The sequence below is a fragment of the Mixophyes fleayi genome, chromosome 2, assembly GCF_038048845.1.
Source record: "Mixophyes fleayi isolate aMixFle1 chromosome 2, aMixFle1.hap1, whole genome shotgun sequence".
In the NCBI taxonomy this organism is placed as follows: domain Eukaryota; kingdom Metazoa; phylum Chordata; class Amphibia; order Anura; family Limnodynastidae; genus Mixophyes; species Mixophyes fleayi.
In genome coordinates this window covers 16,189,136-16,333,314 of record NC_134403.1, presented here as the reverse complement: position 1 = coordinate 16,333,314, position 144,179 = coordinate 16,189,136, and the positions used below count along the sequence as shown (strand labels likewise).

At 40.5% G+C, this 144,179-nt stretch overlaps 1 protein-coding gene across 2 annotated transcripts; it reads left to right on the top strand.

Moving 5' to 3' along the window:
• The first annotated feature begins 25,856 nt into the window (after positions 1-25,856).
• WNT11 (Wnt family member 11) lies at positions 25,857-92,167 on the top strand. Of its 2 annotated transcripts, XR_012688559.1 has the most exons (7): positions 25,857-26,455; positions 46,434-46,627; positions 61,127-61,362; positions 70,808-71,085; positions 72,351-72,643; positions 88,276-91,523; positions 91,732-92,167. XR_012688559.1 is itself a non-coding variant. In XM_075198561.1 (6 exons), exons 2-6 carry the CDS (start codon positions 46,551-46,553, stop codon positions 88,448-88,450), a joined length of 1,059 nt encoding a protein of 352 aa, XP_075054662.1. In that variant the 5' UTR covers positions 25,857-26,455; positions 46,434-46,550; the 3' UTR covers positions 88,451-92,167. The 2 variants fall into 2 exon arrangements, 1 of the variants encoding a protein (XP_075054662.1); XM_075198561.1 differs by having other exon boundaries at positions 88,276-92,167.
• The last annotated feature ends 52,012 nt before the right edge of the window (positions 92,168-144,179 follow it).

Sequence of the window (144,179 nt, the reverse complement as noted above, 5' to 3'; positions counted from 1 at the left end):
GCGCTGCGGAATTAGTGGCGCTATATAAATAAATGGTGATGATGATGATAGGACATAAGTTAAGAACATGGGGTGGATTAAGAAGCAGGCTAATTGTAATAAGCATGATATACAGTTATGGGGACCTAGTGGTAACCCTAATTGGTCCAGATGCAGGGAATGGTTATTAGAGAAATGCATGTCTATTGATTACCAACTAGTTGGTAAAGACACAGACCGAAACAGCATCTATTTGTAAACTGATAATTACTTTTAATACTGAAAATGTTCAGCCTGATCATAGGACTGTTGTCTGGGGGACAACAGCAGGAAAAAAAGAGGAAAGAGAATTAGTGGAAAGTTTAAATTCCCTAATGAACAGTGCAATGCTGTAAGGGTCAGACTGAAGTCCTTTTTGTGGTGTGGAAACAGTTAAGAAACTGCCTATAAAATACATGGGATTGTTGAATCATCTGACCCTTACACCACATGACAACTGCCTTTGTAGTTACTAATAATCCTAGTTTGTATTGAATTTATTAGTAGTAAACAATAGGGGGACCTATTTGTGTCTCAGGTGACTACTAAGGTCTCTGCTTTAAAAAAATATTTAAAAACAGGAAACATAAATATAGTTGGTACATCTGTACCAAGAGAATAGACAAATACATGCTCTATATGTTCCAATTGTGTAAAATATCTATTGGAAGATGTATAGAAAAAGTTAACTTTTGCTTTGAATTTCCCTACCTAATGGGTGTAACTTAAAAACCTATATATTGCAATGTGTTACCAAAATCAACATGAACAATATGCCCTAAAAAAACAATATCAAATATAAGATTAACAGATTAAAAAAAAATGATTAAGGCGAAACCAACACAGGGCAAAACCATGACAATAGGAGTAAGCCGTCTCGGATTCTGAAAGGGTTAATCAATCTGATACATTTTTTTAGTCCCATCAAAACAGACAAACTCTTTTGTTTTTTAAACATTTGTAATTATGTTCTTGACACTAAGGATTTGCATTGCTGCGTCTTACAACCACTAACGTGAAGATATTTACAGATATGTCACACACTGCCTTATCTACAAACACCCCCACTTCTACTGATATACTACAGGGGCCACGTGGGCGGCCCTCTGACCCTCAAAAGGGCCACATGCAGTTGTGGGATTCAAATAAATTAATAACCGGTTCTCTGCCTTAATGACCGTTTTAAGTATACAAAAATATATACCAAAAGGCATATTAATACTCAAATAATAAATAATTTAATACTCAAATAATATTTTATGCTGCTAATATCAAGATAATAACAGCAATGAGTCATGTTATGCCACACAGCAGTGCCCCCATTTCAAATTATGCCACAGTAATGCCCCTCTTCATCACACTCTGCCATGCTGCTTTTACCCCTCTTCATCACACTCTGCCATGCTGCTTTTACCCCTCTTCACACTCTGCCATGCTGCTTTTACCCCTCTTCATCACACTCTGCCATGCTGCTTTTACCCCTCTTCACACTCTGCCATGCTGCTTTTACCCCTCTTCATCACACTCTGCCCTGCTGCTTTTGCCCCCCTTCACACTCTGCCCTGCTGCTTTTGCCCCCCTTCACACTCTGCACTGCTGCTTTTGCCCCTTGTACTCACCGGTTCGCCAACCGGAGCCTAAAATTAGTATCGGTTCTGGCGGACCGGTGAGAACCCGCTGAATCCCACCACTGGCCACACGTTACCCTTAATCTCAGTAAAACCAATACATACGATCAAGAAAGAGACATCTATCATTAATAAGATGTCATCTGGCTTTTTTTTTTTTAATCCTGTTTTTCATTGGAAGAATTTTATAAAATAAATAAAAAAAAAAACAAAACAAAAAAACAACTGACCTATTTTATAATTACATGCATTTGCTTATCTAATCAATGAAATTAGTTATATATATTAGCTATCTAGGTTAACAATATAGTAGCAAAATATAGTAGCAAGTTTGTTAAATGTTTAACTATAGGATATAAACAATTACTAATAAAAGAGCTGACATAATAGCATTTGTTCCAGTACAGAGAGGTAAAACATATATAACTGTGTCAGTGGATAAACTAACAAAGCATATAAAACAGAATTTCTGTACATATAATAATATAGCTCAGGACAACACATAAACAGGTGCCAACCAGGGACCCAGAAAGAGAAGCCTGTGGATATACCAGTCAGGAGGCAGAAAAACTTCCCCTCTCTCCAGAATGTATTCTATACTTGGAGTTGTATCATCAGGGATTTTAAAAAAGTGTTACAAACTAGAGACGCTCAGGCTCGGTTCCTCGAGAACCGAACACACCCGAACTTAGGGGATCCGAGTCCCGAGCCGAGCCAGCTCTGTACTTTTGCGCGCCCTTGGAATAGAAAACGAGGCAAAATGTCATCGTTACGTCGCCAAATCTGGGATCTCGCTAGTTTTGGGGGTGGGAGGGTGGGCGGACCCCCAATGTTCTTTTCTGCCACTGCTGTGTGCCAATGTGTCCTAGATGTGCTAGGAACTGCCTTGTGTTTGTGTCATTGCTCTGTCGCTTACCATCCAGCCAGGTCGCTGCAGTATTTGTCCGAAAGTGTATGAAAATAATATTGTGACCTGTGAGGTGGTCAAAACTAACTGCAAATGACTTGAAATTAGTGTTATTGAGGTTAATAATAATGTAGGAACAAAAAAAAGAGCAAAAATATGTGATTTTAACATATTTTAGGATTTTTCCTAAAAAATCCAAAACCAAAACACACGAGGGCGGTTTTGCCAAACCCAAAACACGAAGCTAATCCAGATCCAAAACCAAACCCAAAACCAGTTCATGGGGGTCAGCGAGCATCTCTATTACAAACACATCTGTCAATGAAGCAAGAAAGAGCTGGGACCACAGGTGAAGGCTCCTAGGGCCACTGTTGTTCATCACTGTTTCACATTAAACAGCTGCTTTCTCTATCAATCACAAGGACACAGCTTATGAATGCAGGTAATACAAGCTCTTCCGATCTGCTCTTTTGCATTTACATAAATTGCACTATTTTTTTGGGGATGGCAGTGCCCCCCATAAGAGGGTCCGAAGGACGAGTTCTGGTCACTACTATGAACAAGAAGACTGCCCGTAATGTCAGGGAAACAGAGATGGGATTGCTGTACATTTTCTGTAGTCCTCGGTTATACCACAGTATAGAAACATGTACATCGGAATCACTAGTACAATAAATAATTTAATTGAATATGTTGTTTGTTCTCTTGTGTTGAAGAAGTAACATTTCTATACTTATAGTTTAACGCTTACAATGACGTCACCTTTACTTTCAGCCTTCAAAGTTGTGTTTTTAGTCAAAATGCTAATACCGCAGTTAAGGTTGTTTCTTTATGTCTTAGTTAGACATGTCTCATCTTGGTAGGAGAATTCTGCACACACGTGTGGTCCAACTTCCATGGGCTGTCTGAGGTCCACTGGCTGCTCCTTAAACCTGATTTTCACCTTCAATTCTTCACATAATTAAAAGAAAGATGTATGTTCAAAGTTACGCTTTTAATTCAACATCTTGGTATTTGCTCAGGTGCACACAAACCATTTATTAACACCACGGTTTAAAAAAAAAAATATGAAGTCACAGGTAGGAGAGGGTGACGTGCCAGGATTTTGATAGATGTCTGCTTTTTATGTCGAGAACAATGGCCAAGTAGGGCTGAATGTACAGTTCGTTTGGAGGCGAGATATTTTTTTTATTTAAAAAAAAAAAAAAAAAGAAAATTGAACAGTTTGAATAGAACTGTCTTGCATTTGAAGCCATTCCTGTACCGCAAAGTACAGAAATCCAATTTAAGTGATCTAAAATGATTTTACATACTCACATTCTTAAATGGCGAAACAGGAAAAGAGGGACCTGTCTGTGAGAGCTGAAAGTGTGAAAGTTTAGGCAACACATTTGAGACATAAAGGGCAGCTGATGTAGAACAAGTGGATAGATGAAGATATAAACTGTGGTCAAAGTGGAAATGTAGAAGTGGCGGAATGATAAATGTAACGGGAACCAGGGGCAAACGCAGGATTTGTAGAGGGGGGTTTCCACACCATGCCGCCAGTGGGTGTGACCAGCATTCATGGGGACATGGCTATAATTATAGACAGTGATTGGCTGCTCTCCAACTCTTCCTATCCCCATAATATACATGGACAATGCTGCCTGCACTACTGTTAGGTGCACACAGCTCTCCCTTTTGAAGCAGAACTGTGTGAAGCGGGAGCAGGGACCAGCCACCTCAATTATACAGTGCCCCAGGCTTGGAGGGGGTTTCCAGGCACTAGGAAACCCCCCTCAGTTTGCCTATGGGAACTTAGAACTTAAGTGAATGGATTCTGATAGTGTTACAATGAAGGCAGTAGAAGTGGCAGTATGACATACCCTGTATACCCCCCACTTCCACCAATGTGTGTGTATGTATATATATATATATATATATATATAATGGAAGTGGCTGCAATTCAATAGTTTTACAGTGAAGCCTATAGGAGAGGTGGCGTTATGGCATATATACCACCGTATACACCCCAACTTCGACCACTGGATATAAGTCTCAGAGGTGGAACGTTTAAAATATTTTAAAAAAATAAAAAAATTAAATAAATGTAAGAGAAACGTCTTTGAGATGTTCGTGGAGAAGAGGTTACAAGAGATCAGGGAAGAAACTTACTATTGCTGGAAAACAGTGGTCCTGTAGGAGTCTACTTGGAGATCATCGAAGTTTGGTAGAGCAGAGATGTGAAGGGCTTTGTAAATCATGAACAGAACTAGTATGATTCATATTTGATTACAGAGGCTACGCAGAGCTATTAATACCCAAGGGCTGATCTTGGATACACTGTCGAAACAATGTCAACAAATGGCTTAGTCTCCGGGTTAGTTGGTTGGGTAGAGATGTGTTGAGTGTAACCACCAGAATGCCTTGGGCAAAACACGTTGATACCTTCCACAAGGTTGTGTTGATATTCTATATTCTCTGTTTGTGAGTGAATACTCCCCTGTATACCAACACGGTGCTTGTAATATATTTAAGTTTGGAATGTCTGTACTTTACCATTGCTGGATAGAACCTCATGCCTCTGTAGAACTAGGATGAGGGTGCTAAGACCAGTAGACCAATTTAAGTGCTGTCACTCTAACCCAACTCTCCAATAAATAACTATACCCCTAAAATTGTATATATTCTTTGCCATAGCTGTTTATAGATTATCTTCTGCTTTGGTGTCCAGAACTATTAGCTTCACTGGGGAAATAACTAATAATTCATAATGTAATTGTGTTTACTTTTTAAGGCTAATTAGTATGTTAATCAACATGGTTTGGCAGCACGGTGGCTCAGTGGTTAGCACTTCTGCCCCACAACACTGGGGACATGAGTTCAATTCCTGACAATGGCCTTATCTGTGTGGAGTTAGTATGTTCTCCCTGTGTTTGTGTGGGTTTACTCCGGGTGCTCCGGTTTCCTCCCACACTCCAAAAGCATACTGGTAAGTTAATTGGCTGCTATCAAAATTGACCCTAGTCTGTCTCTTTCTCTGTCTGTCTGTGTATGTTAGGGAATTTAGACTGTAAGCTCCAATGGGGCAGGGACTGATGTGAGTGAGCTCTCTGTACAGCGCTGCGGAATCAGTGGCGCTATATAAATAAATGGTGATGATGATGATGATGGCTAGAATGCTAAATAGGTAGAAGCCTGTGTGTGCATAATGGGAAACTGTAAGCTGCACTAGAACAACAACAATGATTAAACATTCTTTATAAATCGCTGCGTTATCCAGTAAGTTGGTACTATACAAAAAACTCCTGGCTGAAGTAGAGTGTGGAGGATTTTTTTTTTCAAGTTGTTCACTGTTATTGTATATTCACAGCCAGCAAACAGCAATACAAATAGCGCTAGCTCACAAAATCAACCTTAGTTACAGGGAAATTTAAAAATGTCAATGATAATATTGTGTTCACTTGTATTTTGCTTTATACAGTATGTGATACAGGATGTTGCCGTTTGTTTTATAAATTCTCCTAGCTTAAATTATGAAATAGAATTCTGAGAAAACAAATGTGCAAAATATTATCATTGCTACCGAACGTGTAACATTCCTTTTGTGAATCAGCCTGTGTGTATGCAGAGAAGAATATTAACCTATATATACTGGGTGCCACGAACAACAACATAATAATAAATGTTGGATCAGCTCTGCGTACCAGAATTTCGCAGCAAATGGCATTGAAACACCATTTAACTGCATGGAAAGTAGATGGAGAATTTGTAGACAGGATGATGAAGTATCCTACGGTACTTAAGTGCATTACAGATCTACTGGTCATGGACGAAAGGATTAAGTTGCATTAAAACCTACGTGTGAAGGAATTCCAAAATCTGTACTGGTGATTAAAAGGCAGCTGTAATGTTTTCCCTCCTTCTCACTCTTGTGGCTTAATCAGAATCTTGCCAACCGCTTGTTCCCCAGGAAGCGTTCTTCTCGCGCTTGTCAGTCTGGGACACCCAGGACCGGTCTAATAGAGAGACCACATTAGTCCAAGCCTAGGATAGCAGAATTGCAGAACTGAGATTCTTTATTTATCCTTCTTTTTATTTCTATATGTCTGGACTTTTGCAGGGTGTGGACAGGGCTGAGCCGATATTGGAGCAGATCTGTCTAATAGCATAAAAACAAATACTGGTGGGACTGTTAAAAAGTTCTTCCTTTCAGCTTAGCTCCCTTCAGTTTCAAAGTGTGTCCATATATTTTAATGCTTCTATCTTATCATCTCCAACCCTTCTCTCCTCTAAGCGGCACACACACACATGAAGGGCCTGAGTCATTAAGGCACGTATCTATTTTAAGCGTGTCCTCTGCAAAATCACTCTGCGCATGTGCAAAACTGGCTGATTTTTTGTTAAAAAACCCCCAACTTACTACAGCCTACGTTTTAGGGGAGTGAACGGGGTGGGGAATGAACGGATTAATGTAGGCAATGTACAGTAAGGACGTTCCCTGCGCGGGAACGTCCTTCTGTACATTGCCTACATTAATCCGTAGCCAGCTTCTAGTGCACTGAAAAGTGCGCTGATTTCAGTGGCCTAGTGGTTAGCACTTCTGGGGTCGTGAGTTCGATTCCCGACCATGGCCTTATCTGTGTGGAGTTTTTATGTTCTCCCTGTGTTTGCGTGGGTTTCCTCCGGGTGCTCCGGTTTCCTTCCACACTCCAAAAACACACTGGTAGGTTAATTGGTTGCTATCAAATTTGACCCTAGTCTCTCCCTCTCTGTCTGTCTGTTTCCCTGTAAGATCCCTGTAAGCTCCAATGGGGCAGGGACTGATGTGAGTGAGTTCCCTGTACAGCGCTGCGGAATTAGTGGACCTATATAAATAAATGATGATGATGATTTCAGACGTATTTCCCTGTATCAGCAAAGAGTCTAGTTTAAGCGCTGATGGACCCGGCGGCTCAATACAGATTAAAAATAAATAATTACATTAAAAAAAGCATGAGCCTCCCCCTTCCAAAAAATTAAGCCTAGTGCTGCCAGCCTAGTACTGGTAGTCACAAAATTGGGGGGGAAACGTGGTGTCACCCTGATTTTATAATAACCAGCACCAGTCAAGCCAGCCGAGGGTCTTGGCACTATAGCATGGAAACCAGCTGCGTGGGGTCCCCCTGCCATAATGACAAACCAGCCCCAGGCTAGTCAGCACGACACTAGATTCCCTAGGGAGATGGGGTCCGCAAAAAAAAAGTGTGACCCTCCCCTACCTAGGGGTACCCAACCCCGTGCTGAAAGCATTAGAGCTCTTCCCACACCCCTGGGCGGTGGGTGTAGGGTAATAAAGTGAATTAATTTAGTGTGAACACTATGTTAGTTTGTGGAATTACAGGTCCCAGCAAGCCCAGGCTGCAATTAACAGCCTAGGCATGCTAGTGCTTGCAGAACTACAAGCACCAACATACCCAAGGCAGCCAAGGCATGCTGGCACTTGGATAGCCACAAGTGCCAGCATGCTCTGACACCCAGGGCCCGCTGAGCCATGTAGTGCAACAAAATAAAATTGAAATAAACCACACACCTCATTTATACCACGTTATTTTCTTAAAAATAATAAAACCCTGATATACTTACCAACATCTGTTTTCTTCATGTGTAAGGGATCCAATCTTGTAAGCTTTTAATACAATATTCTTGTTTCCATAATAAGACCAAATATATTCCAGGTCCTGTAGCTGTTCATAAAAATGCATCCAAGGTCCTGGAGGTGTCCATAAATAATAAACCAAAATAATTTTCCACAGGTCGAAGGCAAAAAATCTTATTTTCTTGATGCTTGCTGTACCCCAATTAATCCTCAGGAACTGGTTTGGCAAAAAATTAAACCATTAAGGCAGCACAAACTTTGTTCCTTTATGGAGGCATAATCGCTGCATAATTAAAATAATTATTTATAATCTAAGGGTTTCCCACACTGTAGAGCAGAGATGGAAAACACAACCTTAGTAAACACGAAACATATCTTGAGATCCGTTCCTTGTTGACTACGGTTGTTAGCAGAGCTTATTTGCGTTGAGTTTTACTACTCCATTGCAGATACGTACCTTAAAAACTCAGGCCCACAGTTTTTCTTGGTTTGGTTATGCAGCTCATGCACTGTTTTACTCTCCCTTCTCTGATATTGTTTTCTATTTTATTAACATCTTTTTGGCCTCCAGAGTGAGGTCTTACCTGTGACTTATTAACTGGTAATATAACCTCCCTCTACTTCTGGTTATGAGCCCTTTATTTGCGCTAACACCATTGACTACAATACTGTTCTGTCCTTTAGCAAAAGCTTTACCCATTCCCCTATCATTGAATCAAATACAACCCTGTAAAGACCGGACATCCACTTAGAGTCCGTACTCCAGGTGAGCCAACCACACATATTGATATGGTTCCGCTTCCAGTGCCTCTTACAGTTTACTTGAAATGTTATTGTTCACTGATTTTATACAAGCAGACAACATAAAAATAAAATTTTAGCTCTTATTTAATGCCTTCAAGATCTTCCTTTCTAGAGATCTGCAGAACATAGCCCTCTTCTAGACCAACCTTGCCAGTTTCCCACCATCGACTCCAAATACTGTTTTACCCTCACCCACCATTATCTCACACCTCTTTTCACAATTCATTTTACTACTATTATAAGTCTTTGGTTTTATAATTTATTATTTCAATGAAGGCTCCAAATTGCTCTCATGACATTCCTTTGTAGGTGTCCTGCTAAAGGCTTCACCATCCGTCTGCCAGTTGTATGTACTCAAAAAACAAGCTCTACTGAAATGATGTAACAGTTAGCAAAGACAACACACATCTAAATAGAATGTTCACTACATACAATCATATGTTGTTTTCTCCCGTCCTTTCTGAAACATTAATTGAAAAAACAACAAATCAATAAGCAAATCAGGCTTAGAGGGGGCTCAGCTCGTTAAAAGCCTTATGATTGGCTCCCTGCCCTTTATAGTGCAGGAAACTCTTGACTGCTGTGCAGAGTATAGGTGCAGACCTGTGTAACACCTGCCTGACACTATTTCTTAGTAGCTTTTGGTTCTGACCTCAGTTTGGATTTTGATATTCTCTGGAATGCAGCTTTCCCTGACCCGTCCTGTGTTCCTCTCTCTGCTCTGGATCACTGCCTGTCCTGACCCCTGCTTTGGACCCAACTACTCTCCAGAATGCTGCCTGTCCTGACCCCTGTTTTTGACCTGACTACTCTCCAGAATGCTGCCTGCCCTGACCCCAACTTTGCATCTTACTACTGTACAGAATGCTGCCTGCCCTGACCCCTGCATTGGACCCAACTACTCTCCAGAATGCTGCCTGCCCTGACCCCTGCATTGGACCCAACTACTCTCCAGAATGCTGCCTGCCCTGATCCCTGCTTTGCATCTGACTACTCGCCAGAATGCTGCCTGCCCTGATCCCTGCTTTGCATCTGACTACTCGCCAGAATGCTGCCGGCCCTGACCCCTGCATTGGACCCAACTACTCTCCAGAATGCTACCTGCCCTGATCCCTGCTTTGCATCTGACTACTTGCCAGAATGCTGCCTGCCCTGACCCCATCTTTGCATCTGACTACTCTCCAGAATGCTGCCAGCCCTGACCCCAACTTTGCATCTTACTACTGTTCAGAATGCTGCCGGCCCTGGCTTCTGGTTTAGACTTTGATCATTCCATTGAAGCTACCTGACTTCAGTGCAGACATTACAACGTTACTGTTTGAGTACCTACCAAAATTGGCACTTGATCATTCTCTTCTATATAACTAGCTCCAGGGTTGGTACCAGAATAAGCTCCTACTACGTGCCTAATTCCTGGCAGCAGCTGAGTACCGGGAAACACCTTTCCCTCTAAGGGAGAGGGGGCTTCTAAAGGCAAAGATCACTTCTGGTTCTAGGGCTGATTCCAAGTAGTTAGATGCCTGGCCTCACACTCTCACACTAGTAATCACTCACAATGCCTATTTCAGCATCATCTCTGCTTAAAATACACTAGAAAAATTATTTGCAGGGGACAAATCTTCACAGAGATTAGAGACGAGCGGAATGTTCAAAAACTGTTCTGCAGGTTATTCACTTCATTCTCTATTTGACTGTGTAATTTTGTACGGTTCACCATTGGAACTTGGCGATAATTGTTCCACACTGAATTCCCTCTATCATCTTTGTTCCATGTGAAATGCCTCCTATCATTCTTTTTCTGCAAAAAATTCCCCCTATTATTTTCGTTCCTCCTGATTTTATCTCAAATTATACTGCATGCGTACCAGAGAGCAGTATGAATGTACACAGTAAACATCTCTGCTATAGTTTTTCCGCAAAATGCTGAATGTGAAATCTACAAATACAGAACAAAAGGTCATTCTATAGAATGATGAAGCAATAGTGGAACTGAAACATTGTGTCACGGTAATTTCACACCTTTGCAAAACTGTCCTGCCGCAAAACTTGCTTTGCACTAATTTTCACCGTAATCTCTCTCCCCTCTAATTAGAATGTTTGCTAGAGTCCAGTCTACTAGTAAAAGTGACATTAATGTGACATATTCAACATAGAGTTTGATACCTGCCTCAATAGTTCTGATTTACATAAATTTTGCATACTTGAATTTTTATATGTCACAAATAATAATGAAACTTTCAAAACAGTTCGCTTACATGGGGTGTCCATATTTTATGCATCAAAATTAGCTCCACAAACCATATACTGCTTTTAAATAAAAAGAAACTTGTTTCAGTTCAAACGGGCTTAGAAAAATATATATAAAAAAAAAACCTGTTTATATTAGAAATTCTATGGATGTTTTATGCTGGTATTTTTATTTCTTTCATATAATTTGCATCCATCTCTATTCTGCGCTATTATCCATTCTGTTTTTGGCATTGTACAGAGTGTGACAGCAGTATTACCCCCACACACAGCTCCCATCCCCTCTCAGCATCAGACAGCACTAATCTGTAAATCACAGCCTCTCTGGAGAAGATTAGTGCTGTCTGCTGGGAGAAGTGGCGAGTGATGCCTCCCCTTTTGTGCGCGCCTTTATCAGATCGCTAGGCCAGGATGAATACATGTAACATCACTGCATGACAGCGGATCTGAGCACTGCTAGACACACAATGATTTGTAGCAATGTTATCATTTTATTACCGTTAACCCTCCCAATCTTAAGGCTCGAGATGAGTTGATGGGCTTCAAACTCCACCATAATAATTATATTGTGAAAAAAAAAATTTGTGTGAATTAAGCCTGATAAAATCATAATGCAAAGAGATATATTTCCCGACTTAAATAAGAGCTCTGGTGATCTCCCGAAATGTGTGTTGGTGTCAGCAGTTAGGATGTGAACATATTCTTGTAATTAGATATCCGTGGCTCCAGACGAAGCTCATGGGAGGGGCACTAGGGCTGTCCAATCATGAGCTGCCCTGGTTCCCCTCCCACGAGCTTCTTCTGGAGCCCATGTTAGTTGGTACACAGCGTCTTGTCAATTTAAGTTCTCCCAAACTACATTATAGTCTATAGATGGGCAACTTGGCATAGCATGAGAGTTGCATGTGCGGCCCGTCAGCCTTCAAATGAGCCGCTCTGAGGATGGAGGCGGAGGACAGTGTACTCCCTCCTCCTGCCATGTGACCTCCCTACAATGTGAGATGAGGTCATGTGACACGGAAGGCGGCTGCCCACCTACAGCCTCATTCTCTCTGCAACATTTTTGTTTTTCGCCTCAGGCACTAAAAAGTTATGGCTCTGGGGTTTACACTTCTCAGTGGGGATTTCTTTGTGTGTGTTAATTATTCTTGAGGTTCTTTTCACGTAAAAAAAAATTCAGCTGCAATGAAATATATGTACAATGTACATGTACAATATATGTACAATATAGACAATAAAAAATTGAAAACCTCTACATAACTTGGTGTTATCTTGTTTTTATTTTAAACAAGACAAAGGAGATGGGAGAGGGCAAAAGAGGAGAGCAGAGATGGTGCCAGGGCACAGGATCCTAGGGGAAGTGACAGGGTGCCAGGGGAGAGATGAGAGTGTAACAGGGGAGGGAGGAAAGGGTGTCAGGAACCAGGATACCAGGGGTGGGAGAGTCCTGGGGGGAGGAAGAGGGGGTCCTAATGGAGTAGAATCCAGGGGAGAGGAAAGATAAATAGTATTAACAATGAATATCTATCTAGCGTTGTAATTTTCCCCTTCTGTGCAACTTTCTCCTTCATTTCCTTCCTTGTGTCTCTGTCTCCTTCGGTCTCTCGCCCTCTTCTCCTCCATGCTATATCACTTTCTCCTCACGTTCCCTGTATGAGGAGCATCACCACACTGCATCCCACGCCATATACATACAGCTGCGCTAGTGTTGGAGACAGCATGGTGAAGTTCCTGCACTGATCTGCTGACTGCACAGACCCATCACTGAGGAATCAAAATTTGGGCTGTGTTTTAAATGAAAATGCCAATAAAGTATTTTTTTTCAAAAGAAAAAAATTGGAGTCCTTTTCAGGTAAAAAGTGAAAAATGGAATCCCTAACTATAGCATTGTCTGGAGAACCAATAAAGAGACGGGTCTGTCTTGTAAAACAGTGGCTCCCATCCAATCAGGTGCTGCCAACACAGCTCTGTCTTATGTGAACATTCCATCTGTAAGAACAGACAACTACATCCTCTGTCCTTTCTCCAGGAAGATACCACTACAGTACTGTAAAGCTAGGTACACACTAATGCAATTATAGTGCAGATCACACGATTCACAACCATTTGGTCAGATATTGCTAGAGTGTGTACGCTCCCACGTTCATGTTGTATCTTACCAGAGCACATCTGTTGATTTGGGTTTTATAAATGTTAAGAGCCACGGCGGCCGCGGGCACCGCCGCGACTCCCTACTTTCTCCTCCTGGCGTCCAGGTCATCACTTCAGGTTGCTATGGCAATGGCCGGACGCCGTTCACTCAAGTATGCAAGCCCCGGCAACACAGGGCAGCTGGGAGTGTGCGCAGGGATCCCCCACAGCATGCGGGCTAATTTATTCGGCCAGCATTAATTATCTAGTGCATGGGGGTGATTACAGGGCTAAACCCTGATTGGCCACTTCTTACATTTAAGGCAGTGAGGACTGAGCCTCATTGCCGGTTATAGCGTTCTGTCCCAGTACTGCTGCCTGCTCCTGTTCTTGTTTGGTGTTGAAACCTTGGATCGATTTACCTGTGTATTACCTCTGCCAGTCCCTGGACACTTGAACCATTGCCTGTGACCCTGACCTTTTGCCTGAACCTGTATTCTGAACCATTGCCTGTGACCCAGACCTTTTGCCTGTAGCCAGACTCGGAACCATTGCCAGTGACCCTGACCCTGCTGGTACCTAACATCTCCGGCGCTCTGTCCAGTCCACAGATCTCTGGACTGACTCTGCTCCGTGTGCTACCCCCTGTACCTGTGTGCTGCCGTATGAGCATAAACTTATACTACTCTGAGCATATGTCCTGGGGGCATCCGAGTACCTGTGAGCATAACCAGTCTCTACGGGAAAGGCGGCTGCTAAAGGTGAAGACCTCTTCTACTAGTTCTATGAGTTTATGCCGCACTGGTTGCCGTAACAATAAACTTCCTAAAAATCACGACACCCGTCTGTCCAATACGCCTGCTGATAGTTCCTCCAACATATTGCAGCAGCGTAGGCAGATATCTGTAGAGTGTACAGAGTCACAATCTTTCAGCAGCTGGTTATGAGAGATGAAGATCACAGATCTGAAGGCAAATTGTGTAGGTGTGTACACATGAATCTGCTGCTCATCGGGACTTTCAATGGTGAACTCGTTAGAGACATTGCATCTGACGCATGATTGCATATGTGTGTACCGAGCTCTACTTGGGTTAGAGCTGGGTACACACCGTTGCAGTCTGCAGATGGTACTGTAAATCTAACTCCCACCTGGCAGCCTAACCTTTAAATCTAACTCTCACCGGGCAGCCTAACATTTACCTTGCTTCCTACCCGGAAACATAACCATAGCCCACACCAACCAGCACTGTCTTGCAGCATTGGCTACTACATGCGTCAAAGGGAATAGACAGAAGTAGTCGCGGGCTGGCATATTCCATTCCGAGGGGCGCACAGGCGCCACATCACATGACACGCGATGCGGCCGCGTCGCGTGTCATGTGATGCGGCCGCCTGTACGCTGACGCGGCCGTATCTCGTGTCATGAGATGCGGCCGTGGGTCAAAATGAGGTGATTTTTAATCTCAGGGGCGGCCCTAACAGCGCCGAAACTGAGCGGCCTGGGGGACCGATGCCCCCCTGCCCCCCGGGCCAGCCCGCCCCTGTACAGAAGGTAGGAAAAGTTCCGCAAAGCAATTGTTGCAAGCAAGCAATGACTAGACCAAGCAGCTGACTTGGTTTAAGGTCCTCACCGGCAATTATCCGTATATTCAAACCATTAGTTTAAATAAAAAATATAAGTGTTTCCTTTTAGTTAATTGCACTTCAGTCTAGTTGCGAATGTCAGTTATGTTCAAAATTGACATTTTAATTTGCAGATTAAATTAAAAATAGTGTTGGGTGCACCCATGAGCTAATATCATATCTAGAAAGACATAACTCACTTAAACTCACTTGGACATCACATGTGGAAGGTGTGTCGCACCTGTTTTATGGATATAGTCAACATTTAATTGAATTATCTGACAAAACGTTGACTCACTTTTCTGGGACCACAAAGGCCTTGTGAATTTATGACTTATGTCACTGACATCGGATAAGTTTCATTTCCATTTCCCATAGTACAATTCTGGCAGACAGTAAACTCTTATTCAAGATGAAAAATCCTACAGAAATCCAATTGACGCAGTACACAGATGTTCGAAAACGTGATTCAATCTAATTGGTCAATGTGTATCAAAAAGACATCAAAATGTTTCCCAGATAAGACTTTTGAATTTATGACACATGTTGCAAAAAAAACGGTAGAACGGAATGAGCTCAAAATAAATCACTTATTTTGTAAGGCTGTTTATGGTTAAATGTTAACAAAAGCGATATTGTCCTAGGTGTTATTTCATATGATGTCATCTATATATCAGAAAAACCTACAGTTGTCGCTGGATTTCTCAACAGATGTCTCCGTCTATTGTTTATTTATTTTATTATTTTCTCCAAGATTATGCAAGCAGAGCCAGTTGTGGTCACTTACGAGCCCAACAAAATGGTAAGGCGCAGTGTATATTTTATGTGGAAATCGGTGTATGTGTCCTTCTGAGGCGTAAAAATAGCAAAGTACTATAAGATAACGTCCTAATTACAAATTTTGGTTTATTTTACCTTCAATAATGGCTCTTTAGCAGCATCATTAAATAATTCATAATAGTAAGTGGGCAGTGTTGGGAGATAGTTGACTTCTAAGTGGATTTATAGCAATCAATTAGTTAAACAATGAAGTTCAGTTTGATAGTTCCTAGAAGTATATTGTTTAACCAAACGCAATCAGAACATAAAACGGCGTGGCTCTTTGAAACGTCACTTATTATAAGGAGAGTGAGGTTGCTCAATAGCTAAATAGGATGTTAAAATTCCTGGCAATTTATTCATCTTCCCTTTCCCATTAATAATAATAAGGCTGGTACAGGCTAGAATTAAGAAATTAAATAAATAGATAAAGTACTGGAAAGACATCTCTATTAAAATTGGTTAAAGTGTAATGAGCTTAGTTCATGTCTCCCAGGAAGCAACCAAAATCCTGGTCCCTCCACTCATAATTTCTCGATTTGACTATTGCAACCTCCTTCTCACTGGTCTCCTTCGCTCTCACACTTCTGATCTTCAGACTACAGAATTCTGCGACAAAGCTCATCTTCCTCTCCCACTGCACCTCTTCCCCATTTCCCTTGCATAAATCCCTTCATTGACTCCCTAGCCGTTTCAGAATTCAGTTCAAGTTCTTTAATCTCACTTATAAAGCCCTTACCAACACTTCTCCTACTTACATCTCTGACCTTTTCTCGAGGTACATACCTACCTGGCCACTCCGTTCTGCCTCTGACCTCCGCCTCAATTCACCCCTCATTACCTCCTCCCATTATCGCCTCCAAGACTTCTGCCCCTAATCTTTGGAACTCCCTACCCCATCTCAATTGTCTCTCCCCCAACCTTCAGTCCTTCAAACACTCATTAAAAACTCAACTTTTCAAGCTCGCCTATCCTACCACCTTCTAACCATTATATCCATACCTTCTCTTCCTTGCCTGCCATCTAAATTTTTCTCTCAGTTGGTCCTACTGTCTCTCACCACTCCTCCCTTTAGAATGTAAGCTCTCACGAGCAGGGTCCTCTCTACCTATTGTCCCATGTCTGTCTACTGTCCCTTGTACATCCTGTCACGTCTTTTGCTGCACTCAGTGTAGTCCCCATAGCATTACTCACACTCATGTGAGTTACTGACATGTATTACCGTATCTATTTGTTACTTGCTTCTGTATCCGGCGCTACGGAATCTGTGACCTCCTTATAAGTAAATAAATAATAATAATAATAATGTTGGTTAATTGCAATTTTTCTTACAGCAGAAAAATCAAGTTGGATGTACGAATGTTGTTATATTTTGTTAATGTTGCAGGTACAAGTTGGCTGTTCGGTAACTTTACAAATCAACGGTGAACGGTGGAAACTATGACTTTCATGTAAGCATTATGTAAGCCTTCATATTTCTCAACCTCCGTTTGGTAATTGTATCATTGTGCGAAACTGCAACCTTTAGAAGTTTTACACGACTATTTCATCTATTTTTATTTTTGCCTCCTGTCGGTGAGTTAACTTTTGGATTTCCAGCAGTTATCTAGATGGTAATACTCTCCTAAATATCTTTGCTCATCGCTTCTGCTGCAGACCTGTTACCTGGTCCTCCAGGGGAGAGTGTTTTGCTCAACGTGGTGCTCTCTTTCTCCCAAGTAACCTTCATCCAGACCGGGCAGCAGAAGGTGTAGAGGACTCTGAACTGGAAGACTTATTATATAAATATGTGGTTATAATGAGGATGATGACTTGGTAGCTTTACTTGGAACGTGAGTAGGGCTATCGGAGTAGAAAGATCGCTCCCGGGCCAGCTAACTAACTATGTAGCAACAGGGGCTTTTTATGAATTGAAGGGACATCAACCTAGAGTGTGTGGATGAAGGAGGGCGTAGAGTGTGTGGATGAAGGAGGGCGTAGAGTGTGTGGATGAAGGAGGGCGTAGAGTGTGTGGATGAAGGAGGGCGTAGAGTGTGTGGATGAAGGAGGGCACAGAGTGTGAGGATGAAGGAGGGCACAGAGTGTGAGGATGAAGGAGGGCGTAGAGGGTGTGGATGAAGGAGGGCACAGAGTGTGTGGATGAAGGAGGGCACAGAGAGTGTGGATGAAGGAGGGCACAGAGTGTGTGGCTGAATGAGGGCACAAAATGTGTGGATGAAGGAGGGTACAGAGTGTGTTAATGAATGAGGGCACAGAGTGTGTGGATGAAGGAGGGCACAGAGTGTGTGGATGAAGGAGGGCACAAAGTGTGTGGATGTAGGAGGGTACAGAGTGTGTGGCTGAAGGAGGGCACAAAATGTGTGGATGAAGGAGGGTACAGAGTGTGTGGATGAATAAGGGCACAGAGTGTGTGGATGAAGGGAGGGCACAGAGTGTGTGGATGAATAAGGGCACAGAGTGTGTGGATGAAGGAGGGCACAGAGTGTGTGGATGAAGGAGGGCACAGAGTGTGTGGATGAAGGAGGGCGTAGAGTGTGTGGATGAAGGAGGGTACAGAGTGTGTGGATGAATGAGGGCATAGAGTGTGTGGATGAAGGAGGGCACAGAGTGTGTGTGGATGAAGGAGGGTACAGAGTGTGTGGATGAAGGAGGGCACAGAGTGTGTGGATGAATGAGGGCACAGAGTGTGTGGATGAAGGAGGGTACAGAGTGTGTGGATGAAGTAGTGCACAGAGTGTGTGGATGAAGGAGGGCACAGAGTATGTGGATGAAGGAGGGTACAGAGTATGTGGATGAAGGAGGGTACAGAGTGTGTGGATGAAGGAGGGCACAAAGTGTGTGGATGAAGGAGGACACAGAGTGTGTGGATGAAGGGAGGGCACAGAGTGTGTGGATGAAGGAAGGCACAGAGTGTGTGGATGAAGGAGGGTACAGAGTGTGTGGATGAAGGAGGGCACAAAGTGTGTGGATGAAGGAGGGCACAGAGTGTGTGGATGAAGGAGGACACAGAGTGTGTGGATGAAGGAGGGCACAGAGTGTGTGGATGAATGAGGGCACAGAGTGTGTGGATGAAGGAGGGCACAGAGTGTGTGGATGAAGGAGGACACAGAGTGTGTGGATGAAGGGAGGGCACAGAGTGTGTGGATGAAGGAGGGCACAGAGTGTGAGGATGAAGGAGGGCACAGTGTGTGGATGAAGGAGGGCACAGAGTGTGTGGATGAATGAGGGCACAGAGTGTGTGGATGAAGGAGGGCACAAAGTGTGTGGATGAAGGGAGGGCACAGAGTTTGTGGATGAAGGAAGGCACAGAGTGTGTGGATGAATGGACACAGTGTAAAGGTGAAGGGGCACAGTGTGATGATTTTTGTACATGTTGTTGTTTTATTTAGTTTGATCTTATTCCTCTTAATATTTGCTGTAAATTATTCTTTGACAGAAATATAATTGAAAAAAAATTATTTTCCCTTGAATTTATGTGTATCATTTATGCAAGCAACTTACTAAGTATTTCTGTCCTGACCTATATATTTATTATGATATTTTGACCCAACTACTTATAAAACGGGACTAGTCATTCATTATTTTGGAGGGGTGCCTTGAAAAAATTATGGAGACTCTAAGAGTGCCGCAAACTGCAAAAGTTTGGGAACCACTGGTCTAGCTACATTTTGCACAAGGTATTATATAGCAAAGCAAAAAAAAAATAACATCAGAGGACCGGGCAATGAGCATGGAAATCCATATAAAAGCACTGAATAAAGGAATCAAGTAGAATAAAGGTACAAGTTGGATGTGCTTCACTTTAACCAATGAGAGTATCAACATTGGGTTTTATATATATATATATATATATATATATATATATATATATATATATATATATATTTAGAAACTGAGAGTGAATCTTTTCAGTGTTTCATGTTCCTTGACCTCTAATCCCAAGCCAGGGTGTTAAACGCCATTAATTGGATTCTTGTTATGGAGTGTCCAATCAGATGTCTTAGACACACTGGCTCAACCCTATGGCTTTTAAAAGTCCTCCATGTTGTAAGACTTGTGGAACAGCCGAAGTGTAGAGGCACCCAATTGGGAGTTGTGAATATTTGGACAGTATTGTGGGCCATCTGGGAGGATGAATTGTTTAATTGCTTAAAGTGCCCCTGTCACCATAATCCAGTATTATTTGCTCTAATTGTATACATCGACTACACATTTATATACACACTGGCCTGTACACAAATCCATATTTCATGTGTTGCATACACTTGTGTATCAGCCAAAAGCATTGCAGCCTTTGACATTTCCCTAACATTTCTCTAAGAGGAGACAAACAGGCCTTAGTGCAGAATGGAGGAGGTTCGAGGCTGATCCTTAGATCACTTTGCGCACTGTATTTTTATTTATATGTTAATTATTTTTTAAGTACACATTTCCACATTTAACCATGATCTCATGTAGGACTGAATAATGTCTAGGTATTTGCATTTTGCACACATGAGATATATTAGGGGTTAGTTCAAGTAGAAATATGAACATAAAAGGAGGAGGAACAGGGTATCGGGTGGCAGAGGAAAAGTTGGTCCACATGGCCATACAAAGTAAACTTGGGGATCAGACGTTTGACTATTTAGAGGGTGAATCATTTGCTGACAACTAATTGCTGCATCTAGTCTTCTGTTGCCTTTATTGGTTTATTTTCAAGGCAAATTTGTGTCTAGTATTTTTTAGGTACATTGGATTAGAGTCAGAACACCTACTGTAATCATACATTCATCTGCTGCACAATTGCACGCTCCACTGTTTTGAAGTGGGCGGGGATAGAACAACCTGTAGCCAATCAGCTTATCAGAATAATCACAGCAGCACAGAATACTTCATGAAATAAATGTGAGTGTAGGAGACAGTGACCTGTCCATTCATGTGATTATAGGGCAGCACGGTGGCTTAGTAGTTAGCACCTCTGCCTTACAGCAACAATTCTCGACCATGGACTTATCTGGGAGGAGTTTGTATGTTCTCCCTGTGCTTGCGTGTGTTTCATCCTGGTGCTCCGGTTTCCTCCCACACTCCAAAGACATACTGGTAGGTTAATTTGCTGCTGGTAAAAATTGCCCTTAGTCTCTCTCGGTTTGTGTGTGTGTTAGTTAGGAGATTTAAAATTGTAAGCTCCAATGAAGCAAGGACTGATGTGAGTGAGTTCTCTGTACAGCGCTGCGGAATTAGTGGCGCTATATAAATAAATAGATGATAATGATGTCAGTGAGGACAGGAGCCGCATCAAGGTGGGATATTGTCACAACATTTGTCAGTGGTATTGTGTGAATACCCACTTGGCAATGCACTGACTCAGAAGACAGCCATGAAACAAAATGGGATAACTGCCCCCTCAATTCAGTTACCAATTCGCCTGTTGTCGCTAAAAAGTCTTGCTAAATATTCTTCTTCTTTCGGTGAGGATGTTTCTATAGTGCTTAATGTGCAGAGCAGAAAACCCTATCCTTCACTGATGAGCTTTTAACAGGGCATAGCAGTCTTTCTGGAGTTGGATTTTTCAGCAATGGTTTATGTCAAGCTCTGAATACCCAGTGATTAGACCCTGGGCTAAGGGGGCCTCCATTCCCCCGTGAGGGCCCCCCCCCCCCGTGATCGGAGCTGCCCGCGCCCCCCGCCCGTGATCAGAGCTGCCCGTGCCCCCCTCGGCACTTACCTCCTTCTCCGGCGCGCTGTACTCTCTTTACTGAGGAGATCTCGTGAGAGTGAGACTCACGAGATCTCCTCAGTAGGAGACTACAGCGCGCCGGAGAAGGACTGCAGTGAAAGTGCTCAGCAGCGCTGATTGCGCCGGGGGCGCCCCCGCCCCTGACCGATCAATACTGCAACTGAGCACTTTCAAGGGCCCTCTGGATGACATAGGCCCCTGGGCTGTAGCCCAGTTAGCCCTATGGTTAATCCGGCCCTGTTTCTATAACAATCCCAGAAGTTACTTCTCTCAAAACTTAAATTTCCAAACTTCGACTGTATTTTCTGGTGCAATAATGTCACGTGGCGTTCGGTCCATGCAGAGATGATATCACAGGAGATTGCAAAAGACAAACATACCGGAGATATAAAGTTTTATGACAAACGTGAACATGTCATAATAACCATATAAGAGTTATGCTAAAATGTGGAAAGTAATAAACATAAAAAGCATGCGGGAACAGGAGTAAAATAAGTGACCCCAGCAATGGTTTATACCTTAGTTCAGCCGTTAGCCAATCCCTGCTGTGACATATGGTGCACAGGATAAAGCATCTCTTTGTCAACGCATATAACATATATAATTCCTACCAATATTCAGGGGTTATTTGCAGACCTGGCCGTGTTTAAAAATATAATATATACATATTTTTTTTGTTCATTATGCCTCAAATAGATCACATACATATACACAATGTACACTATATACACTATATTTTATTGGTGCAGAATTTTTTTTTACCTATGTAAGTAAATTTAAATGTGTTCATCACACAGTGATGATTTTTCCTAAGAGAAAGGTTAGCAATCTATCCATATGGAAGGTAGATTAACAATGTAACTGCTAAGAATCTTATGTAACATAATAATATTCTCATCTTTGATATCTCGGTGAGCAACGACACCCCCATGACAGTGTGGCAATAACTTATACTGGCAGATATTTATTTATTTACTGCAGTTTTTTACAAATCTATGCACATACACAATTGATTAGAAATTGCATCCTGCACCCATTCAACATAGTCCAATAAACTGTGTCGCAGCCGAAAAAGTTAGCTCACACCAGAAAATTGTAACAGTCGGTATTAGAGGACTAAATCATTTCTCCTTGATCAAGATACAATGTTTGAAATCTTGTGTAAAATGAAATAAAACTGAACGTTGCAATTTTGTTTTGTAATGATTTAATGCTATTTACTTTTACACAACGTAATAAACAACACACAAACACATATATATACACACATAGACATATATATATATATATATATATATATATATATATATATTTATATTTACATAACATACTAGGCATTGTATATATTAGTTTGTACAGATAACCATATGTGTGTTTGTGTGTGTATATGCATGTGTATATATATATATATATATATATATATATATATATATATATATATAATCTGTCTTTAGTCCAACAACTGTCCATTATTAGTGTACTATGTATCCAGTGTATCCGGCTTACCTCACTAGAGGTGTTGGATGAGCTTTATGTCCTGTTTCCTCTGCTCTGTAATGTTACAGGACTGTGTGCTTTCAAATGTAAATGACAAATCATTAACTGGTAATTAGGGTATTACAATGTGCCTGTTTATGGCGGCTTGCAAAATACAAAGGTCACAGAGTGATTGGTAAGTGCATATTTAGGTAATTTACATGTTCAGTTTTGCACTTGGGGTGATGTTACACTGAGGAATAAAGTAGGTACAATGAATTGAAACAATCTGCACTTATATCTATTTATATCATTTAAGTTGTTGAGCTCCCGACCTCTTGACAGATGTGATCAGATAAAAGAGGATGTTTAAGGATGTACTTTAAATAAACAGACAGTGCAATGTTATGATAATTTATGCTACCAGGTGGTAGCGTAACCTGCTTGTCTTATACAATGTTTCCAATTGTATTTAGAGGACAACTGTGTATGTATCTATTTATTTATTTATTTATTTATTTATTTATTACTGCGTTTCCTTAGTTAGACACATTTCTTCCTAATAAACTATATAAAATATGAGACACAATTGTGTGGATTAACTTATTTTTTTTCTTTTAGACATCACTGAGCAACAAATAACCATGAACGGTGGAAATTGCTAAAATTAGCCGCAAACTATATATAACTCCTTCAATAATATTTGTTATCAGATTAAAAGGGGGGTATTCAATTGTTAGCAAGATTTTTTTTCCCCCACCGTGTTAAAAAAAAAAAAAATCTCTGGCGGGTTTTTGAAGGCAATAGCGACCGTTTGGAGTTAGCACAGAGAGAAAACTGGTGCAATTCAATTGAAAAAGAGGTAACGCTGCCCCCGCATGTTAAAAATTGTGTCTGCGACATTTTATGGGAGTGAAGGGGAGTTTTAATGCTGTCATGTATAATACAAAAAACAGGTTTTGCATACATTTCCATACATTGCATTACACATTGATAATATCTACATTACAGTACTTTCTTTTAGCAAATTTTTTTATTGAACTATTTTTTACAATACAATCATCTACACCATGTCAAAACACATTACTAGATTCATGTTTGTACCAAAAACATACATAAATCTAATTAATTAGAGATTTTAAAAAAAAAATAAGTTTTTTTTTATTTCAATATTTTTTCACCAGAAAATCAACTTACACAAGTTAGGCATTAGTGATAAACATAGTTTATCTTTTTTTTTTTTTCATTATTACATGATTTCAAATAGTTTTTTTAGATTTTTTATTTTTATCACACCCCAAAGAGGTGCGAGATAAAACAGCATATTTGCCTATTTAACGCGCCGTGTTAAAAAACAATTGAATAGCTTTTAAGGTGGCTGCCTCTAGCACACCCTATACTTTCAATAGACCTTCTACTGGAGCGCGAGAGGACCGTTTGATGAAAAAAAACATAGCGTTACAAATGGAATTGAATTGCGGGTAAAGTTAACCTGCTCAATAAATATAAAAAACAGCGTTAAAGTGGCTTAAAACGCTAAAAAAAAAAAACATCTCGCTGAAAATTGAATACCCCCAAATTATCTTTACATTATTAGAGTCTTTTTAATTGCTAAATTGTTGTGTTCTATCCAGATGAATGAACCTTCTGCATGTTGAGAAAGAATATTTGGAAACAAAAGTCTAAAAGGTACAGTAATCCATGGCAGCGTTCAAGGCTGCACACACAGTAGAATAAATTGCTAACTATGTCCTTGAATTACAGTCGCTTTCCCCTTGATAAATGTGGCAATATTATTGTCTAAACTCTGATAATTTATGAAATGATTATATTGGTCATAAGATTGTGCAGCTGTCACTAGAATTTATTAAAGATGATCTGATGTAACAACGTGAGAATAAAGGGTTATTTTAAAGTGGTGAACAGAATTGAGTTGTATCCCCAAATATGTTTTGTGCTTTTTTTTTTCCCCCTGGGAATTGAGCAATCATTCTTATCTGGAACACGTGCCAAAATCATTTTGAAGGGTTTGCAAATTGTTTAAGCCCTGTCCAAAATTTTCAGTGGAAAATATGAATATATTGTTTGCTTTTTAGACCAACACAAGGGTGACATCCTATTTTGACCTTGGACAAATCTCTTTATCTCTCTGTGACTCACCCTGTCCAATGGCCAATGTAGAGCTACCAGTGTACACAAATAGTTACAAGTAACAACTGAATCATGGCCCTATTAAAACCCACCATACTCTCTCACAATCTGAACATTCCAGGCTTTAAAACCTATACCTTAAAATAACTAAATACATTAAAAAAAAAATAAAGTGATTAAAATAATTACAGCAATTGTCATCTGGTTGCAGAAAGTTTATTAAGTTCTAAACTTACCAGAAAAAAACCCAAAACGGAATAAGCAACAAATATTTTGCTTCCAAAAACTTATTTAATTTCTGCTGGTGGTGGGGTCACATATGAGTGCTGTAAAATGCACTGGTTTCACGTGTGCTGGGACTTGTGGTTCCTCCACAGCAATAGAGACAGGAGTTACTTACCTCTGGAAAAGCAGATAATTCAAACTAACTTCCAAAAGATGATTCTGAAAAGAGGGAAATTGTTTGCATTTATTTACATGAATTTAGAAAACATTGTGAGTGACAAGGCTTCAGAATGTATTGAATTGATTCAGAAGTGGGTTAGTTTGCAAAAGAAACTTTCCACTTACAAAAAAAAAAAAGCATGAATTTTATATTTTGCTGCCATAAAGTCATTTAAATAGTGGGAGGTTTGACGTTCCGTTGGACCTGTGTTCTCCTCTAAATCTCTACAGCAGATACAGAAGTACTTAATGCTGTACCTCCCTCCTCCCAGAACCCATCCACCCTTCTCTCTCTCTCCTCAGTCTATCCAGGGAGATCCCAGCTGACCTGCAGCACAGTCCCAGCCTTTCTCCCCCTTGTCCCTGCTGTTGTTGCAGGAGGTGCTGAAGGAGAGAATATCAGAAAAACTCACTGAATAGATCAAACACTCATTTGTCCCGTTTGAAGCTGCAAATCCGGAGCACTTTGTTATGCTAATGACGTCTGACATCACTCCTGTGATCAAAGCCAATGACACTGAATATAAGCAGGTTCTTCAGCCAGTGAGAGGCAAATTGGCCTCTAGTTGGCAGTATCTTCTAGGAGAAGATCAGAGGTGGGACTCCTCAGGCAAAGCTTCACCTTCTCACCAGTCTGCTGTGTGTTATCCTGCACACACTACAACTTGTGCTTCCCTCCTGCTACCTCCCTGCCCTATGGATCTGTATCTGCTCACTTTATCCTCCTGAAATTTGTTTTTCAAAGCAGGAGCTGATCATTATGCTGTTCTTGAACTAGCCTGGAAAGCAAAAAAAAAAGCAGGAATCCTGAAACTGCTAAATAGGAATTCACATTCGCTGCAGAGCTGGCTGGGATTCCCAACAACATGGTAAGTTGTTCTGCAGCAGATACAAAGTAGCTGCTCAGTTTCCTTGACTGTTCTATTCAGTTTTCATGTTGCAAAGTGTTTGTCAATAGGATGAGTTCAGGCTACAGTTAGATACAATTGTAGCAGAAGTATTACACTATTGAAGTGCACAACTTTATTTTTAAAGTGTATGAACATAAAACAAATCAGATACCAATCATACTATCTACATTCTCAGTTTAGCTCAGATATTAGTCTCTTGTTAGGTAGTAATTATAATATAGTAATACCTTGTTCTAGGAAACGTTTTTCCTGGATTACATTCCTGTGGGCAAATTTAATCATCCCGTTGTTTGAATTATTTTTTTTACTGTATATTGGATATGCAGATATATAATTTTAAAAAAAATTAAAAACGTTTTTAATATGCAAACTATATTTGCTTATTACTCATGACTATTTTACAAATCTTTTGACACTTATTTATTTATTTACATAAATGACATTTGCATTACCCTACTGAGATGTAACATGTCTAGACTCATATATAGTACATTATTCGATTTGTATATGTAGATACCAGGGCATATTGGAATTGAAGTGGCAAGTATACGGACTGCAAAATTTAAAGTGCATTTCAGAAGCATGTTCCCTGAGATAGATAGATAGATAGATAGATAGATATGAGATAGATAGATAGATAGATATGAGATAGATAGATAGATAGATAGATAGATAGATAGATAGATAGATATGAGATAGATAGATAGATATGTAAATTGAGAGATATGAGATATATATGAGAGAGAGAGAGAGAGAGAGAGAGATGAGATAGGTAGATTGATATCTAAATGTTGATGGATGATATAAAGAGATATAATTAGACACACAGTGCTAGATAGATGGATATGCAATGATATATAAATAAAGATATATATATATATATATATATATATATATATATATATATATATATATATATATATATACTGTTAATAGAGCAATATGAGTTAAATATGTATAATTATATAAAGATAGATAGATAGATAGATAGATAGATATGAGATAGATAGATAGATAGATAGATAGATAGATAGATAGATATGAGATAGATAGATATAAGATAGATAGATATGAGATATATTCTGTAACTTTGACAGAAGTACAAAGTGCTTCAATCAGGATACAAATAATTGGGTTAAGATAGATAGATAGATAGATAGATAGATAGATAGATAGATAGATAGATAGATAGAGCCTGATTTTGAATTAGGAGCAAAGCAAAGAAAAGGAGCAAATTTACACCGTGGCAAAACCATGTTGCATTAGTGGGGGAGGTAAATTTAAAATGTATGGACAGATTTATAGTTGGGGTAGGGCATGTCATAGATCAACTTTAATTTCAGTGTAAAAATGAAGCTATCAAATATTTGTGTGCTACATGAAAAAACAGCCAGTATTCTCCTCGCGTGAAAAAAAATATGTCAATTTGTGCCCGTTACATTGTAACATGGTTTGTCCAGGTGCAAATTTGCTCCTTTTTTTTGCTTTGCTCCTAGCTGAAAATCAGGCCCATAGTCTGTAACTTGGATTGAAATACAGAATGCTTGAATCAGGATACACATAATTGGGTAAACACTGACTATGCAATGAAAGTGATGGATACTGGTACAGAATACAGACTGGGGTTTGAAGAGGCAAATTAGATGAGAAAGGGCAGTAAAAGAGAATAGTAGATAATGGGGGAGAACAATGCCAGGAGCACAATACAATGAATGGCTGAGAGGGTAATCATTACAGGAGGAGAACAGTTGTTGTCAAATGAGGAAGTTATAAATGAGTGTGGGAACTAGGAGACCCCCAAAAAAAATTGTATGCAAAATGTGCAAGTACAAAAAATGACAAAATGAATACCAGCAGATCCTGAATGTCGTGTGGTTTATTTGGGAAAGTTTCCGCAGGATTCCACCATCAGTACATTAATTAATATGGGATTTTGGGACATATTCTTATTTTGCAATAAGACAGTAGCTGCTGTGCAGGCTTCAATGTTAGGAACAGTCAGTGTAACTATTACCAGGCAAGGATCCTAGGTATAAGTGTCTGGATCTTCCAGTGTGTGGACCCCTCTGATAGCAGACCTCCACCCCGCGCCCTTCCTAAACCATCCACATACTTATGCCACACACAATAACTTTAATCAAACTGAGGTTTGTCCCAAAGAGCTGGGTGCAGCCTATAGAGAATAGAGTCATTGTGATTGCTTATGAAAAAAAAGGGGGGGTCTCACCCTTGAAGGATTATACAGGGCGAGATGGAGCTGTGTTGGATCTATTTTAATCACTATAAAAGTGCTTCTTTCATAAGTAAAAAAAAAATGCATGCTGGGAAAAAAGTTTGTTTTGAGTGTATCAGTTCTCTGTAATTTGGCCCTAATTAAAAATAAATGTCACTATAATTAAAGACTATGCAAAGGCATCCGCCCACACCACAACTGTGTTAACAGGGCAAAGAGCTTAAGGGGCTTCTGAGAGCATTTGCTGCAAAGGACCTTTATGGTGATAAATATCCCGAAATAGTCCGAGATGCAATTAAGAGCCTACGACAGCACTGAGTTAGAGGCTAGCCCTATCGCTTCTCTCTGATAAAGTGCGGAAAAGAACATTTACAGATTAAATCTTTTCACTCATCCTCTCAAGGCGACGCTTCTAATGGGTTCTCTGGTGACATGTAAATACCAAACATAATCCCTTTAACAAAAACAGAAAATTTCCCTGCGCTCACAAAACATTACTAATCAGGTAGGGAGCCTGGTCTTCTCTTCATCTTACAGACACACAGTCCAATATCATGACTTCTAAACATGTTCCACTTTTGTTACCAAACATGTCCCACCATCAGTAAGCCATTGTTTAGAGGGGATTATTTTACTCACTTGACAGTTTTCTCTTTTAAAAGCTTATCCCAGTTAAACACTGTTTAAGCATTCTACCTTATACTCATCCTCTGCAGATAAGGATTTTTGTTGCATATTTTAGTATCAGTAACAGACAGAATTGTCATACATGGTCAAATCGCTTTCTTGCACTTGAGAGGCATTTTTTTTTTGCAATCTGAAACCAGCTGCTGAGAGGTGACAGATTGGAGAACAGACTTGTGATTGTCCAGAGTGTAAATTGTAACAAGTATTTAATAGCACAAATATAATGTAACCAGTCAATTATGATCTTCTATTAATATAACTTCTGCAAGCTAATATCTGATTGGTTGTTGCAGTTTGCAAGACATATGTGTTTTTCAACCATGTGATTAAATAATTATGTGTGTGTGTGTGTGTGTGTGTGTGTGTGTGTGTGTGTGTGTGTGTGTGTGGTATATATCTAGAATTGGGGAAAAGCAAAGCTGATTTTATTTGTAGCTTTGTGTTTAAATATTAATATGCAAATAAATGGCATGATTTTTTTTAATTTTAATATATCTTACATCAGACTAATGCCTATTGTGCTCTTACTAAAGCAACATTTGTGTAATCTTAAGTGAAGTTGTGAAAAAAGATTTGGTACATGATAATATGATAAAATGCTGCAAAGGCCTCATTCCGAAAAGAGCTCAAAAATTAAGGCAAGCAGAAATATAGGATTCATATTAGTAATGACTTAAGTTGTTGTTTTTGCATTTTCTGTCAGATGCAAAAAAAAAAAGCAATATTTGTGGCACATTGTAAATAAAATGTAATAGTTATAATATGTCACAAAATATGGTATTACCATGCACCCAAACTGCTAACGGTCTTGGCATTTGTGAAGTGAGAAATAGAGAATCCATTAAACAATTCACCACATCTTGCTTCCACAAATCCCGCTAGGAGACTGCTTCAGTTGCGTCAATTTGGGTCTAGTCATTGACCCCTCTAGAAGAAGTGATTGTGGTACTGAAATTGTTGACTACTTTGTTCTATTGTTTTATACTCTATCATTTAGAACCTTTTCTTCTGGGCAGGGGTAAAAGTAAAACGTCTTGTCGAACGTCACGTAGGCACTTGGAAATTGGAGGGTAAATATTGCATGCGAGGAATGTGAAATCCATGAGCAGATTTTTTTTTCCGTTGTATGAATTGTTGGTTTGTAGCAGAGGTGGATGTAGTAGATGTAATTATGAATAAAAATCACAATATGTTTTTAAAGGCATACATTGCACTAATACAATATTGATTTTGAGTTGTGTTTTTGGGGGAGATGAATTGGCAATAAAACAAAATGAAAAAAAGAGTGTCTGCTGTTTTTAGATTATATTTGTACTTTGTGTGTTATCAATGGTGGGACATGGGATAGGCAGAAGGGGCTGGGATATACTATAAGTAGATGAGGCCAGAAGATGGGATAGGCAGAAGAGGCTGGAATATAGGATAGGTAGATGATGCCGAAACATGGGATAGGCAGAAGATGCAGGACATGAGAAAGGCAGATGAGGCCAGGACATGGGATAGGCAGAAGAGTCCGAGACATGGAATAAGTAGATGAGGCCATGACGTGAAATAGGAAGATGAGGCCAGGACATGGGATAGGCAGAAGAGGCTGGAATGTAGGATAGGTAGAAGAGGCCAGGACATGGGATAGGCAGATGATGCCGAGAATGAGATAGGCAGAAGAGGCTGGGATATAGGATAGATGGAAGAGGCCGAGACATGGGATAGCCAGAAAATTCCGAGACATGGGACAGCCAGGAAAAGCTGGGATATAGGATAGTTAGATGAGGCCGGGGCATGGGATCGGCAGAAGAGACTGGGATATAGGATAGGTAGATGAGGCCAGGACATGGGAAAAGCAGATGAGGCTGGGACATGGGAAAAGCAGATGAGGCTGGGACATGGGAAAAGCAGATGAGGCCAGGACATGTGATAGGCAGAAGCCAGGACATGGGACAGGCAGAAGAAGCCAGGAAATGGGATAGGCAAAAGAGGCTGGGATGTAGGATAGGTAGATGAAGTCAGGACATGGGATGGGAGGAACAGTCTGGGATACAGGATAGGTAGATCAGTCCAGGACATGGGAAATGCAGATGAGGTCAGGACATGGAAAAGGCAAATGAGGCCGGGACATGGGATGTCTAGAAGAGGCTGGGATATAGGATAGGTAGATGAGTCCAGGACATAGGTTAGGCAGAAAAGGCAGGGACATGGGATAAGCAGATGAAGTCAGGACATGGGATGGACAGAAGAGGCTGGAATATGGGACAACCAGGAATGGCTGGGATATTGGATGGGTAGATGAGGCTGGGATATGGTATAGGCAGAAGATGCAGGACATATGAAAGGCATATGAGCCCGGGACTTGGGTTAGGCAGAAAAGTCAGGTGCAGGTAACCATGGGGGTATAACACACACTTTTTCTTCTGTTTCAGAATTGCACCGGGAGGACTGAGTCTCCAGTGCTTACTTTGCTCCACAAGAAAAGCAGAGTAACAGCTTCTGTAGACTTTGTTAGATACATTTATGGCCATCAAAACAGACATAAGGATACAATTTGGGACTTACATCAGATATGTGCCGGAAGATAGAGAAGGATGATACAATTTGTAATCTTTGTCTTATGTGCCAAAACATCTTCTCTCGCCCCCATATTTTCTATTATATTTACATAATTGGACTAGTGGTAAAACTAACATTTCTAAACACTGTAGAAAATCTACTCAATCATAGTTTTTATTTGTGTTTATGTTTATATACCGTTGCGGTTTTTTTGACTTATGTCAATATTATAGTCTTTTCTACTTTTTACTAAATACTTTGCTTTTTCTTCCCAGATTCCATATATTTATGAGGGGTATTCAATTGTTAGCGAGATTTTTTTATCCCCGCCGTGTTAAAGAAAAAAATCTTCTGCAGGTGTTTGCAGGCAATAGCGACCATTTGGAGTTAGCGCAGCGGGAGAACTGGTGCAATTCAATTGAGAAACAGGGAACGCTGCCCCCGCACGTTAATCATTGTGTATGCAAGTTTTTAGGGGAGTGAAGGGGAGTTTTAACGTGGTCATGTATAACACAAAAAAAAGGTTTTGCATACATTTTCATACATTAGATTGCATTACACATTGATAATATCTACATTACGGTACTTTATTTAGCATATTTTTTTATTGCACTATTTTTTACTATAGAATCATCTATACCATGTCAAAACACATTACTACATTCATATTTGTACCTAAAACATACATAAATATATTTAATTAGTGATTTTACTTTTTCCATTTTTTTTTTCCATTATTTTTTCACAAGAAAATCAACTTTTACAAGTTAAGCATTACTGATAAACATATTTTATCTTTTTTTTTTCATTATTACATGATTTCAGATACTTTTCTTTGTCTTTTTATTTTTATCACACCCCAAAGAGGTGCGAGATAAAACAGCATATTTTCCTGTTTAACACGCTACATTAAAAAACAACTGAATAGCTTATAACACGGCTGCCTCTCGCACACCCTATACTTTCAATAGACCTTCTACTGGAGTGCGAGAGGACCGTTTGATGGAAAAAAAATGTAGCGTTACAAATGAAATTGAATTTCGGGTAAAGTTAATCCGCTCGAAAATGATAAAAAACAGCGTTAAAATGACTTAACATGCTCAAAAACAACAACAACTCGCTGACAATTAAATACCCCCCTATGTATCATCAGACAGAGACGTTTAGTTCCGCTGCCCTGAATACGGCACATCTCTGCTGAGTTCTCTGCCTTTGCTCCAATTGTATCCACAGAGCGGGTCTGTGCCGTATCCAAGAGCATCAAAAAGTAAACAACTATTTATGATGATGGATAGGCATGATTAGAGAACACAGATGGAAACCAAAAAAGATAAAGCAATGTATTTAGTAAAACTTGAAGGAGGACCTGTACAAACCAAGAAGTTATCTTAAAGTAGCAATAGCTTTAACAAATGAAATATAGTCCACTAATTGATGGACACGTTTTAATGGGCAATTGTATAATACTTACTTGACTTTAACAAGCAATAACGTTTGACGGCGTCTCTGAGCTGTACACAGGATATATTGTTTTTGAGATTTACGATGTTCCGGTATAATGCCCCTTTATTTTGTCTCCTAACGTCATTCAAAATTGACTGTTTGTTACAAACTCGGGAAAGCAGCGGAAACATCTTTGTGTACGTGAATTTATTACCTATAAAATACAGAGTATTTGTAGAGTCAGATCATGAAAAGCTAAAGGTGGGTGGGTGATATTGACGCTGGGATTCCTACCCTGCCAATGCCACCCTACCAAACTCTTCTCATCTGTAGAGTGCGTGACACCATAGCAGACATTGGGAAGACGAATGTTCAAATCAGGAATACAGTGTATTATTTTTATTATTTTTTTTTTTTTTTTTTTAAAAAAGCAGAATTAGAAAAAGAATATCAGATATTCTAACGGGAATATATGTTACTGAGTCACGTCGAAGCCTTGTTTCAGATGGAATGTGATAGATCAAATAGGGAGGTGGTTGTTTTTATTAGAGATGCTCAGGCTCGGTTCCACGAGAACCGAACACACCCGAACTTAGGGGATCCGAGTACCGGTCGGCTCGGTACTGTCGCGCGCCCTCGGAATTGAAAACGAGGCAAAACGTCATTTGGACGTAGGCAGATCTCGGGAGTTTTGAATTCCTTTTAAAGGTCCAACATCACAGAGGGTGGGAGGGAGGGCGGACCCCCATTTATCTTTTCTGCCACTGCTGTGTGCCAATGTGTCCTAGATGTGGTAGGAACAGCCGTGTGTTTGTGTCATTGCTCTGTCGCTTACCATCCAGCCAGGTCGCTGCAGTATTTGTCCGAAAGTGTATGAAAATAATATTGTGACCTGTGAAGTGGTCAAAATTTACTGCAAATGACTTGAAATTAGTGTTATTGAGGTTGTTAATAATAATGTAGGAACTAAAAAAGAGCAAAATTGTGTCATTTTAGCATATTTTAGGATTTTTTCTAAAAAATCCAAAACCAAAACGCAAAACTAATCCAGATCCAAAACCAAAACCAGTTCACGGGGGTCAGTGAGCATCTCTAGTTTTTATTGACAGTAGTGATACCTACTTAGTCACAAACAGCTCTTTACATTTAACATTGTCAGTTGTACCACTAGCGCACACCCTATCATACACACACATATACACAAGCGAATTGTTGAAGAGTTTGGCAGGAGGTTATGCGCCACCGAAGAAAAGAGACTGTCGCAGGAATCATTAATCCCTGAGGATACTGCTCCTTCAAGCTCAGGAACGCTCCGCCATAGACCCCTTACAGATTTGTCTGTGCGAAAGATCCTTAAGTCTACTGAAGGACTTGGCAGAGAGCCTTGAAGGGAACAATATATTACAGCTATATACACAACAAGTGTACAAATGATGTGATATATTTTATATTCTGTTAAGATATAGCTTTCACACTTTACAATTCAAATCCGATCGTGCGGCCCTAGGGCGGTGGTAATCGTTTTTACGATTACCTCTATTCTGACATGAAGAAGCCCTACAAAGAAAATCTGAAATGATGAAAAACCGATTGGAAAATAAACAGACTTACCTTCAACCCCACGCTGGAGATCTCCGATGGGAGGACCAAGCTGACGGCAAGTGATTCCGATTGGAGAAGTGTTCGGCGCTGCAGGCTGACGTCATCGCGACGTCTGTCAATAGAAATTATAAAGCGGCAATGTGGGGACCACTAAGGTTAAGTGTTTAAACACTTAACCCGACATTGACGCTTTAAATTTCTATTGACAGACGTCGCGATGACGTCAGCCTGCAGCGCCGAACACTTCTCCAATCGGAATCACTTGCCGTCAGCTTGGTCCTCCCATCGGAGATCTCCAGCGTTGGGTTCAAGGTAAGTCTGTTTATTTTCCAATCGGTTTTTCATAAATTCAGATTTTCTTTCTAGGCCTTCTCCATGTCGGAGTAGTGGACATCGGTAAAGCGTTCCCAACCCCCATAGGGATGGGCACCGTTACCTTTGTCCTCATGCAGCTCCCGCCCCCCTGTGGCTCATATATATTTAGATATGAAAAATGTCAACAAAGTGAGACAAAAATACAAAGATATAAACAGTTGGTAAAAAATACGTCATTAACGAATTTACGCAATTTTACTCCAACACATTTTTAAATGTATTATTTTACTATTTTATCATAAGATGGGACTTTGTTTATGACTAGCAGCAATAATATTGTAGGACTTTTTCTTTTCCCTCTAATAAAAACAAGAAGTTGTTTGTTGTAAATCTTTCGGTTAAGGGGGTAATGATCCACTGTTACACAGCTGTGTGAGGTGAATACCCTATTTCACCAAATCCCATTTGATTCGTCACTCTCAAAAGGTAAAAATTATGCAATATCTGTGAAAAAGTTGTATAAAATGTTATAGTTAATAACAAATTGCACAGTGGACTCTGGAAAAATGTCCGACACTGTTTCCTGATGTGCGAATATATTTATAAAGTCAATTACTGTACACTCTCTTTCTTATCGAGAAGGTTGTAGGTTGTGATGAGGAAATCTGTGGTTGCCTCGGAATCATTTTGATATTGGCCAACACTTCTGTTTTCGGCAAATTCATTCACACAAATAAAAAAAATCTGTTTAAAAAGACATTTTAAGGGTATGAAATATATTTACTAATGCACAATGGTACAATTTGTTCTTGAATCTATTGTACAAAAATGACATTTTAAAAGACAACTTTGTTCCAAATCCCGGAGCATTTTACTATCTAATTTTTTTACCAGCCACAATAATCAGCATTTGTAGAAAGTTGAAATCTGCCAAAACATTTCTCGCATCTCTAGCCGTGGGCTAGGTTTAGGGCTGATAGGACATGCGTTACTAAGGGAATAACAGTTTTCACAAAAACAAGATTGCCAAAATAAGATGGCTCACTGGCAATTGATAATAGTTGGTGACCCCTTTCGCATAACTGAAAGACCCTAGGGGGTGGCATTGTTGCAACCTTTGGGGGGCCTCATTTAACTATCCTTTCCACCACCACTATTATGGTTAAGCGGAGCAGTCACTTTTTTACATTTGACCCCCATTTAAAGCAATTAGTCTGACTCTGATCTGTACAGGGTCTGGTTTCCGTGACCAGACACTCCAGGTTTCCCATAAATCATGCTCACCAGTAGGATGATAAAAGAAATAGTGAGGGTGGGCCTCATGTCGTCCTTTTATTTTAACTATTAATCTATTGTGTCTTAGATTTAGAGGAGCTGTAATTCCGTAGTTGTCATTTACAAAGCCCACTCGATGCGTCGCTCAAGATGATTTCGTTTTGCATCTGTGCACCTAGATTGTCCTCCCAGCTCACGCGAAGGTGCACGCCTGCTCTCTGCACAATGCCTCCGCAAGCAAGAAGTGTGCCTAAGCGTGCGGACAGGTGGAACATTCTAAAGAGGTGCAATGTGTAAAAGTGTAGCCGTCAGGTTAAAGCCCAACCTCCGATAAAACCTCCCCTTTCGTTAAGCCGTTTTTCAAACTACCGCTCTGTTTAGCCTAACAGCAAGGAATGCATCTAAAAAATACCCATTTGCTCCTTTATCTAATATCGGTAGCCTCAATTTGCCAGGTTAAATAGTTGGCAGCGCACCTCAGAAGTAGGCGCAAAAGGTACGCCCTCGATTCACCCAACTCTTCCCATCGGCCAATGGCAACAACTTCTGTGCCTCCTCAAACACTCTCTTCTTGCTCTAGAAATCTGTGCACTTTGGCGCAAATGTACACACGATTCAAGGCGTGCAAAACCACAATATAATGTTGCACATCATTTTCATAAATGACTTAAAATCCTAAATCTCTGTTTACGACTGACCTCCCGATGGGTGAGACTAGGTGGTCCTTAGACAGTAGGTGGCCGTTAGAAATATCTGAGACTTTCATATCAAATGTTGGCTGATGTCCCACGATCAAACTGCGGATTTTGCACAAATCACTGTACTCCCCAGATACCACAGAATAAGACCTGCAAATCCTGCCTAGCAGACAGTATACTGCTATCTGCCACGCTCCGCAGAAAGCGCCCTCCAGTTATAAACAAGTTGTACGAATGTCAATTAATAAAGCTGCTTCTCCTTCAGCCTCACTGACTTGTTACTTGTGAAAACGAAACACTGGCGGCTTCTCTCCAGACGCCCTACACGTAGGCTCAGCTCCTGCTAATACCGCTATTTATTTGTGTAATGTGTGCCTGTTGATAGAACTGCAGGGGAGATGGATGGAGGTCCAATAGCCGACGTTCTCTTCTACAGATTAATATGTATGTCTCACGTTGACCAGAATGAATGCACTCGGTGCTGTTTTCATCGAATGATTAAACAGGCGTTCTAAAGCCTGGATTTTTAAAAATAACATATACACATGCTTCAGATGGGAGCAGTGTAAGGGAGGCTTCTGAGCTGTCACCTCCGTCTGTGTTTTAGCTGGAGATGTGAAGGGGGATTTGGGAGGAGGGGAAAAACTTTTGGTGTTCTTAATGTGGATGTTGATAATTTGCTGGGACCCTCCCTAACAGACCCTTTAAATCTTTTATTAAAGGCACAGTAGGAAATATAAGCTCTACTGGAAGCCACCTGATACTAAACTGTACTAACGTCGATACATAATACAGCAAATGAGCTTATTAATGCAAAGAACAGACTTCTGGGAACTATCCTTTGAGTCAATGCTTCAGCCACTGGAATGTCAGGCTATAACACAGGTTTTTGATGAGGCAGAATCACTCCTAGACTGTTGCTCCCTTCTTAAGCTAGGTACACACTATACGGTTTTCGTCCAATAATCGGCTCAATCAGCCGACATACGACCGCTCGTTCAAAAGTCGGGTCAGTGTGTGCAGTGACACGATGGTCGAAAGTCTGCCCAAATGGACGATTGTCTCATTTGGTTGGTCGTACCGTTTAATATTTTCGTTCCAATCTCGTTTCCGCTGTGTAGTGTGTATAAACTTCCGACCGATCCACAACAGTGAGCGCGAAATTACAGTCATTGCTCACGACAACATGGCTGTAAAAAGTCGCTAAAGGGACGTCCGCTCTTCCCTTTATCATCCTAAACAAGGCTAGTGTGTATGCAGTCCATGGACCCAGCGATTGGAACATCGATCGCATGTTAAACTGATCGGCATAAAAAGTTTGTGGAAAATTCTGTAGGGTGTACCTAGCTTTAGTGCTCATCAGTGTAAGATCAGATTTTCTGCTCAGCATGTAAAATATATTTCCCTCCAATCTGTATTTCTCAGATTTATATGTAAGACAAAAAAGTATATGATTGATAACGTTTGTCATAAGATCGTATTGGGGTTACCATCTTCTGGGGTAGAAGACTGCACTTCAGGGAGACCAGCCAAGGATATCACACCAGTCAAGTGTTCCAACCCTATTCAAAACAAACAAAACATAAATAAAAGGCCTAATCTGTCTGGCCAACTAAACACACAGGAACACCCTCTCTACTGTAAAGGACCTTGTGTCCCACACACCTACACAACATAAAACTTATTGGTCACCATTCTCAGTGTGTTTCAGGAGGCATCCAACCTCCTCCCCAGGTCTGAGAGACTGAGTGTACTGCCTAGTAGCTTTTTAACAGTGCCTCATCAAGTGCAACTCCTGATTAGCCAGCAACATGCTAGCTTTCTGGAAACCCAAAATGGGTCATATGAATGGAGCCAGCCCTTCTCTCTCCATGCCAGCCCTTCTCTCTCCATTCATAACCCCAGGAACCTAATGTCAAATGCTATAAACTTTCAGGTGTCTACCCGTTTTCTTCAGAATTATATTGTATTTGGGACTAAACATCTGCATGAGATTGGTGGGTTAATTAACCCTAAGGATAGGGTCCTCTACTTCTAAGAGCTGAGAGCCAAACACTGATACTGGGACTCAAGAGTTCCTTTGTGGCTGGAGTCATCAGAAACGTTTCCGATATATTTGCAGTGGTTATTACAATATTACCTCTCTATAAGCTGATATTAATGTTTATCCCAAAGATTATATAGGCTCTGCTCATATCTGTCTATGAGGTATATGATTTTATTGTTTCGGTGTGGACTTTGTCTTTTTTTATGTTATCGTCTTTCATTTGCTGTGAGATGAAGTCAGTGCTCTGTTGGAATGGATGCTGCCATATTATGCATTATATATTTATCATAGAAGTAGTTCTTAGCTGCACATGTGCCTCCTCCATTGCTGGCTCCCCCCCAAATTTTGGCATGGCATACAGTGATTGAGTGTTATGCCCCTGCACCTATGTCTATATTAATCGATACAATTATGTGAATTACACAACGTCATATTAGGGAAAATACCGTTTTGATTAGACCACTCCCACCCAGCTTAGACCACTCCCATCCAGTTCAGGCCATTCCCACCCAGCTCAGTCCCCTCTCACTCAGCTCAGACCACTCCCACCCAATTTATACTGTCCTTTTAATTTGATTAATTAGCAATTATTTATTTTTAAATGGCAGGTCAAATATAGAGGGCTGGTTTACATCATTCTAAGCTGAACTTACAGTCCAGACATAGGTCCTGGTTCAGTAAATCCTCTGGAAGCCTTAGCCCCTAGTGACATTATTGTTGCTTTTTTATTAACGAAATGCACAGTAATGATTCTATTGTTCTCTGTGATGGATGATTCTTTTGGTATCTGTTTATATTCTGGTTGGGATAAATCCTGTACTCAGTATTTGTCCTTATACTGCATGTGGAAACAACGACGCAGAGCCACTAGGGGGTCAGAATAGGGTTAGAGTTCGGGCTTTACTTACAGAATAAGTTTGGGTTAGACCTTGGTTAGGTGGAGGGGCCAAGTTAGCAGATCATGTTTTGTGGGATGAGAATGAGCATAGAAGCTTATACATTCTACTGATACATTCTACTTATACATTCTACTGATACATTCTACTTATACATTCTACTTATACATTCTACTGATACATTCTACTTATACATTCTACTGATACATTCTACTTATACATTCTACTGATACATTCTACTGATACATTCTACTTATACATTTTACTGATACATTCTACTTATACATTCTACTTATACATTCTACTCTCCCGGAATGTTTGGAAGGCTCCTGAACTTCAGAAGTGTATAATTACATCTGTCCAACGGTTCTCTGTAATTGAAATAAACTCGACCAGTTAAATATTTCTGAGAGGCGTGTCCATGCCTTGTTGTTCCAATTGCCAAATTATTATATATTATATATATCTGGCCAGTAGTTCCGTTGTTGCTGCATATGAAAACATTTGATCGTTGTTTCAAACAGAAATGTTATCTGGAAATACATTTTAGAGTAAGTTCAGTTAACTTCTGATGTATGTATTTTTCACTTTCATAAGAAAAAAAGTGTTTTTGCTCAGAAGTGACATTTAATAATACAATTTTTCAAATTCCACATAGAATAATCCCTTAACGGCAAACTTTCTGTGACTTTTGTTTTCAAGTTTATTCAAGACTTCTAAAATATCTTAAACCCCAGTCAATTATGAACTGTGCCCAACTAATTTACTTACCTCTTACTGGTGCCAACTTTATGTTTTGTATATAATGGGAATATTTATTTGCATTTCATATGTGGATAAACGTTTAAAACTTCCGCTATGCGATTTATACTGTTACTTGTTTCTTCCTTTAGACATTGTTAAATGTCAGAAATCCTCAGGTAGGGCTTCCATTATTTGTATATGAAAAAACGGTGCACCCAAATCACCTGTCCATTGCTCAGACCATAAGATCCACCCCCTGCTGTCCTACGGGTGGAAAATAAAGTAAAATAAATATAAGTAAAATAGTTATTAGATGTTGCGCTGTATAGTTTAAATTTACTGAAGTTGGTTAACATTTACCCCATGAAGTGGCAGTATGGAGGGGAGGAGATGAAGCAGTCAGAACGGAGTTTTAACTTTTAACCAAGGAAATGTTAGATACGCCTTATGAGGGAGTGTATCTCAGGAAAGACAAAGACAGGTTCGGTGAGAAATTTGAGAACAAAGACATTGTGGGGTTTACACTTAACTATTAAAATAATGCAGATGTCCACAATAAGGGGCATATTATTAAAAGTGAATTTGTCACCCCACATAAAATAGTATTGGTGCCTTTAACCCATTCACTGCTGAGGTTTTTCTCACCCCGTGTTGAGTCTATTTTGAAACTTCTTTTGGGCTGGCCACATTCCAAAATCTAATATCAGTCATTTCTTTATGCCATACTTGCCAATCTTATGTTGGCTGGGTCTGGGAGATCCTGGAGGGTAGGAGGGGTGTATGGGTGGAGGAGGTGGGGCTTCGCGATTTGCGTCATTTTGGCCCTGCCCCCAGTGATGTAATGCTTGTTTGGGGTCTTTTTACACTGTAAAAAGACCCCAAACAAGCATTACATCACTGTGGGCGGGGCCAAAAGGATGCAAATCGTGAAGCCCCGCCCCCTCCGCCCGTACATTCCATCTCTAATTTTATTGAAGTGGGCAGATGGGCCAGATGCGGGAGAATCGCCAGCTCTCCCGGGAGTCCGTGAGACTGACCCGAATTTCGGGAGTCTCCCAGACATTCCGGGAGAGTTGGCAAGTATGCTGTATCCACTACCTACACCAATTACAGCTTTGTGTTACATCTAAGTAGGATTAAACATCTCTTCCTGATGATATACAGACATAGCTGTAATGCATAGAAAATAGCCAGAATGATAAAGGAATGAGTTTGACAGATCGCACATAGAACCCAAACAAATGACAGTTTTTAGAATGTTTCCCATGCAACCGCTGACGGTTCTGTAGTGTGGAATTTTGTCCTGCTGGTGTATACGACACTTGCGGATTTAATACATTAAACCAGAGGTGTCCAACTCAGAACTACCAACAGTTCATGTTTTCAGGACTTATTTAATCACGCACAGGTGAGTTAATTATCCCACCTGTTTCTACAGACAGAAAGCCTGAAAACATGACCTGTTGGGAGCTCTTGTGAAGATACCTCTGTTGATGAATACGAGTCTAGGGGGTATATTTACGAACCGCCGATTCACGACACTTTGAAGTCAGTTTCTTCAAACGGCAATTTTATTCAAGACAAAACCCTCGGTGAGCTTTGTCTTTAAGTAAAGTGCCGTTTTAGAAAATGACTTCAAAGCGCCAGGAATCTACGGTTCTATGAAACCACCGCATAGTAAATATACCCATAGGTCCGTTCTGCTCTAACAGACAATACACTGCAGGATGAGTCCAATACATATGTGGAAAATAAAGTCACAAAAGAACGCATATTTAAATTAATGTCACCTGTTAAAAATATAGTCATTGATGCCAAAACATTGTTTTTAAAAAGTTTTTTCTTTTTAATTCCCCCCCCCCATAAAATACATTTATTATGATGATGTTATTAATGTCTACTGTACATAAAATGCAGGTTTGCAGTTACTCCAGATTGCAACCACATGTTCTAATACAGCCGTCATACCTATCTCTGGCCACTTACACCTGACCTGTAGCTGGTGCAAGTGATACGACAGAAAAACATGTACCTGAGAGATGCCCAAAGTTAGAGTCGGACGCTGCTGCACGTGCGGAGCTTGGCGCACCCTTACTGTACATTGACTAAGTGTCTATGCTCAGTCCCCTCCCTGTTCCACCCATGAAATTGTAGGCTGTAGTAAGGGTCCTTTGTTAAGATGATTTGGACGTTGCTGTGTATAGTCCGGTTCTGGGAATGTGCATGGGGGAGTGCTCCTGGATTCCTGGAAGAGTAGGCAAAGCTCCCGCATTTGCCGAAATTCACGGCATTAAATGGAGGGGGTGTGGCTTAATCATGTCATTAAGCACCCCCTCCATTCAATGCTGTGAATTTCGGCTTTTTATAGTGGGGGCGGGGTTATGGTGATGCAACAATGTCACCACGACCCCCTCCATATTTGTAAATGCTTCATTATTCTCCTAAGACAACTAAGAAGACATCCATGTACTTTCTCGGCAGACGTTTACGCTATGTACCCACGACGCAATTTGAGAATAATAAAAACAAAACAGGAATTTGCCATGGGTCTATACACACGCTGCAGGAACTGATACACACTCAGCCACATGTTTGTATGTTAGAGTGAGAAAGTTAATGAGGTGAGAAGGAAAATAATGTCCGTCACACAATTTGGGGCACCCTCCGTTCTGAGTACCAGGGTGAGGTGAAGGGAGGGGGGGGGGGTGTCTTCGACATGTCCATAGTTCCTCTGCGCTGACAATCATTTGCAATGCGGGAGGATCAGGATTGGGGTTTTAAATTTGATTTTCACTTCCCTGGCATGTAAACCTATAGAGAGAAAAAATAAACAGACATTTGAATCCTAACATATGTAGAGGGTTAATGGCAAAGAAAAGAAAGACTTCATGCAATCAGTAGAATAATTCAAGCCATACGTTGTCCTTATAGAAAGGGGAAAAGTCTTAAAGGGCTGCGAGAATTATTACAAAGCTGAATACTGCGCGGGAATGTTTCTAGTAATGGGGCCATTTGTCAGTTTTACATTTTGTCAACAGAATTGGTTGCGAGCAAAATCTATCTTCTGTGCATGTGAGAGAGACGATGGAAGTGATACATTTCTGCCATAATGATCTCCTTTAAACAATTGGGTGATTCTTTGCTGCACACTCCGGCCACGAAGAACTTGGGATGACAACAGATATACTGTTCTCTGATTTATTTGCATGTAAACCAATAAGAACTATTTGCTACTCTCCCAGGAAAACGCTGAATTCTGTGCAGTGGCGCAAAGAGTGACAATGCGCAGTGGGCGGGGTGTCGTGGCATTTCTCTAGTTTGCTCTATTATACATTACGGCTTTAGTTTAGTTATTTAGCCAAGTCAGTGACTTTTGATGTGCAATGGACTTTCACAAGAATATGGCTGCATGTTGTGAGATACTTCATTTATTTTCTGAGTGAAAGGACCGGTTGGGACATTCTGCTCGTTATCTTATCGTCCATATTTTTAAATCTTAGTTTTTGGGTACAGTAGTTTACTGAGAAGCTTAACAGCATCGGGGGTTTCCACACCACGCCACCAGTGGGCGTGACCAGCATGCATAGCGGCGTGGCTATAATTTTAGACAGTGCTTGGCTGCTCTCCAACTCTTTTTATCCCCATAATATACATGGGCAATGCTGCGTGCACTACTGTTAGGTGCACGCAGCTCTCCCTTTTCAAGCAGAGCTGTGTGAAGCGGGGACAGGGTCTAGCCACCTCAATTATACAGTGCCCCAGGCTTGGAGGGGGGTTTCCAGGCACTAGGAAACCCCCTTGGTTTGCCTATGAGCATGAGTGACACAAAATTAGTTGGATCAATAGAATGCTATTTGGGCCATAAGACTGTGTTCACCCAGCTCTTAGTCATTAGCTGTCAATGTGTCTCTGCCTTTACAAAACAAGGAGGTAAATCAATTATGTGACAGGCAACACGCTGGACTGTACATATGAATGTCTATGCCTTTATCCTGCTTTATAATACGTAAGGTCTTTGGATTTGCCTTGGATGCTTTGCTCATGTCATTATCATACGCCAGTAAAAAATTATTATTTTTTTTAGCACCAAATGGTTATGGCAGCATGATAAATATTCATTTTGTGGCCCTCTGACATCCACTTGTGACGTGTCTTAACTGAGTAAGACATTAGTCACCACAGCTCTCTCATATCCCTTCCTCTCTAGTCGCTATAAAGCAAAAACATGACAGGAAGTAAGATAGGTATTTAGGGCTAGATTTACCAAGGGGCAATTTGCAGAAACCGCCACTTTTCGGCGATTTTTCCATTGGTTTAGAAGCCGTCGGTTTTATTAAAGGCCAAACCGCCGTCAAAATCGGCAGCGTTGGCATTTTACAAAACCATCACTTTACAGGTCATCGTCCCGATTTTTATCATGATGAAAATACAAACCGCCGGATTTACTAAGCTGGGGTTTGCAAAACTGCCAAACAACTGCAAAAACAAAAGCACCAGTCACATTTAAATTATTGGGACAATCACTATTTATTGTTTAAAGGGCAAAATTAAATTATAATTAAGTTCTGCACATTTTATTTTTCATAATATTATGGGGACAATATTACTGTATTATATTATGGGGGAAATATTATTGTATTATATTATGGGGGGAAATATTATTGTATTATATTATGGGGGGAAATATTAATATATAATTATATTAACTGGGCAATACTATTTGATTGCTGATGGGTGTAATAATTATTTATGATGCACAGAGGTGCCCCCATGTTATAATAATACAATAATATTGTCCCCTTGATATAATGAAAAATAAAATTTGCCCCATCAGTTAATTATAAATTAATTTTGCCCTTTAATCAATAAATAATGGTTGCCCCCAAAATGTATAAGTCAATGGTGCTTCTTTTTATGTTCTCAATGGCAAGATAGTTCAAACAGTATGTGCATCAGACGCAGGCATAGATAAACCTGTCTTTTTCGCGGTGGTTTGGTCAAAAATGCCGGCGGTTTATCTGTTTTAAATCCGCCACACATCACCCCGCATTTTACATGGCAGCCTCAAACCGCCCTGTAGTAATTGCGGGGGTTTGATGCACTAAACCGCCAGTGATGTGTTGCGGTTTGAAACCAAAACACGATTCTTAGTAAATCTACCCCTAGTGTTACTTTATCCCTTTGTTGATACAACATTGTCACACTCTGTTGTTCTCTGGTCATAGAAACCTGAATAACAATGTTTATAAATCATAGTGTTTTATTTGGACATATGGCTCAACAAAGGAATTAGAATCTTTATTGTGTATTTTGTATTAATTATTTCTGGGTGCCTGTTTTTGACAAAAGAGAATTTGAACTCGTATGTGTGGTCACCTGATGCTTTATTATTCATTCAGTAAGTGACTTTACTATAATATTTTTTTTTTAATTGACATGTTTCCCTGTATAGGTTCAGCTCCTGAGACAGACGTCCTAACGGTGATACCTCATTAAAGACCATTTAAGACCCCTGGAGAGAGGCTTCCTTTGACTTTATTTTCCCACTTGGATTTTTGTAGCGACGAAAATGAAGATTCATCTTTTCGTTTGGACTTTACTGACCATGGTTCTGCAGACAAGAATATGTCAAAGCATTAAATGGCTGTGAGTATCTCCCTGCTTTATCACCATTGTTGTTGTGATAGATAGGGGCAGATTGGATAGAACAAGAGAACTGCCACTGTGTAATGTGTAATTCAAAAGTTATCAACAAACTTGTCAAATAAAACTTCATACTAGATCATTGCCAACTCTCCCTGAATGTCAGGGAGACTCCGTGAAATAGGGGTGATCTCCCTCACTCCCTGAAGAGTCTGGCATTCTCCCTGATGCTGAGCCAGTACAAGACGTGGTTGGCTTCGCCAGAGCCGTAACTTAGAATTCTAGCGCCTGGGGCGAGAAAGACAAATGCCGCCCCCCTAGCCCTCAATTTTAACCAAATGAACCTAAAATATTCCTAAATTGCGCCCCCCTTCAGCGTTGCGCCCTGGGCGGTCACCCATGTCGCACAGCCCTAGTTACAGCCCTGGGCTTCGCCATCTGTGGCATGATAACACAGTTCAGAAATTGTGTCCTATGTCCATGTATTGATGCCTATGGAGGGTGGCCATTTTCATGGAGACCAAGATTTAATCAAAGACTGACAGATAAGGCTGCCAAGAGGAATTCAGGGCCCCGGTACAACAAATTCATGGGGCCCCCCTTATAGTCGAGTATGCTAAAAAAAATTGCGACGCCGTAAAATTTTTCGGAGGTGTGGTCATTCATTTGGGGGCGTGGCAAATGTGCCATTGGGGCGTGGCTAACACATCAAAATCACTAGGCTCTGAATTCACCGGAGGTCACATATGTCCAAGCACTCCTGACTTTCATTACATCTAGCACCACAGTGTAGTATAGAAAGAATGCAGTGTGTACACAAAGAGTTCATTCTTGGCCTGCACCTTACATTGGGCAGAACACTCACCAAAAATTGGCATTGTCCCTACTAGAATCCCAACATTTCACATACTGTCCTGCTCTCTCCTACCTGTTCCTCTCACTTTCACCACCTGTGGCTGCAGGTTTCTTTAGTTGCGGCTTGTCTGGATCCTGGAATGCTGGAGGCCCTATTTGGAAAAAAATGGCTACATTTAGATAATTCCAAACGAGCCTGGCGTTAAATCAATACCACCCCCGATTAATAATTAGGCCTTTCTCCAGCTCCAACATTACAATAATGTGCCCCTTCATCATCACCATGCCTTATGATCACACTGCGCCCTCCATGCTGCTTTTGCCCCCTTCACCTGGCTCCCATTCATCACACTATATTATGCTGCTCCCCTTCCTTTTTCAACCCCACTGTGCCATACTGCCCCCCGTTTTTTAACCCCATTGTGCCATGCTGCACCCCGTTTTTTAACCCCACTGTGCCATGCTGCCCCCTGTTTTTTAACCCCACTGTGCCATGCTGCCCCCGTTTTTAAACCCCACTGTGCCATGCTGCTCCCCTGTTTTTAACCCCACTGTGACATGCTGCCCCATTTTTTAACCCCACTGTGCCTTGCCCACCCGTTTTTTAACCCCTCTGTGCCATGCTGCCCCCGTTTTTAAACCCCTCTGTGCCATGCTGCCCCCGTTTTTAACCCCACTGTGACATGCTGCCCGTCTTTTAACCCCACTGTGCCATGCTGCTCCCCTGTTTTTAACCCCACTGTGACATGCTGCCCCATTTTTTAACCCCACTGTGCCATGCCCCCCCTGTTTCCCTCCCTTTACTTACCTTTTCCTTTTCTTCTCTCTTCTTTCTTGGTCCTCTCTGCTCCATTCAGACTGAATGCCGGGCATGACATGACGCCGTCACGCCCGGCATTCAGTCTGAATGGAGCAGAGAGGAGGGACGCCGGCGCTGTGATCATGTGAGTATGTTTATTTTTTTTAAAATTACCCTGCTCCCTCCATCAATGACTCAGCCCCCCCCCCATCCCCGCCACAAAAAAACAAAAGAGAAAGCAAGAAAAACATTTACTTTTGAAAAAAAAAAATTACAAAAAAAAAATCGTCGGCGCGAGGGCCTGGGTAATTAGTACCCGCCTCCCCCCTCCCTCTCGACGGCCCTGGGTAGCAGGACTTCATTAATAGAGACAGAAATATAAAAGACACTTCAGCAGGGCCGAATTAACCCTAGGGCTAACTGGGCTACAGCCCAGGGGCCTCAGGCATTCAAGGGGCCCTTGAAAGTGCTGAGCACTTTTACTGCGGCCCTTCCCCGGCGCGCTGTAGTCTCCTTACTGAGGAGATCTTGTGAGTCTCACTCTCACGAGATCTCCTCAGTAAAGAGCGTACAGCACCGGGGAATGACTGCAATGCCAGGAGAAGGAGGTAAGTGCCTTGGGGGCGGCTCGGCTCACTGGAGGGGCGGCTCGGATCACGGGGGAGGGGGGTATAAAATAAATTATTTATTCCATATTCATCACCTCCCCCACCCACCCTAACATTTGTCCTTCCAACCCCTATGCCGTTCTTACTTAAGTATTGATACGTATGAAGGGACATTGCATAAAATGTGTCAGACGTCGTATAATATCCATGTTATGGAATCTCTACAGCTGGGAGAACCAGCAAATGTTGACAGTTGAATAAATTGCAAAAATAAAAATAACTATGGGATAAATCATAGGAAAGATCATAAAATCTAAAGATATTTATTCCATTATTCCACCAAAAATAACTCAATTAGTACAAATTTGGTCCTGAAAGGTGAGAACACCTGACATAACTTCACTATTCCTCAGCTGCATCCGAACGAATATTGCCATTGGCTGTGTGTTTTCTAGACAGCAATTGCAACAGTGACCACTGCAGGCTAGAGGAAGGTACTGCACTCAAAATTATACTATATTCAGGAGGAGCAAAACAAGAAATATAGGGTCCTATTTATTAAGCCATAAATCATGCAGAATTTTTTTTCCAGGCATTTTTAAGTATCACTTCTATATAGCAAAAGTCATACACAGGAGATATGCTTTAGGCTAAGTTTCGCATTAGACTGCAGTCCCCGTAAATGGGGACTGCGTTCTGGGGCAATTTAACGAGCATCAAAAAGCCTGGCTTTTCAGAGCTTGACCCGATGGTGTTAGTTATTATACCCTATGGGGAGATCATTGCAGTAGACGGATATTCAGATCTCTCTCCTCCGGTAACAATCGCAAAATGGCATTGTACATGCCTCACCTAAGAGGAGTTGAGCGGTTAGAAAAGTAATCGCCAGGACAGCCTTTAACGGGTTCATATGTGTCCAGTAATAAATAGTAGAAATGTTCACTGACCCCCGTGTTTTGGTTTTGGATCTGGATTAACTTTGTGTTTTGGTTTTGGTTTTGGATCCCTATTTTTTTGCTAAAATCACATAATTTGGCTCTTTTTTGGACCTACGTTATTATTATTAACCTCCATAACATTAATTTCCAGTCATTTCGGGTAAATATTTGTCTAGTGACAAGAACACTGCTACCCCTCCTGTTTCTGTATGAGCAATGGCACTGAGCAATGTCACTGGAGACTGGAGAGTGACAAGAACACTTCTACCCCTCCTGTTTCTGTGTGAGCAATGGCACTGAGCAATGTCACTGGAGACTGGGTAGCGACAAGAACACTGCTACCCCTGTTTCTGTGTGAGCAATGGCGCTGCATCTCCTGGGTGAGGGAGGTACTTATGGAATCCAAAACCGCGACATCCGACAACACAACAATGACATATTGCCTCGATTCAGATCCAAGGACGCGTGAAAGTAACGAGCCGGCTCGCCAGCCTACTCAGATCCCCTAAGTTCAGGTGGGCTCAGTTTTCAGAGAACATCTCTAATGAATAGGTACCATAATCACATTATGCCATACTTTCTTGTTTTATCATTTATGCTAATTTATTAAACATATATAAAATGTAAATTTTGATAACAACTCTATTTAATGGTCAGTAGTCACGTACAAATGCCAGCCAATAGCAAGGCGCCCTACACTTTCTCTCCAGCGGTCAGTGGCTTGAGGTTGAGGGGTAGAGGTCTAGTTTAACAAAAGGTGGTGTGCCATAGGCTTTAATACACTTAAATGGGAAGTACAGGTGTCTTTTAAAGGACTCTCCCTGTGTAATATAAAGAAGAACGTTGGTATTTCATTTTCTGTTTATGAGATGGACATGTATACCAGTTTAATACATTTTTACTTAATGAAGTCTAAAGCTTTAGAAATGACGGCTTCACCCATGACATGTAAGGGATAACTCCGCCCATAAGTAAAAAAAAAAAATTTTGGCACCATAAAAGTTTTCTGCCATTGAAACAATTTGCCAAATCGGTTACACCCCACACGTACAGAAATAGCTGACTGGATTGGAGTTTTGTGTAATTGTCAAAAAGTCTACAATTGAGAATAAAAAAAAAACATTGTATTGTATTTCTTAATGTATTTTGTTGATGTTGGCTATGAGTACGGTTATGACTGTACTATAAACCATTTCACATTCCACAAAGGACGTTCTACAGAAATGTGTCTTTCCTTGGATTCATATTTTGTATGATATTCTGCAATCTCACATTGCAGCATTTTCCAAGATTTATACAGCAGCGATAAGACCTTGAACGATTGTTTAAAAAAAAAATAGTCCAGGCAAATTTAAAGACTTAAACAAGTGATAAATCTTTATGAATGTGTCTCAGATTATACAAATTGATTACATTTATCCATCCAATTCCCCTCTCAAGCAAAATGCTAAGGATAGAATTACCAAATATTTAAGCGTTGACCTTTTTTTGGGGGGAAAAATTCCTCGATAGTTTTTATTTCATTTACATAGACAAATCCAAAAAATTTTTTTTAGCACATTTTAAAATGATTTTCAAACCGCCAATTGCATTTAATATTAAAAAAATATATATATATTTACATCATCATCTATCCCTCTCAGTGTTTATATAAAGGGCTTTTACATTCCTGTGGATTTGCAAAACTTTTTATACCTCTAGGGGAAGAAAAACACTTGTATTGTCCTGCAAATGATGTTATTTGTGGGACTCTCTTTCAGTCTCAATAGTCACAAAAGATGCCCCATTCTGTGCGAGGAATTCAGCGGAGGATAAGCGTTACATAAAATGATACGGGCGATAAACTTTGCACAAAGCTCCCTAACCCCATCATTGTCTGCAAACCTAACAGACAAATGTTACGGTTTTGAAAACATTGCAGCCACACAATTCGCCGTCAGTCATGCAGCTAATTACTGGAACATATCTGTGGTGGAAAAAAAACCCCAACTTTTTCCAGCTTGCTTTTAATTTACATTTACTTGTTAAACAGCTATATTATAATGGCTGTTTATACACATATTTTTTTTTTTTTTAAAAAAAGGAACTTATTAAAGAACGAGCTATGATCCCTGTGCTAGTAATCACATTTTCCGAAAGGTTGAAAATGGTATTTGCTGTGTGATGAGTATTTGTCCGCGTTTAATACCCTGTTAAATGGCAGCAATTAATTAACTTGACAGGCAAATGGCGCGTTTGGTTTTTAAAGGAGGCTTTGTTGGGACACGTTGGCTAAGACGGAAGGTATGATCCGGAGTGTTTTGGGTTAATTGGCTCCTGCAGTATAAACTTCTTCCCCTCTATAAAGTCTGTGATATGGGTGCACTCTAGCCTGTCCTTGCACCTGTTGTGTGGCTGCTGGATAATTCATCCTTAAGTTAGATTTTATAACTGGAAAGGTTCCCAAATAGGACTTTAGCAGAGCGTGATCTATCTGTCAATATCCTGTTCATAGTCTCGGCTCTTAACCCTTCAGTGGCTGGGCAATTTTATTTTGTAGAGCTGAAAAGTCAATGCTGTGTCCACAGAGTTGGAAGCATAGCATTGTCTAAAATTACTCGATTTTTGAAGCATTAAGATTGCCCATCATCATCATCATCAGCATTTATTTATATAGCACCACTAATTCCGCAGCGCTGTAGAGAGAACTCACTCACATCAGTCCCTGCCCCATTGGAGCTTACAGTCTAAATTCCCTAATACACACACACACACACACACACACACACACACACACACACACAGAGACTAGGGTCAATTTGTTAGAAGCCAATTTAGTTCCTTACTTGTCAGAGTTTTTGAAAGGTTCATCTGTCTAGAACAAAGAGTGCAAGTACTTATTGGTCCTTAAAGGAGTTAAACAGATAAGCTGTTGAGCTTAAATGCAGATTCCAACAATCCCTTCAGTGGTAACTTACTGAGTGCCGAGTGAGTTCTACAGCAAGACAATAGATGGTACAATCAGCCACGTACAGGTCTGGTGCCCTTTAAATTAGACATACTTGCCTACTGTACATTTTTTCCCTATGGGATTTTGCAGGTGTGGAGGGGGACGAGATGGTGCAAATCATGTCATGTTGGACCTACCTTGGCGAAATTGCAGCAAACAATACTTTTGTGTCATTTCGCCACGGGGACAGGGCCGCAGTGGGGCAATTCACGGCGAAACGCGTCATGAAGGCCGCTGTCAAGCGGGATGCAGGAGAATAGACCGCTCTCTCATTGGTCACTGGTTGTAGAACTGGATTTCCCTCCAGGGATTTATGAATACCTTGCAGCTATCATGATTTAGGTGGACAGTTCCGATTTGGGGGCTCTGTCCCGGTGCCTTAACCTGCAGACACCTTTGTGACGCAGGGATTGGAAGGTAGGGAGGTCTATTTTAAGTGGAAATGAAACCCCATACCTGAGTCGTCTAACCAGGTCATATGCGCCGAGACTGTTCGAAACAATAAATACCGCTCCTGGCCTGTATTATTATATTATATATTTTGTTAGTAAATTGAGACTGTAATTGATTTTCCACCGCTGGGAAAAGCGGCGATAGAAAATCATTGTTATCACCGCATGTTAATAAATAGGAGTCTGTGAGTTTTGGTGCTTATATAGTGACTGGTATTGTGTAGTGTATGCAGGGTCTGGCTGGGCTGGGAGTCAGTGGGGGAACTGGCCCCAGGCTGTCCCATAGTGGGCTACCTTGGACTGGTTCACTGGTCCGCCGGCATTTTTTTCCGTTAAAATGTTCCTATTAAGCTGCTGAGCCGAGTCTGGTCCCCCAGGCTAAAGTTTGCCATCCAGCCCCTGAGGTTAAGTCAGGGGGGAGCCGAGGTCTGGGACGAGGAGCGGTGGTCTGAGATGAGGAGCCGTGGTCTGGGACGAGGACCCGTGGTCTGGGACGAGGAGCGGTGGTCTGGGATGAGGAGCGGTGGTCTGAGATGAGGAGCCGTGGTCTGAGATGAGGAGCCGTGGTCTGAGATGAGGAGCCGTGGTCTGGGAGGAGGACCCGTGGTCTGGGACCTTTTTACCCTGATTGACAGACATACTTTCTTTTGGGTTCTGCCTCTTCTGGGGTCCCAGGACAGTGATGCGCTGACACATAGCCCAGCTGGTGACAAGAAAGCGCAGAAGGTGTCTGGAAAATTGCAACTTTATTTTGCAGTGATGTGATTGCCTGGCCCTGCCAATAAATGCTTATTATTGAATGAATCCAGTGTATGAAAGGGACTTGATGCTGCACCGTAGCTATTTGAATGTTTGCATCCTCAGTTTTTATTTGAATGCAAAATAAACTAATAACACGGTGGCATTGGTGCTGTTGTTCGAATTGTGTCACCCATAGGAATAAAAATATTGGTGAATTCTCTTATGGAACTACAAGTACCAGCACGTCTGTCCAGCCCGTGGCTAGAGCATAATCATAATCTCAGTGCACCTTGAAATTATTATTGTTTTAAAAGTCACGTGGCGGACAAATAAGGAAGCAGCGCGGTCCACACTTTCTGTGGATAGTGAATTATTGTCGAAGTTGATGAAATGATCGCCGATTGGCTGTTATATTATGTTGCACATATCAATATTATTATACTTAATAGGGCGCCACATGAGGTCCGCAGCGCCGTACAGAGGGCAAACAACAAGACAGTACATGGTATAACAGTACAATACAATAAACTAATAACACTACAACTCTCAACACAGCTACTGGGGTGCAAGGGGCAGCACGGTGGCTCAGTGGTTAGCACTTCTGCCTCACAGCGCTGGGGTCATGAGTTCAATTCCCGACCATGGCCTTATCTGCGTGGAGTTTGTATGTTCTACTCGTGTTTGCGTGGGTTTCCTCTGGGTGCTCCGGTTTCCTCCCACACTCCAAAAACCTACTGGTTGGTTGATTGGCTGCTATTAAAATTGACCCTAGTGTGTCTCTGTGTGTGTGTGTGTGTATATTAGGGAATTTAGACTGTAAGCCCCAATGGGGCAGGGACTGATGTGAGTGAGTTCTCTGTACAGCGCTGCGAAATCAGTGGCGCTATATATATATAAGATTATATGTACTGTTAGTAAATAAGCCCCAATATAGGTTTCCCTAGCCCATTTTTTGCCAATAGCGGTCTGCCGAAATTTCAACAATGAAGGCGTGTGGAGCCGTTATGAATGCTCACATGTGGCGTTCAACTTGGTCAAATCAACCTTTATACCGGCAGTAACTGCAACAAAACCGCTGAAGGTGCAGCTCAAACACAATTTTATTTTGTGGCGAGTTTTATAAACAAGCCTAAAGCATTATATGTTTGTGTGTCTCACCACCCTGGCTAAGAACATCCTTCAATAGTGCCCCTCCGTCTCTGCTGGTGAGAGGCGCCCATTCATCTTCTCTAATAATGAGGACTAACGACATGTGTTCCGGGTCTTCCTTCTCGGAATGAACCACCTTTCTTATATCCTCTTTCAAAAACATTGTAGGCTCTTGAAACCCAATGCCCAAAGAGGGGTCATCAATAGGGGCTCTTTACGAACCACCATAATGATCTGACGAAGGACTATGATCTATGTGAAAGTCTGGCTTTGTTCTTCTGGTAAGGGCAGCGACACCCGATAGCCAGTACCTTGACGTGTGAATGAAAAGGTGAGACATGGAGAAGTAAGTGTTATTCCTGCGGTGACACAACACTGTGTATCTAAATATATCACCACATTCATCCTGAGAGCCCTAACCCAAGCCTGGACCTTCAAACTCTCTGTTGTCGCTCCTATTAACCAGTTCAAAGCCTTGAACCCCGTGAAGCGGACACAGATCTGCTCGCTCAGCCGGTGTGCATTGCACGCTGATATTTGTATACTGGATTAATCTGTGTATTCTGTAAAGTGAGCTTTGTTAAGCATGATTACGGAACACCTCTAGAATTCTGTGTATTTTCTACTTTCACTCTATATTTAGTGAATGATCGTTCTGTGTCACCAGTTAATTGCAGTGCATGAAATTCCCCTCCCTTAGGATGTAAGCTCGCTTGAGCATGGCTCTCTTCCCTCCTGTCTCCTCACCCGTTCTTCTGCTCCGTGTCTATTGCATCTGCCTGCCTGGAGTTTCTGAAGTATTGGTACTTTTGTTTATTGTTCTGTACTGTTATACCCTCTATAGTCTACTGTTTGTACTATGTGCGGCGCTGCGGAAACCTTGTGGCGCCTAACAAATAAATGATAAAAATAATAATGAAATTCTTGTGGACATATAAACAGTACGGATGAAGCATTAGTTACACCAACGTATACTAGAAGACGTCAGCGCATAGAGTGAACCGATTTTTCAATATAGCCACCTAGTTATGGATTAAAAAACAGCTTAAGGACTAGATTTACTAAACTGCGGGTTTGAAAAAGAGGAGATGTTGCCTATAGCAACCAATCAGATTCTAGTTATCATTTATTTAGTGCACTCTACAAAATGACATATAGAATCTGATTGGTTGCTATAGGCAACATCTCCACTTTTTCAAACCCACAGTTTAGTAAATATACCCCCTGAGACTGCAAGGGATAACTTGAAATGTTTTGAGAGTTTTTGGTATAGCTACTGCTCTATCTGTAACTGTAAGAAGGATGGTGAAATTAAAAATGGAACAAATTGAGGAGGGGAGCTGGTATGGGCATGTTAGAGATTTTTGCAAAGTTTATTAAGCTGTTATAAAAGGCAGAGTTCTACTGACCTGTGGTGTAGTGTTGCTCTGATCCTGCTTTCGACCAGATTTAGGGCTTTTTACCCATTAATAAATAGACCTCTTGGAATAATTTTGGGCATTCTACCAAAATAGATCCAATGGTTTGCTTTTAATTTACCAATGTTATAGCTAGGAAATCACATGGTCATTGTTTACAGTATGGACTATAAATGCTTTTGAAGATGAAAGGACTTCAGGAGATGCAAATGTTCCACTTGAATTTCTGCTTTTACACAAACCCTGGACATAATCCTGTTACATCACTTTTTAAAAAAAAGTTGGATCTTAACTAGCATTTCACTTTTACATTACAGCATGAAGTGAACTATGACTGAGAAAGTTATTTTAATTAGTTGATCTTCTTTCAATCCTGTAAAATCAAGAAATTGTGAATGCTAAAATGATTACTGTTGTAGAATCAATTACATGATAGACCTATATTTATATTGTTATAAACAGATTAGATCTGTATTTTATTTTTATGTTACTATTATTGTTTCTTCCAAATATTTACGTGTCCCATGAATAGTCCATTAACCAAAACCTCTTACTGATATTATTAGATAATGTATTACCATTGGTGGCGGGTGAATTTAGAATCATATTTTATCTTTTGTTTAATTTTCATTGCATATTGTTTTAAATTTAAAGGCAGCTTCACACATTTTTTTGTTCATGTCCCCAAACTGCTAAGAAAATGATTTGCAAATTATTTGGTAATTTTTCTGTTATCTTTTGGTAGAAAATAAAGACAAATGATATTTGTTTCTAACCTATTTACTTGTGAGCTGGAGAATTCAACTGATATATTAATTTGGAAAATTATGAGCTCTTCCCTATTCATTACAAAAGATCTTGCCAGGCAGTTTTTTTTATGTTGCTACAACAATATTGTGATCGGGGCATGTAAGGGGAGCGGCCATACTGCAATGGATGCTTCTGAAGCACTGGGGCGCCCCTACTCCCCTCTTCTAAAAATGCCCTTGAAATGCGCACGTACCAGAAGCACCTACCTCTGATGCGCAGTGCACCCACTCAGTACGGTGGGCGGGATCATCCCTCCCAACTTCTTGCACACAGATTAGAGTGGGCTGCCCTGCCAAAATCTGGGCAATTGTAAGTTAGGACATTATATTAACATTTGCTGTACAGCTGGTATAAGCTAGTGTTCTCTATTATCAGGCATTTCTGTAAACGTTTCTAAAAGTTGTTGACTGTCGTGTCCTTCACTGTGATTACTGACAGGAAGTCTGGTGTGCTTAAGAAAATATCTTTCCCCCTCCTACAAACTTTATCTAAAATATCTTCCAGACTCAAAAGCTCTTTATACACATTTATTTGTGAATGTTATAAGTAGCTCTTTTAAATAATCCAACTTGTGTTGTAGGCTAAGTGTCCCTTTAACCCTTGGTAGTGACCAAATGGTGATATATGTGCCTGTACGGTCATTCATCAACATTCATCATCATCAACATTTATTTATATAGCGCAAGCAAATTCTGTAGCGCTTTACAATTGGGAACAATCATTTATAAGACAATACTGGGTAATACATACAGACAGTGAGGTAAGAGGGCCCTGCTCACAAGCTTACAATCTATGGGACAATGTGAGTTTGATACACAAGGGTAAGTACTACATCATATTGCACACTGGACCAGCTAGAATGCAAAGGTAAAAGTATTGAGTGGGCTGTGTGATCAGTCACACAGTAATGTTGGTCAGAAAGTTGTTGTCTTGTGTTTGCTGTGTAAAGGGTGGTAATAGGGTAACCTAGGGAGACTAAAATGCTGGTTGAGGAATATTATACGCTTGCCTGCAGAGGTGGGGTTTCAGAGAACGCTTGAAGGTTTGAAGACTAGAGGAAAGTCTTACTGTGCGAGGAAGGGAATTCCACAAAGTGGGTGCAGCCTGAAAAAATCCTGTAACCGAGAATGGGAGGATGTGATGAGAGTGGAAGAGAGATGCAGATCTTGTGCAGAACGGAGGTGTCGAGTAGGGAAATATTTTGAGACAAGTGAGGAAATGTATGTCGGTGCAATTTTGTTGACGGCCCTGTTTGTTAGTAGAAGAATTTTATATTGGATTCGTTGAAATACAGGCAGCCAATGTAGAGACTGACAGAGTGTCTCAGCAGAGGAAGAACGGTTAGTAAGGAAAATCAATCTAGCCACTGCATGCAAAATAGATTGTAGGGGTTCAAGTCTGATTTTGGGAAGACCAGTAAGGAGGGAATTGCAATAGTTGATGCGGGAGATGATAAGTGCATGAATTAAGATTTTTGCGTTGTCTTGTGTGAGATATGTGCGTATTCTGGAAATGTTCTTTAGATGTATGTAACATGATTTAGAGATAGTGTCGATGTGGGGAATAAATGATACTTGTGAGTCAAGGATTACACCTAAGCAGCGAGCTTGCGGGGTGTTATTCCATCATATGCTTTTACTGTCAGGAAAATATCACTTGTATGCAGGTTTGTATTCGAAATAACCGAACGGTATAATGTAAGGTGCTTCTATCAATAATTAAAATGGTGGTTTTTTTTGTTATTGAGTTTTGATTACTTATCTTGTAATTGTGCAGTTTATGAAGTCCTATGAACTGAATTTGATAACATAATGAGGTATAATTTGAATATAATTAAGTTGGCGTAAAATGGCTGATTACTGTGATTAACTGATTGCTATAATTGTTGTAATCTAGTCAGAAGGATGTTTATTGCATTCTTCCTGAATGACAGCATTGGTTAACCTCTTACCTGCAGGGGATAAGCTAGGTACACATGTGTATTAATAGCAGTACACGTACCAGCCGGGTCATACTACTGCGCGCTATAACCATTAGCCACCTGGCCGGTATAATTATTTATTGTACATTATATGTAAATGATATGACACGATCATTATTGATACAGACAATACTTCATGTGGACTCTGTAAATGACCTCTAGTAGATTGAGACGGACACAAAGACTGAGATACAATCTGCCACCTACAATTCAGGACAGGATGACCATTGTGTTCAGGCACCTGCCTTTGGTGCATCCAGGATTTGGGGCGTTGAGCAAGAATTGCTGCAATCATACTTGCCAACTCTCCCGGAATGTCTGGGAGACTCACGAAATTCGGGTAGATCTCTGGGAGACTCCCGGGAAAGCAGGCAAATATCCCGCAAACGGCCTCTTACCGTCAAAATGACGCGATTTGCGGTGAATCGCGTCATTTTGGCCCCAACCCCGCAACAAAAATGGCAACCACCCCCCCCTGCCTGGGATCTCCCAGGAAAGACCTCTTAAAAAGTTGGCAAGTATGGCTGCAATTCATTGTATATCCCAGGAGGGATGGTCCAGGTTAAGTGCGGGCGCCGGGGGTTTTGACAAGTCGATTTGCATCATCACAGCCCTCGATCAAAGTTCCCCCCCATCATAATGTCAAAATGTGACCTTATATAATAGAACAAAACAAAAGTTAGATTTTAATATCTGTGCCTAGGACCACATTTTTGCAGTTACCTGTGCCCCAGTTTTTCATAAATGTCTCCTATTACTTTTAAAATAAGAATTGATTTAGCATTATGTTTCGATAAAGGGTTTTCAACCGTCAGAGCACTTACATTTATTGTCTTTTACATCCCACACGCAATTTTTATTATATACATTATTTTACCATTTTAAATCGTGTGTTTTTAGCCATATTTATATATCATATTTCTATATCATCCGATGGAGTCTTTTATTTTCTCAGAGATATGACAGAAAGTGGTCTATTTACTCTTCATGTAGTCTCCCAGTTCTCCTGCATTAACCCCTTCATAAACTAAGTGAAGTCCTGCGATAGCCAAGGCTGTTTTCTCCGGAATTTTGGGGCTATCACAGTTCAATAGATCCCCAAAGTTTCTTTCCTTATACAGCTGTATCCAGTCTAGAGTGCACGACGGAGCTGTGCTGTATCCCAGGGAAATGGAAACAACCCTGCACGATGATATACGTGCTTGACTGAAGAGCACAGAAGGATGATGTCATGCCCGTAGTAAAAGCTGCAGGAAGGCTCGTACCATTAAAGTCATCTGAAAGTGGGAAAACCTCTTTTAAACGCCAGAGCTGGTGTTTGGTGGCAGGAGAATGGGAAACATCGCAGTGTTGCGTTATAGGAAGGCGGGCAGTACGACAAGGTGGCCGGACACCCTGCCATACTGACACTTCTCTCCACTGCTCAGTCTCACTCACCACTTGGTGATCGGTTCTCACAATCCAATTTGTCTCCAGTGCAGAAGCCACAGTGGCTGAGCTATTGACATGGGCCTCAGTGCATTTTGGTCTCCAGAAAAATGGCTGCCACTTGTGAGTGCATTTTGGTCTCCAGAAAAATGGCTGCCACTTGTGTAACAACGTCAGTGATAGAGGACACACATGTATAAATAAAATAGTTAATTCACCTGAGACAGATGTTGTGGCAAAACTTTATTTTGTGGCTCCCAGCCATTCTGGTGCATGTACCATACTTACATACCACCGCTGGGTAATATTAATATGCTGTTTTATTTTCTCGCAGAGCGCTCTCCAAGACTTCCACGTCCCTGGCCTTGAACCAGACCCAGCACTGCAAGCAGCTGGACGGGCTGGTCTCCTCGCAGATGCAGCTGTGTCGCAGCAACTTGGAACTGATGCAGACCATCATTCAGGCGGCGAAGGAGGTGAAGAAAACCTGCATTAAAGCCTTCTCCGATATGAGGTGGAATTGCACCTCCATAGAGTTGGCACCGAACTTCCATCAGGATTTGGAAAGAGGTAAATGCCCAGCGATGAAATAATAATCCCGCTCTTCTTCTCAAATCTCTTAACACTATAATGCACTTAAGGTTCTTCCAACTGTTTTGTTTTCCCAAAAGATACAGTAACACCACTAATTCAGCGGTGTTCCCGCGCACCCTGCCAAATGCAGCTCACAGCACCAGTTTTGGGTATTAGTTGGCTTTGGGCTCAGGTTTCTGCGGTGTTACATTAAACTGTTAAAAAAAAAAAAAAAGGCTGTGGAACTTTCAATATTAAAGGGGATTTATTGCCAGAACTTGGCTTAATCGTGTTTACGCTTCAGACACATTCTCCTGGAGTGCGGGTTAGACCTGTTTATATTGTAATTGCAAATGCAAATGTTTTTGTTATCTTGTTATTGGGGTAAATGTTAGATGTCCCTTCCTATCTCAAGTACAGATTTGGTTGGCTGGCTTGGACATTTTTAAGTGTTGTCTATCATCATCATCACCATTTATTTATATAGCGCCACTAATTCCGCAGCGCTGTACAGAGAACTCACTCACACCAGTCCCTGCCCCATTGGAGCTTACAGTCTAAATTCCCTAACATACACACACAGACAGACACAGACACACATAGACAGACTAGGGTCAATTTGTTAGCAGCCAATTAACCTACCAGTATGTTTTTGGAGTGTGGGAGGAAACCGGAGCACCTGGAGGAAACCCACACAAACACGGGGAGAACATACAAACTCCTCACAGATAAGGCCATGGTCGGTAATTGAACTCATGACTCCAGTGCTGTAAGGCAGAAGTGCTAACCACTGAGCCACCGTGCTGCCCAATCTATCGAGTCGTTAGTAATGTAAAATAAAATCAGCCACTCATCCGAATGGTGCATAATTGGTAGTGGATGGAGTATCATTTGGGAACTTGCATTTAAGCTCAAGCAAATGATGTCCAGTTAATTTGGAGTCTGGGTTATCATTCTTTGGTTGCCAGGTCGTTGGGGTTCCGTTTTACCGGAGTAGGTATTAGCTACTGGGGTTATGAATTTGGATTAGGGATTGTGAACCCCTGCTTGGGAATAGGGTTCAGTATTAGGACAAGGGAGAGGGGCCTGTGTATGATATACATAATGGGTGGGGGTTGATGTGTGATTGGTTATTGTATACTGTGGGGGAGGGGCTATATGATATGATATACACTGGGAGGGGATGTGTTTTACCTTATATATACTGCAAAGAGAGATTTGTATATTATATATAAGGGGGCTGTGAGATTTGGGGGGCTGTGTGAATTTATAAATAGTCTGGGTGTAGGTGCTGTGCAATATATGTACTGTGAGGCATAGGCAAAATGAGGGGGGGGGGGGGGGGGGGGTTAACTAGTGCCTGGAAACCCCCCTTCAAGCCTGGGGCACTGTATAATTGAGGTGGCTGGACCCTGCCCCCGCTTCACACAGCTCTGCTTGAAAAGGGAGAGCTGCGTGCACCTAACAGTAGTGCAAGCAGCATTGGCCATGTATATTATGGGGATAGGAAGAGTTGGAGAGCAGCCAAGCGCTGTCTAAAATTATAGCCGCGCCCCCATGCATGCTGGTCACGCCCACTGCCGGCGTGGTGTGGAAACCCCCCTCTACAAATCTTGCGTTTGCCCCTGGTGAGGGTAGTATAATTTGATATATACTCAGCTGTATGTGGTATATAGTGTTTCCCCTTTATACCACTCTCCTATATAATGTCACCTTCATTATATATTACAATGTATTTGTGTTGGTGCTATGCTGCATAGTGCTTCCAACTTGACATCCGAGGGAGTTTTCTTGGGATGCTGAAACAGAAGGTGACTCATATAATGTCCTCTAGTAGTCCCTGGGCAGAGATCTACAAAGCACCTTTGGAGAGTCCCTATTTCTGATTTCTGAACCCCCCCTTTTGATGTTAGTGTGTGAGTGTTCCTGCTGGAGAAACCAAATTTTAGGTTCTTGTATTTACTGTGTTATGGTTTTAACAAGAATATTATTATACATGGCTTTCTTGTTGATCTGTTAAATTAATAATAAATGTGACATTAAAAACATGACAAGTTCTTCATTCCAAATACATTGTAATACACAGAAAGGTCCGGACCCGGGATCCTCACTCTGCACTTCTGGGCATAAGCGTGGCCAGCACCAGGGCCTGGCAGGCAAATTATAGCCCAAGGTAGCCCACTGTGGGACTGGCCCGAGGGGTAGAGAGAGATGGAGAGAGAGAAAACGAGAGGGAAAGAGAGAGAGAAGGAGAGAGAGATAGAGAAGGAGAGAGAGAGAGAGAGAGAGAGAAGGAAAGAGAAAGAGACAGATGGAGAGAGAGAGAAAACGAGAGGGAAAGAGAGAGAGAAGGAGAGAGAGAGAGAGAGATAGAGAAGGAGAGAGAGAGAGAGAGAGAGAGAAGGAGAGAGGGACAGAGAGAAGGATAGAAAGAGAAAGACAGAAGCAGATGGAGAGAGAGAAAAAGAGAGGGAAGAAGAGAGAGAGACAGAGGAAAAGAGAGAGGGATAGATACAGAGAGAGACGGAGAGAGAGAAAACGAGATGGAAAGAGAGAGATGAAGAGAGAGAAAATTAGAAGGAAAGAGAGAGAGAGAGAGAAGGAGAGAGACAGAGAAAAAAAGAGAGAGACAGAAAGAGATGGAGAGAGAGAGACAGAGAAAAAGAGATAGAGAGAGTGAGATGGAGAGAGAGAGACAGAGAAAAGGAGAGAGAGAGTGAGATGGAGAGAGAGAGACAGAGAAAAAGAGATAGACAGAGAGAGATGAAGAGAGAGAGACAGAGAAGAGGAGAGAGAGACAGAGAGAGATGGAGAGAGAGAGACAGAGAGAGATGGAGAGAGAGAGACAGAGAAAAAGAGAGAGATAGAGAGAGTGAGATGGAGAGAGAGAAAACGAGAGAGAAAGAGAGAGTGATAAACCTTTAGCCAAACTTTACTAATAAAATATCGCCATGACAGCTAAGAGATTTTCTATTGCTGAGCTAAGCACAGAGACATAAAAGTGAGAGAAATAGAAATATGAGAGACAGAGATATAAGTGAGAGACATGCAGGAGAGGGAATAAAAGATTGAAGCAGACTGACAGAGAGAGACAGAGAGAGACAGAGAGAAAGTCATCGAGACAGCGGCAGAAAAAGAATAGAGAAAGAGAAAACAGAGAGAAATATAAAGTAAAGAGACACAGATAGAAGAGAGACGTGCAGACATTCAAGATAATTAGTAACTGGAAGTATAAATCCAAGAGAACGAAACCCCTCTCTGCAAAATGTAAATGTTAGAATGTATTTTGTGTCATACTTCATGTCCTCTAACCACCTGCACTGGACATATGTTTCCTGACTACAGCCAGCAGTCTGCACCCAGTCTGCATCCAACCAGACAGATCTCAGACCACTGCTCCCACGTCTCCAGGTACATTAAATATTTCGGATTTGCTGCAACCATAGGAATGAAACGTGGGGACTCAGAGAGGGACGGACGTATTTGCAGCAGGTCACGGGCTGTGGTACTGGACACACACAGAGCTGCGGTCTCTTGTGCTGTGACAACAAGAGGGTGCAGATGGTAAAGAGGTTGAATATTTGTGAGGTGGAGAGTGAAGAGGGACAGTGGGTGGTGAAGGAAGGGAAGGGGGGCGGTGAAAGGTCAAATCAGAAGGAAGATAAACTGCAGTATAGGTGGAATTCGATCATCTCACAATTGTTTTTAGGTGCTGTCAGGGCCCTCTTAACAACATTTTGGGCCCCCGGGCAAAGCAGTGCACCGGGGCCCCTATATATATATATATATATATATATATATAAAAAAAAAAGTGATTATATATATGGGCCCTGCAGCCCAGGGGGCCCGTCAGAGGCAGCACAAAAAAAAAAAAACCTGAAAAAAAAAAAAAGAAGAAAATACTTACCTTGTGGTCAGCTGGCGATCCGGCTCCCTCCCTGGTCTCCTCCTCCTCCGTGATGCGCTCCGCAATGGATGTCAGGCGGATCCGCCACTGACTGTACATTGAATACGTGCATACGCCCAGTCCCCTCTATTATGCCCATGAAATCCTCGGCTGTAGTAAGGGTCCTTTGCACTCTAAAAATGAATTGGAGGACCTGATGTATGGTTCGTTTCTGGGCATGGGCACAGTGATTTTATGCAAAATGCGGCTCGTATCGGCATTTATGTGCCTTAATGAATCAGGCCCAATGTGTTTAATCGCACGGAGATATAACCTACTGAAATTTAAAGTTGTAACAGTGACTGGCAGATCTCAAGCTAGATGCAGTGGAGAACATTTTCTTACTCATACTACATTAATCATATTTAAGTTTGTAAAAGATGTTCTAGTTAAAGGGAAATTGCAAAGAAATATTCCTCATTAAATATCATTTATATTACCAATAACTTATGTTCCAAGGATGACAGATACATCTCAAAGATTGTACAGTGTGAGCCGAATTCACGAATCGCAACAATTATCCTATTCCAAAAGATCTTTCTTTGGCAGAATCTTTGCACATGTTCCTCTCCATCGAACACACATATATTTACCACCAGTTTTACTGTCACAATCTTAGAAATGAACGTTTAACGGACGATCTCTGGGAAAAACGTAGGATTTCTAGCGGGGGTTTCTAAATGATTGATTTCCTGAACAAAGTAAAAATAAACTCTCTGCCACAAGCTGACAACAGACACTTTTTTTGTAGTCAGATTGTAGTCGAGTCCCAAAGTGTTGCTTATTCTCCTAGTGTAAAAGGCCTATTGCAACTTCATCATAGAGGCTGCTCCATGGAACCGTTTTTCGCCCGGCTCCTTGGTTAGTTTCTGAAAATCGGGACTGTGGGACATAGACCAGCTGTGCTTGTTATGGAGGGGGATGGCAAATATTAGCAGTCCCCCCTGTCCTTGTCTCTCCGTGTCTCTGTGCTTGCATTCTCCTTTACTCAGAAGGGGTTAAAGACCAGTGAGTGTCAGGGCCAAATGGATTTGGCATGTGAGAGTGGTATGAAGAGCAGCGGGACATGTGGTGCAGGTAGACTGGACTCGGGTAGAAGTGTCAGAAGAAAAGCCAAGAGTAGAGCAATTGGATAGCGACCAAATGACCCTCTCAGCGTGGGGCATTGCTGAGCGGTGGCACATGGTCAGAACATGCCAAGGATTCCTTCCAACCATCCTGCTGTTTACAAGCTGGATATATGAGCAGAGTCGTGTAGATGCTCATTTAGTATATTACAGGATTAACTGTGTAACTGGCTTCCATTCCCCCAACCACAAACTCAGACTACCCTGACATAATACAGCATCCAACTACGTCTAGATGCCGGGTTCTCAACTTGGGGAATGTGTACCCCAAGACATAACTAGGGGAGATTCAAGAGGTTCTACAGTCTGTTGATTTTGACTCAACATAATAATACATTTAGTAGTAAAGAATATAATATATAGATGCAAATCTAATCAGAAGCAAACATCCCAACGTTTGTCTTTCCGGCATTGGGATGGGGGCATGGTCACATTGTGAAGCGGGCCACACACCCAGAGAATGCCCTGTACTCCGTTCCCCTCACCTCCAAACACCATTTGCGGCACCAGTTCACCACTACTCTGCCATACCCCCCAAATATCTCACCCGTAAGACAACGCTGTCCTAAAACAGATGGTGGGATAGAGCCCTTAAATTGGGTCCGTTGGGAAGCATGCAAAGGGGGTATTTTTAAAATGTTGAAATGAATAAGGAGTGTATTGGTATAAGGGAGGTACTATGAGTACATGTAGACACATTACAGGGGATTTACTATACACAATCACACTTTAGGGGGGTAAACATTGACCTTCACACAGACTTCACATTACCAAAAACAAAACCGTTAAGAAGTCCCAGGCTAGAGGCGTTGTAAAAATATATATATATATTATTGCAATGCTCTGCAAAGCCAGAAGAGCATCTCCATACTTAGCAGAGAACACACTCAATCTTTAATTAATTAGCAGAGAACACACTCAATCTTTAATTAATTAGCAGGGAACACACTAACTCTTTAATTAATTAGCAGAGAACACACTCACTCTTTAATTAATTAGCAGAGAACACACTCAATCTTTAATTAATTAGCAGAGAACACACTCACTCTTTAATTAATTAGCAGAGAACACACTCACTCTTTAATTAATTAGCAGAGAACACACTCACTCTTTAATTAATTAGCAGAGAACACACTCACTCTTTAATTAATTAGCAGAGAACACACTCACTCTTTAATTAATTAGCAGAGAACACACTCACTCTTTAATTAATTAGCAGAGAACACACTCACTCTTTAATTAATTAGCAGAGAACACACTCACTCTTTAATTAATTAGCAGAGAACACACTCAATCTTTAATTAATTAGCAGAGAACACACTCACTCTTTAATTAATTAGCAGAGAACACACTCACTCTTTAATTAATTAGCAGAGAACACACTCACTCTTTAATTAATTAGCAGAGAACACACTCACTCTTTAATTAATTAGCAGAGAACACACTCACTCTTTAATTAATTAGCAGAGAACACACTCAATCTTTAATTAATTAGCAGAGAACACACTCAATATTTAATTAATTAGCAGAGAACACACTCAATCTTTAATTAATTAGCAGAGAACACACTCAATCTTTAATTAATTAGCAGAGAACACACTCACTCTTTAATTAATTAGCAGAGAACACACTCAATCTTTAATTAATTAGCAGAGAACACACTCAATCTTTAATTAATTAGCAGAGAACACACTCAATCTTTAATTAATTAGCAGAGAACACACTCAATCTTTAATTAATTAGCAGAGAACACACTCAATCTTTGATTAATGCAGGATTTTTTTTTTTAAAGATGGCACTATAATGATTATCTCTAATAATGTGGGCACTATAATTAATCTCTATAATAATGAGGCACTACTTTGACATTTATTTATTGATGGTATACACTACCACCCAGGTACATGCTAGCGCTGTTAGTTCTGCAAGTGCCAGCAGGCAGTAACAGTCATAGGCTGTGAGTGCATGCTGACAGTTGTAGTGCCACAAGTGCTTAAACTATATTGTCACACTTTCCCCTAGTACCCACCAACCAGGGGCACCAGGATGGGGCAGTATTATAGTACTGATGGTTGGGCCAGTGATCTCTTAGACGGAGGGGGCGATCATTTTTTCAGGTCAGGCTTTAATAAAATGGAAGGGATGGGTTTTAGCCTTGTGGCTAAGTGGTTAGCACTTCTGCCTCACAGCACTGGGATAATGAGTTCAATTCCCGACCATGGCCTTATCTGTGTGGAGTTTGTATGTTCTCCCCGTGTTTGCGTGGGTTTCCTCCAGGTGCTCTGGTTTCCTCCCACACTCCAAAAACATACTGGTAGGTTAATTGGCTGCTATCAAAATTGACCCTAGTCTCTCTGTCTGTCTGTGTGTCTGTTAGGGAATTTAGACTGTAAGCTCCAATGGGGCAGGGACTGATGTGAGTGAGTTCTCTGTACAGCGCTATGGAATTAGTGGCGCTATATAAATAAATGGTGATGATGATGATGTGCTTTGAGGTGAGGTTTGCCGTTAGTAAATTGCTCAGTTTACAAACTGCACATCAAGGCACCTCAAAACACTTTTGAACAAACCGCAGGTTAGTAAATCTCTGCACATAACATGTAATATATATATATATATATATATGGGTTTGCTTTTTACTATTTCCGACTAAAAGAAGCAAATTCCTTTAGCCTATTAAAGGGAATCAGTTCCCCTAAAGTTTACTTTCCAGACTTGCTTCCTTTACCTGTAACATTTAGGTTGATGTATGGAATTATTCGTTATAATTGGGCTTGTGGCATTCACATATAATTACTTCATAATAAGTAGGTAAGACCCATGAAACGAAGGCTCTCTCTGCTGCGTACATTCATCAGCCCGGAGGAAATTATAGAAACCTTTCCTTAGAAACAAGCTCTACATCTTCCACACGTCTAAGTGTACCGTTGGCCGTCAGAAGATCATGGATCTGGGAGATCCAACGAGGGGGGAATGGACTTTGTTTGGTGTTAGGAAGCCGCTCTTCATTAGTATTAACGACTCAGTCTAATGACTGCAAGAACTGTGTTATTCTTTTTCATTAGGCAGTTTACAGAAGCTAAAAATCACCAGAACATGGCACCTCTCCTATGCCGTGAGCGCAAATAGTTATCAGCTCGATTTCGAATGTCAATAGTTAGGTATGACTTCTGAAGGCAGAGGATGAAACTGACCAATAAAATAACATAACTCATGTTTTTTGCACTTTCTGATTTGAGCGTGAGTTAAGGGGTTTCATGAAGGAAGTGGTTTGGGTGCGACATGCCGGTGGAAACATTCTATTTTTGTATCGCTCGTAGAAAGTCCCAGGTTTTATGGGTTTTCTTTAAGATAGTTTAATAGTGACCAGGGGCTAGATTTACTAAGCTGCGGGTTTGAAAATGTGGGGATGTTGCCTATAGCAACCAATCAGATTCTAGCTGTCATTTATTTAGTACTTTCTACAAAATGACAGCTAAAATCTGATTGGTTGCTATTGGCAACATCCTCACTTTTTCAAACCCCGCAGCTTAGTAAATCTAGCCCCAAGTGTGATTGTCAATTTTCTTATCTGTTTACTGAATATGATTATCTGTTCTTGCTGTGTGCGTGTTTTATATTTTTACTACCAGACCTAATCAAGCCATTGTCCAGTATACAGCCCTATAATGTCATAATATAACAGTTTTGTAGTGCCACCATGAAGCCCCAATGTTAACTAGAGCTCTAAACAGCTCTAGACTCTATAAGGTAGATTCATCAATTTAAAAATAAAAAGTGGAGGTGTTGCCCATAGCAACCAATCAGATTCTAACTTTTATCTTGTACATTCTACAAATCGATTGCTAGAATCTGATTGGTTGCTATGGGCAACACCTCCACTTTTTCTTTAAGAAAGTTTGATAAATCTGCCACTGAAACCTTTTAAGGGTTATTATTTTGGTAATCCAGTTACGTTAAAAGAAATGTATGAACAGTGTATGGTTGCTGGAGCCATGTGAACATTTAAATCACTGCCTACAGGTTGTTATAACTCTGCGAACATTCTAATGTTTCGATTGGCTACTTGGGTGGTTCTAGCCCCACCCACTTTGAAGTTGCTTAGTCGTTACTGAGAAAAATAAATGAGTACAAGTATTGATGGTCCAGTGAAACTTAACAGGACAATGTGGGCAAATGTTTTCTTCTAAATAAAAGCATGCCACGTTACATTTAGCTTAATATTGAAAGCTTGCGTGTTTTTGTAGTTTATTTGTAAAAATAAAGATTAATTGTGTGTGCAGCTAAATTTTTTTTATTCTGAATATCAAGTTTCCCAGCCTTGATCAATGGAACCGATGACTGAACAGAACGACTTTGTATTTTGCAGGGACGAGAGAGTCCGCCTATGTGTATGCTCTGTCGGCAGCTACTATCAGCCACACTATTGCAAGGGCCTGTACCACCGGGGACCTCCCAGGCTGTTCGTGTGGCCCTATACCTGGGGAGACCCTGGGTCCAGGTTATCGGTGGGGAGGATGTGCCGACAACCTCAACTATGGTGTCCTCATGGGTTCCAAGTTCTCAGATGCCCCAATGAAGATGAAGAAGGCAGGATCTCAAGCGAATAAACTAATGCACCTACACAACAGTGAGGTGGGGAGACAGGTGAGTGGTCCATGGGTACCTTGTGTGTTCTATAGTTTTATAGTGTGTGAGGCTCGGTGTAAGTGACAGACATTGGCCACTGTTCTGTTGCTACGTTTATTAATCTTAAATGTTTGGCAAGTGCAGAACTAGCCCCAAAGTCATAGGGTCATGGGTCACAAGGGGTATAATTATTTCTGCAAAACAGGTGCCTGAAGCAGAACTGTGTCTGCATAGACCTTCTTCAAACAGTGCGCTTGGTGCTCACTTTGAGAATGGAAGCTGAAAATATATTTATTTTATGATCATTTTCTGATCATTTGGGGCCACCAAAATCACGACCTTGATCCAACCAAACCCCATCCAGACTCGCATAACCACGTCAACATTCCAAAGTAAGCTACAACCACTTTCTGAAAGGCCATGTCCTTTTTGAGGTCAGAGAATTGGGACTCAAGGTCATGACCCTTTTGAAAGTTTTGAGTTCCAACTCATAACTGGGACAGTTGAGACTTACACTGGTACTTTTTCATTATAATGTCCCGCAAAGCTGCATAATAACCCTCTTCCTTGAAAAGGCCAGAGAGAGGTTATTCAGATGCTGTGGAACTACTGTTCCCAGCATGCCCATGCTTTGCCGGCTAAAGGCTCTACAGATATTCTCACATACTGGTCCCAACATGCTCTACCAGGTAAATGCTCTATTTGCTTTCATTATTTTTCAGTCGCAAATGGGCTTCACTTTATTAGACTTGTTACAACGCTATACAATTTTTTTTTAAATATAAATTAGGGATCATACTTCCTCATCCCAAATCCACCTGGGAAAGGATTTATATTACATTTTTTTTATCATGAAAGTAGAAATTCAGTTCTAGATGGAATTCCATGAGTTAAACAAAAATATTACTTACCACCCCATCCAGCAGGTCCACCAAAGTCTGCAGCGGGGTGATGATGCCCTGCTCGCTACGCCAAATGGGCTGTTCCATACAGGCGCTGTTGTCAGCAACGCGCTGCTGGCAGGAATAAGCAGAGTCAGCAATTGGGGAACCCACCGGATGGGATGGGATGTTAGACCCCCTGGTAGTAATACACTGGATCAATGATTAACGTTGATGTATGTAGCACTAAATGTCTCTTTAATCACAATAAATTTTGAAGTCTGAAGCTTTATTCTTGGCCTGGTCCATGGTTTATAGTAACTTAATTTCAGCAAAAAAATATATCTCTGGATGTCTTATCATTTCATGACCGTAATAACACTTCTTCTATCTCTTATTAAGGTGCTAAAAGCCTCCCTGGAGGTGAAATGTAAGTGTCATGGAGTATCAGGGTCCTGCTCCATTAAGACATGCTGGAAAGGTCTGCAGGACCTTAGAGAAATCGCCTTGGACCTTAAAACCCGGTACCTATCAGCAACAAAGGTGGTTCACCGGCCCATGGGAACACGGAAACATCTGGTGCCAAAAGACCTTGACATTCGGCCTGTGCAAGAAACAGAACTTATATACCTGCAAGGCTCGCCGGATTATTGCTTGAAGAATGAAAAATTGGGATCACATGGAACACAAGACAGGTAAGAAACAACACGCAGATTTCTGTAACACACAATGGGGTAAATTTATTAAGCTGCGAGTTTCCGATGGGTTTGCAAAGTGGAGATGTTGCCTATAGCAACCAATCAGATTCAATCAGCTAGAATCTGATTGGTTGCTATAGGCAACATCTCTACTCGTCAAACATGCCAAAAACTTGCAGCTTGATACATTTTCCCCAGTGTCTGTCCTTACAGTGGACCAGACACTTCCACATAAGACCACACTATCGTTTTTAAAATCGTATATAATTATTTGTCCATTTAATTGTGTGCTAGGGACAGAAACCAACTTTTAAAATCACTTTTTTATTCATACATCCAAACAGTCTAGATTTTAACATTTTTGTGGACCTCAGAAGGGTCTTTGTGGTAAAGTGGGGGGTGGTTTGTCGGATTAGGGGGGGTTTTAGGTGATTGGGGTTAGGCTTATTTTGTCCCGACTTTGCCTGGATAAATGTAGGGACATATGCCACCAGTCTCCTAAACAAAGTGGAGACGGGTGGGGTATGTTATACTGTTGCTGGTAATTCATCATCATCAGTTATTTATATAGCGCCACTAATTCCGCAGAGCTGTACAGAGAACTCATTCACATCAGTCCCTGCCCCATTGGAGCTTACAGTCTAAATTCCCTAACTTACAAACAGAGACTAAGATCAATTTTGATAGCAGCCAATTAACCTACCAGTATGTTTTTGGAGTATGGGAGGAAACCGGAGCACCCGGAGAAAACCCATGCAAACACGGGGAGAACATACAAACTGCACACAGATAAGGCCATGTTCGGGAATCAAACTCATGACCCCAGTGCTGTGAGGCAGAAGTGCTAACCACTAGGCCACTGTGCTTACCGATTGTTGATAATTCCGACAATCGGTATAGCGAGAAATTAATGGCGATTCAAATAATCCCAAAATAGAGTAAATGCAGACTTACTATAAATAACACAGACCACATGAGCGACACGCTTGCCCCACGGTTCCTATACATTCTGAGGGCAGCAAATGCCGACAGTTGGAATTGACGCCACTTACAATGAGGACAGTGAGATTTGGTGATTTAAAGCGGCAATGCCAGGAGCGTAACCGTAACCCTAATCCTAACCCTAACACTAATCTTAACCCTAATTCAAAGATTACTTTAAGGTATATTTCCCTGGGACTCCACCAAAATATAAATAATGTGACAGTCTTATATTATAATAGTATTTGAAGATTTTACATTAAAAAACACATAAACATGTAATTTCTCTGGCCAGAGTATAATTTACCATATGATACAAATTGATTATGCAAGAAACCATATAATATTCAGTACTGTCCGCAACAGGCATATACGGGGAGAAGTTTCTTCTCAAAACAATGTCTTGTGTGCTCCGTTGTGCCTTGATATCAATCCTATAATATGAGTGGTTAAAAAAATCACAACCAGTTCAAAGGATTAAATTTCAATCTTGCCCCCATGGTGCACATCCAAATTTGATCTCATAGAGCAAGGTTTTGGTATATATCATCGGTGCTCGACGTCCGATATAAAGAGAAAGAGCTCCGTCCTGGAGCGGCCGGTGTGCAAAAATTCAATGTGCGCATGCGCAGCGTCTCTAGATGTCCTCCGGAGGGGAAACGTATACCTGTCTGTTTGTTCCTCTTTGGGGGGGAGTAAATGTAGGTTCCAACAGAGTGGTATAAACAGCATCCGATCTTTCCAGAAAGCAGAAAAATAATAGTCAGTTTGAATGTGTAGCAAACCAACGCGTTTCACCTCATATCACCTTTGTCGGAATTATCAGCATCGGTATAATGACTACCACCTGTGGAGACAACCATCTTGTAGGCTGAACTAATAGCCTATCCATTAACTCTTGACTCGGAATACCACTAGTTCCTAGTGATATGTTAAGCTAAAAAGACTATGGCTGCCTCCAGTGTTTGTGGGTAACAAATAACATATATAATGTATAGATAGCAAATACACTTTGACAGTTTGCTGCTGAGTCGGGGAGATAGCTAAAGCTCCCAGCGGGAAACCTGGGCCCGCTTGTAGGTCAAAAAGTATCCAATGCATTATAATCTCAAAAGATAGATAGAATACACAATAGATATACTTTTGTGGGCCTCAATTTCAAAAAATATATTTAAAAAAATTACTTTTTTAAATATTTCCAAGTTTAAAAAAAAATGCAAAAAAGTTATTAGCAGCAGAAACTAATTAATACAAATAATTATGTAGCTTTCAGGGGTGCATTTTTGGCTCAGACACCGTAGGTTTTAGTTTATAAGGGTTGCTACCCCTTTAATGCCAATCTAAAATATACTTTTCTGGATAATTACTTCTCAGAGCTCAAGTAAAGTATATTTAATTATACACGGGTGTAAATGCTTTGGGGAAAAAATTGAATCTGACAGATCAGTGTAACAATTTAGGTTTTGTTATTTAAAGGATGGTTTTGTGTGTGACTCAATGTATAGACACAAATTCTTGTGCTGTCTGAAACATTTAAGTCCTGTCTAATATAATCACTGCTCATGATTTGTGTCTACACATTGTGATAATGAAACATTTTACCGGCTGCTGAAAGCAATAGATTCATGGAATCTTATGAATCATGACTTGAATCAATGGGGTTTGTATTAAATATACAGGAAATGTTGTGGAGTGTTGCGAAATGGTAATTTATTGGAAATGAATTTAGAATAATTTATTTAAAAACTATTTTAAATGCATAAACGCTTACAATAGATGTGTGTTGCAATAAACTATTCATTGCAAAGATAAATAGGACCTGTCATCTTTTTTGTTCACTATTATTATTATTAGTTCCCACTACTCGGAAACACTCATTTACTTGGCTGACCGCAGCTGTAGACGGCCTCTGTGCTAATAACAGAGAGAACGGGTTTCCCCAGCAGAGCTTCCTTCTAAAGCCCTGCACTAAGGCATGGGGAAGGTGGTTGGAGGTGTTTAAAGACAGAAGTCATTGGCAAAAACATTTTTTACTACTGAGACAGCAGTTCTTTAATTAGATTCCCACCTTCAGAAACCCTTCCGCTATAGTGCCTTCTGTGTATCCCTCACCTGGGGCTCCCGACTTTCGTCCCTCCACTATTTCCTTTCTATTCCTGCTGGAACCACCCCAAATTTTGAGGCCATCCGTTTACTAGACCAAGTAAGCTATAAGTAAAAATGCCATGCTTCATCTGAAGCCCTCTCGCCTCCGGTCTGTCAAAGCTGCAGGGCAGCGTTATTGCTCAGTATCGTTAAGCAGCCTTGGCAAGATTTTGTTCATATATTGCAGTGATAAGAGATTCTGTTATCGCCGATAAGAGATTTTTGCTATCGCTGTGATAGCAATTAAAACTCATCCTCTGTTAGATAAATAGGCCCCTATTTTACCGGAGAAAATAAAACCATCATAATCATATAGTGCTACAAATCTGCAGCGTATTTACAATAATATTTTTGATAAATGTGAAGTTTAGGCCTCTTACATTTTTCCTTTAAAACTTGGCTCAGTGTAACAAGTGTGTTTAGTCCCACTGAGTCTTAGTTCAGGAATAAATTTAACTCTGTCCCAGATTTCTTTGTTGGGCTGAAAATTGATCTTGAATAAAATACCCGAAGGATCGGATACATGAAACAGCCCCCGGGATTTATGACTGTCAATAAGTAAAGTAAATCTGACTGCTCTACTTGAAGGTTTCTTTCCCGGCATTTCAGTTGTCTTGTAAGAACTCACCCTATAACTTACCGTTAATGAGGTTCTACTTATTCCTGGAAAACACATTATAAGAAATAATGTTTGTTGATGAAGTCAGCAATATATTTGTAAATACAAACTGTGCATTGTTTCAGCAGAGGTAACGGGTTCTTTAGTGAAAAGGATCATTTTGATACATGATAACTATTAAGAAAACACAGCTATTTTTAGGCACATATTGAAGTAATATAAACCAGGTTTTTCATAAGCACATCTGCTCACTTTTCTTTAAAAGGGAACTGCGTCTATTCAATTTTTATTTTCCCCGGATGATAAAAAGGATAATTTGAAAAACACAGTTATTCATTTTTCTTCTGCATTCCAGTTAAACCACATATTTAAAGCAGCAATCCCACATAGAATGTTTTCTTTTTTTTCACTCTTTAAACAGCAAGTTAAGTTACCTTTTAAGAAAGCATCTCATTTATCTTAGCTGTCATTCTGAAAATCATTTTCTCCTTTTCAAAATCTCTCTGAAGGGCAGATAAGTGTGGCTGGCAGTCACACACACACACACACACACACACACACACACACACACACACACACACACACATCCACAGCTCTCAGCATGTAATGTGAGGGGGGGGAGAAGGAGGGGGAGAATTTTACAGTGCAGACAGAGCTCAGGAGGATGGTCCAAGACCTCTCAGCTCTCTTTGCCACCCATTTCACATAAAAAATAAAATTCATCCATCGGGGCATTGCCTTAATTTTCCTTGCTGCCACTCTGCATTAGCCTCCCCTCTCTGCCAGTCGCTACACTGGCTTCTCCTCCCCTTACATTTCCAGTCTCATCTCTCTCCACAGTCCCTCCCTGTGCATTCTGTCAATGACCATCTCCTCTCCACCTCATTCATCACCTCCTCTCACTCCTGCCTCCAAGACTTCTCCCGTGCTGCTTCCCTCCTCTGGATCTCACTCCTTCTCCCAGTCTGGCTTTCCAACTCTCTCCAGAGCTTGACATGGCCTCTCTAAACCCATTTCTTCATCAAAGTCTACAAAATCTCCTCCTGTACTCATCCCTTCTCCCTCCCTTCCCGCTGTCCAGTTCCATCAGTGTCACGCCGTTTGTCTAGCCCTTCCCTCTAACATGTAAACTCTCAGGAGCAGGACCCTCTTCCCTCTTGTTCTGCCTTTCATTACCTATGCCACCAGCTAACCTATGTCTTCCCCCCTGTCCTCAACCAGTGCCTCTGATCCTGTTGACTGCGCCTACACTCCTGGGTACAGGTTCAAATTGTGCTGATTTGCTCCCCTCACCTCCTATGCTTATATCTTGAGTCACAGTAAGAGGCTATTCCATGCCTAGCACTTAATTTCCTGCGGGTTTGACTATTCATTTGCTGTGTTTTTTATTGCTTTGCCTATTTTCTTTTGTACTGTTTATGTCTTTATTTCAATGTCCTGTTTGGTCATGTACTGTTTTACTGCATCCTGTCTGCTATCACCTTATAAATAAACAATAATAATAATGTGCCATGTGACTGTGGTTGCCATGATAGTCACATGACACTACGCAGAATTTTAGCCTGTCACAGTGATTCATGTTCAAAAACATGGGATTACTGCTATAAGCCATTTTAAACATTTCTGCTTGGGCATTGTATGCCCCATCAAACCTACATAAAGTGAGTTTGAAAATATACTGGTATGAACTTTCACATGCTCCTCCCCTTCCTGTTGCAGACTTTGGCAGCCCGCCAGCAGAACTCTGCAACCTTTGATTCTCTATAAAATATAGTTTAATAACAAACAGCACTTAATACTACAGAGAAGCTAATAACCTCACATCACATCAAGTGATGTTGGACAGTAAATGCCACTGGGGCAGCACTATTTTTTGGGGTAACGAGCAGGATAAAGAATTGAGGGAATCGGAGTGAAAGAGGGTGGGAGTAGGGGGTGATGGGTAATTACTGGGAATGGTTAGTGGTCAATACTATTACTGGTGACTGTTAACTGCCCATTACTATTACTGGTTACTTATTTCTGTACATTGCTATTACTGATGACATATTATTATTGTTATTGCTATTACTGCTAGCATAACACTGGGCACTAGTAGCATTTGTGACATTATTGGACATTACTACAACAGTAGGCATATTATTGGGCGCTACTACTGCTTGTTCATATTACTGGACATCACTGCTGGCATACTTGGCACTGCTGATGATGACTAGTAGCTAGTAGTACTTGCCAACTCTCCCAGAAAATCCAGGAGACTCCCGAAATTCGGGTAGGTCTCCCGGACTCCCAGAAGAGCAGGCAGGTATCCCGCATATGGCAACTTGCTCATCAAAATTAAGCGATTTGCGGTGAATGGCGTCATTTTGGCCTCGTCCCCGCGACAAAATGCCATTTTTGCCATGGGGGGGCTCGGCCAAAGTGGCGCGATTCACCACGCCCAGCCCCTCCCACCCTCCAACCACGCCCCCTGACGGGATCACCCGGATATTAAGTTTTAAATGGTTGGCAAGTACGAGCTGGTATAAATACTCAGCCCTAGAGTCTCATAGTAACAGTATTACATTCCTATTGCACCTCAGGTTCTTAACCAAATGCACATACAACATTAATAAATATAAAATGTTTTCTTTTTATTAATCTTTATTTACCGTATATACTCGAGTATAAGTCGACCCGAATATAAGCCGAGGCACCTAATTTTACCACATAAAACTGGGAAAACTTATTGACTCAAGTATAAGCCTAGGGTGGAAAAGAGCGCTAATTTACCTTGAAGCAAAGTAGATAGTTTTGAAGTGTAACCTTATTTTGAAAATTTACAGTGCACTGTAAATTAAAAAAGAGAGAGAGAGAGAAAGAGAGAGAGAGAGAGAGAGAGAGAGAGAAGAGAGAGAGAGAGAGAGAGAGAGAGAGAGAAAGAGAGAGAGAGAGAGAGAGAGAGAGCTTTTTCACTTATCCCAGTGGAACGCATATGCGTTCCAACAACAGGAAGTTCGGCATTTGGAACGCAAGTTTGCGTTCCAAATGCCGAACTTCCTGTTGTTGGAACGCATATGCAGAAGTTAACAGCCGAGGGACCGGACACCAGGTAAGTTCACCCGTGTATAAGCCGAGTGGCCTTTTTCAGCATACAAAAATGTGCTGAAAAACTCGGCTTATACACGAGTATATACGGTTCTTATTTTTAACATTTTAATGCACTGCCTTATGGAAGATGTGGGGGCTGCATGTGAGGACCCCTGAATCTAGCGCGGTGCCCTCATCTGTCTTCTGTATGTTTCAGGCAGCCAAATAGGTGCTTTTGTGCTTTAAAAAAAATGTACTGTGCCTCCATAAGAAGCTTGAATCTGTAGTCTATAATTATGTATTTGTTGCATTGGGCTTTCCTAGAGCATATTCTTAATGATCTTCATGTCACTGTGTTTCTCTCTGCTGAATGGCAGTGCAGAGTCAATGTGTGAGAACTTGCTCAGCGACCGAGTGAAGTGAAAGTGGAGAATTTCCAGAGAGATCAATAAAACAGAGGCTACAGTTTACTTCACTGCAAGGGATGAGCTACTCTCACAAGGAACTTGTTAAAATAAAGTTATGTCATTGAATCCGTGCTGTTTTGTAGAAGATTATAAGACGCTAGTTCCCGAAAGTTCCAACTTCTCAGATATCCTCCTGGTATTCGCAGTAAAGCTGTGCGCTGGCTCATTGATCTGAGAGCCCACACCCTGATATCTGGGATTTAAAAGCTATTCTGTCTGACACATTGGAGGCTTCCTGTCCATTCAGCCCACTAATATAAGTGGACTGTAAATCTGCTGTCCTGCGCTCTGCGTTTCATCTGGCGTAGACTTTGATTTGACAGTTCTATATTTTTATGACCCCGATACATTACACAGGAGACATGTGAGCGATTTTGCACAGTATGATTAACATTACCATAAAAAAATACATACTGCGCTTGTCAGGCTCCCTGCTTTTTATAAATTCAGCCTGTGCAGCACTTTCATTCCTCGTTTGTTGGAAACAGTTTCAGGGAACGCGGGTATGTTTATTTTAATGTATTTAATTGTAGATTCTTTGTGGCTGGTACAAGTACAGATAGACAGGTCATCAGAGATAGATTATCAGTACAGTATATCTGTGTGATATCCATGAGAGAAGGAAGGGAAACACATTAGTAGAAGTGGTTGTAGGGTAAAGTACATCCATCATTTGTGCATCATTGGTGGCATTATTTACAGGCTGAACCAAAATCCAGCTGATTTATTTACTATGAATGTTATGCCTCATGCCTCAGTTGTGTTGTTTATTACAACAACTATATTATAGTTGAGGGTCTATAAAGTCTTTTCATGGTGTCCTGAATAGACACCAGTTTCTATAAGTGTGTGCGAGGGCCTGTATATGAGTCCAACAATCTGTACGCTGTACTTCTGGGAGCTTGCAGGGCTGTCAATCAGACTCAGTCTGTCAGTCGTCTCTTCCTGTCTCTCAGCCTGTGACTGTCATTCAGCCTCAGCTTTTCACTCAGCCTCAGCCTGTCAGTCAGCCTTTGGCTGTCACTCAGTCAGAGCCGTAACTAGGGTGGTGCGGGCGGTGCCGTCGCCCAGGGCGCAAGCCCAAGGGGGCGCAGCAGCCACCCGCTACCTTCCTCTCTGTGGCATATAGTACATTTGATGACTTGTATTGCATCCCTGCCCGCCGCCGCCCCTATCATCAATCCTTGCCCCTCTTAGTATCACTCACTCTCTTGGTGTTTGCCCAAGCACTGAGCTCATTCGGTTCACAGACTCCTTTTTCTTAGTTTGTTTAGACCGACATATTCGCAGCTCTGTAGATTTCTTGCAGTCTGACTAGTCACTGCGATCTCTGCACTGTTGTGTCAGAACAACGAGCGGCGTGTCCTATGGTTGCTAGGAGACAACTGTTATGCGCTTCCAGTGCAGAACGCCTGGGTCGAGAGCGCGCTTCGGAATTTTACTACCTGATCACGTGGCGAGACTACAGGAGCAGTGTTTCAAAACCAGATATGTTCTTTATGTGCGTCCTCTTATTTTACATATGTTTTTGCCTATTAGGACTGTAGAAAGGTATATGCAGGGACAACCTTTGTTTGAAGGTATTTAACGGTTCTTTTGTTGGTGATTGGTTCTATGTACTTGAAAAAAAGAAGTGGAGGTCTTGTTATACCATGATGGGATAACGGGATAGCTGGCTGGCCCACTGATCGGAGCTATGGACCACCCATAAAGGGAGGATTATTTTTTATTATGCATAAAAATCCAGTTCAGTTCAAATTGTAACTGTAATTTCCATAATTCATCTCACCTTCCTATCACTTGATAAAACCCACTAACACCTAATGATGTGTTAATGTTTTCCTCTCTTAAACCACTCTAAACACAGCTGCATATCTGCTAACTGTCCTGATTATTGTGAAACAATCCTGCTAGTGCATTTCTGGTTTTGGCAGCTTACCACTTCACGCCTATGACCACAACTTTTGTGACATGGCCACACCCACTTGGGAAATGTCACTCCCACTTCGATGGGGGGCGCCGGTGCCCTGTCTCGCCCAGGGCACTGAAATGTCTAGTTACGACACTGCACTCAGTCTCTGATTTTCACTCAGCCTCAGCCTCTTCTTGTCACTCAGCCTCATCTTGTCACTCAGTCTCTTCCTGTCTCTCAGCCTGTGACTGTCATTCATCCTCAGCCTGTCACTCAGCCTCTGTCACTCAGTTGCAGCCTTTTCTTGTCACTCAGCCTCAGCCTGTCACTCACCCTCTGCTTATCACTCAGCCTTTGGCTGTCACTCAGTCTCTGCTTGTCACTCAGCCTCAGCCTGTCACTCAGTCTCTCTTTGTCACTCAGCCTCAACCTGTCACTCAGCCTTTGGCTGTCACTCAGCCTCAGCCTGTCACTCAGTCTCTGTTTGTCACTCAGCCTCAACCTGTCACTCAGCCTTTGGCTGTCACTCAGTCTCTGCTTGTCACTCAGCCTCAGCCTGTCACTCAGTCTCTGCTTGTCACTCAGCCTCAGCCTGTCACTCAGTCTCTGCTTGTCACTCAGTCTCTGCTTGTCACTCAGCCTCAGCCTGTCACTCAGTCTCTGCTTGTCACTCAGCCTCAGCCTGTCACTCAGTCTCTGCTTGTCACTCAGCCTCAACCTGTCACTCAGCCTTTGGCTGTCACTCAGCCTCAGCCTGTCACTCAGTCTCCGCTTGTCACTCAGCCTCAGCCTGTCACTCAGTCTCAACCTGTCACTCAGCCTGTCACTCAGTCTCCGCTTGTCACTCAGCCTCAGCCTGTCACTCAGTCTCAACCTGTCACTCAGCCTCAGCCTGTCACTCAGTCTCTGCTTGTCACTCAGCCTCAACCTGTCACTCTGCCTCTGATTGTCACTCATCCTCAACCTGTCACTCAGCCTCAGCTTCAGCTTGTCACTCACCCTATGTTGAGCTGAGTATGCGGAGTATGCCAGCAGTGATAGTGCCCAGTAATATTCCCATAGTAACAGTTATTCCCAATCATATGCCACCAACTATCAGGGCTGGGACAGGGCATCACCACACCCTGTAGTAAAGTTTAGGTACATGCTGGTGATGTCCCTGTATCCTCCCGAGCCCCCCTGCTCTGTTCTGAAAAGAGCAAAGAGAGAGAGGGCTTCTTCTGTGCCAATGTGCATGCGCCACTCCGAATAAGGAAGACGCTCTGCTCATTTCAGAACAGAGCGGTAGCTTGAGAGTTGATGGGGTCACTGGGGTGCGGGGAGTCTCCCGTGTGTAAAGTGACGGATGCTTGTAGTGCCCAGTATTATGCCAGCCGTAACTGTCCAGTAATATGTCATTCAGTAATGCAGTGGCTTCCTGTGACCTCACCTTATTACAATCCACCACAGAACCTGCATTTTCTGTATGTGTCCCTTATTGTAGGGCACCTAAAACACTGAGTGACATAATGGCTCCACAGCATATTGCGCCTTGCAGATTGTCTCTTTTCTGTGTACTAGGTTGTGATATGTGAAACTGCGGCTTCAAAGACCTCTGTACTCGCACATTTCAATGATTTTATTAGTTGTACTTGTCCTAAGTTACTGCTCTTCATTTGGGAATAGTAGGGAGGTCCGGCCAGTCTACACTTCTTGACAATCATCAGGAGAAATCTGTACTCCCAACATTTATAAATGAAAAATCAGGACAAAATGAACCTTGCCCACTCTCCACCCAAACCAGAGCCCTGATCCGTCCAACCACACTCACATTCCAATGATTGCATGCTGACGTTAGGGTGGGCTCCAACCCATTAAGGATTGGAACAGTCCAATCACAATCTGGACTTTTGGAAGGTATGGAAATGATGGACCTGATTCATTAAGGTGCTAAAACGAACGTATTGAGCATTTCTTTTTTAAAATGCTCGTAATTCAGGCATACGTGCCTCTGTATTCAACTACAAGTGGATTTGAAGAAACGTCTCGTGTTGAATACGGGTCTAGGTGCGCTCTGCTCTGATAGACACAATACACTGCAGGATACGTACAATGCATATGTGGAAGTCCCAGCAGAACACACAGAATTTTTATTTTTAATGTAACCTATCAATAATATAGTCATTAATTACAAAACATAAAAAAATAAAATACAACATCCACCCCCCCAATAAAATACATTTATCAGAATGTTATTAATGTTTACTGTACATAAAATACATTGTTACAACTGCTTCTGATTTCAAACACATGTTCTAGCTGCATATACAGCCATCATCACTAGTAATCAGCACTTACACCCGACCTGTAGCTGGAGCAAGAGGTATGTCAGAAAAACACGTACCTAAGAGGTGCTCAAAGCTTGAATCGGACGCTGCTGCGTGCACTGAGCTTGGCGCTCCCTTACTGTACATTAACTACGTACATACGGCCAGTCCCCTCCATGTTCCGCTCCTGAAATCATAGGCTGTAGTAAGGGTCATTTGCGTCGGAAGATGAATTGCATTCACTTGCGCTCTCTGTTATACAGTTTCGTTCTGGGCATGCGCAGAGCGATTTACTGTAAAATATGGCATATATCTACATATGCGTTCCTTGATGAGTCAGTCCCTGTATGTGCATCTGTGAAAGCCGCATTCTAGTGTCCTTCATGGTTGTTCTTAGGTATTTACCGAGACGCATTAATAAACATAAGGTTTTTTTGGCATTATAAATGTCCGTGATTGTGGCGTTACAACAGCAGTGGACCTTAGTTATGGAGCGGACTGGATGTGCACCGAAAGATAACTTAATTTCCACCAGTGCACCGTGACTTCTTCCCTTTGCATTTCAAGGTACATGGGTGCTCTCCACTAGCAGAAGACGCCTAGATTTCTGGGGAAGCCAGAGAACCGTGTAAAAGTCCCATCAACTGTCCAACCCCCGACCACTTTATAACCAGCTCTTTCATTTAATAAATCTTTCCATTTTTCTTCTAAAACGCTTCTCGATTTAGACTACAATTATGTCTTAACGGTTGGACTGAGTGAATATCTGTACTCTCCTTGTTACATGTGGCTCTATTGGACGCTTAAAGCTTTATTTAAATTGAACAAAGTGAGCCTGAGTCATTAAGGAGAGCAAAGCATAAAAAAGGAGTAACTTTGCACCTGGGCGAAACCATGTTGTATTGGAGAAGGGGGGGGGGGGAGTAAATTTGAAATGTGGGGAGAGATTTATAGTTGGGGTAGGGCATGTCCTAGATCAACTTTAAATATTGGTGCAAAAATAAAGCTATCAAATATTTGTGTGCTAAGTGAAAAAACAGCCAGTATTTAACTTGTGTGCAAAATAATAAACTCATTTGCACCCCTTGAATTATAACATGGTTTGTCCCAGAGGAAATGCATTCCTTTTTTTTTGCCTCACTTTGCCGCTGTGTCTGAAAATGTCCTTTTCCAATAAAGTGCGAATAGAAAGTGCGTCCCATTAAAAGTATTGGATTTGACGCAGTCTGCGGCAGGTCACACTTGTGCAGAGCACAGCCAGTAATGCTGCTCAAAATGTGACCGTTTCATGGCTTTACGTCATATCAGTATTCTGGCTCTGCAGAATGAAATCTTGTTATTGCTCTGCTCTTCCAAAGAGTGCACAGCGCTGCGCCGACTGCTTACATAGCGAGAAACGCTGCCGTTCCACCCAGCTCCTCCCACCCACCGCTACAGCCCGCTCCTCTGCAAATGCCACTATCTTTCTAAACAAATCCATGTGCATTGCCAGAAATGTAGGTGCAATGGTGCAAATCAAGGCCTCACAACACGGTCAGAGATTATTCTGCCCTGTGTCTTGTTCATTTTACTCATCGTAAATGATCTTTAGCATCCTACCTATAGGATCATCATCATCATCACCATTTATTTATATAGCACCACTAATTAGCATTGTACAGAGAGCTCATTCACATCAGTCCCTGCCCCATTGGAGCTTACAGTCTAAATTCCCTAACATACACACACACACACACACACACACACACACACACACACACACACACACACACACACACACACAGAGACTAGGGACAATTTTGATAGGAGCCAATTAACCTACCAGTATGTTTTTGGAGTGTGGGAGGAAACCGGAGCACCCGGAGGAAACCCACGCAGACACGGGGAAAACATACAAACTCCACACAGATAAGGCCACGATTGGGAATTTAACTCATGACCCCAGCGCTGTGAGGCAGAAGTGCTAACCACTGAGCCACCGTGCTGCTCCACTATCAATAATTAATGAAAATTTCTTGTTTTACATCTATCTCATAATTCCATTTTTTAGCTATTTACCATTGTAAACTCTCTACTGCTTTGGATAAACAATCTTGCATTAACTCTCCTGCCCCACGTATTGCTTTTCACAATCCGTCTTCTGCTACTGTGTATTTATAAAGAGTCTGTCAAATATAATTCTTCCCTTTGTGTCCTCTTCACCACATCTGCACAATGCAATCCCCTCTGACCTCCTGCAGGGTTCACAAAACTGGTTTTATCTACGACTGACATGACCTGTGGATAGCAAACAGTCCCTGCCAATCTCCAAACCTGAAAAAGTGAGAATTAAATATTCTCTCCTGTTTTAACCACATACGTCAGTTGCAGATACTGTAACGTGCAGCGTGTTTTTATTTCCATTCAACTTTTTTATAGAAGCAAAACATTTAAAAAAGAAACTAAAAATGTTAAAGAGGTTTCCCGTGTATTATATAAATATATAACTATAGGTGTTGCCTTTATTCTGTGCTCTTCAGCACTCTCTATCTATAATCAGGCAGCTGTGTAAGCTCTGTTATGCTTTCTGCCTTGGATGCGACTGTATCCAGATACCGGCTGTGCGTCCTAAACAAGGACAACACTAAAGAACAGATCATATAACAACATATCGGAAAGTACTTAAGGAAGATAGAAAGATTAAGTTATTTGTTTTGTAAAAGTCGCTGAAGAGTGTGTGCAAGCCACTAAGGTCACTGTATAAGCCACTTTGGGGGGTATTCAATTGTCCGAGATTTTTTATTCTCCCTGCAGCGTAAAAAAAAAAATCTCCCGCGGGTTTTTAAATGCAGTAGCGACTGTTTTTAGTTAGCGCAGCGCGAAAACTTGTGCAATTCAATTGAAAAAGAGGGAACGTTGCCCCCGCACGTTAAACATTGTGTTTGTGAGATTTTAGGGGAGTGAAGGAGAGTTTTAACGCGGTCATGTATAACACAAAAAAAGGTTAGATTGCATTACACATTGATAATATCTACATTACAGTACTTTCTTTTAGCATATTTTTTTATTTAACTAATTTTTACCATACAATCATCTATACCATGTCAAAACACATTACTACATTCATATTTGTACCAAAAACATACATATATATAATAATTTAGTGATTTTATTTTATTTATTTTTTTATGTTAATTTTATTTCATTATTTATTCACAAAAATATGAACTTTTACATGTTAGGCATTAGTGATAAACATACGTTTAACTTTTTTTTCCACATTATTACATGATTTCACATACTTTTCAAAGGTTTTTTATTTTTAACACACCCCAAAGAGGTGCGAGCTAAAACAGCATATTTGCCTGTTTAACGCGCCGCGTTGAAAAACAATTGAATAGCTTATAACGCGGCTGCCTCTCGCATACCCTATACTTTCAATAGACCTACTGGAGCGCGAGAGGAACGTTTCATAAAAAAATAACTGAGCGTTAAAAATGGAATTGAATTGTGGGTAAAGTTAACCCGCCCGAAAATGATAGAAAACAGCGTTAAAATGACTTAACGCAGTCAAAGAAAACTAACTCGCTGACAATTGAACACCCCCCTTTGGGTAAGATGCAAAAGTAAAATAAATAAATAACTAGGAGAACAGAATCTGTAATGTAAAACTGTGTGCTGGTACCGTCTTTGGTAATTGTTCCAGATTGGTGACATCATTCTATTACATGCCTCATCAAGGACGTAAAACGTAAATAATGTCATTTAAACAAATTGCCCAGCTGCACTTCGCCCCTAAGGCCAAAAAAAATAAGTTAAAATAAATCCACATTTATTAATAACAAAGGGAAAATAAGAATATTGTTGCAAGCCTTCTGCATCTGGTGCCATTAATTGATGCACAATTGATTAGCGCTTAGCTTGGCGGGCACATTCCATAGAGCCGTGGCATTTAAGGACATTTAAACAGCATGTCAGTGGCATCTGTGCACGCTCACACAATGCATTTTATTAGCACCGATACGGTGGCTCTATTCAATATAACTTGATGCATGAGCTGCCAGGTTATGTCTGACAGTAATTCGCCTCTTTGAATGCTGAAAACAATGACATATGCCGTTAAGTGATTAACTCCCATTGTTCCCTTTCAGACAATGCAACAAAACATCGAACGGCAGCGACAGTTGTGACTTAATGTGTTGCGGGCGAGGTTACAACCCCTACATGGACAAAGTGGTGGAGAGATGTCACTGCAAATACCACTGGTGTTGCTATGTTACCTGCAAGAAATGCGAGAGGACTGTGGAGAGATACGTTTGCAAATGAGAAGTTCTGTGTCCAGTTTGGATTCCGAGTAAAAACCAAAGCACTGTGGTTGGAAGGACTTTCTTTTAATCTGCTCTTTGCATGGACAAAGTTCATTTCAAAAAGTATGCCAAATAAGTTTTAATAATATACAGAGTAAGGAAAAAAAAAAATATCAGACATCTAATTATATTTTTGTGGACCGACGTGAATGTTTTTTTGAAAAGACACAAATCAAGGACTCCGATCGCAGTTTGTGTAGGCCGACGACCCCCAGATGTCCGCCAGATTGTAAATACTCACGGTGAAATGACGTTATTTCCAGTGTAATTATATCATGGCGCTGTGCTTGACCCACTGCTGTTTAACAACTACGGAGAATAAGGGATATTAAGCTTGTGGAAGCGCTATGTGAAGCCCATCACACGTATATTCCAGTGGGCTCCATCTGGAAACTGCTACAAACCAACAAGAGTGCAATGGATCCCGTTCAGACTCGCTTTATCGACGATTGTTTACATTCTTCAGAATTCCGTCCCCCACGGAACTCGTTCGTTCCGAGCATCTCAACTCATCGCCCAGACAACAGTGTCCTCCTGCCACTGTCGGTGGATGTACAAATTTTCATTTGTATGCAAAACATACAGAGAGATATTTATAAATATAGCAATTGCTTTTTTTTCGTTCCCCCCTCGTACCTTTTTATATATAATTATAAATGTAAGTAAACCGCTTAAAGTTTGTATGAAATAAATGCTACAAAAAAAGGTAAATATAAAAATGGTTTTTACAATATATTTTTATATTAGTTTTCTATACTATTTTATGAAATGCCACTTGTAAATATGCAACTTACGGTTTTTATATAGGTAAAGAGTATATACCTTTTTTTCGTTTTGCTGGGGTTAGGTTTTGTAAGGAAATCTGATTCATTGGTAGCCTTAATAATAAAACTGGCTACATATTAGGACAATTAGCGTTCACACATCTCAGCACTTTTTCTTTAATATATAATACCAAATTTTGCCATTTGTTATCCATAGGTACCTAACTCAGTTCACAATAGTTGTGAACGGGACAGAGAATTAGATTTTTTTAAGAACTGGAGTAAAAAAGTATTATGAAATTCTATTATTAGAAATGGATACTCTATACCTAATCCTAAAATAATAATACATAGTTTAACTTTCTTAAAGTTGCCACTTGGTTTTCTATATGCAATAAGAATTTTTGATGAAAATGTCTAAATATTTTCACAATGGATCCACCCACAAATTTTTAATCGGTTTTGTGATGAACGATTATCTAAGTAAAATAACAGAATAAATTACTTAGGAGGCACTTATCTTAATTGGAATAAACCATGAAAGCTTCAAAATCCAGAAATGATTTGGCATAAGATCAATATTACCGGAATTTAAATTGTTAGGAGCACATTTTGTAATATTTCCAAAATCTCAAATTTTCCTTTTAGGTTTGTCTTAAATTCAATTTCAAATGTTAAAACTTGGACTGTCCAGTACACTTGAAGGTACGAGTTTTATTCCATTGGACTTAAACAACCAAAAGTCATCTAGAAGTTAATATTTTTTTGGGGTAAAAAAACAGGATATATCAGAAATATTTGGTGTCTATGCACATTTCTCATCCTAGATATATAAAACTATTTATTTTCTTTTAAGTTAAACTGTTGTATCATTTTGCTTATTATGGCAAAACAAAATATTAAACATATTCCCCACATCTATTTAGGATATTAAAGTTTTCTTTTTTTAAAAAAAGAACAAAAAAAAAACCACTTGTCGTGTCATTATCGTTTTAGGAAGTGAAAGGGTTCATGCACAGACCCATATTTGTTGTTACATTGTTGCCCGGCTTTCGGCCGAATTGTATCATATTTGTGCGGATTTAAAGATTCAAATAAATAACTAACTATAGAAATAGTACACTAGTATCTGCAAAATTAATATCCCGAACCTACATGATTAGTAAAAATAATATTTCCAATGTCAAAATAAAAAAATGGGAGATATTTGGTTTAAGAACTTTATTAGGTATATTTGCAATCTAAGCATGAATTTAGGTGGATTCTATATGAACTTTAGAACATAGCAGATATGATTTTATTGTGGGGGAAAAAACATGTTAGCTTGATATATGACAAGAATCATTTAAAAGATTTCCACTGAATCTGTATATTGTTTTCTTTACACATGTGTAAAAATAAATTCACCCCCAGGGTAAATGGAGATTTGTGCTTGTATAAAAACAGTTTTTGTCCAATTAATGTGTGCAAATAATTAGCACAAATAAGCTGATATAGGTCACGGCTAACCGTTATCGATTTGACTGAAAATAAATGTAATTGCATATATCCCTGTTTACATGTCTTTACCTGGAACAGCTCTTGAAACTTTATTCTTGCTGATTTTAAGGGCTATTTTTACTAAAGTGCAGGTTAGATAAAGTGGAGATGTTGTCTATAGCAACCAATCAGATTCTAGCTGTCATTTTGTAGAATGTACTAAATAAATGAAAGCTGATTGGTTGCTATGGGCAACATCTCCATTTTTTCAAACAAGCAGTTTAATAAAAAATACCTCTAATTCTTTGCAGGCTATGAATAGTTGTGTACAATTACTTTGTATGTAATGTTTCATGTTCTCTTTACTGCTGGATACTTCGGTTCAGATTTTCTTTACTTCTGGATAGAATGTTTCAGATTTTCTTTACTTCTGGATACTTTGTTTCACATTCTCTTTACTTCTGGATACTTTGTTTCAGATTACTTTTACTTCTGGATACAATGTTTCAGATTTCATTTACTTCTGGATATTTTGTTTCAGATTATCTTTACTTCTGGATACTTTGTTTCAGATTATTTTTACTTCTGGATACTTTGTTTCAGATTATCTTTACTTCTGGATACTATGTTTCAGATTCTCTTTACTGCTGGATACTTTGTTTCAGATTCTCTTTACTGCTGGATACTATGTTTCAGATTTTCTTTACATCTGGATACTATGATTTAGATTCACTTTACTGCTGGATACTATGTTTCAGATTTTCTTTACTTCTGGATACTTTGTTTCAGGTTCTCTTTACTGCTGGATACTATCATCATCATCATCACCATTTATTTATATAGCGCCACTGACTCCGCAGCGCTGTAGACATCAGTCCCTGCCCCATTGGAGTTTACAGACTAAATTCCCTAACACACACACAGACAGACAGAAAGAGAGAGAGAGAGAGAGAGAGAGAGACTAGGGTCAATTTTGATAGCAGCCAATTAACCTTAGATTCACTTTACTTCTGGATACTATGTTTCAGATTCTCTTTATTGCTGGATACTATGTTTCAGATTTTCTTTATTGCAGGATGAAATGTTTCAGATTTTCTTTGACATAAAATACATTTATTGTTTCACTCTCTACCCCATTGTTAAATAACTCAATAGTTGTCTTTTTTTTGTTGAGAATTATTAAAGGTTTGCTCTTCTTAAAATGTTTTGTCTGCCTGTAAACTATACGTCTGAACAAATGGCGATCTCCTGTGTTCAACAACTGAGGACTCGAAGGCTCATATGTGCTGGGAAATTGGACACAAATTAACAAACACTAATGAGCTTTAAACAAATTCCAGTGATGCACTGTAACGTGTTTTTCATGTGATTTGCTTTTATTAATACAATGTATTGTGCAGGTAGCACGTGGTAATGGTCATTCCATTTTATAAAATTGTAAACACAGTGTTAAATGCTTAGAACACAATGAAGGGGTCAGCACCACCAAAAAAGCGGAAAAGGTGCGATCAAGCACTAAAAGTTCTTCCTATTAAGATGGAAGAGGCACTGACAATGACTCAGGTTTTTATGTTTTGTGATTTTTTTCAGAAGACAGCGTCTACAAATCAATGCAACAAAAGTGTTTCACTGATTTGAATTTAAGTTGAAAGTCTACAGTGATAACATCTGCAGCTCCACCCCGCGGGGTCAGTTATTCAAACATTGGATCATTAGAATGAGGAGTTTTGTGCAAGATTTAAATATATGGAAAAAATAACAGATGGCTCCTACTTACCATTAAACCTAAAATACGTATCCCCTTACGGTACAACATATTGGACGTTTGTTTTTTCTTACATTGGTAGAGGAGGGGAGGTCAAAGGTCATAAGGGATTTGATGAGCGAGGTAGGTCTGATGATACGAATTAGCCTCATCAAGGTCCGCCCTCTTTGCAGGAAAGACAGACGGGATCCAGGTGACCCTCACTCTTTGCTGTATGTGATGGGGGCATATTTAATTAACACTAAAACTGTAGTCCTTTAAATGAAAAAGGCCAATAGGGTATATTTTCAGATGACACCTCCTCATTACACAATCATTCTTTAGGTACACTCTCTGGTATGTTCAAGATTACCTGGACCAACCAAAACCTTCCATTCTTGCTGCTCGGGTGGCGAGTGCTATATATGGACAAAATGGTAAAAACCCTTAGTGAGGGTTGCACTGACCAGCACATTCACATGTGGCGTTGGAGTTCTTATAAGATTAAGTGTTTCATTTGACAATGGTGTAGGGCACACAGGGGCAAACGCAGGATTTGTAGAGGGGGGGGGGGTTTCCACACCACGCCGCCAGTGGGCGTGACCAGCATGCATAGGGGCAAGGCTATGATTTTAGACAGTGCTTGGCTGCTCTCCAACTCTTCCTATCCCCATAATATACATGGGCAATGCTGTGTGCACTACTGTTAGGTGCACGCAGCTGTCCCTTTTCAAGCAGAGCTGTGTGAAGCAGGAGCAAGGTCCAGCCACCTCAATTATACAGTGCCCCAGGCTTGGAGGGGGGTTTCCAGGCACTAGGACCCCCCCTTCCCCCCCTTGGTTTGCCTATGGCACACAAACGTTTTGATGCTTCACCTGTGTTTTTTCTGTGTTGCGTCTTTGTGTGCAGGATGTGCATCTAAATGCCGATAACATATTGATTTGATCTCACTCTTTCCAGTGAGAAAAAAAACCAAAACTTTTTTGCCCATTTTTTTTATTATGCTTCTTTATTCTTTGTTGAAGATTTTATTTACTGAACTACAGGATTCTTGGATGTATTGAAAAAAAAAATGTATAAAAGATGCAGAAAAATGTACTAAAAAAAAAAGGGAATAGACACAGAGAAATAATCAAAAACAATAGAACAAAGACAGTATGTTGTCTATTCATGCCCGAGGCCTGGGGCAGATTATTACAGACAACTAAGCAGGTAGTTATGCAGAGCGTTTCGTAATCTGTTAGATGCTACTGATTAATATATGACACCATTAACCACAGATAAATTATATAGTAATCACCTAATACATAGTCAATGTAATCCAGATATAGTGCTAGAGCACTTCAATAATAAGAACATCTCTATTAAGATAAATGCTGGAGATCCAGTTTTCTAAGACAAGGAGGTAAATGTATCAAACGGAAGAGCAGAGATGTTGCCCACAGCAACCAATCAGAGTCTAGCTATCATTTATCTAGTACATGGTAGGAAATGATCGCTATAATCTGATTGGTTGCTATGGGCAACACCCCCACTTTTCCTTTTTAGAAGGTTTGATATATCTACCCCAAGGTCCTTTAGGACAACAGCTTCCCCTCTGTTTAATGGGTCTTTCTGTATCTATATTACAAAATAATTATCAAATAAAGTAAAAGGAAAATTAAAACAGCGTTTTTACTAAATGTTATAAAAATCATGGGATATAAACAGCAGGAATCAATCTGTCCGCAGCTGCTGCAGTTGTGAGCAGCGATACCTCCCAATATTTAGAGTCACAAAATCGAGACAAAATAAGTTCCATTCCTTTCCACCCAAACTCTGCATATTTTGGTAAATCCCTACCCACTTTTGATTAAACTCCCGCCTCTATTACAGCCCAGGAATCGGAATGTCTCATCAAAATCTGGGCTGTTGGGAGGTACGGATATAGAAGTGTAGAGTTAGGGAGGGGCACCTGTCTGATGCTTCATGTTTGTTTGTATTATATATAACTGCCCAATGTTATATGTCGTCCATTGCTTAGTATGATCTGCTGGTGCGGAGCACGATGATGTATTTTATTTATACACACGGCTTAAAATTGCTGGCTCCTAAAATTTGTCACCGGTTCTTATGTATTGAAGTGTTGCCAATACATTTTGCAGACATAAAGGCATACTTACTGACTTTCTTCAGCTCTCTTCCAGGAGCCAGCCAGTGTAGGTGGGCGTGAGGGGGGCGGGGCGGCCAAAATTGCGTCATTTCGGCCCCGCCCCCTGTGATGTCATGACGCAACCGCGTCATTTGACTAAACGCCGCGATTCCCAGTGAATTGCAGCGTTTGGGATCTTATTCTGCCCACTTCACTAGGAAGTGGGGCACTTCCTAGTGAAGTGGGGAGGATTCGGGAGATTGCCACACTCGCCCGGGAGTCCGGGAGACTCTCGCAAAATGCGGGAGTCTGCCGGACATTCCGGGAGAGTTGTCAAGTATGCATTAAGGCAAAGTTTTTGGGACCTCTTAGAGCTGCTGATAAATATTATTATTATTATTATTAATATTTATTTATAAGGCGCCACAAGGCATCCGCAGCGCCGTACAGAGACAAACAAAATCACAATACAATGGGAGACAGCACAGTACAGTAAACACAGCAACTCAGTACGCTCAATGCACAGCTAGAGAGGGCGGGGAAGGGGGAGGGAGGATCCGCAAAGGACGGGGCCCAAGAAGGAGGACGCGGAAGACAGGGAGACCCCCAGGGGGGAGGAGGGAGCGAGAGTGGACGTGGGGGTGGAGGACCCTCGAGGAGGAGGGCTAAGTAGCTGGAGAGCAGAGTTAGAAGTGGTGGAAACAGGAGGAGAGATGGCCCTGCTCAGAGGAGCGTACAATCTAAGGGATTAAATACAATCCCTTTGCAGTCTTGAATGAAGTGGTTTTTACTACGTACATCGGTCTTCCTATCTGTTATTCCAATTGAAGAAATAGATCACATGGAGCCTAAAATAACGAATAACAGAGAGCAATAGCTCATACTTTATTATGCAGCAAGTGTACAGCAGCATCATAGTACTAGTAGGGAGGGTTGCAGGACGCATGCAAGTCAGTTTAGATGATTAAATACAACTCCCCTCCTCCCCGTTGTCAGCAAAGAGGTAAGGGTAAAAGATTATATATATATATCTACTATATAAATGCCTAGTGGCGTGTGTGAAAAAAAAAACAACCAAGCTGCAGTGCCACCTGCTGGGCAGAGTTATACACTGACCTATATATTTCTTGAAGGAGAAGTGACAGTTGGCAGTTGTTGGTGGTTGCCGGGGTGACAGTGGGGAGTTTTTAACACCTTAAGTAGCTTGATGAAGGATGTCGCGATGAAGATGAAGGATGAGGTGATGGAGAAAAATGATGAGGTGGTGACATGTGGACAAAACCACGTTAAAAAAGGGCGCTTACGTCGGGAAGTAACGCTCTTCCCCTGAGGAGGCCTGGGCTAGGCCCAAATGCATGACAAGAACCTTTTTAACACCTTAAGTAGCTTGATTTGACTAGAATGCATGAGTATCGTGCACGGGTTAACTTGTATATATATATATATATATATATATATATATATATATATATAAATATATATTGTAACATGGGCCACTTCAGGTGATTCACACACAGACACCTTCATTCTTTTTATTATTAGTAATTCATAGCATAAAGTTGTATCAACTTTTCTTGCGACCCTAATGCTAAAGTAACAGAGACCAGCTCCCTAGGCACCGGTCATTATCTGGCATCAGTCACACACATAAAAGACAAAGACAGTTTACCCTCCTGCCACAGCCCTAACTTGATGGAGAGATGACACTCCCACCTTGCCTGTAAAAGGGAATTTGCAGGTGCTCTGTTTGCTTGCAGACACACCCTGTGTGTCTGCCTTTTAAACTACTTCAAAACATGTAAATTAAATCAGACTCCACCTGTATCTCTCTAACTACAGTGCTCTAGTGTACAAATGTGTAATTCTGTTTGCAGCCTCTCTCAAACACCTCCTTTTGTCACGATATATATATATATATATATATATATATATATATATATCACATTTCTCAATGCTACAAGATATTTTCTCATATTACTCTTCTATTATATATTTAACGGCCCTTTAATCACAGAAAACTTTTTTTTTATTAAATTGAAGGAAAAAAACTATATGAGGCTTTAGGCAGATACAGCAATTCTCTGAGCAGCTCTTAAACATTCCACGGCGGCTTTAAAATATTCCACAACAGTGCCGCTCGTGGGTCCATTCAGATTAAAGAATAAAGCCATGCGTCATTCACATGGATTTCCATCCAGCTTAAAAAATGGGGCTTGTTGTTTTTTTTTTTATTCTTATATGGCAAATTGACAGATTTTTATAACCTTGGTTTTGCTGAAAAGTTTGTACAACCTTGTACGTGTCTGTCATAGGAAATATGTGTGAACATTAAAATTCCTGAAAAAAAAAAAATCCTGTTCTCTTTGGTGCCTATAAGATAAGAAACACATGTCAATAGACTTTTATATTAACCACTTATATTCAGTAAACGGGAAGGTGGGTTTTCCCCGGAGAAAGCAGCACGTCAGTGGAAATATTAGAGCCTAGATTTTTGGGGGTTTTCTTTGCTCTTCAAAAATTGCTCAAGAATTTCATCAAACCTTTTAAATTAAAACCAACAGTGCGGCAGACAAAATTAAAAGTGTTCTATAGAGCAGTTGTGGATGGAAAGAAAAGGTCCTCTGTGAAGAAAATTGGAGACTATGCTATCTGTCTTGCTCACTTATGGCGGAGAAAAGCACATATTTTTATAACCAAATTAAAAAGAAAAATTCAGTTGGTGTTAGACTTTAACTCCTGTGTTTAGTTCCCCGCAAGAGACATGTCAGTTTGTGTGGGCGAAATTCAACGGTAAAAAGATATTGAGGGTGATTTGCTAGTGTGCAAAAAATGTGCCACACGTTCAATTTTGTGAAACCAGGGGCCTAATTTATTAAAGAGAGTAAAGCATAAAAAGGAGTAACTTTGCACCTGGGTAAAACCATGTTGCATTGGATGGGGAGGTAAATTTATAGTTGGGGTAGGGCATATCCTAGATCAGCTTTAAATATCGGTGTAAAAATAAAGCTATGAGGTATCTGTGTGCTATATGAAAACACAGCCAGTATTTTCCTTATGTGCAAAATAATAAACTAATTTGCACCCCTTACATTGTACATGGTTTGTCCCGGCATACAATTACTCCTTTTTTTGCCTTACTTTCCTTAATGACTTAGGACCCATATGTTTCTTTTTGAGCAAATGCAACTATTTCTGCAAAGCGCACGGAGCTGCTTGTCTGCAGTCACTTTGAAATGTGGGCATCACTGGCTAAACGCAGGTCGGGAACACACATGCAAACATTAATTGCAAATTTGTGGAGTAAGATTTAAGGTGGGGGGGTTACTGATTAATGGAGAGTCTCTTCCCTCCTTCCATTGTAAGGACTGGTACTCAGGAGGTGCTGTGTTTGGGAATCACGCTAACAATGAAACATACTTTGTATCATTCATTGGATACAGGTAAACTCATTGATATACACACAAATATCCATGTAATAAATACTTTCAAAAGCATAAAAATGACAAATATCTTAAATAACATCTCGACGTTCAATAATTCTCATGATTATTTTAAGAGTGTGACAGGAGGGACTTACTCTGTTACCGTCTTTCTCTCGTCATTCTAAGTGTAGTTTTACTGATTCATCTTGGGGTACTCTTATACCATCAGCCGTGGCCGACCAATCACCTGTAAGTGCCAACTGTGCCCCGTTTGTAGGAGAGTAGTTGCTGCCACCACCGGGCTTTAATAATGGGACCTGAAACTGCTTCTGGGTGTAGTATACAGCTGCTGCAACACCTCTTTGCTGGTGACTGTGGCAGGTTTCCTCCTGACCCCTCACTTTGGATGAGGACTTCAGGGTAGCAGGCAGAGCATTGACTTAGGGTGTTAGGTTCAATACAGGACAGCCGGGGAATGGATTAGTGGTTAAGTTCTTCTCTGTAGGTCACGGGTGTACAGCAGGTAATAGGTTTCGGAATGTTTATTGCTCATAGTTAGTCCCTACAAGGACTGTTGCACATCAGTATGGGGTTCTGATGGTCACCCAGGAGTACAAGATGGTACACACACAGTACAGCAATATGTGGTCTTTATATAGAGTAAAAAAACAGTCTCTACTTCTGCCATAAATTCAAATAAGCACTTGAAATATTGCACCAATCCTAGTGGGTGTTTGAGCAGGATGGCCAATCGGAGAGAGGGTGGTAGACTGCTCTGAGTCAGCCAATCAGGACTAGGTCTGACTGGGACAATTGGCAAAGACTTAGTGAGTATACGCAGCTCATTATCTCTCTGATCAATCATGAGGGTAGATTTCACTCTTGGAAACAGGATAGCTTCCATATAATAATGTTAATAATGATAATGTTTAGCATCAAGGAATAGGTCTGGTCACAAGGAGCAGTGAGTATTCTAAAAGTGCTATTCAAACACAATATACAGTAATCTGTAATTTAACAAAGAACTGTATGCTTCATGTTTGTGACATTTCTACAGGAGACGACACATGCAGCACAGGGGACCACCTGCTAGAAAAGGAATACAGTTGTCAAGGTTATACCTTCCCCGTGTTCCAAGCCCAGTAGAGAGCTAATTAACAAAAAAAAATAACCCTATTTGTGGCGCTCTTAAATTAGAAAGATTTACGTGAAATCGCTGACCCATATACTACCTTAGAAACAAAAATCCTTTTTGCATTTACAATAATGTTACACAGTGTACACCAGGAAAACTGTACTGATAAAATTTATTCCCATTTTATTGTGTGTGTGTGTGTGGGGGGGGGGGGAGGGGAGGTGGAGCTATCCAAAAAGTATTTAAGGGAAAAAATGTATAAGATTAAATTGTTGAAAGGACTTGTCCTAAATAAAGAAATGTCCTACTTCATTCAAGACCTCTCATTGGCTAGTGCAAACTTTGTTTTTTTCCCAAGTGCATATTTATGAAAATCTAGGCACATTTGTGGCTAATTTGCGCTCTGTAAATGAAGATTTATTTTTACTTGGAGTGAACAGGTGTGTAATATCCCCCTCCAGATGAACAAAGGGAAAGCAGATACATTCACAGCTTTGTAGTGTGGTGATTTTATTAATAGTAGACAATTATTGTATGTACCCTTTATATTAGTTAGTGAGGCATATTATATTTTCATTTCCTGATTTTCACCACTTCAGCCGCATTGATGCCCAGATCATTTGCTCCTTTACCATACATTATTTAATGTGTTTTTAAGCCTCCGCAAAATTCCCATAAATGTCGGGAGTGTGTAAATGGTCCCCTCTGAGCTCGGTTATACCATGAAACATTTTGGATAGCGCCGTTTATCAGTCCCCCGGGAGGTCATATAGTTGGCGAGGCTGAAAAAGACGCAGGATTTTCTAAATCTCATTTCTTCCCGAGTAAGAAAAACATCAACACACCAAAGCTTTTTCCAATTTTGAGAGAGAAAAAAAAAAAATCACATCCTGACTGCAGTAAAACTGAAATACAACTGGATGATATTATTAAACTTTAGGAAAATGGGAGTGGAAATAAACATGTATTGTTATGAAAAATATAAAATTGCCCACCTGTATCAAAGAACACCTAAGCGAGTACAAAGTATATTAGAAGCAGCTTCTGTAAAACACTAGGCAGGGAATTCAATTGATTGCATTGTCTGTGAGGACAACGCAGCCCGTGCACTATTATATTTTATATATTATATTTTAATATTTTAAGATGGATTTCTGCTTGTGGCTCTCAGAGCTGCGAGCAAAAATAATCAATTCTACTAAAGCAGACAAATAATACAGAGTGTGTGGGGCAGCAAAACATTGGAAACCAATTGATAAAATTAAAATGATATAGCTGCCTTAGACAAAGTAATCCGTTCCAACCTTGGCGGTAAGACATATTAATATTTAAACGGACAATAACTCTCCTTTGCAATATATTGTGCACAAATAGAAATAGAATTCACAGATATTAGAAGGGATGGTGGTATAGTTAGTCCCACCCCTAAAGATCAGTGTGATGCATTATTAATTGGATATGTGCTCAGGTAGCGATATAGTAAGCCCCACCCATGAGGATCAGTGTGATGCATTATTAATTGGATATGTTCTCAGGTAGCGATATAGTAAGCCCCACCCATGAGGATAAGTGTGATGCATTATTAATTGGATATGTTCTCAGGTAGCGGTATAGTAAGTCCCACCCCTGAGGATCAGTGTGATGCATTATTAATTGGATATTTCCTGTTGTCATTGCAGTGTCGCTTTCTTTCCTAGCTACGCAGGTGATAGACATCTATCATTTTAGTAATATTGTATTTTATGCAAAGATAAATTTAACTAAAATGAATAGCTAAAAAAACATATAAAAAATATTTTAAAACCCATTAAACTTTAAAACATTCAGCTTTATTCAAGTCATAATACATTTTCCCCCAATTATTTTTATCTCCGTCACCATCCTGATGTGCGGTGTAATACTGTTTAAATAGATTTCCCTATTACTTCCGGTGGGTGGATACCGCTGACGATTGCAGTGCAATATCCATACCACAGCAAATTATATCCATTTTCGCAGTCCATAGGTCTTATCACCCTTTAATAAATCTGCCCCATAGTCTGTGACTAGAGGTTCTTTGCAAAGCGCAACATTGGTGACATCTAGAGGTGAAATACAGGGGTTGCAGATGTGCTATTTATTGATGGCAGCATGGGTGGGTATTGCATGAGAAGTTCCTGGCTCCTTGGTCATACAGAATAGTTTCAGCACAGGGGTAAGGGGGTCAGCTCTGTTCGGTAACATAGTATGGAGGCTGCAAATCACGGTAGTCCACAAGGGTCTGTATAAATTGGTGGTCTATGGGCCTGTATAAAATGCTGGATGCTGGTGAGGCTCATTGTGGTGAGGGTAGTTTCTGTGGGATGCAATGAGGATGGCCTATATATATATATATATATATATATATATATATTAATACACACACATTAATGCAGAAAGCCCCTTCCATAGCCACCAAAGGGAGGTGGAGTCACCCCTGTTTAGTGACTCCTCCCACTACACAGGCAGGCCTGTACTTTGTACCTGCTCTCCCCCCTCTCTGTGCCTGATACATAGGGGATGGCTGGGTTGGGGGGCAAGGGAGCATCTACCTCATACTTGCCAACTCTCCCTGAATGTCAGGGAGACTCCCTGAAATAGGGGTGACCTCCCTCACTCCCTGAAGAGTCTGGCATTCTCCCTGATTCTGAGTCGGTACAAGACGTGGTTGGCTTCGCCATCTGTGGCATGATGACACAGTTCAGAAATTGTGTCCTATGTCCATGTATTAATGCCTATGGAGTTGACCATTTACATGGAGACAAAGATTCAATCAAAGACTGACAGGTAAGACAACATGACTTCAGTAATGGAGACAGAAATGTAAAAGACACTTCAGTCTCTAGAGATTCATTAGCTGCTTTTCTTTAACGCATAGTTGCCTACTCTCCCGGAATGTCCGGGAGTCTCCCGCATTTCTGGGAGACCTCCCTGGCTCCCAGGTGAGCAGGGCAACCTCCCGGTTTTTGCCCCCGCAATAGATAAGTGGTGAGGGGGGCTTAATGACGCAAATATCACATCATATTAGCTCCGCCCCTTGTCGTGACAACCGTTTAGGGGGCAGGGCCCAAATTATGCACCTCCCCCGGGATCTCCCTGAAGCCAGCGAGGAAAAGTTGGCAAGTATGTTCTACCCACACGAGCCTGTCTCATATTGGGCTACCTTGGCCTGAGTCACTGGGCTACCTGCATTTACTTTAAAATTTTACGAATTGCCTGCTGAGCCGTGTCTCACGCCCTGGGCAAAAGTTCGCCAGCCCCTAATGACACAGGTTACTGGATATAGTATGTAAATAGTACGCTGTAACCTGTATTGCTTATAACAGGGCTGTTTATTTTTGATTGGTCAGCAGCTTCTGAACGATTATTTTTTTTTTTTTCAAATTGAAAGATTTGTTCTTATGTTTATAGAAAGGAAACACATCATCCTCCTCAATCCACCTTATTCAGGCAAGGCTCCTCTTTTAGCTGTATTATTTAATCTCATTATTTAACCACCTTTATTTTATACTTTTAACTGATATACAACATTTTATACATTATTGAGTGTAAGAAATGAACATGCGACGGTCTGAAAGACCCCTGTGCCCGGCCCTGAACCCCTCCGCGTTTCCTCCTAGATCTGGAAATACCTGTAGAGGTTCTGTCTTCACGCCGCTGGCAGCAGAGAGCCCTGCGGATCAGGTAACAGGGTTTCTTTACGAATAACACACTGCAAATCTGCTTTGAATAGAATCAATCATGGAATCCTCTGGACCGGGGCAGGAAACGGAGCTTAGAGTGTTGGAAGCTCCTTGCCCTGTTCTCAGATTTTCCAGACACAGAGTAAGCAGCTGTATGAGGAAGAGTTACAGCAGCCTTTATTATAATAGACTGTAAGGGCAGTACCTGCGAACTGGTGGAAACAGCACCATGAACAGTGCACAGGCAATCTGGGGAGGATTTTCACTTTGCTACAATGGGGAAGAATGGAATTCAGATTTATAGAACCCTTTGCAGGCTGTATCCTCTCAGAGTTTTATAGACCTGAGAAGCTGACGTTTTTCCTTCTCTCTGGAATAATAAGCAGTATGGCGGCAGTAATTATGTATTATGTAACTCTAGAAGAGACTTGGGTATCCTGCGTCACGCCAAGCGCTGTTGAACTACATATCCCAGCATGCATGCTTTCCACAACAGCTGAAGTGTCACAGTTTGCCTACCCCTTGGCTAGAAGATTATTTTGTCATCATATATCATAGACTGGGGTCAGATGTGACGTAAAGAACCCAGAACGATATTCAAAATAACAAAACCTGAACATATTTTTTCTTTTATTGTAAGGAACGGACATTTTTAAGAGGAGTCTTTCATCGAAAGATAAATTCTGTTTAAAAGAAAAATAGGTGACAAGCATATTTTAATTTTTCTAAAAGATAATTTGATAAACATTATGCAATATGCAATATAAGCAGATATTTCATACCTGGGGTAAATGTATCAAGCTGAGAGTTTTCCGGCCGGGTTTGAAAAGTGGAGATGTTGCCTATAGCAACCAATCAGATTCTAGCTGTCATTTTGTAGAATGTACTAAATTAATGATAGCTAGAATCTGATTGGGTTTTCAAACCCGCCGGAAAACTCAGCTGGATACATTTGTCCCCTGGTTTCAAAAGAATTTAATATTATTATTATTATTATTATTATTTAAGTAACTAAAAAGAGAAAAAAATATTAAGTACCACCCCCATATCAGTTAAAACATTGTTGGTTAATTAGCAAATTTAGAAAGGGGGATAATTACCTTGCGGATTTTGAGCGTATCGTACGTAAAATCACTGCGCATGCCCCGATCTGTGACATATGTCCGTGAACGCAGCCCTGTCTGCTCCGTCTTCGTACACAAAGGGTACTTACTACAGCCTGTGTTTTCAGAGAGGGAACAGGGCGGGTGATCCACCGTAGTCAATATACAGTAGGGCGTGCCAAGCTCAAGTGCACGCAGCCACGTCCGAATCTAGCGCTGCGCATCTCTAATGTACTTGTTTTCTGACGTATCGCTTGCTCCAGCTACAGGGCTAGTCTATGTCCTGATCAGTAGTGATGACAGCCTTGTATGCATGCTCTAACATGTGTTTGTAATCAGGAGCAACTGTAAAAATGTATTTTATGTTCAGTAGACATTAAGAACAGCCTAATAAATGTAATATAACAATTATAAAACAATTTAAACTGGTTCGTCATTAATACTTATATTATTAACAGTTGACAATATTTTTTTTTACGCTTTCTTTTGCGAATTTATAATCCACGTAGGTATCGGACGTATCCTGCAGTGTCTGTGTATTAGAGCACAGCAGACCTGACCGCAAATTCATCAGCGCACGTATCTTCAGAGGCGATTTACATGCGTTCCGAAAAAAAAAGCACCTCGTGCTCAGTGTGAGTGCCGCCATGAATCAGACCCTGTATGTATATTAATTACCTCAAAGAAGGGACTTCTCAGATCTTGTCCTGCAAACCCCTAACTGACCAAACTCTGCCAAATTCCACAACTTGCTGATTTATTTCCTTCCTAGAACTTTTACTAAATCCTTTGCTTCCTTCACTGGCTTCATGTTATGCTTCAAAGCCACTTCTTTACATCTTCGGGGTGAATGAATTATTGTTGGTGCCCCTGGATAATACAGCGCTACTATGCTTTCTGCCCTGGACGTGGTAGTATTGGGAGAGCAGCTGTTTGTTGTATCACAAGACCACGAAAGTAAAGTTGTAAAGGTAAAAAAAATGGCACAGAAAGGAGCCTGGAAAAATGAATATAGTTAGCAAAAGTAGCACAGCAAGTACAAAGCAATAGATGAAAGTAGAGATGCTCAGGCTCCGAGGGGATCCGAGTACGCGGCTCGGTACTTTTGCGCGCCCTCGGATTTGAAAAGGATGCAAAACGTCATAGTTACGCCATAGGATCTCGGATCTTGCGAGTTTTGGACACCTTTTTAAGATCCAACATAGCGGGGGGTGGGAGGGAGGGCGGACCCCCATTTTTCTTTTCTGCCACTGCTGTGTGCCAATGTTTCCTAGATGTGCTAATAACTAGCATGTGTTTGTGTCATTGCTCTGTCGCTTACCATCCAGCCAGGTCACTACAGATTTTGAAAGTGTATGAAAGTAATATTGTGACCTGTAAGGTGGTCAAAATTGACTGCAAATGACTTGAAATTAGTGTTATTGAGGTTAATAATCATGTAGGAACAAAAAAAAGAGCAAAATTATGTGATTTTAGCATATTTTAGGATATTTTCTAAAAATACAAAACTAAAACCAAAACACACGAGGGCGGTTTTGCAAAAACCAAAACACGAAGCTAATCCAGATCCTAAACCAAAACCAAAACCAGTTCACAGGAATCAGTGAGCATCTCTAAATTAAAGTGATCTGAAGGTGGATAACTCTTTTCATTTTCAGAGTTTCGATGTTTTTGTTTTTTTTTAAAAATGCATTTGTTACATAATTCAGTACTTAGCAGTATCCTAATATACCAACATATAATTCTGCACATATCTACAGTATCTATGGGCAATTCCGCGGGTCCTGTAGATATTGGGACATGCCCTCCTACCTCCTACCAGTACACACCACACTTTGCGTTGCCTCCTAAAGAAGAGGCGATAAAGGTTTGGGGGTTTTTGAGGTGAAGTGACTCACGCAGACTTTTCAGGGAATGTGAATAATACATCACAACTTGGTGTCAGACGAAACTCCTGTGTGCAGGTCATGACACAATAGAGGGAGGAAAACAATTAGTTTAGTACAACCCAATGTTGCCAACTTTTAAACATTAACTGGACGGAGGCTTCCTCTGGTGAACTAAAGATGAATTCATTAATAGATAAAAACCTTGGATACAGAAATGTGCTCTGGAACCGCAGTCAGACAGAATGATTGTAACATCAAGCACACGTAGAAAGGACAATTTTGGCCTCGTCTTTTTAAAACAAACTTGCAGTAGAATCGTTTAAAGAGGGACTCCCACCCACCATATGGTTTGACCTCTCCCAGATAAAGGTTCTTTTAATGTTTCTAAAAATTCTCTACTGTTTGTACAGTGCAGGGAGATCTGGATTCCACTAACTTAGGTATCAAGTGTTCCACACAACACTTAGATTGTAAGCTCATTGTGCCATCTTTACTATCTGCTTCTTGTCATTTGTATGTAGTTTGTTTGTGTGATCATCGCCACAATGTACAGTGCTGTGTAATATGTCATCAATTTGCAAATAAAGAATAATAATAATAATAATAATAATAATAGTAATAATAATAACAATATTAATAATCTCTGCCATCTGGTCTCTGTAGGACTTTGAGTCTTCCAGTTCGGCTCTCACTGGGTACCAGTTGAATGATACTCCGATCCTCAATAGTATCCCTATCTTGCAACAAAAATGAACTATAGTTAAAGAATACACAAATCCAAAGAAAACAATATTTACAGAGCTAAAAGCCCGAGGGGCTTGATAGAGAAAAGATCCATCTTTCAAGGGGTTAACACTGGTGATACCGCTGCCGGCTTATAAGTCTAGCCATCTTCGTTGGCTATAGACTTCAAATTACCACCACATTCCTCCTTCGCTATTGTCCTCTCAGGATGGAAATTGCAGAAGAAAATGTTTTATTATTTTAATAAAGCATTTTTTTCTATTGGGAAATATTTTTTATACTTTTTTAAAAAAAATAATTCACTAAGTGGTAGTGAAAGCCCAGAGACTGGCCAGGTCAGGCACGATCATAAGCCCAGAGACTGGCCAGGTCAGGAACGCTCATAAGCCCAGAGACTGGCAGAGTCAGGAATGCTCATAAGCCCAAGGATGACTGGGCCAGGCACACTCATAAGCCCAAGCCTTCAGGTCAGGCACGCTCATAAGCCCAGAGACTGGCCGGGTCAGGCACATTCATAAACTCAGAGACTGGCCCAGGTCAGTCATGCTCATAAGCCCAGAGGCTGGCCGGGTCAGGCACGCTCATAAATCCAGAGACTGGCCGGGTCAGGCACGCTCATAAATCCAGAGACTGGCCAGGTCAGGCACGCTCATAAGCCCAAGGCTGGCTGGGTCAGGCACGCTCATAAAGCCAGAGACTGGCAGAGTCAGGAACGCTCATAAGCCCAAGGCTGGCTGGGCCAGGCACGCTCATAAGCCCAGAGACTGGCCGGGTCAGGCATGCTCATAAGCCCAGAGACTGGCCGGGTCAGGCATGCTCATAAGCCCAGAGACTGGCCGGGTCAGGCACGCTCATAAGCCCAAGTCTATCTGGGTCAGGCACTCTCATAAGCCCAGAGACTGGCCGGGTCAGGCACGCTCATAAACCCAGAGACTGGCCAGGTCAGGCATGCTCATAAGCCCAAGGCTGGCTGGGTCAGGCATGCTCATAAAGCCAGAGACTGGCCAGGTCAGGCACGCTCATAAGTCCAGAGACTGGCCGGGTCAGGTACTCTCATAAGCCCAAGGCTGACTGGGTCAGGCACACTCATAATCCTAGGCCTTCAGGTCAGGCACGCTTATAAGCCCAGAGACTGGCCGGGTCAGGCACGCTCATAAGCCCAGAGACTGGCCGGGTCAGGCACGCTCATAAGCCCAGAGGCTGACTGGGTCAGGCACGCTCATAAGCCCAGAGACTGGCCGGGTCAGGCACGCTCATAAATCCAGAGACTGGCCAGATCAGGCACGCTCATAAACTCAGAGACTGGCTCGGGTCAGGCACGCTCATAATCCCAGAGGCTGGCCGGGTCAGGCACCCACATAAGCAATGAGACTGGCCAGGTCACGCACGCTCATAAGCTGAAAGCTGGCCGGGTCAGGCAAGCTCATAAGCCTAGAGACTGGCCGGGTCAGGTACGCTCATAAGCCCAGAGACTGGCCCGGCAAAGCCGTAAACAAAGTTTTGACACTACCAGGCAGTATTGCTGAATATCACAGCTGTGAGCAGTAAGTGAGCGTATGAGTGACAGCTCCGAATTAGCTCCACCTCTGAAGACCTCTCTGGAGTGCCAGCCTGCGTAGGTCAACAATAATACTACTGTAGAAAGTGGGCAGTCTGGGATAGGAAGCATCACTAGATCGGGAACGAGAAAGACACAGAGGGAGATTTGAAAAACAGACACTGTGGTAGATGGTGCCTCAAATCTTAAAAATTTTACAAATTTAAAACAACTTTCAGCAAAAACCTCCCACAATATTAGCTACCCTGCTTGCCAAACTCTTATTTTTGACTCAATTTTGCTCTTTAGCCCCCTTATCTGATAAGAGCAAGTGTGATAAATGTCTGCAAATATGGGTAATTTTCCATCCAGTAACGTATAATTACTCTGTATAAACCAATCCAAATGATGAGCCATAAGGCTAAAAGAGAATCCTTCTAAAACCTAAAAACTTAGTTATGTGTTAAATAAGAAAATATTATTTCCCTCCCTCCCCCAATCCTTCCATTCCTGTAACAGCATGAGCGGGAGATCCTTTTTCCTGCTCGGGGGCGGGGCTTTCTTTAAACTTTAATGATGTTGTGGAGGTCCCTCCCCCTTGTTCTTCCCAGACTAATTAGTCATCTTTACGCACTTTACTTGTTTCAGGAATATTATGTTGCTCATTAATGCAAAGCTACTATATTAAAGTGAAATAGTGGCTTTAATTGCTCTTTAAAATAACTGTGACTACGTGGATCAGGTATTCCATGATTGACATTAATTTATTGCATTAGAGTAAAACAGAGGATAGCTCTGTGTGTGTGTGTGTGTGTATACATATATATATATATATATATATATATATATAAAAATACATATATATATATATATATATACACACACACACACACACACACACATACATATTTATATAAAACACTGTAGGCAGGCCTAAGAGGAGTTAATATGATATAGGCACAGGGGTGGCAGGAGGTAGAGGAGAGGAGTAGGTCATAGATAGAGTAGAAAGAGCCTCATTGAAGGTTTAGGATGTTAGAGCCAATGTAGGGATTTGCATAGTGGTTTGGCAGATGCAGAGTTTGGAGTGAGGTAATCAGGTCTGGCACAGAGAAAGTTGGAGGGATGTAAGTTAGTAGAGACTGGATTAGTAGACTGCCAATGATAAGGTGGTTACTGTACTTAAGGTGGGACTTGATGAAAGAAAGGATTATAATGTTGTTGAGTAAAGGCTGGATTCTATCAGTTTGCAGGATGTGTAATTTTACTTTGTAACTGTAATTGTGTTAGAAAATGCTGCACTGACAACAATCACAAGTATACAGCAACTACCAGACAATTCCATACAAAAATGTATCTTAAACTGAAATCTCTGCACTGACAATTAACAAAGGATCCCTGCCGGAAACCAGTGTGGGAGCACTTACACCTGCATCTTCAAACTGTCTATCAAGGATGCTGATTGGACAGGGAACCTGCGTTAGATATTACCCCAGTACTCGCTGTTGTCAACAGGGGTGACAAGTAAGGGGAGATGGGAGCTCTCCCAAACTCCTGGGGTTCTTGGTATAGAAGACCCACAGATCTACAGGTTTTGGGGAAGGGGGATATTACATATTATTTTGGGGTAAAATTATCCTTTAAGATTATGTATCTCACCCACCATGTTAGGAATATTTATTTTTATTTTACCTTAGTGTCTGTTTTGATTACAAATTCCTTATTACATAACTCTAAATCTGATGCTGAGTTATTTTGTAAGACAGAATGATGTAATATATATGTCGAAGAGAGTTTTCACCATTGAGTTCGCCCCTAGGGTATACCCATGACAGGCCCCGATTTCCATTTTCCATAGGAGCAGTAGGTTTGTAATTTAAAGTCTTGTTGTTTAGGGGTGCGTTATGGGAGAATTAACAATAACCCTATCCCTAACCCTATACCTAACCCTAACCTAATCCCCACCCTATCCCTAACTCTAACCATAACCATATCCCTACCCCTATCCCTAACCCTATTGCTAACCTTAACTTATCCATAACCCGATCCCTATCCCTATCTCTAACTCTAAAACTATCCATTACTCTAAACCTATCCCTAACCATATACCTAATCATAACCCTAACCCTAAACCTAGTCATTGCCCTAACCATAACCCTATCCCTATCCCTAAACCTATCCATTACTCTATCCCTATCCTTAACCCTACGCTAACCCTAACCTATCTCTAACACTATCCCTAACTCTAACTCTATCCCTAACCCTATCTCTATAATTACCCCTATCCATTACCCTAACCCTATCCATTACTCTAACCCTATCCCTAACCCTAACACTGTCCCTAACCCTATCCCTACCCCTAGCCATATGATATATGATTTTTTGTTATTTTTAGACTTAACCAGGTATGCAACTTTGAATCCTGGCCTGAAGTTAAGATAAATAAAACATTATAAATCTTCCTAAAATGGCTACGGAGGATGCACCACAACACTCTGAGACATCTCTATATGTAGCGTCCTGTCCAGCTACCTGATCTGAGGGCTCTCCTGAAGCCAGACAAGAGGATGTGATATAGGTTTAAGACTTTTATCCTGCGTGGGGGCTTTCAGTGCTAACTGTAGATAGCCAAGTAAAGGATTTCTATTGCCATATCTAATTCCATGACCTTGTGCCAAGGCGGAGGATATAGGGTAGGGTAAAGTATGGTTTAAGGTCTTCTGCTAAGCCTGGGAGATGACTTTCCCTCCAAATCGGGATCCTGGTAATTGAACTTGTTCCAAACCCCACTCATGGTCAGCCAGTTGGAGAATCTCAGAGATCCAAAATGGTGGACAAAACATTGGCTTATTGCTTCATAAAGAGGAATTCCCACACTTTCCTGGTTGAGTGTTGACTGTCAGTAAGAGATAGATTGTACTGGACAATATTACCCCTTGCAGACTATTATTATTAATATTATGGTTTATTTATAAAGTGTCACAAAAGGTCTGCAGCGCCGTACAGGACATATACAGAAAGCAGTGATCCATTGCACGATACATGAAGAACAAAACACAAAGACTAGACATACTGAATAAACAAAAATACAGATAAGACGCTAATGCAGATCAAATTATTTGCAGGATAGTGAGGGAAAGGGATGGTAGAGACCAGAGTGAAGTCAGCCTAGGCTCAAGTAAACAGGACTAGGGAAGCAGCCTAGAGGTACAGAGGGGGATGGAATAGTAGAAGGAGAACACAAGGAATGAGGGCCCTGCTCCTGAGAGCTTACATCCTAAAGGAAAAGGGAGACACAAATAGGGTGGTATCGATTAGGGGAATGGGGGTAAAAGCCGAGACAAGAGAGGTAGGAGGAAGGCTGATAGGCTTGAATAAAGAAATGAGAATTTTCTGTAAAGGGTAATACCATTCAAAATAATATATTTTCTAATTAAAATAATTATGCTGGGTGGTACCACTGTATTGACTCCTAATATTTAGGACTTTTCACGCATAGGTTGTGCATAACTAACACTTGTTAGCAACATGTGTAACTATGGAAACAAACTGGACTCCATTAATTGCAGACTGTTTCCATGGCTAAAGATGAGTAACATAAGTTATCCTTAATTCTGTACATTTGGGTTACAGTTTAAAGTTTCACTCCATGTTTTACAGACACGAGAGCCCACTGATGTGATCTTTGTCCTGGGCGCACTTATGTCTTAGGGGCTGTGCTTTACACAGGTAACTGATACATAAGTGCTCCCAACTGGACAAAGAAAACAAGGTCTACCGGCTTGCAACTGGACAATGAATGAAGACAAGGTCTACCGGCTTGCAACTGGACAATGAATGAAGACAAGGTCTACCGGCTTGCAACTGGACAACGAAGACAAGGTCTACCGGCTTGCAACTGGACAACGAAGACAAGGTCTACTGGCTTGCAACATGTAAATACTACAAAGCAACATTGCATTTGTTCCTTTATAATATTTGTTCTTGCAAATGGTTGTAGCCTCTAGTCCAACAAGAACTGTCCACTGAATGTTTTCCGTCGTCCACTCTGCCTTTCTCCTTCCTTCTTAGCCAAGTTGGCAATCTCGTTATAGATTCCCACAATGCGTACGCTAAACATTCGTGATTCACATGGTTGCAACTCTGGACGATTTATTGTTCCTGTTCAATTTCTTACAATAACAATGTGTATATTGTGAACTGGGAGGAAGAAGAAAGGAACCCGTTAAGATAGCGATGGTTGATGAAAATGTTCCCTCTGGACGTCATCCACAATGCTGACCTTGGAATGGGATGGATTCCACAGCCTAGTAAATGACTACGGCTGTCAGTAAACACTATTATGTCATGGCAGAATCCAGCACAAATGCCAGTTGTTGCCCCCCAAAGTATTATCTAATGAGCTCAGTCCTGGGATAGTCGTCGTTTTTTTTATTGTCGACGTGCAAGTAAGAGCTGGGAATTAATACTCTTATGTACAAAGAATAGTATTAAATCTGTCACATAATTGTTTCCCGTGTCCAGTGTAATGCACAATGCATATGGTACTGTTTAATCCCTAGCAATTATTCCTTATTTCATGAAAAAAAGATGATATTCTGAAAAGATCTATCATACATAACAATATACTGGGGAGCGGACTCCCAGCCGTCCTGAGCTTATTAAACCCATATGTGCTGGTGTAAAAAGGCCACAAGTCCTGTTTTGGAGCGTCTATAAAAATGTGGATTTGCAGGTAATTAAAGGCACATTTGCTATTATCTCTGAAAAGCTTGTTCAACTCTTGAATAAAACTATCTGGGTTGTAGTGATTGTATCATTGTAGACATCAAAATAGTACCAAGAACAATAAAGTATTAGTATTCTTTTCCTAAAATAGGTCACAGTGGTTTTCACCGTGGTCCAATCATTGAAGTTTGCCACACACTCAACATAATACTTCCAATTCCCATCTACTGGCCAAACTAGGAATTACACAAGTGTATAGTTTGGGAAATGTCCTCTTCAAACTGCAGTGCCCCCTTCCAGGTACCTGTATAGGATAATAGTATGGTTCATGTATATTCCCCTTTCCTGCTCCAGAGACCCTGGTCATCCAACAAGGAGGACCCAAGTGGCAAAGCTGGCTGCAGTTGTGCATACTGTCAGGCCTGCCTCTACTGTGCTTTTACATTTTAAAACACCTTTAAAGAGACTATAACTCTTTATTTGTAGGTGTCTTATGTAAATCATAATGGTGTAGGAACCTCCCTGGTGTATGGCAGCATTTACTAGTAGACTGGACATCAGACGAACGTACCATACAGAAGTGGTTATCGCATGATTGCATGTGAGCATCACTTGATGCTCACATCTTACCCTGGAATAACCAAATACATTCCACTGCTCTCTAACCTGTTCCTACTCCATTAGGGAATGAATGATATAAATGTTAGAGTTCTAAGACTCTATCTAGGATACCGGACCTTACATTTAATACAGTTCTATTGTTTTGCTTTCTCTTCCACAGAACAGGTCATCTGCTTCCAGAGTCCTTCTGGTCATCTAACTGAGGTTTGATAATCCTCCCACAATACACTAGCTTGGGGGCACCATCTAATGGCAACAGGTATCTGTGACATCACAGGGAATAGTATGATGCTTTAGGGCATGTGGCCAGGCCCAAGTAAACAAAGAACATTTTCGAGGTTATCGTCCCTTTAGCATCAATTGTATAATTCACTCGAGCTTACCACAATTGGATAATAAACAGGGCAAATGGAAGGGGACCACTCCGGGACTTTGTAAACCATGGTGGCGTCCCAGCCCTTCCATTCGGAGAAGAGGCGCCCCCTCACCCTCATTGCCTCTTACATTAGCAATTGGGAGATGGGCGGCATACTCTGCTCCACAGATTGGGATTGTGGCACATGGCATAGATGAACCACTGCTTCTCCTTCATTTCAGCGGTCAGCACTGTGTGTGGGGCACCACGGGGGCGTTAACACCACTTGACGAGTGAAATTATGGGGTAGATTTATCAAACCATCTAAAAAGAAGAAGTGGCGGTGTTGCCCATAACAGCCAATCAGATTCTAGCTATTATCTTCTGGAATATACTAGACAAATGATAGCTAGAATCTGATTGGCTGCAATGGGCAACACCCACTTTTCCCATTTAGAAGGTTAGATAAGTCTATCCCTATATGTTTTATGTGGCCCTTAACCATTGGCGCATTAGGCATCTATCTATGTTCACCTAACGGTGGCACAGACCCTGGGACCATTGCGTACCAGATGAAATAGGTGAAGTTGGAAGATATATAAATGATTATAAACATAACTTTAGTTGCATCTTTTAACTCTATCAGATTATAATACAATATATAAAATATTTCTACCAATTAACCACCTACGGTACTGACTGCTGCATTTGCAATTACCGCCTTGTGCTCAGATATATCATCGCAAGTGCAACAATGGAATTATCCAGCTCTGCTGCTCATCAGTTTAGTGGGTCTGTTATTAAATTGCTGGAATTATTGTAAGAATCCCAGTTGTGTTTTTATGGAAATGCCGGTGGCCAAACTGAAACTTGAAACGTAAATGTAATTTTCCAGTTTAGAGGAGAGCTGCGGAGCACAGACGTTTGCCTCATTAGCAGTTTTCTTAATTTCATAAATAACTTGCATTGTGTTTCCGCCAGGCTCCCCCCACACGTGACAGATACCAGACTAGACAATTACTTTGATAAATGAAAGCTCACTTAAACATTTCTCAAATGCCTTTCTAAACATCCATTTGCCAGATTCTCAGTAATATCCTGATAATTGTATCAACACGTCTTTGTGGGAGACGGATTCTGTGCTGGAACAAGCTGTATACATAAAAGAGATCTCATGTATATTGTGCATTAATGTGTATTGTTGATAATGACACTCAGAATATTTACGTATTACGTTAAATATTTTTTTCCCCAGTACAATGCACAGTGGATATCACAGAAATATCTCTTTGATGTTCTGTAAGGTTACATTTTTTCATAATATTAACTCAAAAAACAGCTGTCATAAGGGTTAGTTTATTAACTTTTGGAAATGACTGAATCTCTGTGATTGTAGCTTAAAGGAACCAGCACTGGGGAATGAGAGACTCAGACATTATTATTAATTGATTTTTCATATCTATTTTCTAAGCATAATTGATTTCAAATAAAACCAGTTTATATTTACAGTGTACAACAAAAATAGCTCTGTCCATCTTCATAATATCTACAATTATTTTTCGTTTTACTTTGTATCTAAGGTCTTTCAGATGGGCCATGTTTTGACATTAAGGGGTAGATATATCAAACGTTTTAAAAATGATAAGTGGAGTTGTTGCCCGTAACAACCAATCAGATTCTAGTTATCACTTATTTAGTACATTCTAGAATATCATCATCATCATCATCATCATTTATTTATATAGCGCCAACATATTCCGTAGCGCTTTACAATTGGGGACAAACATAATAAACTAATAAACAAACTGGGTAAAACAGACAAAGAGGTAAGAGAACCCTGCTCGCAATCTTACAATCTATTGGACAATGGGAGATTGACACATGAGGTTAAGTATACATTTTGCATCTTGGCTCAGCCAGACTGCAAAGGTAAGGTGACTCATAAGCTAAATGATCCTGTCACACAACAATGTTGGTCAGGGGGTAGTTGTCTTGTGTGAAATTGTGTAACAGGCTAAAGGTAGTGAGGTTAAGAGGATGGTTGAGGAATATTATAAGCTTGTCTGAATAGATTAGATAGATAGGTTTTCAGAGAACGCTTGCAATTTTGTAGACCAGAGGAGAGTCTTATTGTGCGAGGGAGAGAGTTCCATAGAGTGGGTGCAGCCCGAAAAAAGTCCTGTAACCGGGAATGGGAGGATGTAATGAGGGTGGATAAGAGACGCAGATCTTTTGCAGAACGGAGTTGCCGAGTTGGGAGATATTTTGAGACAAGAGAGGAGATGTATGTTGGTGCAGTTTTGTTGATGGCCTTGTAGGTTAGTAAAAGTATTTTATATTGGATTCGGTAGAAGACAGGCAGCCAGTGTAGAGACATACAGAGTGATTCAACAGAGGAATAGCTATTTGCAAGGAAAATCAGTCTTGCCGCAGCATGCAAAATAGATTTTAGGGGTTTGAGTCTGTTTTTGGGAAGACCAGTAAGAAGGGAATTGCAATAGTCAATGCGGGAGATGATTAGTGCATGAATTAAGGTTTTAGCAGTGTCTTGTGTGAGATATGTGCGGATTCTGGAAATGTTCTATAGATGTATGTAACATTATTTAGATATAGAGTCAATGTAGGGAACAAAGGATAGGCGTGAATCAAGGATTACACCTAGGCAGCGAGCTTGTGGGGTGGGATTTATGGTAATGTTATCAACAGAGATAGAAATGTCAGGTATGCTCTTGTTGGCGGGTGGGAATATTATTAACTCTGTTTTAGAAAGATTAAGTTTGAGTTGAAGAGAGGACATCCAAGATGATATGGCAGAAAGACAGTCAGTTACACGGGACAACACAGATGTCGGGAGATCAGGAGAGGCTAGATAGATTTGGGTATCATCCGCATAGAGATGATACTGAAAGCCAAAGGAACTTATTAGATTTCCAAGAGAGGCGGTATAGATAGAGAATAGCAGAGGACTTAGCACCGAGCCTTGTGGTACTCCAACTGATAGGGGAAGCGGAGCAGAGGTGGCTCCAGAGAAATTAACAGTGAAAGAGCGATTAGAGAGGTAGGATGAGAACCAGGATAGAACATTGTCTTGAAGACCTAGGGATTGCAGCATTTGTATGAGAAGAGAGTGGTCAACGGTGTCAAATGCAGCCGAGACATCCATGAGAATTAGGAGAGAGTAATGGCGTTCAGTCTTAGCAGTGATCAGATCATTAACAACCTTGGTCAGCGTAGTCTCTGTGGAGTGTTGAGAACGAAAGCCAGACTGAGGAGGATCCAACAGGTTGTTTGCAGAAAGAAAGCGTGTGAGGCGAGTATAGGCAAGCCTCTCTAGAAGCTTGGAGGGGCAAGGGAGCTGAGAGATGGGACGGTAATTTGAGAGAGAGTTTGGGTCGGAGTTTTGTTTTTTTAGAATAGGAGTAATCACTGTATGCTTTTATAGTGATGGAAAGATGCCAGTAGAGAGTGAGAGATTACAGATTTGAGTTAGAGGTAAAATGAGCACAGAAGACAGGGATCTACCAATTTGCGAGGGAATAGGATCAAGAGGACAAGAGGTAGAGTAGGAAGATAAGAAGAGCGTAGAAATTTCCTCTTCATTTGTGGGATCAAATGAAGAGAGGGTGTCAGAGGGTAGTGGGAAGGAATTGAGCTGATGGCTTGTTGATGAAGAGGATACCATTTCTAGTCTGATCTTGTCAATCTTGTCCTTGAAGTAGGAAGCAAGATCCTGAGCACTGATAGTAGATGGAGGGTTCGGGGTGGGAGGATTGAGAAGATGATTAAATGTATTGAAAAGGCGTTTGGGGTTAGAAGCCTGAGCATAGATAAGAGATTGAAAGTATGTTTGTTTTGCAGTGTCCAGAGCATTTCGATAGGAGTGGTAGACAGAAGTATATGTGAAGAAGTCATTAGAGGTTCGATATTTACGCCAGTGACGTTCTGCTTTACGGGAAAGTTTTTGAAGATTTCGTGTTGCTTTGGTGTGCCACGGTTGACATCGAAGTCGACGTGTAGTATGTAGTGTCGCTGGAGCCACTTGATCAAGGGCCGTTGCTAAGGTTAGGTGAAAATGAGGTACTGCCATCTCAGGGGATGAGAATGTAGAGATAGGGGAGAGAAGGTGTTGAAGAGAGGTGGAAAATTGTTGAAGATTAATAGAATTAAGATTTCTGCGAGTATGAGGAGGCTTGGTTGAGTTAGACAGTAGAGAGGTTAGAGCAGTGGGGGTGAGAGTGTAGCTGATAAGGTGATGATCCGAGAGGGGAAAGGGTGTATTAATAAAATTAGAAACTGAGCATAGTCTAGAGAAAACAAGATCAAGGCAGTGGCCATCCTTATGAGTAGATGATTCAATCCACTGGGAGAGGTCAAGTGAGGATGTTAGAGAGAGTAGTTTGGATGCAGCTTTGGAAGGTGGGTTATCAATGGGGATGTTGAAGTCACCCATGATGATGGTGGGGATGTCTGAAGATAAGAAGTGAGGGAGCCATGCAGAGAAATCCTCAATAAATTGTTGGTGTGCTCCAGGGAGACGATAGATCACCGCAACGCGTATTAAAAATGCGAATAGCATGTACTTCAAAAGATGTGAACGTGAGTGATGGGACATTTGGTAGAACTGTGTATGTGCACTGTGGGGAGAGAAGTAGTCCAACCCCACCTCCTTGTCTGCCTTCAGGTCTGGAGGTGTGGGTGAGATGGAGGCCACCATGTGAAAGTGCTGCAGGTGAGGCAGTGTCTGATTGCATGAGCCATGTTTCTGTTAATGCCAGAAGGTTGAGATTTTTTGAGAGGAAGAGATCATTAATGGAGGTAAGTTTGTTACAAACAGAGCGTGCATTCCAAAGGGCACATTTAAAGGACTTTGGAAGAGAGGGGAGACAGGTGATGTGTTTGAGGTTTGCTATAGAACGGTAGTGCTCAGATTTATGTGTGTGTGAGGAGTGAGGGGGACCTGGATTAGGTGATATATCACCAGCTAATAGAAGTAGAGTGAGAGAAAGATAGGCAAGGGGATTGTAAGATGTGTGATTTTTTATTTTCTGGCGACAGGTGGAGGCTGTACTTGTTAGAGATAATAAATAGGACAACAGTTCATGGGTGTTAAATAGAGGTGAGTGGAGTAATGCAGGTGCAATATGAACAAGTTTGTGTGTTGGTGGAGGGGTGAAAGATGACACAATCCTAAAGATCATGCCATGAAATGAGACTAACAAAAGCAATTTGTGAAACATTGTGATAAAAGGGGTAAAAGCAAAAAGCAAGGGTATTTTAAGAATTACCTCTTTGCAGTTGTCCATATAAATAGACAAGTAATGCAGAAATAGGCTGGTGCAGAGGTGGCTTATTGCTGGGAGTAAAATCCAGTCCAATGTTTGTCCAACTGTGCTGTCTAACTGTGCAATATGATAGCAATAATGTGATTGGTTGCTATGGGCAGCACCTCCACTTTTCCTTTTTAGAACGTTTGATAAATCTACCCTATATGTCAATTATAAGCCCTCCATCAAATAACACCCAGCACCAAGTGAATTTATCTGAATTAAATGAGTGTTTTGCAGTAATGCAGCACAGGAGTAATACAACCTTGCTTCTAAACTATTGATCCAGGTAGGACTCCAATCTTGCCTATAGTGCATTTAACAGAATCTAACATCATGGTTCAGAAACCTCTCGGTTTTAATAAACCTGAAATAAGAGTCAGTGAACCTAATCACTGCAAAGCAGTATTTTAAAGCAGGGATTAAGCTCTTCCCCATTTTTGAGCATTTCATGCATTGATTTCATGTTTATGTCATACAAGCACACATTGGAAATGCTAGTGAGGAACCGCCTGCAGCCCAAATACAGGCTGTGCTTTCCCTGGGAAAAGCAGCCACAAACTGTTTTTATTTTAGTTTAATTTACATCTTAAAAAAAAATCTTCCTCAGCTCCCTCGTCGATGCTAATCTCCCATTACCATGATGTTGAGTAGACACCTCTGACTACTAATTTGCTACAGCCAGTGGCGAATTCGTAGCTGGTAGCTCAGTCCGCATGTGATGTCAAGAGTGGTGAGTGCCACAGTGTTGCTACCCAATGGGACAAGCGGCTGGATCCTTAGGAGAAGACAACAGGAGCAGAAGCAAGATAGGTGTTACAGATGATATGGGGGGTCTATTACTGGGCATAACTGTTGTACACATAACTGTCCATTACTACTACGGTTGTAGCCTTTTGGAGGAGGCTAATATAAGACCTCCTAAATCCAGCAGGTTGTCCACCTCCAATCTACAAGATGCAGCTAGACTTCAGGTGAAGTACAAGATGATTTTTACATGGTTGCACCTGCTCAGCTCAAACTTCTCTGAGCTTAATCTAATAAGGGTTCAAACAGTTTCGAACTCTGATAAAACCACTATTCATGTTAACAGGACAAAGGGTAATCTTGCAAAGTGTCAACCAGCAAAGGAAGGGGTTCTTTACAGTAAGGACAGTCAAGATATGGAATTCATTGCCAGGGAAGGTTGTGATGGCAGATTCAATAGATATGTTAAAGAAAGGGTTAGACAGATTTTTAGCGGAAAAGTGCATCCAGGGATACGACCATTAATTAAAATGAAGGATAGTACTGGATATAGGGTAAACATAGGACTGAAATATTGGGTCTGGAGGGATTTTCACAATTGCAACAAATTGGCGGTTGCTTACTCTGGATCAATTTCAAACATAAGTGCAGGATCGCAGGAGATCCAAAATAGGTTGATCTTGATGGACTGGTGTCTTTTTTTTCAACCTCATCAACTATGTTACTATGTTACTAACATATGATATACAGATCAGAGCAAACTCTAACACTTATCTGACAAGCACAAATATAAATATTTGAGTTTGAAAACAAGTCCTGTCTAACCATGGCCAGAAAGTGCCTCCTCAAATTAATATCTGCTAATGCCTATTATAGACTATGGGGGCGTAGTTTACAGCCCCAAAATTGCATTGATAAGCTTAATACGCTTTGCAAGTCAGTTATCTGTTTTTTTTTGTGTAGCCATAAAACCCATTATTGTGACATATTATCAGGTCTAGTTTGGCAATCCCTGGAGATCAGAGGTAGAGATCACTTCTGCCATTTGTCTTTCAAAACTTTTCTGCACAATGTACCCAAATACCTGAACAGACTTTTTTTGTACCAGCAGCTTATAGCACTTATCATCTAAGATCTACCTCCGGAAGTCTGCTTATGGTTCCTAAATTCAATAAGGAATGCTCTTCAATTTCCTGGACTGTTCAACCGATGCTATAATCAGGGGCTTAACAATAGGGACTGTGGCAGTTGCAGGACATGGAGGTGTGTGGGGCTCTGCTCTCCCATTACACTGCAAGCTTAATATACAACAGAGGAAAAAAATCTGCTTTCTTCCATCAGAGGAGTACATTTCTTATATAGGCAAAGTAGGTACCTGCCTAGGGGAGCAGAGTTTAAGGGACAGATTATTTGCCTCATCTTACATTTGGGTGCAGAATTTCACACGTTTCTCCAGCGGAATTACACAAATATACAGAATTCCCACAATTATGTTTGTTCCACCTGAAAATCAAACAACATCAGAGATCAGATTGAACTGGGGTGAATGTTGTCACCCCAGCTCTGTTTATAGACTCTGGGGCAGATTTATCAAGCTTTAAAAAAGGAAAATTGGAGTTGTTGGTATGAGAAACCAATCATATTCTAGAAATTATTTTCTAGAATGTACTAGATAAATGATAGCTAGAATGTGATTGGTTGCTATAGGCAACACTTCTACTTATTCTTTTAGGAAGGACGATTAATAAATCTGTAATGGGCCTTACCTGTTCCCAATCAAATCACCCACCAATCACACCTCACCTTCAACAACAATTCTTCTCACGATTCATTCTAGGCAGAAGAGAAATGTAACCACAAATATATGGAGGTACTATGGTGGGTAGGAGAAGGGAAAGTGTCCGAGGAGGCGGTCAGGTGTAGAGAAACTATGGTCTACTCTTATTGCAGACATCTCAATTTTGGTCTGAGCCTGGGTACAGGGCTACATATATTCGAGACAAAGAAGAGCAATTTACAAGTGAGGGCCTCATCAAGAGAAAGCCAAAACCAAACAGGGGTACTAACATTGTAGTTCTGCCTCTTCTTGATGTCGAGTCTAGGAAAAGGGGTGTCACACAACAACTCTCCCACAGAACTGTCTACTGTACTGGTATGTACCAACCACTCTAGTGCTAACTTACAACAACAACGACAATACAACAGCCGTACCGTAGTCCTAACAACGGTCTATGTGACCAGTATACAGTGCAATTTCTAACTACTAACACTGGGTGTAGTGTAATTCCCTTTCTACAATCACCACAGTTCCAATAGCCAATCCACAGAACAGCAGACAATACAATACCAGATGCCAAAAGCCTACCTTTAATGGGGGCCTGACGATTGAGGGCAAGGACACATTAAAGATGTTCTCACAGGTCTGTAAGAGACCACCACAAAATGGCCACCATGGATTTAAGCAGGCAAATGGAATCAGACCGAGCGCAGTCTCACAAACATAGGGTTACCTCCTTACCTCCTACTGATGCCAGGCCCAGTGCCCACAGGCCTAGTGCCTGAATTATATTGGCCAAGGCTATTACTGAGTAACTACATCCCACACAAGTCTCCCAAACTATCGCTTCTAAACCTGATTTTGCAATGCACCCCAGATAATATCCTAACTGGTTCCACGGGCATTGTGCCCACAATTGCTCCACGAGCTAGTGCCCGAAATGTGCCACTGGACTTCTGCCTCAAAAGTGTAATAGGTGATGGGCAATGACGCTCTGTTTGGATTGCTGTGGTGCCAAAAATTTGAATGGCAGGAGGCGAGCTCACTGACTGGCTCACCTCTCTGGCCACCGATTGGCTGACAGCAAACCAGGGGACCCTGAATGGGCAGAAGACTTATCAGATAAGTTGCCCTGCCGGGGCACCTCATTATAAATCTACCTCAATAAACTTGGTGAACTGCAAAATTTACAAATACACCATAAATTCACATTTTCTGCCTTTTGGTTGATGGACGTTATTTTTAACTACTTGATCACCTTCCAATGTGCATATAAGAAAAATGTAAGTGTTTCTGGAAAATTTCAAAACCATGATATATCGGTAGTTTTAAAACAGAGGTTTGCAAAGTATGAATTTTTTGCACTGAAGTTGTAAGCCACCATTTGGTGGAGTTTATATGAATAACTGATGGTCACTTCACTCTGTTGTGCCGTGTGGTTGGTGTAGGAATTGGGAACAGTTAAGGCCAAATTCTACCAGCAAAACATGCAAAATTTCATTGTCAAATGCAAACTTAAGCAAATTTTTCACAGAACAGTTTAGACAATTTTGCTCATATATATTGGAGGTACAATTCTAGTTTAGATTTTACGTTAGCTTTTTTCCACAACAAAGGTCGTACACACATTCGGATCATTTCACGGTAGAACCTGACACCCCTTTCCTGTTGCGTTCAGCCCTCCTTATAGACTCACACAGCAGTGGGTGATTTGGTTGCATAGATTTCTTCTGTGTAGTGAGAAGTATGTTTGGGAACGACTGATCTCTGAAAATACAACTTCTGAGCTGGAGACAAGCCAAATCGCTCTCCCGCTGGTCTTTATTGAGAAAAATGATTTGGTGCATTCCTCATTCACGTTCACTGCTGTGAAAACACCGGAGTCACTTATCAATGTCTACCAAGTGCACAACATGTGTGAGAATGATCCGCGCGGTTCGTCTACGTGCATCCTAATAAAGCAGAAATAATGAACATTCATTAGTGTGGAAGACAATTTAAAGAACAAATTTCCTTCTCTGTCAGATCATTTGTGTTTTTATTTTAATTAAGTTCACACTGAGTTATTTCAGGAATATATTGGAGAACATGTTAACAAAAATAACTGACAACAATTTAAACTCTAATCCAATTTTTTTTTAAGGAAATTCACAGCATATATTCAGAAAAACAGGTTTGTATAAATGCACATTTTTTAATGAAAGGAAAAACACTTTGGTCAAACGTAGGAAAGCCTTATTTCTGGTCGAAAACTGGATGTGGTCGCAGAAGAATCTCAAAGAAAAAAATGCTTTATTGTTTACATAGAGCATTTTTTTTTTCCAATTGTCAACTCTTTTGAAATATTTTTTATTTTCTTTTAAATTGCTTTTTAATCATTTTTATTTTCACTAAGTGGAAGCCCAAGTCTGTTCTTGCAGTTCCCAAGAGCACACATTAACTAGCTCTCCAGGTCTCAAAAGCTCAGATCAACATCAGCAGCACCACTAATTCCGCAGCGCTGTACAGAGAACTCACATCAGTTCCTGCCCCATTGGAGCTTACAGTTTAAATTCCCTTACACACACACACACACACACACACACACACACATACAGACAGATTAAGGTCAATTATGTTTTTGGATTGTGGGAGGAAACTGGAGCACACAGAGGAAACCCACGCAAACACGGGGAGAACATACAAACTCCACACAGATAAGGCCATGGTTGGGAATCCATCTCATGACCCCAGTGCTGTGAGACAGAAATGCTAACCACCGAGCCACCATGCTGCCCCTTGGTAATAATTGTCAGAAATAGAAAGGTGCGCCAACAGAAAAACTAGCAAAACAGTTGTAAAAGATATGGCAGAGAGAATGTATGGATACAAAAGTATTTATTAAAAAGCACTAGATACAACGCATAGATATATTAAAAAAAATCAAATATATGTAAGTAAAATGTTTGGAGATGTATAACAATCAAAACGTGTCTAGACTGGGATAAGCTGAACTAGTATCCAAATGGATTCTGTGAAATTAAAGATGGAATCAGGAATCGCTGAAAAGTTATAATGAATAAAATTCTAAATATGTAATATATTTCCCGGCTACTCGTACATCGTGATGTAAATAATTAAACTTAGAATGGGAGGCCAGCCCACTCAATAATCCACAGTCACAAAATGCCGTGTAGCATAAAAAATTAAAATATGTATTCAATATAGGAGAGTTTTAAAAGGAGTTATATGGAGAGTTACCTCATTGTATTAATATCGTATGATTTGATTCCCTCCAGTAGAACGTGGGGGCCATTACGGGGGAAACCCCCCTGCTTTGTACAGCTTCAGATGATATCCACACTCCGGATGGTGCGATGATTCGTGGGTTCTGGAAGTATCTGAAACAGGTACGATCTCACCGGAGGGAGAGTGGTGGTTTTTAGGGAGAAGCTCCCATCTCCTTAGATCTATGCAGCCAAGCAGGAAATCCCTGATGCAAATAGTTATTACTGTATGAGACGTGAAGTGGGTAACCACCAAAATGCCAACTATTAATCAATGACAATAGCACAGGAAGAAGACAATCAGCTCAAAGTCCTGTAGTGAATATTCAATATGAGATGTGGAGGCACGACGCGTTTCATCAGTGTACATCTGACTTTCTCAAGAATACAGAATTCACTACTGGACTTTTAACTAGAGATGCTCGCTGACCCCCATGAACTGGTTTTGGTTTTGGTTTTGGATCTGGAGTAGCTTTGTGTTTTGGTTTTGGCTTTGGCAAAACCGCCCTCCTGTGTTTTGGTTTTGGTTTTGGATTTTTTTAGAAAAAATACTAAAATATGCTAAAATCAAATATTTTTTCTCTTTTTTTTGTTCCTACATTATTATTAACCTCAATAACACTAATTTCAGGTTATTTGCAGTCAATTTTGACCACCTCACAGGTCACAATATTATTTTCATACACTTTCGGACAAATACTGCAGCGACCTGGCTGGATGGTAAGCGCCAGAGCAATGACACAAACACACGGCAGTTCCTAGCACATCTAGGACACATTGGCACACAGCAGTGACAGAAAAGAAAAATGGGGGTCTGATCTCCCTCCCACCCCTCGTTATGTTGGGTCTTAAAAAGGAATCCAAAAATCGCAAGATCCGAGATGTGACGATGTAACGATGACTTTTTGCCTCGTTTTCGATTCCGAGGGCGCGCAAAAGTACCGAGCCGGCTCGGATAACCTAAGTTTGGGTGAGTCATAATGTGTTTTATACCACAAAATGGGAATATCTTTTATGACATATCTTACAAGAAGAAGAGCGGAAGCCATTAGTGAAAAAGACTATCCGGACTTGTTAATAATTTATTTTTATGGCCTACCTTGGACAGGCTTAAACGTCTTTCAACAGCTGTCAGACAACGTTATAAAGAGAAACCATCGTCGTGATAGGCTGGAGGACGACGCGTTTCATGGACGTTATATGGCTGGGGACGGGTGGCACATTTTCGCATTGAACTTTTTCCCATGCACAGAGTCTGTTTATTATTGTTTCGTACTTAACCAATATATCTTGTCAGCTCGGGAAGATTTGTAGATGCTGCTCAGAGTCCTCACTTAATGTGAGATCAGATAACAGAATCCAGATAAATAAGCTGAACGTTACAAATAGGCCTCATTCTTCAAAGTGATTTAGTTGTGTGTTCAGCATCACAGGCGTTGTACAGGGAAAGGAGGAAAGTGACATTTGTTGCTTTATCGTTGCTTTGGAAATAGATGTAAAATGAAACGTTCGATTCTTGTAATGATGTATATATGTGTGTGTGTGTGTCTGTGTGTGTGTGTGTGTGTGTGTGTATGTGTGTGTGTGTATGTATGTATGTATGTATGTATGTATGTATGTGTGTGTGTATGTGTGTGTGTATGTATGTGTATGTGTGTGTGTGTGTTTGTATGTATGTATATGTGTGTGTGTATGTATGTGTGTATGTATATTTATGTGTGTGTGTATGTGTGTAAATATTGTGTGTGTGTATGTGTGTGTATAAATGTGTGTGTGTGTGTGTGTATGTGTGTGTGTATGTGTGTGTGTATGCATATGTATGTGTGTGTGTGTGTGTGTGTGTGTGTATGTGTGTGTGTATGTGTGTGTGTATGCATATGTATGTATGTATCTATGTATGTGTGTGTGTGTGTGTGTATGTATGTATGTATGTATGTATGTATGTATGTGTGTGTGTATGTGTTTTTGACAAATGTTTCCTTGTACTAAATGGAATTGTGTTTCAATGTTTCAATAACTATATGTACGTATTGCATCTTTATTTGCACAGTGAGTGATGTCTACTTTTATTAGTAGCTTAAAGATAGGACCTACATCTAGGTATTTGTATTTGTCTTTTGTAGTGCTAGATAGATAGATAGATAGATAGATAGATAGATAGATAGATAGATAGATAGATAGATAGATATGAGATAGGTATGAGATATAAGATAGATATATAGATAGATAGAGATAGATAGATAGATAGATAGATAGATAGATATGAGATAGGTATGAGATATAAGATAGATAGATATATAGATAGATAGATAGATATGAGATAGGTATGAGATATAAGATAGATAGATAGATAGATAGATAGATAGATAGATAGATAGATAGATAGATATGAGATAGGTATGAGATATAAGATAGATAGATAGATATGAAATAGATAGATAGATAGATAGATAGATAGATAGATAGATAGATCGATAGATAGATATGAAATAGATATACAGATAGCTAGATAGATAGATAGACAGATAGCTATGAGATAGAGAAATAGATAGTTAGATAGATATGAGATTGATAGACAGGTATATATATATATATATATATATATATGAGATTGATAGATAAATATGAGATAGATAGATAGATGGATAGATATGAGATACATAGATATGATAAATACCTCCCAGGGGGTATGTGCCACGGGGCCCCCTGTCTATGGCATCTAACAAGATGGATTAATCCTTGTTGCATCTCTACTGATTTTGTGCGAAAAGTGTAATATAACTGTATTAATGGTCTATTGTGTTTTGTTGTCTAGATAATCTGCTGCAGCAGCATTTAGTGTAATGGTCTAATTAACTCGTTAGCAACTGGTTGTCTCTCAAAAGTATTCATCGGGTGAAACTCATTTCACTGAAGCACAGTGCCTAACTTTAAAGTGAGATATATTTATTCAGTGACCTATGTGTTGTGGTGATATATGTTTGCATATTAAAGATATTGTTGAAACAAGTTACCTAAAATGTTATTTATTTTGTGACATGTTGAATAATATTGTATATTGATGGTATTGTGATATTACTTCCATACACTACTGCTACTTATCTTCTGCCGTGGTAAAAGCTTATGCTGCAAAGAAAGAGAATAAATCCATGAGTTTATGCAGTTTTAGCCCTGTCTTCCTTGTTTTATTCCGAAACACTACTGAGGGGACCTTTGCCTCCCTACTATACCACCGGGCCTGTGGAAAAATATGTACTACAACTTCTGCAGCACCAACCCTCCAGCTTGTTACATTTGGGTGGACTGCTGTGGCGTTCCCCAACCTTTCTTAAATAGAAAATTAACAACTTTAATTTAAATAATCAAGGGAGCTCTATTATTAATTTAGATAATCAAATGCACTCTATTATTAATTATTATCATCAAGGAAGCACTATTATTAATTATGATAATCAATAGCATACTATTATAAAATCAAGGGCCCACTATTATAAAATCAATGAATTACAGTCAGCAAGGGGGCACTATTATTAATTTAGATCAACTGAGCACCATTATTCATTTAGATCATCAAGTGTCCTAATAGTGTAGTATTTTTAAAAAGATGTGTTTCAAAATCGGGTTAAATTATCTGGGCCCCCAAAGTCTTAATCTCTGTGTGTACACTAACTATAGAGCCACAAGCCTATCAATGTCTACAGCTAGGGCGAGTCCAGTGATGGCGGCACACTGTAAATCCCAGGGACCCCATCAAGTTGTGATCTTTACACCTGTAGTAGTTCCACCACTGTTTCTTGGGCCAGTTTTGTACCCACCTTGCACCCCTGATCTGCTCCCCTGTACATCACTTGACCATCCTCCCACAGGGGACATTTTTTAATCAACACTACAGGAGGCTAACATAAGCAGCATGAGAGACGATAATCCACTTTCTATAAAGCACAATCTGCCACCACTCTTACTGTATTTAAACGTTTTTTTTATACATATGAAACATTTAAACATCAGGTTAGTTATTTGTTTATGTAAGATACAAATTTCCGTTCTGAGCAAGAGGAGCACCTCTTGTAGGTACTGGAGGACTGGTGCAATGGTACACAATGATTTTCAGCAGCACTATCTCACTGATTCTGATTGGCTGACTGGGTATTGACCCCTTCAACTGATAATAATCTATTAGCGGCTATGTTTTATCAATTTGTGGCCACCTTTTTCTATTACTTAATTTCCATATTGACTCCTGCAAGGAAAAAGATATTAAAAGGGGAAAACAACAGATGTGGAGGTGTTTGTATTTCATTACATTTTACATTGAACAAGCAAACTTAGCATTTATTAATAACTGTCAAGGCAATATTCTCTTGTTTAGATGATACTTTATTAAATGATTATATTGTGTATAAATAGGGTAAGGCTACTTTAGCATTAACTACCTCTGTCAACCCACTTCTGTACCACAGTCAGCATGTGCACATACGTACACTTTTTTTCCTGCGCGTCTTATCCTGCGTTTGTTCGAACCGCAAATGCGCCCAACTCTATATAAGCCTCTAAAGTACATTGGCATTGGAATGTTTGTGAGTCTGATTTATCTTCTGAACACAAGTTGGGTTTTTTAAGACGAGCTCGGAACTTGAGTGCACGTCTGCCTACGCGGATCTCAAGATAGGTTTCCATTTGAAGCTGGGTATAAGTACACTCTGGCTATACGGTACTTGCCGTATGTTACCAGACATAATATAGCGCAGGATACACAAATGCATATGTACAATATAAAGTCAAAACACATGCAAAAAACAAAATTATAAAATAAATGAACAACTCATAATACTGTAATGATTAATAAAAATGGGTTTTAAAGAACAATAAAAAAAAGTATTTGATTTTTTTTACACTAAATGCGTAAATCAGGATGTTACTGTATACACAATCCATATTTTATAGTTTCTCTTCCTTGTATACACATGTTCTGTGCCATCTAGTGCACGTATACGTGTAGTTTTTAATACAAAGACTTACTGTGTTGTAGCTGGTGCAAATGATATGGCTGAAACTAGCGTACTTAAGAGTAAATCAAGGACTTGAATTGGCTACATGTGCGTTGGTTCACCCTCATCACTGTAGATTGCCTATATTCATCCGTCCCTTTCCCCCCCCCGTTCCGCCCTTCAGGTCGTAAGGTAAGTGTCATTTCGTTCGGTCATGAATTGCAAGCAATTGCGTTCACTGGCGTAAGTCGTGTTCTGATCATGCGCAATGCGAATTCACAGAAGATACGGCACGCCAATAGACTTGCGTTTGGATAGTAATCAGGCCCTGTAAGTCTGATTGCACTGAGGGCCGGATTAAGGGAATGGAGGCCCCTGGGCTCCATTGCCCCATGAGGCCCCCCTGTGAGCCGCGGCCCCCTGTGTGCCGGAGATTACTGAGTGGCGGGGAAGGACTACAATGACAGGCTCAGCAGCATTGATCGGGCCGGGGGCGCCCGCACCCCTGGCCTAACCAATAATGCTGCTGAGCACTTTCAAGGGGCTCCTGGATGCCCGAGGCCCCTGGGCTGTAGCCCAGTTAGACCTCAGGTTAATCCGGCCCTGCTTGCACCGTAAATTAAAGAAAGAAGGTAAATCATAAAAAGCTTTGTAACTGTTTTTCTTTTTGTTTTGCTTTTTACATTTTCTTATTGGTAGGAAAATAATAGTAATTTAATTTGTCCTCCAGTCCTGTTATTTACATGATGTATTGTGTGTCTGGACGTACATAACGGTTCCTGTTGGTATGTATCCTAGAATGTTAGCTCGTTAGAAAACATTTCTTTTCTAGCATTGCTGTAAGCAGATATGTACAATTAAGTGTTACCCAGTAAAGCAATCACAGCTACATTTAAATATATAGTCATCCTAGCATACAAATAGCTAGTACTGCAAATAAGCATAGTATATGTACAGGGAACCAAAACTGTGATTAGATGAATATTTTTTTTTTATTAGTAAAACTGGTATAAAAAAGTATATACTTGTTTTCCTTTGTATGATAGTATTTCTGCACTGAAAAGAAATGTATTATATTTACTTTCAAAAACGTGCTAATGTGCAAACTGACGAAAGATTGCGCAAAATGTAAAAACAAAAAATGATAGTGGTGATGCTTTGCCATTCGCAGTTGGCATTTTGCATTTCTCCGATAGCGTATGCCATTCTGCATTCGCTTTCTAGATTAAAATTTGTAAATATTTTCATTTTGGAGCCCAATTTTTTTTTTTTTTTTTTTTATTAAATAATAAAGAAAAATAATAAAATAATAAAATAAATAAAATAATAATAAAAATTTGAACAACGGACATTACCAGCTCAAATATTCACAGTTCACGTTCATCGTTCGAGTTTGAAGTTCAACCATTTGCCATTAAAACAATTGAAATTTATCAATTTAAGCTTCAACATGTTCATGCGTGATTTGGCTCGAACATTGTGGACCTGTTCGGCTTTCTTGAATTTAACTTGCTTATAGACAATGTAGTGGTTTGAGAAACAATTTTAGAAACAATTTGCTGGGTGGTTTGGGGCATTTCTATTCTTTAGATTCATAAGTGAAAGGAAAGAAACAAATGAAGATATTATTTGGCTGGACACTGAAGAAGGGGATATGTCGAAGGAGACAAAGAAATTGAAGACCACCTAAATATTTCTACTCTGTACTTGCCGTTGAAAGTTCAGTGGCGTTGATACGGTGCCAAACCGTTTAGTCCTGATAGGACAGGTTATGAGGGGCAAAGCTTTAGTAGATGTTTGGAGAAGGTAGAATCATGAGGGATAAATGTTAAGTTAATGGGTTGAATAATGTAGACTTAGGGGAGATCAAATTCGGAGTTGATGAACTGACAAGCAATGCACGAGTCTTGAAGCACCAACGGAGAAAACGGAGAAACAAAATTGCTTTCCTTGTGCAAAGCTTGGTAGGAATGAGGGCCTTATAAAGGCTGCATATAGGAGAGGTCTCTTAGTATTAATTGACTTGACCTTTAGCAAAGTGCTAATTGCAGTAAGTGAAAAAGAATGTAAAGTTGTCAGTGTTGATGATGCACTGCCACCTGTTGTCTGTAGCTGGTATTGCAGTGGATTATCACAGTGGTCACCTATACTAGAGGGGAGAGATATAGCCTATTATTCTGTATTTATAAACACATTTACTACAGAGGAGGTGCTACTGGAACTCTCAGAATTAAACAGTGATAATTCAATGGATCCTGATGGAATACCTCCAAGAGTATTAAACACACTAAGAACAATACTTGCAGCTCCATTAATAAAACGGTTTAACCAATTGTTTGAGAGTGTAAAACAAGGTGATTGAAGAATGCAAATGTAGTTTCACTGCACAAATACTTAATGGAATCCCTTTAAAAAAAATAATTGTTGACTATTTAGAGAAAAACAAATGGCAAGATCAAGGACAGCATGGATTTGATGCTGGGTGATCATATTAAACAGATCTAGTGAATTATTTGACTCGGGCACAAAAGTAATAAGTCATAGTGGATCAGTGGACCCAGCTTATTTTAATTTTAGTAAGTCATTTGATATGGTAGTCCACAATGGACTTGACTGAAAGATGGTGGAATGGATTAAGGTTTTACAAATTGGCAGGAGACCGAGTGTTGCAGTTAATGGTGTAGGCTCTGACGAAAGACTGTTAACCAAAGGAGAACCTCATGGCCCAGAGTTTTCTTTTGTCTAATGTATTATTACTGATATTAATTGTGTATATTAATGTATTAGTAATTATATAAATTATGCCCTAAAATAATGATGTCTTTGTGCAGATGATGCAATGATTTGTTACATGGTTGATAAGCCAAAAGGGGTAAAACATATTCATAGTGATTTAGGGACAATAGAGGAATGGGCTAAAGTGGGGAAAATACTACATTTGTAATACAAATAAGGCAGAATATACAGAATTTATAATGAATGGTAATGTAATGTCAGACAACAACAGAAGAGAATGACTTTGGAACTTTGGAGTCCTAATATCAGATGATAGGAAGGTCAGCAAGCAGTGTAGTCACCAGTGGGAGGAATTGTTGTGGCTCAGAGTGGAGTTTTGGACATTTGGGGAAGGGGGGGTGCAGTAGTTTGGGTAGTATAGGTGGGAGCAGGGTAAGGGAGGGGTTACAGAGAGCGTTTAAAGATTTGAAGGCTGTGGGAGAGTCTGATTGGGCGTGATAGGGAATTCCATAAGTGGGGAGCAGCACGGGAGAAGTCTTGTCAGGGTCAGTAATTTGAATTTGATTTTGGGGCGACACAGGTTGATATGGAGAGTGGTGTCGCAGATGATGAGAGAGATATGTCAGTTTTCCTACAGCATTTGAGATGGGTGATGGGAATGCCAGATTGGAGGAGGTTGCAGTAGTCAAGGTGGGAAATGTAGAGATAATAGATAAGTTTTAGTAGCATCTTGGATCAGAAATAGGCGTATTCAGCAATATTTCGTAGGAGGACGGCGAGAGAGACTCTAAATAATATCTGTATAAATAGAGAGTTTTGATGTCCTCGTTTCTAATCTGTGAGGTCTGATATAATCACTTTAACATTCATTAGGAAACCTTATTATATAGAGCATTATCATCATCATCATCACAATTCATTTATAAAGCGCCACTAATTCCGCAGCGCTGTACAGAGAACTCACTCACATCAGTCCCTGTCCCATTGGGGCTTACAGTCTAACACACAGACACACAGACACAGACTAGGGTCAATTTGATAGCAGCCAATTAACCTACCAGTATGTTTTTGGAGTGTGGGAGGAAACTGGAGCACCCGGAGGAAACCCACGCAAACACGAGGAGAACATACAAACTGCTCACAGATAAGGCCATGATCAGGAATTGAACTCATGACCCTAGTGCTGTAAGGCAGAAGTGCTAACCACTACGCCACCATGCTGCCCACTAAGGAGTAATGCACCCCCTAACATAAATGATTACAGATATTAGAAGTCACCTCCCTGTGACCTGTATAAAAGCTCCCAGTCTCCTGTTTTTATGTGGCCACACAACTCTTCTAATCCCCTTATAATTTACAGGGGTGCATTATCCCATGTGGAATACGATTATACAATAACACCTCTGTACAAACAACAAATGAAAACATTGATCTTATTATTGATTTTATTACTTTTTAGAAACTTGTAAAGTTCAAGTGCAAAATCTAGAAAAATGCGACAGACAGAGCGTGTATGACTTAGACATCCAGGGGTCACCAGATTACACTAACGCTGCCAACGTCATTGTATAATATTAAGGTGGCGCATAGTGAGACGCGATTGGTGTGATTGATGCACTGTTGGACAAGCACAAAATTGCATCCGTCTAACTTAATTGTGATCTATCTGTATTTCTTGAGAAAAGAGAGAGAATATCCAACACAATAATAATAATAATATGGTTTGGCTTCGGATTCTGGCCTTACGTTCTCTATTTAGACTAGAAAGCAATTACCAGGTGATTTATCAAAACGTTTTATTAAAAAAACCTCCATTTTTACATTAAGCAATATCTCATATTCTGCTGTTTTTCACCAACAGATTGAATGAAATGGCAAATGAGATCCACAGATGCTGAGAATGAAACAGACAAAACAAAAATTTAGCAAAAAAAAAAGGAACTTATCATCCAAACGAAGTCTACTTCCCTAAATAATAACATAACGAGAGTAAAAGCAGATCCTGGATGAGTCAGAAATGATTCAGTCTACAACAAACCCTATATTGCAGATGTTTATTTCTATAAATCTAAATCGCTATCTGTTGATTTATATTTAAGGTAGAACTGGACCCAATAATGACCCAATGTCTTAGCGGATTACTGGCTTCCCGTTCTTCGGTTGTCGGAACTTCGCTGTTCAGTAATATAATTTGTTGCGCACCAAGGGCTCATCCAGACGAATAGACCACAAGGCGAGAAAACTGCTAGAGTATTAGTGCAGGATAGAGATAAAATGATCCCCATGGAGGCCGGCTATGCAGTCCACAAGGACAGTAATGATATATGCCGGACGGAGCTGCCTGCACCATTTTCTCTGGACGAACACTAAGTTTACAGAATACTGCAGGGTCGCCAATATGGAATGCTTGGCCGAAATCCGTACTATTTACTGGCATGTCAACGTCAAGAATTTCCCATTGTGAATAAAATAAAAGGTTTTGCTTTAAATTATGTAAAAAAGGTTATACTTATTATGCGGCAAAAGATAATCAACTATTTAGCAGAGGACTGTGGCCAACATTAATTGCATAAGCAACACTCTAAAACTCTGTTTCAGCAATTTATTTCATAAAAAATAAAATTTGACTCCTTGTATGATCTTGATCCTATACAGAAGTGGAAGTTGCTCAATCAATTTATAGGCTCATAGCAGGTGCTTGAAAGGGTGGGGTTATCCTAAAAGGAACAAACACACAAAAAATTCCCCCAGCACACTGGTATAGCCAGCAAAAGACCTGCCATTTCTACTGTAGATAAAAATGCAAAAGTCTCAGCTGCAAACATTTGCAAATGCAACATTTGCAAATGTATGTTAAAGCCACCCGCCACTCCACGGCGCTTTTGTTAATAGGGTGGTCCTAACTCTAAACAGTGAGAGTCCCATATATTTGAGCCATACATATGTGTTTTTAAATTGAGAGTTAACTTACCAAAGAGGTACCTCAGAAGCCTCCAAACAGCAATTCGGCACCAGTACTCCCCCATAGCTACTGACACCAACATGCCTCTCAGACAAATACAGAAGTGGAAGTTGGTCAATCAATTTATAGGCTCATAGCAGGTGATTGAAAGGGTGGGGTTATCGTAAAAGGAACAAACACAAAAAATTCCCCCAGCACACTACTAAAGCCAGCAAACTACCTGCCATTTCTACTGTAGATAAAAATGCAAAAGTCTTAGTTGCACACATTTGCAAATGTATGTTAAAGCCACCCGCCACTCCACGGCGCTTTTGCTAATAGGGTGGTCCTAACTCTAAACAGTGAGAGTCCCATATATTTGGGCCATACATATGTGTTTTGGTTAAGCTGTTTTGGGGGGGCAGAAGCTAAGGCAGACAAAGAGGTATGTCTAACGAAATGTGTGCAACTTGCATAGTATTGTCAGTCACACAGATCTAAACATACAAGCTACTCGGAATCAAAGATACGTTCTATTCGGAATCAAAGATACGTGCTACTCAGAATCCTATGTAAATTACGGTATGCAATGTCTACTAGCTTTTAATATAAGGAACATTCTGTTGACATATTAAATCACTTAGACCCAACCTAAACCATGTAACATTAAATATAATAGTTGCAAGCCACTGCACCTTTACAATGTGAGCATCGCGGTCTGTATTCCATCATGCAAACATTCCGTCTCCGTCTAACCAGAGGCATGTGGTATTAATGAAGAATTGGATGCGTTTTGTTGAACAAAACAACTTATTAACGGTGATGTCATGCATGAGGGCGTCCGATAGCAAAGCAGGGAGAAAATAGATGGCTACATAATGAAAAAAGACCGGCTTGATTTATTTCCACAATATGCAAAGAATTATTGGCTCTCACTATCAGACAGCAAAGTGCAAACCATTAGAATAATCACCTTCATTGTGTCATTTTGTATCTGGGCATGTTGCCATATTGTGTGCAGACCGTGCATTTCGGGTTTGCACCGTCTCGGGGGGATCCCATCATGATAGCATGGCTGTTATTTATTAGGATCTTGTACTGTGCAGTGATTACAGTCATGTGACTGCTAGCAGGGGGGCTCTGTGACCTCACAAGAGCGGCAGAAAGAGCTTACTGTCACCTGTGTGGTATGCTTCTCACGTTTCACCCTGACAAAGTGAAGTTGATTATTATAATCTTTTCCATCCCACTGTTTGACATCGATGGCCACCAATTTGTGTCTGAGTGTAGAGTATTTTATTTTTATGTTGGGTCTTCAAAGTACTCCCGCTACAAAGCTGTAAAGCGACAAATGTTTCAACACTTATTCGGCTGAGAGTGTAATACACAGTCAAAGCCCCATTTTAAATCCCCTGAGCTTCCACTTTCTTAGAATTAATATTTTTTCATGGTCTCCTCGTTCTCTTGTGCTTTTGAAAATGCTGCTTTCTCTAGTTTTGCACTAATGTGTTCGGCATGTTATAACACAATATTTATCAAGATACAGTAGTTTGTGCTGCTCTATACAGTCGGGTTGTACGAAAACCAAATAATTTAGCTTGCTCAGATTCAGCTGAAAATTGGCTTCAAATTTGCATTGCACTAGGTACTTTCCATTTCGGTCTTGCATAAGCAAGCAGTTCCCGAAATGATTCCACAGACTTGAAAGGCACAATTCTTAAATCAGTTATTTTTACTATGTGTGGATTTAGGGAGAGTGCTCTAGGATGGCTGCTGCTGTACTTTTTCTCCCTAATTCGTCCAGCAGCGATGGTTATTGGCATTAGCCTTGCTGGTCTATAATTTATCATAAAATTATTACAAACATTAGGTGGTGATGATTCAGAACTAACAGGCTGCACTGCACAATTGTCAAGTGCATGTGTATCATCACACGTGTGTCATCATCACCATCATCACCATCAGAAAAGACAACATTAGGTGTACAATTAACATATTCATTTTTATTTGTGAAACTGCCACATGATTTGTCAGGTCAACTAATGAGAGGGGCCCAGACTCAACTAATGAGTGAGTCCTCCAGAGAGGGTCCTCTCTAAAATTTTGAAATCCCACCTGGTAATGACTTGTTCCAGCCCAGGTTCTAGGTTTTGTTTTTTAGTAGACTGACCCCATATGCACATACTTGACCACTGTCATGTTATCCATGTCGCACTGAAAAAATTTCCAAACTGACGATTTTTGGTTTACATTTTGCTGCCCATTCCATTTCTAATTCTAAATAAGTTGGATAAGGATGGGAACATATCAGCACTACTTTTCTTTACTTCATTACCACTGACATTAGCATTGCTCCTTTACCTGTACAGTGTAGCTTGTGGTGTGGTGTTCACCATGCACATTTTCTATTTTTGTCACACTTAGACTTATTGTCTGGTGGTTAATTTTTATACTCATCTCGTCACTTGTGAGCATGGGGGCAAGAGTAAATATTCATCCTGATCATTCCTTCTGAGCCTGACTCTCACACTGCAGTACTACGGTCTCATCATGCTCATCCTCAAACTGCTGTCAATTATCACTGGAACAAGTATAATTCCAGATGTACATTGTTTTAACCACTGATTTCAGAAGATATTGCCAATGAGATTTGTTTTTCACCTGCTGTATTCGATATGGGGGCAGCGCTGAAAACAAAGTGATCTAGTGGATGTTATTAGTGCTGTTACAGTGCGTTTAGGAAATTTTATTAAGGTAATGAAAGATGCGTTTACAAGTGTTGATAATCATGAACAGAAAATCTCAAATCAGGAATTAGGTCCGCACTAGGGAATGGAAACCTCACCTAATTGTTACACTTAAATCATAACTAATGCCATGTAAGGGGGTGCTATCCCAACTTAACAGATACATACAAAGTTTATGATGTGATATAAGTCACAAAATTAAGGTTGGTCTTTGCTCCAGTCCAAAAATAATCATTATATAATTTTTATTGTCATTCTATTAAAATTTCCATGAGTAAACCTATATGGCGAAACGTGCGTCAGGTTGAACGTCTTTGTGATGTCACAGATTTAGTGATTTAGGTGATGTTAATAGTGAGGAACAATTTGGGGGCTCAGTGCTGTATGTAGACTTTCGTACTTGGATGTAGATATTTAAATCTGACATTATAGCTCTGCATCCTATCATAGTGTTCCATAGGTAGAATCCACTGTTTAATAGATGTAATCTGGCTGTGATATAGGAAAGGGCAATTTACAATAATAATACCAGCGACCTAGGAGATGCCAGTATTGAGGAATATTTTTGTGGGTTCAGTGTTACATTCAGGTTCCCGTAGATGCAGATATAGACATTTGACATTATAATTCTCTATTCCATCCCAGTGTTCCAGAGATCATCATCATCATTTATTTATATAGCGCCACTAATTCCGCAGCGCTGTACAGAGAACGCACTCACATCAGCCCCTGCCCCAATAGAGCTTACAGTCTAAATTCCCTAACACACACATACACACACACACACACACACACAGACTAGGGTCAATTTGATATCAGCCAATTAACCTCCCGGTAGATTTTTGGATTGTGGGAGGAAACCAGAGCACCCAAAGGAAACCCACGCAAACACGGGAAGAACATACAAACTCCACACAGATAAGGCCATGGTTGAAAATCAAACTCATGATCAGGGCCATCTTAACAACATTATGGGCCCCCGGGCAAAGCAGTGCATCGGGGCCCCTACATTATATATATATATATATATATATATATATATATATATATATATATATATTTTATAGAGATACAGATATAGATATATAGAGATAGATAGATGTACTTGCTCAGTGACCCTTGAAGGTTTTTTTGCAGGATTATTTATTCTAATTAAGAGCCCTGCCTATGGGGCCCCCTTGCCCGTGGGGCCCCCGGGCACCTGCCCATCGTGCCCAATGGAAAAGATGGCCCTGCTCATGATCTAATTTGGCTTCAAACATTAAGCTCAACCTTTGCTGTGAGACATTGCTCTGTATTTAACAGACATTCTACACCCAACTATAGGTGGAAAATATACATGAGATTGTTTGCGTATTTAACTTGCATGTTGGAATAGGACTGTTTATTAAAGGACCAATTACAAACTTTATTCTATTGTGAGTGGTTGCAAACATTAAGCCCAACTTTTTGTTGTGTGATATTGCTCTGTATTTAACAGACACTCCATATCCAAGTATAGGTGGATAATATATAAGAGACCGTTTAAGTACATAACTTGTATTTAGAAATAGAATATTTAATCAAAGGACCTATTATGATTTTTGTTCCTTTGTGATTGTATTTTGCATTAACAACTAAATTACTAGAGTTCAAATATCTAAATAAAGGAATAACAAAAATACCACAAAATATGAAAAATAAAAATAAAAACATACTACAAATATATAAAAAATAAAAAATAAATGAAAATAAAAAATAATAAATAATTTTAATAAGTGAATCCCACACACTATTCATTTTTATTGTAATCTTTTATTTTTTTTTGCCTTGCTATATATGTTTTCACCCCATTACACCCCGTTATACTCCAGTATATGAATAATTAAAGTGCAGAACTGATTGACAGTGGATAGTCTGTAGGTACCTCCCCATATTTATCTAAATCTATACCTTTCAGCCAGTCAATAAAATTAATTTATCCATTAGCTTTAGAACACCAGGATATAGAGAGCCCGTTCCTTGGCCCCCGGGGTTATTAATATAGTCACTGTGCAGGTATTCTGTATACACACGTTTGGAATTATGTGTGTTATACAGTAAATCCAAATTAATACAGAAGTGTTCAGCATTTTTCTTATGACACATATTTCACCCCACTTTAAATAAATCAGTGTTACTAGAATAAAATATAATGAGATCTAAGCAATTGTGAAGATTAAATTAACCAAGATTTATTAATTCTCTGTTCTCCTTAGGATTAAGAATACCACGGTTATCACTACGAAATAATATTTACACACATTCCATTCTGGCTTCAATTGAGGGTTTGTTTGTTTTAATAAATTTTAATTCACTGAACTTTTGATATCTTTTCACCTTATTGATTTTAATATTTTGCCTTTGGAGACAGGTACTAAAACTGATTTGTTTTTTTTTAATAGAATGACAATAAAAGTGCAGATAATCACAAGCATATAACAGTAATGGTTTAACCCTTGGTGAGTACCCTCCCTGCAATGCGTTTCAGAGCTCATCTCCTTTTACCGACAGCTGGAGAATACCATCCTGCTATGATACGGTGGCTCGGTGGTTAGCGTTTTTGCCTCACAGCACTGGGGTCATGAGTTCGATTCCCGACCATGGACTTATTTGTGTGGAGTTTGTATGTTCTCCCCGTGTTTGCGTGGGTTTCCTCCGGGTGCTCCAGTTTCCTCCCACACTCCAAAAACATACTGCTAGGATAATTGGCTGCTGTCAAATTGACCATAGTCTGTGTATATATTAGGGAATTTAGACTGTAAGCTCCAATGGGGCAGGGACTGATGTGACGGAGTTCTCTGTACAGCGCTGCGGAATTAGTGGCGCTATATAAATAGCTGATGATGATACAACAAGAGAGCTTTAAATTAGCTCACCTAAGAAGTGCAAATAATAAAAAAATTGCATAATATATGCAAACAGTATAACAAATCAAGTTTTAAACGATACCAAACAATGTAGCAGATTAGAGAAGTATAAAAAAATAAGTATACCAATATAATAGCATTTCCGCTTCTGCAGTCAAGCTTGAGAAACACCCGCAGAAAATATTTTGGATCCATAATCATTAACCGAGATGTAGATTTACTGGTTGAGAATTGTGTGCCGCTCTTTCTATCGGTATCAGTTTTCTCTGGGGCGATAGGGAAACGTCTGGAACAATACTGGCAATATTTTGTTTTCAAAGTCTTCTGAACGATACTCAAAGTGGTTAAAACCAAGCAAGATGGTAATAGTTAACCATAAACATTAACAAGCTGTGGTATAGGAAAATGAGTGGCATGCTAACATTTGCTAAGCCTAAATGAGCAAGCTTTTTAAACAGTGATGCCTTTGTGTTTAGTTCTCGGCTCTATATTTATGCTTTTTTATTGAACCGTGATGTGTCTGGATGAAGTTCAAATCTTTGCTCGGCGTTCTATTCCGCTGCAAGTAAATAGTTTTAGAGATGCACCACCTCAGACATATCAAAGCAGATAACACTGTTTCATGTATTTTAATTAGAAGCATGCACTCTAATCCCAGTCCAGCTGTGGAATTGATGTCTAGTTGTAGCTGAGGCTGACAGCCAACATAGTTTGGGAAGATGAAGCAGGAAGAATCGCTACATATTTTTCTTAAAGGAACTCATGGACGCAGCTCAATGATGACCCCTGAAGTTATACTACAGAAATGTTGCATCTTAATTCCATTAACCTTATAACGACAGGATTAAGCACTTGTATTATCATCTGGTATATGTTAAAAGTGGAGATGGACACAATTTGCCTTAATAATATTCACCAACTGATTTTAAGTAGTGATGAGCAAATCTGCTACAATCCGATCCATGGAACTAGGAAACGGAAAACACATTTTCCACGACTTTTGTCACAATCTGCTTCCCACATTTTCGCACATAGTTGCCACTTAAACACACAATACAATTCTCTTATTCTGTATAACATATGTCATTGATTTATTTATATAGCGCCACTAATTCCGCAGCGCTCTACAGAGAACTCACTCACATCAGTCCCTGCCCCATTGGAGCTTACAGTCTAAATTCCCTAACACACACATACACACTAGGGTCAATTTTGTTAGCAGCTAATTAACCTACCAGTATGTTTTTGGATTGTGGGAGGAAACCAGAGCACCCGGAGGAAACCCACGCAAACACGGGGAAAACATGCAATCTCCTCACAGATAAGGCCATGGTCGGGAATTGAACTCATGACCCCATTGCTGTAAGGCAGAAGGGCTAACCACTGAGCCACCGTGCTGCCCATTCTTGCTCCCTATTATTATCTTCAAAATGTACAGTGTTGCATAATATGCTGGTGTTTTATAAATAAAATATAATAATAATGGAAAATAATGGATAATGTCTACATCGAAAGACATACTAAAAGTATTTATTTCAGAGTTTCCCTTTGTGAGATTAACAGCAGCTTATGTCAAATTCTAGTCATCGTGTGAAAGGCTTCTTCTTCAAAGAAATTAGGGCTTGAAGACTTTAAATTTCAAAGTTCCTCTGCAATAAACTTGCAAAACAATAAATCATCAAGTACAACCAAAACCTTTTTTACCACTCAGAAATCCAATTAGATCTTTTAAGATGTGATCAAGGTTAGTCTTGTGCCTCTCTGCAGTCTGAACTGTTTCCAAATCTCTTAAACCTCCGATGAAGCATTGAAAATTCTACAGATCTTCAGTCCAAGTCCAAGTTTCATTTATAACATGGGAATGTCCTTCCTTCTTTATATAGATGGTATTCTGGTTTTACGACTTGGTTAAAAAGCAAATAGGGAATTGCGATACCAAATGACAAAGACATGTTTCAAAGTTTAGGTGAAAGCATTATATTGTACTTTATAAAATATAGAGGTCAAACAAGGAGGGTACAAGCTATGGTGGATGGAATTTCAGTGTTTCAAAGCCAGGAAATCAGATTATGATTGTGCTGATAAAATCTCCAGAAATATTTCCAGAATTCAGAATAAAATTTTTGTTGCATACTCTGTTTGAGCTGTTTAAGTAAAGAGTTGTATTATTAATAATTATATAATATATCATTATTGCTCCAAATTATGGGAAACCCCTTATCCATAAAACCCTGGGTCCCAGGCGCTCCACAGGCTAGATCCTATACCTTGGGTCATGAGACAGTGACACCCACACAGTGAAGTGATGCTTGAAATTTTAATATTTTACAGCAGAATAAACTGAAGTGGGCAGTTTGCTCTCTTAACTTTCCAGAATGGAATAATTTGAGTTCTAACTAAACAACTAGAAATATTTCTATAACTGGACCTCTCAAAGGGTCACCTTGAACTAAGAAATTAATAAAAAACAATTTTAGCACAAGTTACAATTTGTATTGTGTGTTTATGAAACTACGAATCTCTGCAGCTGGGCCTGATAAACAAAGGTCTTTACAGACGGAAAAAGTCAAGTATGAAAGTGCAAAAGTGCAAATGGTGTTTTGTGACGTCACATACACATTCATCTATTCATTCATTTTTGAAGGGAAGTGCATGGATTTGATTATTTTGTAGTATTGGCAAAATATACAAGAAGGACCAACTTTTATGTATACTTATACCTTCTACTTTTCTTGTTGAGGTCGTTGTTTCAGAATGCTTTGAAAATCCTTCTAGAAGTCGGTCAGACAGTCACTACTCTCCATAGAGAGAGTAAAAGAGGACCTAACAAGATATAATGGGGACTATACTACTAGGCAGCAAGTCTGGCGTTGACAGGAGGATGTACCCGCCAGGACGAATACACAGGCTCAAGGCCACGT

Coding starts and splice junctions, on each gene's coding strand:
- WNT11 (XM_075198561.1), top strand. CDS start 46,551: ATGAAGATTCATCTTTTCGTTTGGACTTTACTGACCATGGTTCTGCAG. Junction 61,363..70,807: donor CCATCAGGATTTGGAAAGAG/GTAAATGCCCAG, acceptor TGTATTTTGCAG/GGACGAGAGAGTCCGCCTAT. Junction 71,086..72,350: donor ACAGTGAGGTGGGGAGACAG/GTGAGTGGTCCA, acceptor TCTCTTATTAAG/GTGCTAAAAGCCTCCCTGGA.